At 40.1% G+C, this 144,179-nt stretch overlaps 2 protein-coding genes across 6 annotated transcripts; one reads left to right on the forward strand and one right to left on the reverse strand.

Moving 5' to 3' along the window:
* Positions 1-11,755: 11,755 nt before the first annotated feature.
* On the forward strand, positions 11,756-53,747 carry ECT2L (epithelial cell transforming 2 like). The gene is made up of 22 exons (XM_075200666.1): positions 11,756-11,938; positions 13,782-13,894; positions 16,342-16,504; positions 18,488-18,740; positions 20,812-20,945; positions 23,916-24,043; positions 26,478-26,616; positions 26,699-26,867; positions 27,808-27,936; positions 30,496-30,588; positions 31,048-31,233; positions 31,496-31,599; positions 32,488-32,598; positions 33,248-33,337; positions 33,750-33,964; positions 35,168-35,315; positions 35,674-35,747; positions 39,026-39,182; positions 39,689-39,754; positions 40,607-40,695; positions 49,084-49,256; positions 52,168-53,747. Exons 1-22 carry the CDS (start codon positions 11,756-11,758, stop codon positions 52,293-52,295), a joined length of 3,045 nt encoding a protein of 1,014 aa, XP_075056767.1. The 3' UTR covers positions 52,296-53,747.
* Positions 53,748-57,781: 4,034 nt separating this feature from the next.
* REPS1 (RALBP1 associated Eps domain containing 1) lies at positions 57,782-116,076 on the reverse strand. Of its 5 annotated transcripts, none has more exons than XM_075203106.1 (20): positions 115,253-116,076; positions 104,356-104,479; positions 92,116-92,309; positions 88,752-88,905; positions 88,282-88,343; positions 86,988-87,150; positions 78,836-78,899; positions 77,504-77,658; positions 76,710-76,828; positions 74,675-74,755; positions 73,326-73,413; positions 73,051-73,152; positions 72,329-72,401; positions 70,014-70,132; positions 69,170-69,234; positions 67,013-67,192; positions 66,690-66,782; positions 62,320-62,459; positions 59,592-59,697; positions 57,782-59,034 (listed from the first exon to the last, which is right to left on the reverse strand). In XM_075203106.1, the coding sequence occupies exons 1-20, from the start codon at positions 115,403-115,405 to the stop codon at positions 58,966-58,968; spliced, it is 2,304 nt and encodes a 767-aa protein (XP_075059207.1). In that variant the 5' UTR covers positions 115,406-116,076; the 3' UTR covers positions 57,782-58,965. The 5 variants fall into 5 exon arrangements, with proteins under 5 accessions (XP_075059207.1, XP_075059206.1, XP_075059205.1 ...); XM_075203105.1 differs by having other exon boundaries at positions 74,675-74,752; positions 88,219-88,343; XM_075203104.1 differs by having other exon boundaries at positions 88,219-88,343.
* Between the last annotated feature and the right edge of the window lie 28,103 nt (positions 116,077-144,179).

The raw sequence follows: 144,179 nt of genomic DNA on the forward strand, positions 1-144,179 counted from the left end.
ATTACTTGCTTTGAAAAACATACTGAATCTCCATGTCTTTTTTCACAATTAAGAAAAGTCATGGGTGAATCTATTTCATTGTATTTCAGTGTCACTGACATTATCTATGTGTGTACAAATATCCAGGCAATGCATTGTAAACTCAAACAGTGATTTTATTTTACAATGCAATGACAAAAAAAAATTGTTTCTGCAGTTGTCACTATCGCTAGTCAGTCTGTTTGTCCCCTCTAATTGAAGCTGTTATTGTATTGGGAAGCCACATTTTATTGTATTGTCTGTCAGTTACATATATAGAGAATGATGACTTGTGTTAAGAAAAGTACCAATATTTCGTAGATCTAAGTGTAACCCACAAAATGATGGCCTGGCTAGCCCGCATTGGCAGCTCAGGTGTTAATGATACTAGTGAATTTCTATCACTCCCTTTATAAAATCATAATGCAGGGCTATCTTTATTTAGTCACACCTTTGTGAACCCTGAGGACAATGTGCCAAGTCACGGCAGTGATAACAACAAAGTGCATCTGAAATTACAACTGAGCGGGGACTTCAATTGGCTGCGAGTTGACGCCAGACATCACCTTGATGTCCACTGCACACGATGCTGGCCAACATTTTACAGAAATCTCCGCTCATTTAATTTTCTCTATGGGACATGAGGAAAAATGAACTGATATTTTATTAAAAACTCTGACCCAATGTGTTGCCGTGACTGTTCCAGAGACAAATTGAGGCCAGTTGAATTCCCCAGTATGTGTCGGTGACTATTCGCAGTATAATGAGACAGTATTACAACTAGAGAAGGGCGGGCTCGGTTTCCTTGAAATCAAACCCACCCGAACTTTGGGGTTCCGAGTGCCGAGCCGAGTCAGCTCGGTACTCTCGTGCCTATTCGGATTCCAAAATGAGGCAAAACGTCATTGTGACGTCGTCGGATCTCAGATCTCGCGTGTTTTGGAATCAAATACCCGCCTCCACGGCGATCTAGCGCCATTTAAGAGAGGGACAGTGAAGGGTTAGGTCACAGTATAGAGCAGGCAAAGTGATAGAGTAGAAATAGGAGGGTGGGTATTTTTCTGAATTTGCACTACAAAGTGTTTGGGGTCTCATATACACCCTTATAAAAGAGCTGAATTTTCTGAGTGCTGAAATCCTAATATAGCACTGTATTTGGAAACCCATGTACAAACTTGCTTTGCAATACCTAAGCTGCCCACCCTCCAGTGTATACTCAGAAAGAGTTTTCAGCACAGCCGGGAACCTTGTCAGTGATCGACGTAGGAGGTTACTTCCTAAAAATGTGTAAAAGATGATGTTCATCAAAATGAAGTACATCTTCCAGGAGGAAGACCTTTACCGGCAAATACATCCAAGTACTGACACTTCTCTAATGGCAGATTCCAGCGGAGATTAATTAATAGTCTGTGATGATGATGTACACACTGATGAGGTTGAGGATGATGCTGAAGATGATGATGACATCATCTTGACAGTGTAGAATTCACTTCACAGCACTATCGGTCTAACATGCCTGTAGGGCATTGATAGCTGGTTTAGTGGGGGCCCAAACAAACCAAGCACTTCAGCCACAAAAGTGGCAGCCCTTGTCGCTGAAGTGCTTGGTTTGTTAAAGTGTGCATGTCCTTTGTAAGATCCAGCATATGGGTGGGTGGGAGTTCCCAAGGACAATTCCATCTTGCACCATTAATCTTTCCTGGCACTGATGTGTGTTTCTGCCATTATTCTAACAAGCCCATTGTTAGCTTGCTTAGGGAGGGCCTAGCAGTGATTGCACTGTATTTTTCTGAATTTGCACTAATAAGTGTAGGGTCTAATATACACCCAAAGACGAGTGCTCCATTGCTAAGAGTCATTGATGAATAGGAAGATAAGCAGGCTTGTCTTCTGAATTTGCCGGCAAATTCAACAGTGTTACATTGAATAAACAGACACATAGGGGGAGAAGGAGAAGAAGGAGACAGATAATTAATCATCTTCCTCTTCCTCAGGACTGTCAATGGTGTTATAGTCTCTTAGTAGGCTGTGGATCAGCCTGCGACAGTCCTGGAAGGTCATCTTCTCCCTTTTCAAGATGAGGCAATTCCTGGCAAGCCAAATAGCGTCCTTAAAGCAGTTCATTAGGCACCTATGGACATTATCTTCTGTCACAACCGCTGACCTCAGCCCCATTCAATGCAACAGTTGGCTTTACAGTAGCTTTTTTAGGTAAGTACCCTTGTCCAGCAACTAAGTTTAGGCGTGTGTCTGATGTAGGCACTGTGACTGTGATTTCATGTCCTCTACTTCAATGTAAAGGATTGCACTGAGCTTCGAAGAATGTTTAATACCTTTGTGATGTTCATCAGCAGCAACAGCTATTTATGTAGCACCACAGCGCTGTACAGAGAACTCACTCACATCAGTCCCTGCCCGATTGGAGCTTACAGTCTAAATTCCCTAACACATACATATAGGGAGACTAGGGTCAATTTGATAGCAGCCAATTAACCTACTAGTATGTTTTTCTTGTATCCTTACTCAGATTTCTGCCTTTAATCCTATCTTTCACTGATTCGGGATGTACTTTTATCTTCACTTTGAATATTTTTTGTACTTTTAAAGTAATGTATTACACCTGTGGATATTTTAGTTTTAAATAAATTCTGTTTCTCATATTTAGTAATTTGTGAAAAGGTTTTGGAAAATGAATTTTGATTTCACATACTACTTAATAGTTTGTGGATCAGTGCCAGTAAAATACTATTTCAACCTATTTCTATTCTAACGCTGTGGTAACAAATTATGAAAATGTGTTTTGGCAGAATGCTTTTAAAGGAACTATATGTATAATGGAAATGAGTTCTCTGTACAGCGCTGCGGAATCAGTGGCGCTATATAAATGTGATGATGATGATGATAGTTACCAACTGTTCCTATTTTCCAAGGACAGGAAAGTTTTTAGTAAATGTTTGTGGAAAATGTTGTTCCTGTAAATGTCCTTGGGTTCCAGTATTGGCAAGCTGCACCATGCAATCTCTGTTTCTTTATAATAAATTAAATAATTACTTTACTAGTCTGGAGGCCCCTGATAAGAATTATCACAGTGGCAAGAGTGCCCAAACGGAGATCCACTGCACTCTTACCATCTCGGCACTGCCCCTCACTGCCGAACCTCATAGCAGCCGCATGGGCTGAGATATTTACAGCCCTATATAGTGTTATTAGTTATGGAAACACAATACATTGTTTAAAGAAAAATTGTCATAATTATAGTCGTATCTGTTGTATGAAAAAAAATAAAACATTTTTTTTTGCATTATTTTGTTATAATGCCTCTGTTAGGTTACTGTAGGATAGTACTGCTGCCAATGAAGATGTTAATGAACCTCTTATGTCTACCCATACCCAGAACTTTATTGAGGAGCCCTCCCGGGTTTACACTATTACTGAATGCAATATAATGTCAGACACATGCTGAGCACTTAGCTAGCGCCTGTGTTTATACCTTTGTAGAACTACATCAGAGAAGTCCCTGTCACCCCCTTGAAAAGGAACAGGCATCTCCACCTGGTCAACCAAATATGCTCTTCTTGCATACTTGGCTGACCAGCAGGGGAGGCAAGGCTCGACTCAGCAGCCTATTAGGAACATTTTAAAGGAAAAAACGCAGGGGGCCCAGTGACCTAGCCCAAGGTAGCCCACTATAGGACTGGCCCGGGAGACAGATGCCCCCCTGCCCCCCAGCCCAGCCTGCCCCTGCTGACCAGTCTAAGGTAGGCTTCATAGACTTTTGCGAAAATAAAGACAGCGGTGTCAGGACCCGCAGAGGCCGCGGGCACCACCACGGCTCACTGTCCCTGGTCTCTGGCGTCCCGGCCATCTCCATGATGACCGGGACGTCACTTCCGGCTGCCTTGTCCCGGTTGCCTAGACAACAACCAAGACGATTGCTGCTCCCTACTGCCGCGCCCGGCCAGCTGTCAAACAGCTGGGCACGTGCACGCAGGGCTGTTTAAACTCAGCCATCTATGGCTGATTAGGTTTTCTTGCAGCTCTGTCTAAATTATGCAGCTGGGCACTGCATCTCCATTGGCCACCAGTGCTTCTAATTACTTAGGCAATTCCTGGGGATACTTTCAGGGCTTTGCTCTGATTGCCTTTTAATACTATACGGTTATTGCGTTCTGTTCCAGTCTACTATCTGCTTCTCTGCTGTGTTGGTGTTTAAAACCTTGGATTGCTTTCTCGTGTATGACCTTTGCTTGTTCCCGGACTCTGAACCCTTGCCTGTGACCCTGACCTTCTGCCTGTACCCGGACTCTGAACCTTTGCCTGTGACCCTGACCTTCTGCCTGTACTTGGACTCTGAACCTTTGCCTGTGGCCCTGACCCAGCTTGTACCAGACGTCTCCACCTGTGCTCTGTCAGGCCAGTCGGACATTACCATCGCTGTCCAGTCCGCAGACCCCTGGCCTGTCCCCACTCCGTGTATTACCTCCCGTACCTGAGTGCTGCCGTGGGACCATAAACTTGTATTACACTGAGTGTAAGTCCTGGGGGCATCCGCGTACCTGTGAGCTTAACCAGTCTCTACGGGAAAGGCGACTGCTATAGGTGAAGACCTTTTCTGCTAAGTTCTACAAGTTTATGTCGCACCAGGTGCGATAACAAGCGGTTTGTCAAAATTTGCAGTGCTGCAAGTTTCTGTGATTCAGAACCTCATTCAGGGAGAGAAAAAAACAATAAAAAATAATAAAAATGCAGCATTATCACATGATCGGAGATGTCAATACCTCTTTCTTGTCAGGTCACTATTGGTTATTTCAGTGTACACTAGAGACTGGATAGCATAATACATGTCAAACGTACATAATGTGGTGGGCTACGCACTTTCTTTCCATTCAGTGCTCGATATGGATAAGGAGGTGGCTGCAAAGTATAGGCATCAGAGGATGATAGGTCTCTTATGTACTCAATAATAAGGATTGTATCATCAATACCACATACTGATAGTCTAACAGATGCAATAAACTTAGTGTAAAAAGACTTCTGCGTATGTTTTTCTCATCATTATTATAGAGGTGTAGATCTCTTTGTGTATCTTGTGAAAGTTGACCTTTGAACCCATGAAACAAAAATAAATTTCCTTTTCTTCCTAGGCATTTCTTCCTGTCCCCTCCTACTAATGCACTATTGTCCAGTGAAGATAACATTAGTGATAGATGGGAAATGTTGTTTTTCCAGCAGTAAATATTATTTTTATTATTGAATGCTTATGTTTAATAAACAAAAGTAAGAAAAGGTAATCAAATGTTAAAAATAGAGAATAAAATTAGTTTGGGTTAGATAGTTGTGTGTTCCCTGAATCCTGTTGGCCAGTTTCCAAGCAGGCAAAAGCAATATAAATAGTATGATGGGACTTAATGTAATACATTTTAGTGCACTTTAAATGTAATGTATTAACATATTTAATTATCATTCTTCATGGACCCTGTACTAGTGCACATTAGAATGTTCTAATGAGCATGTCCTTCACTGTGAATAAGCAGATTGCTCCCGTTGACAAGGCAGTCCCAGGCGATAGCACTCTGACATATAGAGGAGGAAGGGTGACACACACAGAATGTGCGGGTCTGTACTGGCCAGCTGTACTGCCGATCACGGGGCCTAGTCTGTGCCATTAAGAGAGGTGCTCTGATTTGCGTTACAGTATTGAAAACAATTATTTCAAAATAAATGAATCTCTAGGGCAATTCAAGCCAGAGTTATGACCCCCATGTTGCTCTGGGAACCAGGTGGTCGCTCTATCCGCTGCTATTAGAATCTGCCACTAGCTGTCCTTTAAGAATGCAGAAATGAGCCTGAGTTGGTGGATGATATTTGGAAGGGGTCTGTTTGTTTGTACCAATGTTTAGAAATAAAGTGCATAGATGAGCTGGACAGCTACTTTCAGGACCAGATTGTGAAAAACTTCAGGCCAGGGGTGCGATGCAGCAGACCAAGATGAAGCCAAAGAGTGGCTTCTTATTGGTCCACAGGATCACCCCCCCCCCCCCTCATTAGCAGACCTATTTGACTGGTTAACAGTATTAACCAGCCAAAAAATGTATGGTGCTGTAGCTCCTGAATGCTGCAGTATGAGTGTACAGTTCCAGGGCCTCAGCACGAGCCAAACCTTGTATGTCCTATTTCCCAGCAGGACAATCAACCGTGGTCACTCTTCCATTATCAATTTATCACTGTATATGCTTGGAGTATGCCACATTTAGCTTTCCGATTTTTGTCTTTGCGGATGATTTTTACATTTTGAGCTCCCTATTTTCTTTGTTTTATGTGTGTGTGTATTGTTATTCCTCTATACAAATTGTTCCTAGACAGATTGAGAAAAATGTATCCTTAGCGACCGTGTCTGCCTCCTCAAAGGTAGTTTAAACTTCTGCCCATTTTGTATCACTTTAAAGGCTCTCCAGCTATCTGATAAACTGGGAATGTCTCCAAACAATACAAACTGTCCACCACTTGAAGTTCCTTAGAATATGTCTAGTTTTGCATTTCTGTGCAAAAACGGAGCACTGCATTCATAAAGGAATGCTGAAATCCTCCTGTATCTGGCCATTGTCTACCATTAGGATCAACATTTGGAATCCATCTATCTTGTCACTATAACCTTTGTGCATGTCTGTAACAGGTTTAGCTTGTGGCATGTGTACATATCTGTCAGTTCCTTGTATGTTTGTGGGCTTTATGGTCCTCTCTCAACTATTTATCTTATCTAATGTGATGCCATTCTATAATAATGCACCTTATTTCAGTACTGGAGACTTATTATTAGAGATGCTCAGGCTCGATTCTCCGAGAACCAAGCCCACCCAAACTTAGCAGATGCGAGTGCCCTCGGAATTAAAAATGAGACAAAACGTCATTGTTACTTCATCAGATCTCGCGAGTTTTGAATTCTATAAGTACCCGCCCCTCCACGGCGATCCAGCACCATTTCACAGAGAGACATAGGAGAGGTAGCACGGTTCTTGGCAGACTCTAGTGCAGTTGGGTGGCGTCATAGCTAGAAAAGAAAGAATAGGGGTAGCACTGTTCTTCAAAGTCTCCAGTGACATTCTACTGAGTTATAGCTCACACGAAAACAGGAGAGCTCCATTGCTAATTGTCATTGCTGAAATAGAAATAATAGGGACGGCAGTCTTGTTCTAAATCTTCAGTCATTGTACTGTGTTATATAGCTCACACAGAAAAAGGAGAGCACCATTGCTAATTGTCATTGCTGAAATAGAAATAATAAAGCTGGCAGTGTTCTTCAAAATCTGCAGTCACATTTTACTGTGTTTATCAAAATGGATTCACAGCAGTACACAGAAGACCAGGAGCACAAAGAAGCTGCTGGCACCAGTCATGATGATAGTAATCCCTCTACGTCATCTGCTAAAGCCTATGTTAAAGCGCATAGTGTTTTTAAGTAAGGGAAACAAAAATGTAAAAAAACATCTTTTACCCTGTAATCCAGGAAAAGTTATCTGCAGAAAAAAATAAAATTGCCAACATGCATCTACACATGCAGTGGCAAGGAAAGAATGAGGTCTTCGCCTTTATCTATGAGTGCTAGTTCTGCAACTGTCACTGAGGCATCTTCTTGTAAGGTCAGTCATGACCAAGCAAGACCTTGTCATTCGAACTCCAAAAGTGGTGTCCAAATTAGAGATGCTCACTGACCTCCGTGAAGTGGTTTTGGTGTTTGGATCTGGATTAGCTTTGGGTTTTGGTTTTGGTTTTGGCAAAACCACCCTTGTGTGTTTTGGTTTTGTACTTTTTTAGAAAAATTGCTAAAATATGCTAAAATCACATAATTTTGATCTTTTTTTGATCCTACATTATTATTAACCTCAATAACGCTAATTTCAAGTCATTTGCAGTCAATTTTGAGCACCTCACAGGTCACATTAATATTTTCATACTATTTAGAACAAATACTACAGCGACCTGGCTGGATGCTAAGTGACAGAGCAATGACTCAAACACACGGCAGTTCCTACCATATCTAGGACACATTGGCACACAGCAGTGGCAGAAAAGAAAAGTCAGAAGAAAAGCTTGCAAGGCCTAGTATATGTATTTCAGCAATGGCAATTAGCAATGGAGCTTTTCTCTTTAGGTGTATATAACACCATACACGTTTTTGTGCAAATTTAGAAGAAAAGTCTGCAAGGACTAGTAGTTGTATTTCTGCAATGAGAATTACCAATGGAGCTCTCCTTTCTGTGTGTTACCTATATAACACTGTAGAATTGCACTGCAGAATTACATCAACCCTGTAAGCACTATTATTTGTATTTTTCTGCAATGAGATTTAACACTGGAGCCATGGAGCTCTCCTGAATGTCACTGATTACTTTCTTTAACACTGCTACCCCCTCCTCTTTCAATTCTATCTATTAGCCTGCCCAACTGCTCTACACTCTATGCTGCCCATTCTGTGTACCTCTCTCAAATGGCGCTAGATCGTCGTGGAGGGCTGTATTTATAGATTCCAAAACTCGCGAGATCCGACAACGTCACAATGAAGTTTTGTCTTGTTTTCGATTCTAAAAAAGCGGGAAAGTACAAAGCCGACTCGGTTTCTGAGGATCCGAGCCTGAGCATCTCTAGTCTAAATACTTTTATGTGTAAAAGCCGAGCTGGAAGAAAACAGTAAGGCATTAGAGGAAAATGTATGTTCAAATTCAGAAATGACACAAATCCCTGAGGAGAGTCTATGTGTAAGCCTGACCTTTCTGATAGTGTGCCCCTTTCAGCATTTCTGCAGATGTGTGCATTAACAGCCCGAGTGTAGCCGGTGATACACAAATTGATGATGCCACTTTGGATGAGGGGGATATTTGTGTAGCCGACAAGGGCGCTAATGAGGATGTTAATGAGGATGATGTTGTTTGTGTAAGTCCTACACCAGTGGAAGCAATTCTTGCACGTGATAAGAAGAAGGCCATTGTCATGTCTGGGAATAAGACCAAAAAATCCACCTCTTATGTGTGGAATTATTTCTACCCAAATCCTGACAACAGTTGTCTAGCCATTTGTAGCGTTTGTAAAGCCACAGTCAGTAGTGGTAGGGACCTTTACCATCTAGGAACCTCATCCATGTTACATCATTTGCAGCGATTTCCTTGCAAACTGTTGGGAAAATCGGAAACTTATGCTAAAACAATAGCAAGCAGTCCAGCATTAGCTAGGTCCCTTCTCTCAACATCATCTATTTATTTATATAGCGCCACTACTTCCACAGTGCTGTACATAGAACTCATTCACATCAGTCCCTGCCCCATTGGAGCTTACAATCTAAATTCCCTAACATACACAGACACACAAACCGAGGGAGACTTAGGGCAATATAATAGCAGCCAATTAACCCATCAGTATGTTTTTGGAGTGTGGGAGGAAACGGGAGCAAGCAGGGGCAGGCTGGGCTGGTCCCATAGTGGGCTACCTTGGTCTAGGTCACTGGGCCAACTGCATTTTACATCCTTTAAAATAGGCTGCGGAGCCGAGTCTTGCCCCCTGGGCTGAAATTTGCCAGCCCTCCTCTGGGAGCAAGCCCATGCAAACAGAGGGAGAACATGCAAACTCCACACAGATAAGGCCAGGGTTTGGAATCAAACTCATGACCCCAGTGCTGTGAGGCAGAAGTGCTAACCACTAAACCAATATTCTGCCCTCACAGCTAGATCCCGACACATGCAATCTACACCCACAACACCTTCCTCATCAATATACTCAGTAGCTATCGGAGTTAGTCCTGCATCCAAGCTGCTAAGGCTATATGGCTCCTTCACTATCCTGGATTCCTCAGAAGAATTCTTAAGCGTTGGTCCCACTGCTGCTGTTGCTGCTGCTGGGGGTGTATCTTCATCCCAGAAGCAGACCATAAAGAAGACTACTAGTAGTTTGCAACAATTGACTCTTAAACAATCCTTTGCAAGAGGAAGCAAGTATGAAAGCTGTCACCCAGTTGCAAATCGGATCAGAGATGTCATGGCGACTATGCTAGTATTAGATTTGCGTCCAATATCCACAATATCCACTATTAATGCAGCTGGTTTTAGACATTTACTTGAGGTCTTGTGTCCCTGTTACCAAATTCCATCACAACACCATTTTACTAGAATAGCTATTCCTCACCTCTACCAGAAGGTTTGTAAAAATGTAATTATTGGCTACAAAATGCCATTCTACCCACTGTACACTTAACAACAGATATGTGGACAAGTGGAACTGGGCAAACTAAAGATTATATGACTGTGACAGACTACTGGGTTGGTGATTTGCCTTCACCAGCAGGAACAGCAGCAGCATGTACATAAGTACGTCACATTTGTCAGAGGCAGGCTACTCTGTGTATCACCGGCTTCACTAAGAGGCATACAGCTGACAATCTGTTACAAAAACTAAGGGATGTCATTGCAACATGGCTAATCCTGCTTGGACTCTCCTTAGGACTCTCCTTAGGATTTGTCATTTCTGATAACGCCACCAGTCTCTTAGGTGTTCTTTAAACTGGACATATTTATCGTCCTGCCTCAGGGCCTCCTCTGTATTATACTTCTGCAGTGCAGTGTATCTCTCGTGTACAAGCTCTCTTAAATCCGAGATCTCATCCGGTGGGTCAGGGTTTAAACTTAAGTACGGTCTCAACTGCATCTATAAATTGGTTTAAATCTGTTCGATGCAGCGTATTCCAACATGACAGATTCCATGCTGCCCACATGTTCCATGTCACAGTCTGTCTGGAGCAGATCTAATGCCACTACAGTTGTAATATCCATTCCTCTGTCTACATAAGTTTGGCAGTTCTTAAGGGGTGAGAGGGAGGTATCTGCAGAGGAGAAGGAGATTAAAGATGCAGCACAAGCAGACATGGTTTAATAATGTAGAGTTCATTGACAGCACTGTTAGGTTTAAGGCAGCTAAGCTATTGGTAGCTTGTTTTGTAGGGGCCCAAACAAACCAAACACTTCAGCCACAAAAGTGGTACTGCTTGTTCCTGGAGTGCTTGATTTGTTAAAATGTACCTGTTCTATTCATTATCTTACATAAAGGTGGGTGGGAGGGCCCAAGGACAATTCCATCTTGCATCACTTTTCTTTTCTGCCACTGCTGTGTGGCAATGTTTCCTAGATGTGCTATGAACTGCCGTGTGTTTGTGTTGTTGATCTTTCGATTAGCATGCAGCCAGCTCGCTCCAGTCTTTGTCTAAAAGAGTGGATGAAAATAATATTGTGACCTGTGAGGTGTTCAAAATTGACTGGAAATGACTGGAAATTAGTGTTATTGAGGTTAATAATAATGAAGGAACAAAAAAAGAGCAAAATTATGTGAATTTTGCATATTTTAGCTATTTTTTCTAAAAAATACAGACCCAAAACCAAAACCAAAACACGCAAGGGCGGTTTTGCAAAAAAACAAAACCCAAAGTTAATTCAGATCCAAAACCAAAACACGGGGGTCAGTGAACATCTCTATTTATAATACTTCATACAGTCACTGTACCCTGTTCCCTCACATAAACCTATTTCCATACACCTGCATGTAAACCATAGTGTTGTTTAGGGCTTGTTAGGCCTTTAAATATTTATGTAATGCATGGGCTGATCTTGGTATTTAAGTCATTGCAACAAATGCTGAATACCATCTACCACATGAACTGTTTTATGACCTCTCTTGTATTTGTATATGTGAAGCAGACACAATGACCAGTCCTCGGAGGAACAGTCCGCACAGTGTTAAGCGGTGGCAGCTGGAGAGTATGGGGCTCCAGGCCGGAGAGACACAAATAGCAATCAGAGACAATATTAATTTGGATCACACTGTGAGCAGTCAGACACGATTTAGTGCCTGGACGCCAATGGCAAGCAAATCTTTTAACAAACAGGTAAATTAACTATTAATCCGTCCATATGTGGAGATATTCTAAATTGTGTTTTGTTTTGGTCAATCTTTGTGATCACAGAGAATCTATGATAAACCACCATCACACCAGTACCCCTATGTAACACTATTCTTGATTGAGTTGACCCTGTAGTCAAGAATGGTCAATCTGTTCTAGTATATATTAACAAGCAAGTAAAGCTACTATTTAACATAACTATATCTCAAAAGCAGTGTTTTACTAAGCTAAATAATATTAATTAAAACGCAAAAGTGTTTATACTTTATTAAGTTAGTCCTCCATTCTCTTTCTCTCTCTTCGCCCCTCTGCAGCAGGAGTCCATGTTCGGAATAAGCAGAGGGTGACTGACAGATTTGTAACTTTGCTCTCCAGAAATATTCTGAGACGATAGGTGGATTATTCATACACATAGGCAGGGTGATAACTGCTCAAAAGACTAGAAGATTGTTTTTAAAGAAAATAAATTTTCTGATATTTATATAGTGAGTTTGACATAAAAAACACGCTAAGTTCCCTCTTTTACATACCTTTTACAAACTAAATAAATTAAAACTAATTATTTCCAGAGGAGCTCATCTTATTACATGGACATATAACATATTGGTTTTACTTTTTTCTTCTCCTGGAGTGTTTGCATGTTTGTTTGAGAATTTTTGTATTTAGATTTGATACTGATTGTTATGGAAAACTGCATGAAGTTAGTGTAATGTTGACTTGCTTCAATAAGAAAAAAAGTGTTTAAAAAAGCCATGCTTAGATTATTTCCAGGGAGATAGATTTAGTGCTTGATTTACTGAACCACCTTGATCATATTGCTAATCTATAAATACCATTACAAGAGGAATTACAAATGTCATATAATAGATTTACACCAGCCTGCAAAATATGATGATAGAAAAACTCAAAATATTTGAAATAACTTAACAAATTCAGTGGTAAAGTAAAGCTATTCTCTTCCATTCTCTCCCTCTCCCTCTCCCTCTCCCTCTCTCCCTCTCTCCCTCTCGCTCTCTCCCTCTCTCCCTCTCGCTCTCTCCCTCTCTCCCTCCCGCTCTCTCTCTCCCGCTCTCTCTCCCGCTCTCTCTCTCCCGCTCTCCCTCTCCCTCTCTCTCTCCCTCTCCCTCTCTCTCTCCCTCTCTCTCTTTCTCTCTTCCTCTCCCTCTCTCTCTCCCATTCTCTCTTTCTCTCTCTCTCTCGCTCTCTCCCTCTCTCTCTCTTCCTCTCCCTCTTTCTCTCTCTCTCCCTCTCTCTCTCTCCCTCTCTCTCTCTCCCTCTCTCTCTCTCCCTCTCTCTCTCTCCCTCTCTCTCTCTCCCTCTCTCTCTCCCATTCTCTCTCTCTCTCTCTCTCTCTCTCCCATTCTCTCTCTCTCCCTCCCTCTCTCTCCCATTCTCTCTCTCTCCCTCCCTCCCTCTCCCTCTTCTCCTAGGCACATCTATAGACCAGTTTTAGAATTGCTTATTTCTTAAAATATGTGTAACTGAAAGTACAGCCTCAGAGACATTATCATTTTTATGTTTAGCTCTAAATCAAGCCACAGTCTTCCTCATGTTCTGAATGTTCTGCATATATTGCAGCCGTTTCCTCCTGAAACCTCTCTTATGCACTGTAGAACATACATAGATATCTGGTAAGGTACCAGTGACCACCATATGTTTCAGAATGGGGAGAGGACATATATTTTCATTTTACATACTCTATTGTTGTGAAGAACAATTGACAAAATGAACATCCTGGCCACAATTGTCCTCTTCCCATGCCAGGTCTGCCAAGCAGATATTAGCAAGAGAGTTCCCATTATGTTTACCTCTCTCTTTTTCTTCACAGCTCTTTCATGAGAGAGTTAATCTTATAGGGCACTGGTATGATTTATGGACAGACAAACAGCGCAAACAGTTTCTACATTCTATTTTAATAAGGAGCACTAGGTCACAGCTGAAGTAAGTATGAACACTAGACAAGGGGTGACTCAATAACATTGTGATCCCATGCAACTATATGGTGTCTGGATGGAACCCATTATTGTTACACGTGCTGTTCATATTACATGTTGTACTCACAATGGTATGTCTTTGATGACATGGAAGTGGCTTTTCATGTGAATAGTTGATTAGTGCAGGCATGCAGCTTGCTGCTTTATTCATGGCTGTTATTTTAAGATGATCTTTGAAGGCATATATATTGACAATCCCTCTACTAACATAACTGTGCGGGTCCCATTGCCAAGTCACCTTGTGTTAACCTTGGTGGCATCACTGTACGTTTTGGGCAGCAGGGTCTCGAGAAGAGCTACACACTATTGCTTTTTCTGCAGGCTACATACACCCCTTACCAAGATGTCTGATCAATCCTCATGGTATATTACTTTGTTTAGTCCGCTCCCAATTTATTATGGCCATTGGTTGTTGAAGCTGAAGGAGGTGTTAGAGTACACATGGTGCATATACCTAGAAGGGCAACCATTTTATGGGCTGAATAAATATTCATGCAAATGTATTCTATTAGTTCAGTAGAGACTAGTAACACTACTGGTCAGGATGTAATGCCTAATATTCAAAAGGCCCTGGTTGCTTGTGAATTGATAAGCTACAGTATTATGAATACAAAATAGCTGCCTCCACTCTGTGAAGGCAACAATGACGATTTAAATATCATGCCCTTAAGCTGGACCTTTGTCATGGTAGAAGATTTAAGCATCAAAGTTGTCCATGTGAATTTGTTTTTAATTAAATTATCTGCCAAATACAAGGGAATGTGACTTAATGATAATGGGAGGCAATGTGACTACATGATAATAGGAGGCAATGTGACTACATGATAATGGGAGGCAATGTGACTACATGATAATGGGAGGCAATGTGACTACATGATAATGGGAGGCAATGTAACTACATGATAATGGGAGGCAATGTGACTACATGATGATGGGAGGCAATGTGACTACATGATGATGGGAGGCAATGTGAGTACATGATAATGGGAGGCAATGTGAGTACATGATGATGGGAGGCAATGTGACTACATGATGATGGGGGCAATGTGACTACATGATCATAGGAGGCAATGTGACTACATGATAATGGGAGGCAATGTGACTACATGATGATGGGAGGCAATGTGACTACATGATGATGGGAGGCAATGTGACTACATGATAATGGAGGCAATGTGACTACATGATGATGGGAGGCAATGTGACTACATGATAATGGGAGGCAATGTGACTACATGATAATGGAGGCAATGTGACTACATGATAAGGGAGGCAATGTGACTACATGATGATGGTAGGCAATGTGACTACATGATGATGGGAGGCAATGTGACTACATGATAATGGAGGCAATGTGACTACATGATGATGGGAGGCAATGTGACTACATGATGATGGGAGGCAAAGTGACTACATGATAATAGGAGGCAATGTGACTACATGATAATAGGAGGCAATGTGACTACATGATAATGGGAGGCAATGTGACTACATGATGATGGGAGGCATTGTGAGTACATGATAATGTTGGGCAATGTGACTACATGATGATGGGAGGCAAAGTGACTACATGATAATGGGAGGCAATGTGAGTACATGATAATGGGAGGCAATGTGACTACATGATGATGGGAGGCAATGTGACTACATGATAATGGGAGGCAATGTGACTACATGATAATGGGAGGCAATGTGACTACATGATAATGGGAGGCAATGTGACTACATGATAATGGGAGGCAATGTGACTACATGATAATGGGAGGCAATGTGACTACATGATAATGGGAGGCAATGTGACTACATGATAATGGGAGGCAATGTGACTACATGATAATGGGAGGCAATGTGACTACATGATAATGGGAGGCAATGTGACTACATGATAATGGGAGGCAATGTGACTACATGATAATGGGAGGCAATGTGACTACATGATAATGGGAGGCAATGTGACTACATGATGATGGGAGGCAATGTGACTACATGATGATGGGAGGCAAAGTGACTACATGATAATGGGAGGCAAAGTGACTACATGATAATGGGAGGCAAAGTGACTACATGATAATGGGAGGCAATGTAACTACATGATAATGGGAGGCAATGTGACTACATGATGATGGGAGGCAAAGTGACTACATGATAATAGGAGGAAATGTGACTACATGATAATGGGAGGCAATGTGACTACATGATAATGGGAGGCAATGTGACTACATGATAATGGGAGGCAATGTGACTACATGCCTTATGAGCTACAGGGAATTTGCTGTACTGTCTTAATAGGAAAATAAATAATATTATTATTCCTGTTTTTTATTATCTGTTGTAGTAGTATCACACTGATAAGTTAAATATTAACTGAAAGTCTTGTTGTCCATTTTCTCCTAGGTTTGTATGGGATTGTTTTACTGAGGAGGTACCTGTTGTCAAATTAGATTTCACTACAGTTATGCCCAGGTTTCTCTCACTGTACATTTTGTCCTTCCTCAATCCTCACGATCTTTGTTCTGTGGGACAGGTCAGCTGGCATTGGAAGTTCCTGTCAGAGCAGGTATAGTATTACATTCTTCTCGCTGCTCACATAAACGTTCTCCATTAAATGACTGTGTTTTTCTGCATTGGTACATCCATTCTGATATTTATTCTGATGTAGTAGTAGTGGTAGTGTAATTACAATTACATTTTTGAAAACTGCCCAATCCCACAACTGCAGTGAGACAGAAGATGACTGGATGCACTACTATTACTCATGTTACACTGTGCTCAACATCTGATTAGGGTGTACGACAGTTTTCACATGTGCCTGTGGTCTGGTGCTATTTATTCCAGTCACTAAATAAGTCATGTATGAAGGACACCTGACAAGCAATAGAAAAACGCCTTGGTCTTACATCAGTGGTCCTCCCAGCACACGTCAAGGTGCACACTTACTTCCTTCTCTCAGGAAACTCTTTGGTGTGCAGAAAGGTGGCACACTGTGCAAGAGTGTATACTTCACAGAAAGTCCAACCTCCTTCCCTTTAGAATCACCTCTTTCTTTAGGTAAACGTTACCATTTCATTGTACAACTCTGTTCAGTTTAATCACATGTATTGCTTAAATTAGTCATGAGAGTGAGGGCATATGGGGATGTTCTTCTCTCCTGAAGTGCAGCAAAGTGGCACAAAAGGGGCCTATTAAAGGTATAGTATGAGTCCTAAACAGGGCCATCTTAACAACATTATGGGCCCCCGGGCAAAGCAGTGCACCGGGGCCTCTAGATATAGATATATAGATGTATACAGATACAGATATAGATATATAGAGATAGAGATAGATAGATGTACTTGCTCAGTGACCCTTGTAGGTTTTTTTTGAAGCTTTTTTTCTTTTTCAGGATTATTTATTCTCATTAAGAGCCGTGCCTATAGGGCCCCCTTGCCCGTGGGGCCGCCGGGCAGCTGCCCATCATGCCCAATGGAAAAGATGGCCCCGGTCCTAAAAAATGACCAGCTCGGAGCTGTCACAAAAGTCCTTTGGTAGAGTGTAAATGGCTGTGTGACCCACTGTTATATTTTATTATATAAGTTTAATAATCTCACTGACAAAAGGACATCTTATGTTTGCATGAGAACAATTTACACATTGTAAATTATGTTCTGTGTGATAAAACATAGGGAACGCGGTCCCCGATTGTAAATGTATTGTCAGTGCCAATGGTTGTTTTATTTTGCAGATAACAAAAAAAATAAAAAAATGATATTGATTATTATTGTACACTAGGTTGCATTTATACCTATGTTTACATCTGTTGTCTCTTTACTTACAGTGAATGCAGTGTACAACACTGGACAATGGGTGCATGTTTGAACCCCTACATTAAATAGATAAGAGTAAGGAGGGGGTTTTCTGTCTACTTCATACTTTTGCTATGCCATACTTGCTAACTCTCCCAGAATGTCACGGACTCCCGGGAGAGTATGGCAATCTCTCGCATCAGGCAGAATTTGGTCCAAATCGCCACGATTCACAGAGAATCGCGTTGTTTGACCCTGCCCCCGCTGTAAAATGACGCGTTTTGTGTCATTACATCACGGGGCATGACCAAAATGACTAGATTATTTTCTGAGCCCCGCCCCTGCACGCCCACCTTCCCTCTGCAGCTCCCGGATCATACTTGGCATAAGTTGGCAAGTATGTGCTATGCACAATGATGTTTGTAATTAAATTCTCCTGACTATATATCAAAGCAGGCCACTGATAGGTCACGTTCAAGTACTCATCATGTGTAGGTGCAGTGATACTGAGCTGGCTAGTGCTGAAAAATATATCTTAGTGTAGGTCCTACAAAGAAACTGACTGCCCAGAAAAATCCATTGGAGAGGAAGCACAATATTTGCTAAATATAAATAATTTGTAACATATCCCATAACTGTGACACTGACAACAGTTTGGGTTTTATTTACATTAAAAGTATGAAGTAAGCTGTTGGTTTCCTGTCACTGAAGTGAATGTAAATATTTTTCCTGTTTGTTACCTGACATGAATTACACAGGATTGCCTATGGATGCCAAAGTGCACCAAGTTTGGCTGGTTTTTGCCATACAATCCGTCAGACAATGAGTATGGGGCATGGAAGAGGCACTATATTTCCTGTGCATGTAGCCTAGATTATCTGACTCCAAGGGAAGCTGCTGAAACATATGGCACATTGAACGAACCTAAGGAAGGAAAAGAGGAGCTGGAAGAAAAGCTGCAGGAGAAATGGCTGCGCAAGATGCTTCGTGATAGACTGTCGCTGCATAAGAGTGAGTAGTCGTGTGTCTAGATCATATCGCATTGAATGTTATGTATGTATTTGTCATGTAATTAAATAGTTGGATAAAGACTAAAGCAAGCTTCAGTAATGCATTATGGGAATGAGACTAACTTAATTCCAAAAATAAATCTAAACCTAAAGGTACATCACAAGATTGACATAAACAGGTTGTATGTCTCCCCCTGAGAATCCTAGCCTGTTTAGTCGTGTAGAAGAGCGGGTGAGGTGGACGGCAGGCAGAGAATGGGTGCGTTGCTCACAGTGCCTATCTGCAGTCATCAGCTGCTTATCCGTGTCATTGAGTGGCTGGGAGTGTGGCGGTGCGAACTGTGATGTCACAGGTTGGCACTACACTCATAGCCTATCATTGACACTGGGGAGCATCAGTGGACAGCATCACAGGCAGAGCTGTATCGGACATCCCCCTCCCAAGGACCAAGTTGTATTCGAAAGCGGGTTGGCACACAGTATGGGGTTGCCCGAGGTAAAATAAAAGCACTGAATGAGTGATATGATGTCATCATTTAGTGTTTTAAGCGTGCCAAAAGCTTTGGCACTCTAGACAGCTGCCTATTTCGCCTATTGGTGGTAACTTTGGACCTGGGTATGTGCAATATAACAAAAGAAGCTGAGCTACTTTACCAATCATTATCTTTTGAAGAAAGTATTTCTCAGCTATTAGTATTATTTTGTTAAAGAGTACCCTTTTCCCTACTATAGTGGAAGATTTCATTCTGTGGGGGGAACTAAGAATCGGGAGAATGCAGTCAATTAATTCACGTTTAACTAATGACAACACTGAGACATTAGGTACAAAGTAAATTGATAGACTGAATATGGATTTAGGCCATAAAATACTTTCTGTGTTGTGTAGGTGACATGTATACTGTGAACAGGAACAGCTATTAAAATCAGAATGTTGTTTTCAAAGTAGTGTTTGGGATAATGTTCCTTTAAATAGCTAATACCTCCAATTAAACATGACAAAGTTCACTATTGTCTCTTACAGATTATGTAGATAGTTGCTAATAACACTTTCTTGGTTCCCAATTGATCTAGTGACTAAACAGAGTTATCCTAATGCAAACCAAAATGTAACTTGGCAACACAACCTTTTGACATTCCGTATCATTGTGTACATAAGACACAGTGTGGACTAACTAAGCTTATCACTATCCCAATTCAAATATAAGGACTATAGCTATCACCTTTATGTGTATGTTGTCATTGCAAATGGTTTTTTTTTATGTAATGTCGTCTGAATGGAGGCGATTTATAGGGTTAAGGCAGACTGTACTGATGAGGAGGAAGAGTAGATAGGGAGTTAGGATAACCTGAAAGAAGATGCAGGTTTGTTGGAGTAATTAGAGAATGTTTACAGGGAAAATGTAATTGGGGGAGGCGGTAAAACGAGGGGAAAAATGAATGATTAAGGGACTAAAAGCACAATCGTGTATCTGATTGTTAAACAATATTTTACTGTATTTATTCTTTCATAATATCAGCTACACAGGTACAAGATAATTTCTTGCTAATCTCTGCTTTAAAATTGAGTAGCCTTTTAGGACTTTTTACAGTTTACCTGTGTATTCATAACATACTGCCAACCAGTTAAGATTAGATCAGTTGATTAAAGCTTAGAAAGATCGCGTTGTCGGGTTGTTCAGTGTGTGTGAAACCTTGATAGGGTGAGACCAGTTTACATCACAAACCAATGCACAAAATGACTGATGCTGTGAATAAAGATAAGAAGGATAAACCCACTTTATAATTAGCACTTACAATGCTCTGTGTGACAGGGGCTGCTCATGTATAATGGTTTTCAATTGGAGAGAGTAAGTATTGTATAGCTGTCAGCATTTTGGAAACCACTCAGGTTATCAAAGCAGTCTTGTGCCATAGTTTCTTTCTTACTTATAGAAATTAATTATTTCAATTTGTTGTGTTTACGTGCTACACTTTAAACGTGAAGTAGGAAGCACTAGTTTGACACCACCCAAAGGGTGACAATGTGATTTAAATACAGAGCTCTTAACACCCTGATACCCTCTGTTCTTCAGGAGAGCTCATTAAGACCAGACCTCCTTGGATGAGCGGAACATGGAGATCAGCTATAAAATCGAAACGAACACTAACTAACAGCGTGAGCCTGTCCGACCAGACAGGTATACAAGCTGCTCTATGGTCCATTAAGGTGAGGGAAGTTGAAGCTACTTTTTATTTTGTTTCTACTTGATTTGAATGATTACTTTACACAGATGTAGGGGGACAGTTTCTATGCATGTGGTGAACTGTAGGCATGTTTGTCACATTTGTCTGGTTAAACAGGCACAGACCCAGCACCAGGCCCACAAATGCAGGGACTTAGAGAATAAAAGAAGATAGAATCTGCAAAAATATGTGATGGATGATGATAAGCAAATTAACAGCAATGGCAGACTGCAAAACACCCTCTCTCCGACCAAGGGCATCCTGCCTTATGATGCATCATCTCTTTATATCTGGAGGTTTATTAGATTGTATCAGTTCAATTTTATAACCTGAACAATATAGCCTTCAAACACCTTCCTGTATTTATAGTTGATGCAGTCCTAGGTATTATGAGTGAATAAGAGGTATCTCTTAGGGCCGCCAAGATAAATTTTGGGGCACTTTACATAGCCACAGAATGGGGTGGGGCCACATCAGGTTGGTGGCTCCTCCCAGTACGTAGGCAGGTCAGGGCCTCTAGGCTCCAGTACTTTGTACCTGACATACACACACACACACACACACACACACACACTGACTTCCTGGCACTCCTGCTCCTCCTTATATTAGTATTATATTCATCTTACTGGTACAATATAGAAAAACTATTTAAAAATAAAATAAGATTGTCATAAAACCACATCTATGCAGCCCCAAAGAGTGCTTCGCTTTGCATGAGCCTAGTTTCTCTATATGGTAAATACAGTGCTAATAACTACAGCAGACAACAACCTTGGTTTCCTTTCAGCAAGTCTTCCGCAGTTACCGTATTACTCAGGATACAACCGAAAATGCTATACTTCCATTTCATTATGAAAATCATGGTATTGTGATGACAAGGGTATAGAAGATCTTCTAACAACCTTGTGCACATACTTTTTCACTTATGTTCCCATAATGCAGTGCACACGTGAATTCCACTAAATCCAGATGAATGACTGTAGTTACAGATCTTTACAGCTAGTTTTTTTAAGGAAATAGCTGTATTATTACATGCAGGTGCCTAGTCAATGCGGAATTAAAATGTATGGCATGATAGCGCTTTGCAAAAAATATATGGCCAGGACCATGTAGTAAATAATTTACTGGAAACCTTATTAAAAGCAGTGTGACCAGTTTCAGTGGTCAGTTGCCATCTTTAAAAGCATAAAGTACTTTAGTCACAAGACCAGTCTTATTTTCAAACAATTTTATATGTATCTGATACAATATTCCCCTTAATTAAACATTGTACTTTATTACCTTCAAACCAGTGGTAGTACTATTATGTTTCAACAAATAATAGCCACACAGATTGACCCATCACGTGCATTGAAATTAATTGGTTTACAACAAGTTTAGCATAATCTTGGATGAAGTATGTATAATTATTTATTAGTGTTGTACTGGATTAATGAATTCGGATCAAATTTCACATATGTTATGAATAGGGAAGCGTATATGTAGCGCCATAGTTGCATTTGATATATCCTCTTGTTATATAGTATAATAACATAAAAATATTATAAAGATATAATAATATATACATGTTTAATTATATTTGATTTCACTTAATAGAAATGGTTTAGTTTAACCTTGATAACCAATGAATCTGATTGTAATTGATGTCCTGAGCTGATGATTCTATAGTGTGCTGTATTGCCATACATTTTCCTTCTGCAAGATTTCCTTGTCTTCTGACAACAAGAATGCATTCTCTCTCAAATGATGAAGGCAGCACATGATCTAAATACTGGCCTGGATATCTTAATATTTTTAAGGAAACATGATTTCTGATATACTGTGCTAATAGTTTATACTACTGCATTTTGGTCTAGCTTTTTTTCCCTCAATAAAACTTATATTGAGTTACAGTAGTAATGAAGGATATGGATATATGAGCATTTTAGAAGCTGCAGTGTCCTTGTCACATGAGAAGTACTTCAGAATGCTTCAGCTGTAAGTAGACTGTAGACAGATCGGTCATAGATAATTCACCAAGCTTTCCCTGCATCGCTGTGTGTCTCCATACCTTGTAACATTAAGGATGGAGGATTTGGAATAGAGTGTGTGTGACAGTGTGAAGTGGTGATAGAGGCACAAGAAATGAACGTGGTCTTTCTATAAGGAGTGTGGTCACATGCCGTTGGGTGTGTGCCATGTCTACCCGGGGGTATGCCAGCGCTTCCAAAGCACCAAAATGCCCCCAGACATGTTCTCCTCTCTTAAAAACACCTGTTCAACGCATGCACACCCAATGCTGTTACGGCATTAAATGGGTAGCTCTCATTTGGTCAATTTGGTCAACTGTCACCGACTAGAGAAAAAAGTACTGAAAAGTGGGAGAGCAATCAAATCAGGACTGACCCTCCTAAATCGGAACACTTGGAAAGTATAATGTCACTATGACTATGGGGTCATGAGTTCAATTCCCTACCATGGCCTTATCTGTGAGGAGTTTGTATGTTCTCCCTGTGTTTGCGTGGGTTTCCTCCGGGTGCTCCGGTTTCCTCCCAGACTCCAAAAACATACTAGTAGGTTAATTGGCTGCTAGCAAATTGACCATAGTCTGTCTGTCAGTGTATGTGTGTGTCTGTCTTTCTGTGTCTGAGTAAGGGGATTTAGACTGTAAGCCCCAAAGAGGCAGGGACTGATGTGAGTGAGTTCTCTGTACAACGCTGTGGAATTAGTGACGCTATATAAAATAAATGGTAATAATAATAATATTACGCAGAGCTTTACAGAGAATGTTTTACTCATTCACATCAATCACTGAACTGGTTTGGGGCTCACAAACTAAATTCTCCACCAGACGCACGCCTAAGGAGTTCTGCATAGATGTCTTGAATATACATACAGATAACATACACTGTTTCCTGATTCTTTTGGTGGACATCACTTTCGTCAGTGATATATATGTATGAATTTTTTTCAGGGACAAGACAGAGGCTCAGATAAGACTCTGACAAGCCGGCTGATAGAGGAAGATAACCACACACCCAACTTCACATTGGCTCTGGAAAAGGAGCTTCTTCAAAAACCCATACACTCCATGCCAAAAAGGTAGAAATATATGGCTGTAAAATGTTAACTATTTACATTGTACTTCCTCTCCCTCACTCAGCAGAATCACTAGGCACACCCTAGACTGGCTTTCTGTTGATATATTATTCTTTGTTATTAGCTATTTAAAAGTGAAGGCAGATAACTTACTGTTTCTTTCAATAGACTTTAAGAAAGGAAATATTTCCCCCATAATGCATGTCAAGTGCCTTATTTTCCAATACCGTTACCTTACCCTGCAGTGCGTCAAGGGGCCTCTGCCCACTGATTTAACACTGATTGAAGTAGAGATGAAAGGCTCATGATCTGCTGAATGCTTTGCAGGCAACGCACCACAGATGGAGTACAGATTAATACCACCTTCCTGTCTCCAGTCATTTTCACTGTGATTTCTCTATTCTAAGAACAGTTTCTGTAACAATTAATAAATATTTAGACACACAAACACTTTTATCATGTTTAATTATCCAGTAATTAAAAAGATTTTGTAATGTATCTCGTTTATTTTAGTGATTATGTATGTACTCAAACTTGTGGTTTGTATTTAGATATTAAATGACAATGGAGCCCCTCACTCCTTTTTCTAATCATAAACTTTTGTAAATAATGACTTAAGGGTAACAAAATATAATCTACAACTGGAATGGTTCATTTTCCAGATTTGATAGGGACATTAGAGATCATCAGAGAAGATGGTTGTTTTCTAGATCTTAGTACCTAAGTCTTCTTTCTGTGTAGCTTTTATCCCTCATGGCCACGGCAAGGTGTTACCATTCATTTTAATTTTGTTAGTGGGATTATGACTAAGGACCAGTACTTTCTACATATATGTTGATCTAATACCTAACTGCATGGTAAAAATAAAAAGTCAATGAACTCTGTTGAAGCTTTTTTTAACATTGGTAGCTAGTGAAAGTGATTAAATAAGCAGTGGATTTAACACATAAGGCTGGGTAAACACTACAGAAATGTTTTCCTGATGCGATATTGTTAACGATTTCACCGACTGGAAACAAAAAAGTCCCGATCAGCATGCCGATTCCTGTGTACACACTAAACACATTTTACAAGATTTACCTTCAAATCTGTGCTCTTCATCTGTCATAACCATCGGCTGAAAAGATTGTGACTCTGCACACTCCATATAGATCTATGGACACTGCAGAAATGGAACGACATTGTTCCATCGTTGAATGAGATTTTTAGTTCGGTTTAAAAATCAAATGAAATGATATAATGTGCTTTGGATACGATAATTGTTCATCGTTGGAGCGTGCACACTAATGCCATATCAGCCAAACGATCGTTTAGCATATGATTGGCTGAAAACCCTGTGCTGTGTACTCAGCCTAAGATTTGCAACATTTCTATTCTTAAAACTAGTGCACAACACATTTATATGCTTCCCAGACACTAAGAGAGGAGGAGGGCATTACTAATACTTAAGGAAATATGTTGCCCTTTTTACAGTTTGACAGGGCCTGGTGATACATGTTTTTCTACAGACTTAACTAATAGTAAATAAACACGCGAACAACAAATATATCAATCATTTATAAGAAATAAATACTTGCCAAAATCCTTTGAATTTCAATGTATTGTACTCCTAAAAATCCTTAGTGTATACATTTTTAGGGAGGGGCCTTTTAGACCTTATTTATTTAACTTTTACTTAATTCCATGGCGATCATTATCATGAAATGATAAAGTATATGTGGAGCACTGCTCAAGAGCAATAGTAAGTTTATTCCCCAACTGCATCTACTATACTGTATATAAATTTGGCGTGAGTAATAACTTCAGCATATCACCATGTTAAATGCTAATTCAAGTAAACTCATTTATTTAAATTTGCAAAAATACAAACTAACACTTAACTTCTTTTGTAAACAAAATGTCTGTCTAGAAGAATGTTCGCATACTTTTAGCCTTTGAAAGTTTGTGGCTTTGTGAAATATAAATTTGGAACGTAATCTGTGGCTCTCCAGGTGTTGTGAAACTACCAGCCCCAACATGCTTGGCAAGTAGATAGCCAGCCAATAGCTGCCAGGGCATGCTGGGACTTGTAGTTTCACAATACCTGGAGCACCTTAGCTTAGCTCGACCTGATATCGTTTATGTCAACAGTTGATGTACATTTATATGAACAAAATAGTAGAATAGTGTGGTGCCTAATTTGCGATAATATAAATGTATACCAGTAAAGACATGAAGATATTAAAAGCCTCATGGAAAGTAGTCAAATGTAGTCTTCAGTCTAGATTACATTTGCATGTGGCTTTTAATATACATGCTTTATTACTATTACCAATCTAGTCTCATGAAGTATGAAGGCTTATAATAGTTAGGAGAAATCTTGTACTAACTCTTCGCCCATCCTGAGATCTGTTGCACGATTTGTATACTAAAATCTTTCTCCTGTTGATATCTTCAGGCAGAATGTTGCTGGATTTAACACCCATCCAGCATTATCCACCAGACAGTGCAGCAGCCTCCGCTGTAAATATACACAGCCCTTCACTTCCACCCAGGTCCACCTGGTTCTGATATCGTCCCATATACCGGCATATGAGGTTCTTTATTTTATATTTAACTATTGTGAATGTGAAGGTTCAATGTAAATGTGAGTAAACTCATCCCTACTTGTTTCTGCAGGTCGTTCTTGAGAGTGTGAAACCCAGTGTGATTCCTGTTGTTTATGACTTCAGCGGGATGACACCTGAAAGTCTGCTCATCTACGTGGAGAAAGCACTGGATGGACGTACAGCACAGAGCATTGGGCTTGTGACAGATGGGGATTCTCAGGAGATACACTTACTGCAGGGTAAGGACTGGTGCTGGAATTCCATGAGGCTGGGGCTAGGGGGAGGGGGAGGGGGAGGGGGGGCGGTCAGGTAGACTTGTGATCCATGAACACCATGTGGAACAGATTAAAAAGCAACAAGCCAGGACACAAGTAAGACAAAGTGGTTAGAAGCAAATCTGGGTCAATACTAATTGTCATACAGAAAGTAGCCAGGAGCATTCACAAAATGTCACCTTTGATCAGGCATGTAGCTGAAGAGAGCAAGGAAATGTTGTCTTTATATAGCCCTTTGATTTTCTTGATTAGTCGCAAAAGGAACAATGCAAACAATCAGGAATTAGATTTTGTCATTCTCTGTAACAGACTCATATATTAAGAGATCCAGTAACAATCTGAGACAGTTAATAACTATGGCCTAGGAAAACGTGGGTTAATTGGGCCATGTAGATTAACCTCATAGTTCTGATTATTAGCGTTTAACTGGTTTAGGTGTAAATCTCATTGGCCACAACTGTAGCAAGCCACGTGTGTGTGTGTAATACATCCATGTTAACGTATGAAATGATTAGAAAAACATACAGCCCTAGTTTAAAGCTCAATGTCTGTATTTCCCAGGTGTGGGATGTTTGACGGAGGAGTGGGTGTGTTTCTGGGAAGAAGAAGGCATGTGTCTGGATCAAAGCCACAGCTACTCCGTTATGTGCCACCACCCAAACCCAAATAGCACCCCTATCATCAAAATTTTCCATATCCCAATTGTCACAGTTGACAAAAATCAGACATTATCCTGGGATTGTGGCGAAAACCTTTAAACATATCTTAATTTCAACATGAAATTGATTTATTAGAACTACATTACAGACTAATTGTATAAATAGATAAATTGAGGCTTGTATAAAAGATACAAACAGCGAATGTGCACTGACAGATTTGTTTATTTTTGTTGAAATATATGCAGGATTCAAAATCAATGCTCAGAATGTACTAAGTCCTGATATTCGAGAGTTTTGGGAAAAGCTGGGGAGCTGTGTAGTTCCGGAGAAAGATGGTGGGCATATTGACCTATTTGTGCCCCTGGCAGCATCAGGTAAGGCAACTCCTATAGAAGTTATTTTATTATATGGTGGTTTCTATAAACACTTTATACCATACAATGTATACATAGGTATGAATGTATGCAGAAAGAGCATTAAAGTAATCTACAACTTCTATTTTTATTGACAAACCCAAACAGACTCTTAGGATGTCATTTTATAACGCACAAAATGCCAACTTTGCATTTGTGGAGGAGCAGCACAGACAGCTGGGGGCTGGGCAGAGTGTAGGGGTTCCTACTGAAGTATGGAGTAGGCGCACCAGTGCAGAGCTGTCTTAACGCATGGGCACGCTGGGCAGTTGCCTGGGGGCCCCATAGGCTTGCCAACTTTTCAGTACATTTTTCTGGGTGATTTATTCAGAACCTTCAACCCTCTTTATTAAAACATTTAGGTGGACTAATCACCTCAGTATCAACTGTTATCTGTACATGCGATCTTGCTGTTGCGAATGCATATCATGACCTTGACGAAAACAACGTACACTTAGTAATTGTACATTAGCAAGACAAAATCAACACACATAATTTTTTGAAGCTGTAAAGCTATAATAAAGTTCTTCTAATAATTTTAAGTCATTGTTAGTTGTCTCCCCTTATGACAAGAACACTGATTTTTTTGGCAGTACCAATATATATAAGCTTATTTTCAGCGATAATTTACATGTTTATTCCTATGAGTGGTTGTGCAGTTAGGGCCCCAGTGCACTGCTTTCCCAAGGGGCCTAAAGTGCAGTTAAGACGGCCCTGCACCGGTGACCCTCATTTTCAGCAACAGAGCAGAAATGTGATTTCATTTTGCAGAGCCAGATTATTCTAATAAAATAAAGAGATGAAGAAATCACTCATCCTGCAAAAGTCAATTCTGCTCAGAGCTGGCAGAGATTGGGTCTTGCCCTATATTTCTCATAAGAAAGTTTAAAATAAAAAATACATGATTAATTAGAAATGGCTCGAATGTCCCAAGTCCTTAACTAGCTCCAACATTAGACAGCCTGGACTAGTTTACACTATAAGAAGGAGACCATTAGCATGGGACCTCCTGCCATAGTGCAGATAGCTCAGGGCTAGTGCTTCTGTGGAGGAATGACCACAAAAAAACAATTTGTCACCCCTCTCCCAGAAACTACTAACACTGCACAAGATAGCACTGAGGGTTATTACAACCCACCTAGGCTTTGGGGTGGAGAAATTAATAAGATTGGATCCCCTGGAGCTGTAACTTTGCCACCCTAGTGGTCCCAGTATAATGGACAGGGGTCCCTAAGATCCATGCCTATCAAATGTAAACAGATTAGTTAAAAAAACACATATTATATATTGTTAAAATAAACTGTTATTGAATAACAAATGGTGAGAAAAACCAACAATAACCCCAAAAATCCCCATAAAAAAACAGGAGAAGAAAAGTTCTGGGCAGCCAATCACGGCCAGTATGGGAAAATGTTGGCTATAATTATTTTAATTGTTTCTTTTTCCTCATTTGAGCCACACATCATGGAAGAAGATTATTTTTTTTTTATATATATTTAATAAAGGGCTGAATGAGGATGTTGGGGAGTGTTATTGATTGTCTTTAGTAGGTATAATGGACAGTGGTCTGTGTATTATACTGGAACCACTTTTATGACATAGTTGTTAATTTGATGATCAGCATGGGTTGGGTTTCACTACGGTAAGAGGATCGCATGCTTATGGGCTCCCTGTTATAGTAGGAGCCAAACATTTCTGTTGTTTGGACCACCAAGGTGCACTGGTGTAAAACTAAGATGGTGTGTGGTACACATAGGGTGTGATCCAAAAATAAGTATAATAAAATATATACTCTGCACTCACTGTCCCCATCAGTTAACCTTAAATTATATGGGGATGGGAGCTGCTAAGGTATTGAGGTGTCCTGACTCTTAGAAGTTACAATAGGAAGGAAATCCTTAGCACTACATCTAATGTTGGTAAATAAACAGGTATCAGACCAGTGGGGATTGAAATGATAAATTGTGGAGTTCTAGGCTTAAATCTGATTGCATGGAAAGAGGCCAATCAGGGGCCAGGTGGTAAAGTTCATCAAATTAGCCTAAATGTCCAATGTACAGATGTTGTGTTTCCAAATGTTAATCTAGATGAGTCTGTTCATAGACAATAGATGACAAGATTAGATAAATGTTCTACAAGTAAATGTCTAGATTTATCTATTAATTGGAGTATTAATGATATTGGAGCTTATCATTATGCCATTGACTTGTTTAGCTCACAAATGGCTCCCTCCAATAAACTTGCACCTTAATAACCTTTCTAGAATGTTATGGGAGCTATTATCCAATGTAGTGTACTTCATCAGAGGACATTAGGGGGTAAATAATGTATCAAGCTGAGAGTTTTCCGGCGGGTTTAAAAAAACAATCGGATTCTAGCTATCATTTATTTAGTACATTCTACAGAATGATTGGTTGCTATAGGCAACATCTCCATTTTTCAAACTCTCAGCTTGATACATTTACCCCTGCATGTGCTGAGAATGCAGCCTTCTCTCATTCTTTGTATCTCACATTGCAGAGTCTGGAATGGAAATCCTTGACAATCTGACTCAGCTAGTGGGCGCCATCTTCTGTTCACCAACTGGAATAACCTCAGGGTCCTACCAACATAGTAAGTTTCGGTGGGGGCGTGTTATGGTTTTAGATCATATTGTAATTTTTTCACCTTAAAAACATTGATATACTCAAATCTTTGAATGTAAACATTAACATAAAGTAATGTAGTGTAGTTTAGATAAAAGCACATCATGAAAATAAATCATTAAGTGACATGAGGAAATTCAATTTGCCACTTGGCTTTTACGTGCTATCAACATTCAGTGGGGGGAATAAAATGCAATGCGATGTGCCGCCAAACATCACCATGATGTTCGGCTGCATGCATTTCTGTGTATTACGATACTCTCAACATCCCAGATTTTTCTGCACACCTCTATGGGGTGCGAGGCAAAATCTACAATGGTGCATCACCATGGACTCACCCTGCAACCGTTCTGGAGGCACATCGCTGAGAATTGCATTAGCCCTAATATTTCTATATTTTCATTATTATTAATGTGCTTATCATCAGTTCTCAGTGAATGGCGGTTTGGACCCGAACGGAGAGAATCCCCTCCGTTTCTATACTTCACTGAAGTGAAACTGCAGGTTTGGTGTAGACTGGCCAGTGTGATGGAGGATGCCCTGCACACCATCCGAAAGCAGATGAAACTGTATGTGGGTGATCTCCAGAAGAATATTTCTGGGAGGATAATAGGTAATTTGACATATATGAATACAGGCTGTAGATACCTATGTTTATTTTCAGATTGCTCAAATTATATTGATCATTGAAACAGAATAATGAAATATAGAATATAATAACAAGTCTCATTTAAAAAATAAATAAATTAATATTTACTTTTTTTTAAGCAATGAAGTTATTATCATGTTGAAACGTAAATGGTCATTTGCTAAACTGATCCTATTACAATAAATTAATTTATAGCAAGCAGATTTTTAATGTTCTCTATGTACAGGGCAATTCATGTTTGACACGATGCCCATGGTAAAGGTGCAGACCAATCAGGAGATTGCTGAGGCTTTAACTGAGGCTCTGGTGGAACTTTCTAAGGAGAAAAATGTAAGTAATTGAAGTATTCTACGCAATTTTGTTGACATACCTTTAGTATAAATTGTACAGCTATTATAAGGTATAAATGAGTTCTGTGACCATATAAAGCCAGAAAGACCCTGTTACCCCAATGTTCTGCCTATATTAGGAATATAACATATATATTTATGCCAACTCATCCACAGCTGATTCTTTCTATATTTTTGGGTTTTAAGCAGTAGTTGTCCGAAAAGTAAAGGCTACATGCACAATCTGGTTCTTTGGTTCATCGAGAAAAGAGTCGCCCAGAGATACAGACAGAATGCTGGGCACACATTGAAGTGATGGGAAAGGTCACATGTTCCTTTTTCCCGCATCCTACTGTGAAAATGCTCATATACCCGGTGTACATGGTATCAGTTATGCACAGTGCACCAATCTCACCCACTCATCTCCCTACGTCTGCCCTCTGACAAATGGAATGCAGCACAGGCATATTAAAACCACCCATATGCACTCACTGAAATGTACTCTGCAAAAGGATGTTTCATTAGTTTTACACAAACCTGATTAAATGTTATCATCAAAACATTTAATAACCAGTAATTTGCTCTTCAGTCTATGGTTTGCTGCATATTGGTTGTAAGTAGATTTTACTATGAAATTCAATAACCATTTACTATTACACAGCCTGGCAAATATGCTGGTAACATAAAAAACAGATGACAATGAGAATAATAACACTGTATGATTGACACATAAAATATAACAATCAAGGCTGACATCGTTCCCAATCCTCTCCACCATCAAAAATGTTTTTTCTGTTTATTACAATGATCCATAGTTTTTCATTGTTAATCAGTTCCCGTTCATATAATGCAGGCTATCTATGGCTGACTATCATTTTTGTGTTTGTAGGATCATCCACTGGAGTTCCTTGCTGTTTTTCTTTTAAAAAAATGTAGCAAGAATAAAGAACTCTTCTTGTCAGAAGGAAATACAGATGACACGCTATCTGCATTCTTGAAGGTGAGACAGGAACCTTACACAACATACCTCCCAATGTGTGAAAAGGACAAATATTCACAGTAAAGTTTTGTATGAGCTTGCACACGTATGATCTTGTTACATATAGATCTTTAAATCAGAACCTTTATAGGGACAATTTGAAATTAAAGAGGGACATCGGGATTTGAACCAAAAAGAGGGACAATTCAGAGTTCTATTTTTACAGCAGACTTAGTTGAATATTGTTTTCTTACCCTAAATTCATAAAAAGAGCATTTTGTGTATGGTTAATACATTATTGTAATATTTGCATTTTATTTATTGTACATAGTTGCTTAACCTATCAGGCTGAAAAGATATTTAATGATTTTTTTTTAATATCTTCATTACAAGCTTAAAGGGGCTTTCTTCCTTTGCAAATGTGTCATTTATTTGCTTGCACCAGCACTTTTGCAACTTTTACTAACTCCATGGCTTAAGCCTTCAGAGCAATCAATGTAAACAACTTTGTCTAAAAGATATAATATCTTGATGAGCGTCACAAAAGGAAGCAAGACACATAAATCAATTTATTTAGGAAAACTTTCAGGAGAGTATGTATGAACCAATAAATTAAAGTTGCATGGAGGGTGGAAAGCCTTTAATAGCTTTGTGGTTTATATTTCAGCAGGAGGATGGGAATAATGGTGACACCACATCTGATAAAGCCATTCTCTCACAAAGTCATTCTGAATCCAGGTTCCAGCAGCTCACTCTGCTGGTAAGCTCAAGCACAGCCCTGTAGATTATGTTTAAGGGATGGGGGGTTTAGGGTTAGATTGTTAACCCTTAATGCCCTAGTTTATGTATGTATTTATTTTGTGTGTTGTTTAAAAAAAAAAACATATGTGTATTTAAAAACAACCACAGCCCTAAAATGATGTGAAAATTACCTAGAAATATAATTGATTTTCTCTAGCAAGATCCAATTATGTAAGCCCATTTTACAAGGGAATTAATTAAGGGAACAGTGTTTATGTCAGTCCCAAACTGACAGCTTCATTTTTTTTTAAATAAATCTTTAGGTAGATAGTTGGGCATAAGTGTAGAACTTGGTGAACTCAATCTAAATCTTTATTGTAGTGAAAAAGGACAAATAATCACAAAACAAATATATTTCTTGTGAATAACAGGATAATAAATTAATGGCTGATGTAGGAGACAAGCGTTCAAGGTGTATTCGAGAAATCCTGAGGAGTGAGAGACAATATGTGCAAGTCCTAGAGATTGTCAGAGATGTGTATGCTGCCCCACTGAAATCTGCACTGTCATCAAACCGTGCCATCCTAAGCATCGCTAACGTGCAGATCATCTTCTCTGATATTCTCAGTATTTTACAGGTCAACAAGTATGTGTATTGTTTATTGTCTGTTGAAGCTTTAGATATTTTGTTAAATCCAGAGTCTATGCATAGAATGAATCTTAACCAATCTGCTTATCTTTACATTGCCGATCATGCTAGCCTAGACAGCAAGCTAATACTTAATACTGAAATACTGTAGATCAGGGGTGGCCAACCAGTCAGAGAACAAGAGCCAAGAAAAAAAATCTATAGGTACTGCAAACATGTGCATACATACATTGAAAATATAACATAATTTACAATAACTTACTAAGCTAAAAGCACAATGCCACGTTGCCAAAATGTTCAGAATAATCACGTGCCACTAGATATCACCACATACCCCTTAAATGCCATCAGACATCCATACATGCCCCTTAAATACCCATCAACCTCCACACATGCCATCATATATACTCAAATCCCCCATACGTACTATCAGACCTTCCCATATACTCCATGCATGCCAATCACACCCCCCCCCCCCTCACACATGCCTACAGACCTATACACATTATATCCTATCTCCTTACATGCCCCTCAGTCTCTTCACATGCCATCAGATCTCACTTGCCCCTTACTTGCCTGCACAGAGGACGGAGGAAGAGCACATTGCACTCTGTCCTCCTCCTTCCCTGATTGGATTGTCTGTGACACTGTGGCCTCTCTGCATTATTCAGAGCAGGTCACAAGACGCGACTCCTCTCGGTCAGTCTAGCAGCTGAATATTTTCCAATCTACCCCTGCTGGTACCTGGACAACTATACTTTGTTGATGCTCCTGGCCAGGAGCCACATTTCAAAACTCAAAGAGCCACATGTTGGCCACCGCTGCTGTAGGTGCTCTCCTAGTTCTACACAGCAGAAACCATATTTTGCACTGCTGTGATCTATGAAGATCAAACAGTTTGCTTGCAAGGTGATTTTATGGCCTGGCTCAAACCCTGCATTAGTTCCTGGGGTCCACAGATAAGTTCTAAACTAGTTGTGACTAACAAGAGTATGTATTAAGTTGTAAATATAAGAGTTTCTATGTCTTAGTTAACATGTTCTATGCACATGATGATTGGTACACATTTAAACTCAAAATAACATGGCAGCCCATAGTTATAGAGAAAATTGTTGTATAATCTACCATCATAATAAAGGAACAAATAAAAATAAGTCTAATATGTCTTTAGGTCATATTACATGATTTTGTTTTCTTCAGGCAGCTGTTAACGGAGTTGTCAGAAAGGCTGCAGGAATGGGGACCGGCGCAGTGCTTGGGGGATGTTTTTATGAAGTTTGCATCACAGCTGAAAACATACAACAATTTTTTTAACAACTACACAGTGATTCTAAAAACTATTGATAAGGTATATTCAACAATGATGCGGTTAATATTCATTGTGTTCAGTCAAACATCTATAGACTATATACACCACAAGCAGCCCTATATTTTGATGTGTCACTGTGCAGAGCATTGTACTTTAGAGATCAAGGTAGATGTGTTTTATATCATCACAATCCAATCACTGCCTTATTGAGTACTGCTTGAAAGGGCTGGGGCGGCATGTGTAGAGAAATGTTAAATGTTTGATAAACCTTGAAGACAATTTACCCCATCCTCACAGTCGGCTGGATTGTTTATGCAGTTCATTGATTGAAACTTAGACATGTATGATGTGAAACACAATCACTAAATGCATATAAAGCTATTTGTTTTCTTTTTAGTGTCGGGAAGCAATGCCAATTTTTCGTGCCTTCCTAAAAAGGCATGATGAAACTGTTTTAACTAAAATGATGAGGTAAGTATACAATGTTCTTATGTTTTATACCATAACAGCATTTCTACACTTTAGAACTATATGAAATTAATGGGTATATCTTTTTATATATGTTTTCAATTCAAATTTAATATTTTTAATTTTTTTAAGCAGAAGCACACATTATTATTTAAATCTTAAATAGCTCTTTTTCCAAGGCTCATCAAACCTGCATATATACATATAGAAGTCATTTCTAATTCTATATTCCTGTGCTTTACAGCACATTTCAGATCTACAGTCCGCACTCAAATATATAAAAATATTTAGATCAATATATAGATGAACTCACCACTTCGCATAAAGGTGTACAATTAATGGGAAGATCAAGCTATGCATGCTATAGTCACAAATATATATATAAAAAAAAAACAACACAAGTGATCCGTTTGGACTGAAGAAGCAATCATATTTAGTTACAAAAGGTATATTTATGGATAGATAGAGCAATATACAGACAAGTGTACACTATAAATTATTAAAATAGTCCATAGGTATATGCTAAAAACCAACAAAAGGATTGAGGGATCTATTTATTATAGGGAGAAAAGTCTTAGATAGTTTTCACAGGATTTTGAACTATTTAGCAAAGCCCCAGTGAAGATTCCCCATCAGTGGCAGGCTGGGCTGGGGGACAGGGGGCAGCTGCCCCCTGGGTCGGTCCCATAGTGGGCTACCTTGGGTCACTGGCCTATCCATATTTTTATTCCTTTAAAATGCTCCTTATAGGCTGCTGAGCTGTGTCTCGGGCTAAAATATGGCAACCAGCCTGTCTGCCCGCCCCTGTTCCCCTTAGGAACCATATTTACCATGGACAGGGGCAGTACAAGAATGCACAGATGGTCCTAATACTGGCTGGCAAGTCCTCTTACCACTGCCAACCAGTATTGCCAAGGAGCTGAGCATTGCTCAGTTTCCCCGGCAAGCTTTTAATGGAAATTTGGGTGATGGACAATATTCCATATTGTCCAATATTGATAAATAGACCTCTCAATTCAGTTGACAATATTGTCACATTCTCAGTCATACACATATACATTAAAAAGCAACAACACATGGAGAACATGACCATAATAAATTGGCACTACAGGAAACAGGATATTAGTCACTTGACTGTATAATACAAAATACAAAAATAAAATACATTGGAATCCACAAATGACTAAGAAATAGTCATTAATCAGCAGTGGACACAATGTAACAATCAGATCTTGATCCTTATCACAGCTGTTCAACGAATAATCCCAATGGCCATGGGTTTTATTCCGATCAGTACAGAATCTGTGTGGATCTTGTATTTTCTCCCCACGTTTGAGTGTGTTTCTTCCAAATGCTCTGGTTTCTTCCCACAGTCCAGGATGATTATCTTTCCTACAACAAAGAGAACAAAGAATTTCAGTATTTAGAGATACTCTATACAACTAGTAATGCTAAAGAAAGTGTGAGAGTTCATACTGTACCTGTATTGAGAGGATAGTACATATAGTTATTTCTAATTCTGTGAACTAAATACATTCTACTACTAATGTTTGCATTAATGTATTATCTTAGTAAAGTGCAGTTTATACCTGATGTGGCATCCTTCTGCTCATTTGCCTGGGTAGTTTACTAAACAACTGTTCACCTTGTGATAGTGATTTGTAACAAATGTAATGTCTGCTGTATTCAACATTGAGAAAGGATTGTTGCTATGGAAGCCTTGTAAACAAGAGAGCCGTCTACTAACCTGTGACCATGCAGCAGCTGGACAGTGTTGTAAAAAAATAGATTAACAAAAACAAAAAAGCTCCCAGTTTGCAATGGGAAATTGGCGTCAGTACACCAAAGACCCCCCTTCCCCCGGTAAATAGTTATTATATACACTGTAGTTATTGGGTTGGTAAGGCTGAGAACCCTCCCTCAGGGGGAGGGTTGTATAGACTGGAAACCAATGACAGAAGTGAGGCTGTGTTATACTTACTTATATTGTACATTTCTGCCTGTGCTAATGGCGGGTCTAGAAACCGTTGCTATAGTGGCCTTTATGAAGAAGAGATATGAAGTGCTGGCCTCCTGAGATTCAAGGGGAGTCTTGCTGGGGTTGCACGTGTGAGAGGGAGTGTGGAATCATTTTGAAAGCTGAAAGGTGGATGTTGGGACTGTAGTTGCAGCGTAGGCAAGAGAACTAGTGACAACATATACTAAATATTACAAACTCGAGGGTCAAAAAAAGCATGTGGCATCTGTAGAGTAGGTACAGCCCACCGCTTAGCCATTGTTACTTCAAAGTATTAGTCTACAAATTTTAAGTGACAAAGAATCCAGTTCCTATTTCTGACCTATGTAGAATGTTGGTTTGCTTTACGATTACAGTTTTTTTTACAATTAACATTGTGGAGCTATTACATAAAAAGGGTCAAATTATTTTCTTGACAAACTGTAAGAAGTAGCCAATACGTTTTTGTACATTATGCAACACAATTCTGCCATTGTACATATTATGTCTCACCACTCAGCTTGGACCATAACTAGACTTCATGGAAACCTGGATAGAAGGGATTCTGGAGGAAAATCTATCTCATCCTCAGGAAGACAAAATACCTGAAGGGTGTTGTAGCTTGTTTGAAGATGACCCTAAGATTTCCTGTCTCAACAATATATAAATAAATTATCATTTAATTTATTAGTCCCAATCCTAATACCTACAGAATCCTAACATTAGCCAAGTCACAAATCTGGAACTACCCCAAGCTTAAATCTAGCTCAACTTCTAAAATGATCCTTATCCTTGATCCTCTCATCTCACCTACAAAAATTAAATTAGTGTAAGAAACTCTCTCACATTAGGGGGCATATTCAATTAGCTTTCCAAATCGCGGTAACGCGCTGGAACAGCCGCGAAATGTAATACACGTTACCGCAATAACGTGGATTTTCGTTCGCAGCCCATAGGGTTGCATACGAAAATCCGCGTTAATGCGGTACCGTAATACCCGCAAGAACGCGCACTTTTCGCGGTAACGCGCTTTACCGCGAATCGGAAAGCTAATTGAATATGCCCCTAGGAGTATAAAGCAAAGATGATGTTTTTTTATTGTATAAACTTATTATACTCTGTATCAGTACAATAAACTGAGGGATTGTCATTTTAACTGTATTTTCATATGCTTAATAACTGCCCTTATATCTATGTTTACGATATAAAGTAATCTTACCTAAGAATAAATAAATCTAGCAGACATTATTGTCGTTTAGTTTCTACTTCTCCTGTCTTTACTTAGCTTACAGGAGTTGCTGCTTGCCCCTTCTACGCGCTTTGAAGAATATGTGAATCTTTTGTATGCTCTTCGTCTTCACACTCCTCCAGAACACCCTGATCGTAAAGACTTAAATGCTGCCATAGGACAAATGAAGCAATACAAGGATTATATTGGACAGGTTGGTCACTTCCGTCTTAAGATTCATATAGACTCTCAATGTGACAATGTTAAAAATTGTATTTTAACATATGAAAATAATAGGCATGAATTGTACATCTACCCATCTAGGACAACCATTCTTCCTAAACTCTAACTGCATTACAGTTTGAGTCAACTACACTTGTATACTGTCCTTCAATAGAAGGATGGAAAAGTATTTATTTGCCTGTTTTTTTCAAAATAACGCTTATTAAATAAAAATATATTTATTCTTATAAATGAATTTTTCTTGGGTAGACTGAGAAACAAAAATTGTAAAAATTGGTCTGGTCATAAGGTTACAAAATCATCTAAACATGGCCCATCGGGGGCAAGAGACTTATAGAATACCTTTGCTTATTTGATATTTTAGTTAGGTTTTACTTATTAAAACTTAATTCATTTTAATCAGGTCTTCTAGAAGAGATAATATAATATACTTCCATTGTGATGACTATGTTAACATTTGCATGTATTATTTACCAGCTGAAGGCTAGTTTGGACAAGGACAGTGAGCTGACAAACATACAGAAATCTATCCAGGGCTGCCCTGTAAGTAGTGGTTGTTACTATTATGTCTCCTTTCCTTGTGAATCATCGGAAATGGGCTCTGTGAACCAGATGAGACGCAATGTTATGAACTATAGAGAATCCATCAAGAAGTTGTGAAAGTAAATGATATGTAGGTACATTAATGTATGTTAGTAGGAAACATGTATTCTATAGGCAATTCAGATGATCTCATACATAGTCAATTATCTGGGATGCACTGATTGCATGTTGTAATATGAGTGTCCCTTAATAAGGTACTGAATAGGTCAGTCTCATTAGGTTTTATCATGTTTTGCACACACACATTAAGTAGTGGCATAGTAAGGTTGAAAGTCCATCAAACATATCTAAATTCTAGCTGTGTTGATTCAGATGAATGCAAAGCATAACCACCGGCAAGACAGCTGCCAACTTAACTTCTGATATGCCATAGCTACATCCATCACCCACTGTTTAGTTTGCTAGCTATAACTGTTGAGAGTGTTGCTTGTGAAAAAAGGCATTCAATACATTTCTAACACCAGTACCATCGCCAACTCCCCTTGGTAAGGAATTCCATAATAACACATATAGATAAAAGCCCTTCTATGTAGGTGGTGAAATAGTCTTTTCTCCAGTGGTAGCAGCCTTGTCCCCGGCTCAGTCCTGGATGTAAAATTTTTCTTTGTAAACATTAATTCAGTCACCTTTAATCGCATTTTGTCCAACTGTCAGCAATCCCACATGCTTCTAGTATTCCATTCTAACTTAATCCCTCCAATAATAAGGTGGCCGATCTCTGAGCCAACTCAGAGCAACCTATGTTTCTTGTGAAAATGAATGTATAGAAATGACTGCTATTTTTTGTTGTAGAATCTAATCGAAGCCAATAGACATCTTATTCACATACAAGATGTATTTCTACTCAGTTGTGCCAATGAAGACATTAGTCCATCTCTAAGGTAATGTAGCACTTTAATGATCTGTTGCTTATGATGAATAATCTTTTCTATGTTCATCATCAGCAGCGCCACTAATTCCTCATATGTTGGTTCAATATGGTGAAAATACCTTTAACAAGAAGTGTTTATCCTTGTAGCGTAGGACCACCATTCACAACAGTTGTAAGGGTAATGATGCTCCATTCTTCAGCAGAACAGCTTTCAGTTCTTTAATTGGTGATGGGGAGGGACTTGTTTCCAAAATTGACCACACAGGCGCAGTTGTATTACAGTCTGTTCATTGTGCTGACCCCAGAGATGTTAAATATTGCCTCCATGTTCCTCAAATTAAGATTGAACACGTGTCTGTTGGGACGTGATGATCCTGAGTAATTGGATCTTTTGCTGGAAACAATGTTTGTGCCATTGCATGCAACGTTTCCCTAAAATGTCACCACAGTTACTACTCCCATGTAGGGATATAATGGGACCTAAAAACTACAATGCTGCACAGATCATTACAGATTTCCATTGTCAATGTTTAACTGTTGATACTAGGCACACGGAATGATTAGCTTCCTTAGCTATTCTCTAACCACAAACCTTACATTGGGAGAAGTGTAAAGGGTGATTTATCTGTCCATATGATCATTTGTAATGACCAACTGTCTAGTTCCTGTACTCATTACTGCTTACTGCTTAGCAAAGCGTTCGTCTTTATGAAGCTCTCAGATAGCTTTTCTGGAAATGGAATCTTCCAGGAGACTATTGAGTTAAACAGTTACTTGAGATGTAGTAGTTAAGTGTGTGTATATGTGTATATATATATATATATATATATATATATATATATATATATATATATATATATATATATTTATTATTTCTTTTAACACAATAAGCTTTTGACTACACTTTTTCCTAGTGTATATTGTTCCGCTCCTCTGCATACCCCAAAGTAGCAGTTTTTGTCACATACACTTGATAGACAAGCAAATATTTGTTCTCTTTAGAATTCAGACAATTCTGTAATTTTTATGCTTGGATAGAATACATGTATAAATTCTGGCATTATATGGAATAAGCTACACAATACCTTACAACAGCAATTATAAAACAGGTTATTATCTTTTAATTATAGGACACCACAAACGGTCCATATTACTGAACAGTGGCGGTAGTTATCATTTTGAAACAACTAACACTGATTATATATAGATAAAAATTGAGAACACTATGAGAGCGACATTAAAAAATATAGAATTACCAACAAATAGACACAGAACATTTCCGATCTGGCTTTGACTCGGCTCCTATCAATTACGATCATTGAAAATGCCTGCACTTGGGATTGACGTCACTTAACATAGCGACGCTAACATTTCCTGTTTTAAAGTGGCAATCCCAGGACCCGCCGCCTCAATAATCCAGATGTTGTGAAACTACAAGTCCCAGCATGCCCTTCCAGCTATCAACTGGTTGTCTACCAGCAAAGCATGCTGGGGCTTGTAGTTTCACAACACCTGGAGGGCCGCAGGTTGGACAGACCTGGTTTAGAGTTAACGTTACAGTTAGGGTTAGAATTTGGGTTAATATTAGCGTAGGACGCTGAGTCCTAGCATTGCTGCTTTACAACCGGAAATGTTAGTGCTGCCATGTTAAGTGACATCAATTCAAAGTGCAGGCATTTTCTGTGGTCACAATTGATAGGAACAGAGTCAAAGCCAGGGCGTAAATGTTGTGTGTCTATTTGTTGGTATATTTTTTTTAATGTCTCTCTCATAGTGTTTGCAATTTTTATGTAGCTATAGCCAGTGTCGGTATTATCGTCATTGCTAAAACGTACCACACCCCTGTATAGAGCTTATACAGTAAAACCGTGCAACATAACAGGATACAATAATAGGATTCTTATACTTCTGTAAAAGCAGTTTCTCTTAGTCCATCGGGGACACTGGGAACATTTGGAGTATAGAGGACAGGGCGAACTGTCACTTTAAGAAACTTCTGGTAACTAAGTCTTAGCTCCTCCCTTTCTATACTCCACTTCTTGCTTCCTCAGTTTATGGTTATCTCCATCTCCTCTTGCTGTGGGCTTTGCTAGAGAGAAAAATAACTTGTCAAACAGTAGGAGAAGCCAGAGCGTTAAGGATTGGCACCCGGTGTTCTCCAATGGACTAAAAGAAAGTATAAATACATAAATATAAAAATCCTATTTTCTTTGGCTTCCTTTGGGGGACATTGAGGACATCCCAAAGCCGCATCATGGGAGGAAACGCTCAGAAAAAACGGCACAAAGCACCTTTCTCCAAAAAGTTGCATCCTTGGATGCAAACAATTTTAAACCTGTAACACCGATTGAATGCGTGCACAGAAGACCATGTGGGCGCCTGACACAGCTGCGCAGTAGTGGCACCATGGTGTACCACCCAGGAAGCACTCACTGACCTCGTAGAGTACACCCCGAAGATTATCTGGAACAGGCTGACCAGCCTCACTATAAGCCTGATGGATTACAGCCATAATCCACCAAGGAATAGTCACCTTGGAAGCTGGCCAGTCTCTCTTGTGTGCATCACAGATGATGAAATGATCCTCAGTTTTGCGCACATCCTAAGTCCTTACACACCTAAATGTGCAAGACACGAACCACATCGAGTGAACAAATAGAAACTTTATCTGCCGAAGACAGAGCATTAATCAGGGCAGAAATGATGATGTCCTGATTTAAGTGAAATCTGGACATCACTTTAGGGTGGATTGAAGGCTTGGGTCGAAGAACCCTATCCTCATTATTAAGAAGAGGATACTTGCATGATAAGGCTGCAAGCTCTGAAACTCTTCTCGCCATAGAGATGGCCAAAAGAAACACAGTTTTCCAGGTTAGAAATTTGAAATCAACCAAAAGGCGGATACTGCAAAGCATTCAACGCCAAATTTAAATCCCAATGTGCTATCGGAGGAACATATGGAGGTTGCACGTGAAGCACCCCCTGAATGAAAGTTTGCAAATCAGGCATTACTGCAAGAACAACCTGGACAATCAAAAGGAAGAGGTAGGAAACCCCTTCTTTTCAACCCCTTCTTTTCACATGTATATAGGAAACCCCTATATAAGTCTTCAGATGATATTGCTTGGCCGAACCCGGTTTCCTAGCCCGAGGCATGGCCTGCACCACGCTCTCAGACAACCCCTTAGATCGAAGAATCATGGCTCCAGAAGCCACACTGCTAAAGCCAGATGTTCCAATCCTTAATGATGGAATGGATCTTGATTTAACAGGTCTGGGTGTAGCTGCAGGTGCCACGACTGACCCCTCACCATGGAGAGTACGTCAGTATACCAGCCCCTCCAAGGCCAATCTAATGCCCCTAGAATGACTGGAACACCCCTTCCTTTTTACCTTCAACAGACGAAGAAGCACTGCTACCGGTGGAAGCAGTAAAACGAAGCAGAACCACCAACGAACCTTCATGGCATCTACTGCGACAACCAGAGGATCTCTCGCATGGGACCAGAAGATATGGACCTTGAGACACCATCATGTCAACATCCGGTTGACCCCACCTGTCTACAAGGTGGCAAAACAACTCTGCATCCTGAGGAATGGTCCCTCCATCCAGAGTCTACCTGCTGAGAAAATTGGCTTCCCAATTTTCTACTCCTGGAATAAAGATTGCCTAACTGCCGGGACATGAACTCCGGGCCACAAAAATCCAATACCTCTCACACGGCTAAGGGACTCTTGCTGCCGCCCTGGTGATTGAGGTATGCCACCACCATGACTTCTTCAGTGCCTGTACATGCAACAAATGTTACGCACTGATCAAAGCACAGAACACTGCCTGCTGTTCCAACACATTAATCGGAAGTTTAGATTTCTTCAGAATCCAAAGAACCTGACATAGAGCATTAAAACAGACGGCGCCCAACCCCGAAGGCTGGCATCCATTGTGATCAAGATCCAATGCCGGAACGAGAATGGAAGACCCCTGCAGAGATTTTGTTTCTGCAACCACCAAAGGAGCAACTGACTCACACAAGGAGACAGTCACGATATACCTGGCCCGACAGATTCAGATGGGATTTGTTCCATTTCAACAGAAGTTCCAACTGGAACTCCCATGCATGAATCTGACCACCTATACCACTTCAAAAGTCAATACCATCTTGCCCAGAACTCTCATGCTGAAATGCATAGAGGTCTGTTGGCAGGCAACAGAATTAACTATCTTCTGCCCGGCCAGAATTTTGTCCGAAGATAAAGACACCTATTGTTGTCGGGTGTTGAATAAAAGTCCCAAAGAGGATCAGCTGGTGGGTTGGGGTCAACTTGGACTTTTTGAAGTTGAGAATCCGACCGTGGGATTCCAGAGTCTGGATCACTACCTGGATATGAGACATAAGTACCTCTGGAGACACTGCCTTCAAAAGAAGATCGGGAATGATCGTAATCCCCTAGGACCTGAACAAAGCAGCCATAACCACCATGCTCTCGGTGAAGACCTGCAAGCTGTGGCCAGTCCAAAGGGGAAAAGCCTGATATTGGAAATGGCCAACTGCAAATCTGAGGAGGGACTAATGACCCTCCAAGGTGGAAACATGCACATAGGCATCCTTGATGTCTACAGCCACAATGAACTAATCCTGTTCCATGCCATGAATCACTGACCACAAAGACTCCATTTTGAACCTGGGCACCCTGACCTGCGTATTCAAAGATTTCAGGTTCAGAATAGGTCTGAATGAGCCATATGGTTTTGGCACCAGAAAAAGGTTGGAATAAAATCCCAAACCTTTTTGTGAATCACGGACCGGAATAACCACTCCGGAAGAAATCAGGGATTGGATCACCTCTCACAGAGCACGTCGCTTTTGTGGACATGCAGCAAGCCCTTTGATACAACCGCATGGTAAGATGACCAAGCAGATTGATTACCCCCTGTCCATAACTCCCTGTACCCAGGCATTCATGGTAGATTGAAAACAATAATCCCTGAATAAGAGAAGACAGGCTCCCATCACTGGTGACCGCAGAAGGGCAAAATGTTTGTCAGGCACTCTGCTTGTCTGCAGACTTCCGGACACTAAGCAGAGCAGACGTGATGCCCACGCTGCAAACTTTTAATGGGGGCGGACGACTGACATCTAGAGGACTGACTAGAGAAATATTGACCGCAAGACCTGCCTAAAGACTGAAAGGACAGGAACCTGGCCATCCTTTGTTTAGGAGCATTGACAAAAAGATTAGTACACTTTCCTCCTGTTGCTTGACTGATAATGGAGTCAAGCTGAGGCCTAAAGAAAACACCCCCAGAAAAGAGAATTGTCTCAAGAGCTTTTTTAGACTCAACATCAGCCTCCCAGGACTTAAGCCAGAGAGTCCAACAAACCAAAACCGCAGAGACAGATATTTTTCCCCTATCAATCCTGCATCCAATTTGCTCCACCAAAGGAAACCATTCAGAAGATTATCTCCCTGCCAGCAAATCATCAGACAGTTGTTCTGAAGAGTGTTCTACACCTTTCTAGACCCACGCCAATGCCAGGACAGCCCACAGAGAAGCACCCATTGCCATGAAAATAGACTTAAGGGCAGCCTCGACCTTACATTCTGTACAGTTTTTAAGAGTGGCTGCGTTGGGAAGAGTAAGTAACTTTGGGCAGCCTTGCAACTAGAGCATCCACTCGTGGTGGTGCCTTCCATTTTGCAAGAACATCAGTATGAAAGGGGTAACACGACTGTAGCCGACAAGAAACCTGGAACTTCCGTTCTGGTGAAGCCCGAGGCTCAGCCAACAAATCTTCCAATTGGGAAGAAGCAGGAAAAGTCAAAGATTGCTTTGTCCACTGGGCAAAGAGAGAAGGCTCCGCAGCAACAGGGACTGCCGCCTCAGAAAATCTCAACTACCTGACACACAGCCCTTATTAATTCATCCACACTGACTATTGGGATGAACCTCCTCCACCACCGAAGGATCGTTCATGTCAGAATCCATCGCCAATTCACCCTCCTTCTGGAAAGAATAGTCAGACTCTGACTCATTTCCCTTCAGAGGTGCTACCACCTGCTTGCGCTTACGCGATAAGGACAGTGTAGCAAATTGCAACATCCGCTCTAAGGAAGAAAAGACCGAAACCAAGCCCACTTACCCAAGGCGGTTCATCAGAATCCGCCACCACATGTCCAGCTGGACCTTAACTTTGCGAACAAGGAACAGTATCCACCTCACTCGCCACAGAGGACAGGGGGATTTGAAGAAGGACCACCCACAGACTGAGAATACACCAGTTGGACAAGTTCAGCCACAGTACTGCTAAGAGAAATAGCCCAGGTGATCTCTGCTGAGTCATAACCGGAACCTCCTAGTGCACACAGCATGTTATCTTGAGATTGATAGGCTGCGCACAAGGCATCCCCGCCTGTCTGTCCGGTGGGTAACTGAACATTACAGGCACAGGTGAGCTTCAACATAGAAGTTACCCCAACCTTAGCCCACAGGGATTTTCCAATATCTGACATATTAACAGATGGGACAAAAAACATACAGCTAAAACAGTCAAATAAACAGTGAAAACACAGTAAAGACAAGCAGCACACAAATCAAGTACAGAAAGTTAGCCTGCAATACAGCCAAGTAGCCCTCACAGTCTAAAGGACAAAACCTTTAGGAAAAAAATATTTCCAGCCTGTTACCTTACAGGACAAAAAAATGGGAGAAACTGGAGCTTTAAAATTACTGCCTATTCTCGTATCTGCACACGAAGTAAGAGATCACCAAGGAGGAAGTGCATGAAAGGAAAAACACCTCCCCTCAGGGCTCAGTTTTTTTAATCATACTTGCCAACTCTCCCGGAATGTCCGGGATGGCAAAATCCTGCATCTGAAGAATTAGGGCCAAAATACCGCGATTCTCCGGGAATCGCGGCATTTGGCCCCACCCCGTCCCCACTGTAAAATGACGGGAGAGGGTATAGTCACCTTCTACCATCCTTCCTCATGCAGTGGCTGCAGCTGATTGTCAGCAATGGAGGACAGGTACAGTCTGCGACAACTGTGCCCTGCTCCTAGGAGAGCACATTGAATGTTGGGAGAGGGGTTCTGGCTGCAGACCCCCCTCCAGACAGGCACAATCGTCCGTGCTATGCGCTGCTAGCGGTGACTGACAGCTGCGGATCAGAGAGCTGGCGGCTCTCACATAACAGTAGGCAAAAGCTTCCCATATTAAAATATATAAAGATGAATGAATATAAAATCAACAGTAACAGAAATGGGCTGCTGTTCAGCCCAAAACACAGCCATTGCCCATTCACTTAAGATAAACTGAGGAAACAGTAAGTAGGCATAGAGAGAGAGGAGCTAGGGCTTAGTTAACAGAAGTTTCTTAAAGTGCCACTTCACCGTCCTTCTCTATACCCCAATGTCCCCCAAAGGCGGCCAGAGAAATAAGCATAATAGTACAATACAGAACAATAAACAGCTGAACCAACATCAGTGCCAGGTGGGGCATAGTCTCCCCTATAACTTGAGTAAAGAGGTATGAGAAGTGGGGGACAAAATAGGGAACAAATCAGCGCAAGCTGAGTCAATACCCATGAGGATGGGTACAGCAAACAGGAACAGAGCCACTTGCTTGATGAAATGAGAGAAGATATAGGTGGGCTGGTGGCATAGGTAATGAAAGGACACAAGGGAAGAGGGCTCTGCTCATGAGAACTTACGTCTGCCCTCCCACTTAGATTGTATGTGGGGACACAGAGGGGGTAAGTTAGTGTGAACTGGACAGTAGAGGTGGGTCAGGAGGAGAGCTAGGTAGGCTTTGATGAAGAAATGTGTTTCCTTAGTCCAGAGTCTGTTTAAAACCTTGGAGAGGTGGAGAGCCTGATCGGGAGAGGGAACCAAGGTCCTGTTAGTGTAATAGTGGCTATCTTATTGCAACATTGTTTTCCCATTATCTTTTCCATCACATTAATGCTGAGCATAGTTTATTAGAACTTGAGCAATGTTAGATCTACAGTAGTTCTAACCCTTTGGATTAAAGCATAGATTTAAATTTTTACCTCACACTTTAGTTATTATCAGAAAACAACATTTGGATGAAGCAGATATCATTTATTATTTTTTTCTTATTTTTTGGAAATATGCAATTTATTTTGTATATGGTGGTTGGAAATTTTCTGTGGATCACAGGTACTCAAGTTTGCACTTCAAGTTCCGCTGTAAACCGGCCAGCCTTTGGGGTGATACTTTACTCAATTGTTCCTGGTAATACTTGAAACATATATCTGTGTGATCAACATACATGTGTTTTACTCTCAGTTATGTGTGCATTTTATCATGACATATTAAGTGGTGTCATGATCATAGCTACATGGTTCTGAAAATTATATTCTTATGTTTACACCAGGATCTACGAACACATCAGTGACTTAAGCCTTTTTCTGTTCAATGATGCACTGGTGATATCCAGCCGGTATATTACCTATATACCTTTCAAACGCACAACAAAGACCTCATACCAGTTTATGGCATCGGTTTCTCTGCCACGATTACTCATAGAAGACATTCCAGACACTAAATGTAAGTTTAAACAAAACATAGATACATTTTTAAAATACTATTATACATATTGATTACTCTTTGGGAAAACAACAGTCAAGCTGATTTGATTAATTTCAAAAGTAATTCATTGTGAGGGAGTTTGACCACCATGATGGAATAACAGGAAAGTCCAATACTACACAGATTTTATTAAATCATTTTTGTATTCCTCCTGGCAATAGGCTTATTCATAAATATCATTCAAAATAGTTCATACAAACCACTTTCTCGCGCACAGCATTTTTATGAATATTGGTTCACATTTCAAAATGCACTTTAAAATCTCCCTCTCCCTCCAACTGGTAAAACTATTTGAATCCATTAACCAGGACCCCAGTTACGCCCAGTGGGGGTGAATAACTATTCCAGGGCCCCACCCCCCAGTGGGGGTGAATAACTATTCACCCCCACTTAGTCTGTTCTCTGGGCAGCTGCACCTGGAGTATCATGTAAATGAGAAGCAGGGCTCGCACGGTTTGGTGCATAAAATGATTTCAATGCCTAGGGGAAACAGTATGTACATCTCTAGAGAACTGGCTGCAGTATAGAAGACAGTGAGTAATTATAAATGTAATATTAACACTAGGCTAAAGTTATTAGAGGTGTACCACAGGGCTTAGTATTAGGCCCCATCATTGTCATCTTGTTATCAACTTTGCAAATGGCCTAGAAGATAAAGTTTCCATATATGCTGATAACAAGGTTATGTAGGATTATTAACAAAGAGCAGGTTAGTAACTGGTTGCATAAATATTTATGCAAAATGGCAAACTGTGAAATGACAGATGACATGTAAATGTGGATAAATGTGTGGTTATGCACCTAGGCCATGGTAAGTACTATGCCACTTACACATTAAATAAAATATAATTGGGGAAAACTGAACTGAAAAAGAGTTTTGTACTGCTAATTATCTTTCTGATAACTAATATTACCCAGCACCAGGCAGCAGCTGCAAAGCTGCCCCCCATCCAAAAAAACATAGTAATATATAACTGGTTGACAGAATGTTGAATACAATCTAGTTTTTGGCACCTCACTAAGTAGGACATAGAACTTGATAGGGTTCAGGGGTGTGTAGCCTCATTTATAACAGAAATGAAAGTGTTAAATTATAAACAGAAAGTAGAACAGGTAGGTTCACCTACATATACCGTATTTCCCCATGTATAAGACGCACCTGTATAAATCATGTGAAAAAATTGAGGATAATGTTTATAGTCTTTTGCAGAGTAATTGGTGACAGCAAAAAAAACATTATCCTCAATTTTTTCACAGAGTAATTGTGCAGCGGGTACTACAGAGAGGATAGACGGAGTTCTAACCCTATTGCTAATTCTGCCTTACCCTGTCAGATGCTTCCTCTGTCCGGTAAAGTCTTCTTTGTACTGTCCGTTCTGATCCTGATGCTGGAAAGTCGCATACTGTCCTCTTCGTGATGACCGGATGTCCAATCAAGACTTTGACAAAGTCCTGATTGGACATCCGGTCATCGTGCTACTACCACTGTATAAGACGCACCCAGTTTTTAGACCCACAATTTTGGGGAAAAGGTGCATCTTATACATGGGGAAATACGGTATATATTATATTTTCAAGGTTAATACAAATATTTTTCATACCAAGTACCGTACCGCAGTGGACAAAAGGTCATTAGTGAATGGAAGGAAGGTGTCACCATGAGTATAGGAAGCATTCTTTACTGTTAGGCTTCATACCCAGTGGTGTGTTTTCAATCATTTTTAAGGTTTGTATAAAACACATGTAAATGGATCTGACAATAGAAACCAATGTTCCTAGTGTTTCCTTACTCCATAGTCGTTGACATTTTTCTAGTGTTACATTCCATTACAGTAGCAATTTTCAAAACACCACTTGTTCAATTTCATTCACATTTAAATGCATTGGAAAGCTTACAAATGTTAGTAAGCACCCTTTTATGTTTAATAAGCATATTTATTGGTATTAAAATTGCATATAAATCACCAATAGGTATGTTGATACAAGGGTGGTTAAGCTGTGGAATTTCTTACATGTGGTGGTGATGGCAAATTCACTAGCAAGAAATGATAGCTGTAGCTATAATTAGTAATCTTGCGAGGTGCATGTGGTTGTGGCTGGTTTATGGTGAAATGATGTTCTTTCCATTTCTGGATTATAGCCCCAACAGTGCTCACTGGAACACGCAGCAGTTTAGAGAACCTTCTGCAACCAATGCCATCGATATGTTTTGCAACAATAAAGTAGCAAAGCTCTTGAGAGAGCTCTTTGCTTTTACCCATCATGAGATGTTTCTTGTGACACCTTCGTAATGAGACATTTTTTTTATAGGTCATCAGTTGTGGCTGAACCAGCTGGCAGGATTGCTTTCTAATTACTGATAAATAAATTTCAGGAAATGTGTTAAATACTTTTTCCCTGTCTCATTTCACATTATTACACAAACCTTAATTTATGGACATCTATGGTTTGATTTATTTTCATATGTGGATTGCAAGGGTTGTTGCTGACATTTGGTGTAAATTTCATATATTATATTTATATATATATATATATATATATATATATAAAAAATTTTGGAAACATTTATACAATTTTAAATGTTCTATGCTCATTCAATGTTCATTAATCATTAGCAATATAGTAAAAATAGATTTGTCTTGTAATCACAGAGGCGGCCTAGTGTTTAGGTTATCTGGTCACAGTACAGAGAATTAATTTTCTCTCTAACAATCATATATGAAACCATTAGCCAACATCTTTGACATATAAACCAACTTGAATGTTAGATTTATTGGTCACTTATATAAAACTGTACAAACAAGAGCAGAAATTCAATGAATGAATATTATAATAAATCTTAAGGCATATTTTTATTGGTGTTTTATAGATGTAAAGAATGCTTTTGTTCTACAAGGCCCAAAGCGTCAGTGGATTTGTTCTACTATGACAGAAGAGGAGAAGTTTACCTGGCTTTCTGCATCTCAAAGAACTATCCATGCCAGCATAAAGAACTGAGAAATCACACACCAGGGTCTACTGTTGGAATACATTTTGTTTTTGTAGGAGCAGCCTGAATTTTAGCTTTTCCGTGCTAGTTACTAACTTTGCTCTCCAACCTAGTTTTTAAATTTAAGTTTTTGTTTTGTTGGTTTATTCCTTAGTACATAAAATGGCCAGCAGGCAGAGACTGTTCATTAAGAGTTTAGTTACAAACCAAAGAACATAGGGAGCATGAGTTTTGGAAGATTCCATGGTAGAAATTAGATTACCTTTGAAGGCTGTCTCTACAGTAGGGGTTTTCAGCTACTGCAGAACTTCAACTTGCTATAGCCAGGGTCAGTAAATAGTGCCAAGAAATGTGGCCAACGTCAATTAAACTTTTGAAATAACTAAACCAATCTTATATTATAGACTATGAAAGACATTAGAAGCCACTGAGTTCTGGGACCATATAAAGTGATAAGACAAGTGCTTTCATACAGGTCACTGAACAATGAAGTAACTTCTACTATTCTTAGAATCTATGTAAACCACACACAATCCATGATCCTTCTTAATTAAAAAAAAATGTACTGAAGATGCCAAGTCAAAGAAATATATTGATTTTAGTGTTATTACCCATAAACTTGAATGAAAAGTAAGGAAGTGTGTATTGCCAAAAGTAAATATGATAAATATCTCAGCAGCTGTATAATGAAAGGATTGACATACAAAATAACGGTTAAATACAACAGTGATGCTAGTATCTACAGACTCCTGTAAGTAATATGAAAATGTATCCCCCTACTATGATATTAGAAGTCAGAGTTCTGTGTCCAGATACAGACAGAAGGCTATAGGCCCAGTGCTTTTATACAGGTCCTATAAATCTGAGGCAACTTCTAATATCTAATAACAGAGGAGTATCATTCCTCATTAATACATTTTCCTAACGAGTGAGGACAATAGAACTCACTGTTTGTCCAGAACTTACTGAAGTTTAAACATTTGATAGAATCACTTGTGGATTAATTGAACAGTAAGTTCTGATGCTATCACTTTAGTGTCCCTATGAACCCGTGTGTTTTACAAGGACTAACAGGCTATTAAAGTAAAGTATCACTATTAGGAGTCAGATTTCTGTGACTTATTTAAAAGCACTGTCTGAGGCCTTCTGGCTTCGAATATCCTTATAATGAACTGCAAGGGGTAATTTATCCCATATGTTCTGACATAACTCACAGAATATTTTACACAGCATTACAATATATAACATCATCAAATAGGCGTCAAGATACTGAAACTTCTTAGAATATTTACTGTTTTAAATACTTATTTGTCAATACGTTAAAGCCTCATGTTATAATACCACAAATTAAAAACAAACATGAATGTGAAATTCCTCATTGATGTCTTAACAGAGTGCCATACAAAGTCCCCAAAAATGTCTGAAATGCCAAATGTTCTACTAAAATAAAAGACCTTGGACTTGTCCACATATAACTGGACACCTTTCTTAGGTTTGCCCCAACAGGCTTGAAAAAGAATGGGGGCCATAGATAGAGCTTGCTCTTTACATTGAATTTGGATAATTGCATGTGTGTGGATGTATATTGTCGGGAGGTGCTAGATTTGTTCATTTATATTTTCTTTGAGAGTAGACGTTATTTGCCTTTGGCCACAGCCTGTTAACACACCAGCTCCTTACTTGTTATGTTAGTATGTTTTATTGAAAAAAAACAAAAACCCATTTTTTCCTGAGCATAATAAATTGTCACCTAAAAACCATAAAATATTTTAAGCTGTTGCAGAATTGTTAGTATTAATTTTACAGCAAAATACATCATTCATAAAGATAACTTTCTATACTGTATCTGGATTTTGTCTTTAATCACGACGTTTGAAGATATCCGTTATGATTATAACACCAACTAGAGATAAATACATGTGGCTGGGTGTATAATGAGTTGTCACCATAGTAAGTTAACAAAAAAAGGATTTTTTTTTTACTCACTGTAAAATCCACTTCACTGAGTTTACAGGGAGACATGGTGACTATGGGGTATAATAGCAGGTGGACCTGGAGCTAGGGAACTTCAATATTTAAAAGTATTCTGTGTAGAGCCCCATCTCAAGTTAACAGCTTTATACAAAAACCACACAGAGAAGGGACTAACTAGGCATAACAGAAATACCTGAATGTAATACATGCAACAAAACAGGTAGATGACAGGGAGAGCTGCAGTGCCTCCCAAGTGGGGACAAGTAAAATATACTGTTTTCTCTTTCCTGCCATTGGGGGGCATTGACTATGGGGACATTCCAAAGCTGCGCCTAAGCATAGAATTGCTCTGAAACAGCTGAGCACTAAGATCTTGTGCTCAAAGCTAGCATCCTGAGCTGCAAACCTTTACAACCTATAAAGTGTAGATAAAAAGTGTGGACAAGCGACCACGTAGGTGCCCGGCCCAACTGTTCGGCTGAAGCACTGTGACACTGTCCTCACCGGTACGGTGAGGACAGTGTCACGGTGCTTCAGCCTGGATGGATGAATGTGCCTTTCAACCAGCTGGCCCTGGTCCATAAGCCAAACGAATAGTGGCTGTTATCCAGCAAGAAATAAACTGCTTAGATGCAAGCCAGCCGCACTTGTATGCATCATATAAAACAAGAAGGTTATCAATCTTGCAAATTGAAGCAGTAAGGCCCTCAGATGCTACGTTCAAAAGACGCAAGGACACATCAGAAAAAGAAAAAGTGATGAACTGCCTGTTCAGGTGAACTTGGACAATTTACCTGAGAAGATCCCTCTAAAATGGCCTGGAATTAATTGAACACAGACATCATGGTCTACAGCAATTTCATTCTGAGAAGGGACACATCCTGTCTGGCAAATAAAGCCTAGGTCCTGTTTAGGACCATGTGTTCTGGAAGAAACACTTTCTGACCCACTGTTTCTCAGCCTCACCTCTATCTGCTGAGCTGGAATCAAGGAAGAGGGGAGATTGAGAACCCAGCCATGTCTCTCCAGAATGTGAACTGTCAGCTGAATGTGCTGAAGCAGAGGAGACACGGCGCCTTGAATAACAGGTTGTCCAAATAAGGTATGACTATTATCCACTGAAAACACAGGAGACTTGCCATAATGGTCATCATTTTTATAAAGATCCTTGGAGCGATAGCCAGGCCAAAGAGTAAGGCTTGAAACTGCTAATGCTCGTTGTGCACTGCAAAACGGAGTAGACACGGGTGCCTTCCCAAATAGAGATATGGAAAAAAGGATCTTTTTTGTCCAAGGAGAATTTTTTTTTTTTTATGTCCATAAAGATGGACAGGAGTACAGTTGCTCCCTGCATCGGTGAAGCAGTGGCTTTCAATCAGCAGGCAATAGGAGGAATCTACTCTTTCCATCTAACAGACCGATGGCAAGTGATAAAGGGCTTTAAACTTTCCCAGCATCTAGAACATTTTTTTTTTCCCTAAATCGTGTTGCTGCCAAAGGGCAGAAATGATTTCAGAAAGCTGAGGAGATGGTGATATATAAACTTACTTCTTCTGATCTTTAAAAAGAAAAAAAGTCAGAAAAGGTCTGTAAAATCAGATTCTGCAAATGTGAGGTTTGTCTAACCCCCAGGACCGAATCATTCACACTCGGTATTTTTAGCTAAGTCTGCTCAGATAAGACAACCAGACCAGCCTCTGTATGGAAGTAATGGTTAGTACAGGCAGTGAAGGCAGAACTTTTACCTACCTCTTTCGTCTGAGATTTTATCAGCGTTTGGCTATGGAAGTTTCCAGTGACTTAACCCAAGGTGGCTCCTCCGGGGTAGCAGATGCAGTTGCAAGAGAATGCTGAACATGGAACTCTGACCCAGATGTGCAGCATGTGAGGCCAACGGACTGTCCACAAGATAGTTTAGAATTACATTTGGCACAAGTATAACGTTGCACAGGCTTTCTAGCGTACCCCTTAGTCTTGGAAGGCCCTTTCTCAGTTGTATTGGTAAAATAACAAAACATCAATTTTTTTTTATTTTTACATAACGATAACAAAAACAGACCCCACCAATAAACAGGTGAAAATACTGCAGTAACCACTGATCGCTGTATATAGATATTTATCTATATATACTGTGCAAAAGTTTTTTTTTGGGCAGGTGTGGACTAAATGCTGCACAGTAAGAATGCTTTCAAAAATAGAAGTGTTATTAGTTCATTTTTAAACAAACAACAAGCAAAGTGAACAGAAGTAAAATCTAAATCAAATCAATATTTGGTTTCAAAACAGCATAAATTCTTCTAGGTACACTTGCACACAGTTTTTGAAGAAACTCGGCAGGGAGGTTGCTCCAAACATCTTGGAGAATGAACCACAGATCTTCTGTGGATGTAGGCTTGCTCAAATCCTTCTGTCTCTTGATGTTATCCCAGACAGACTTGATGTTGAGATCAGGGCTCTGTGGGTGCCATATCATCACTTCCAGGACTCCTTGTTCTTCTTTACACTGAAGATAAATTTTAATGACATTGGCTGTATGTTTGGGGTCATTGTCCTGCTGCAGAATAAATTTAGAGCCAATCAGATGGCTCCCTGATGGTATTGCATGATGGATAAATACCTGCCTGTATTTATCAGCATTGAGGACACCATTAATCCTGACCAAATCCCCACCCCATTCTCTGAAATGCAGCCCCAAACTTGCAAGGAACCTTCACCATACATCACTGTTGCCTGCAGACAATGATGAGGGGAACCAGCAGGAGAGTAAAAGTCTAGAGCGCTTTTTAAAAACAACCTCTGCTGACAAAGCCCACCTCTTTTAATCAAACAGCGGAGAACATACTCATCAAATTCTCCACCCCCGACAGTGCTTCTCAGACGTTGTTCCCCCCCATGTAACTCACTGTTGGTCACAGAGAGAACAGCTGAGCAAGCGACTGACAAAGATCTGTCTGAGCTTGCCATTCCCACACGAGTCATTTTCTTCCTAAGAAGAATTGCTTGTTTTGAAAAGGGAGGCTACATGCATCACACTGCTATCCATGCGCTCAGAGGAGAGAGGGCTGCAACACTAGCAGAAGTCAGGGAAGCCAGAAGACACACATCGCACCTCAACCTCAGGATTCAGAGTGGAGGAAGTCCACGGCCTACCCACTACCTGGGAAATGTCCTGGAGGTAAGACTTTTTTTTTTTATTTATATAAAAACAAATATACTGAAAAAATTAAACCTATAAAAAAACATAGGGCAGAAGCCAAAGGACACTTGAATTAAACTGAAGTTGGTTCCAGATGAAAGGGGCTATATAGGGTAGGTGCAATGAATGAATAGTTTTAACTATTGAAGTGCCCTAGCTCCAGGTTCACCACTATACCCCATGGTCAGTCTCCCCCAAAGTATTTTCATATAACTGTTTCTGCTTCTTATACTTTCTATATATGAATCATATAAAAAAAACAATATTTTGAAGTGCTGTAAATATATCTTGCAGGCAGAGAGGAAAAATAAAAGGTCAGAATGGTTAAAATATTGTGCTGTTTTATTGGTGTAAAAATCACACTTTTGCTAGTTCTGATTCTGCTGAGATACATCCATGCACTTTAACATCTATGATCCCACAGCCAGAATAAGCTATTAAATACAATAATTGCTGTTAGTCAGCTTTCAATGCAAATTTACATATGAGATCAAAAGGTGTTTATCATACAATATAGAACAAAACCCTATTACAGTACATCAACCTGAAAGAGCAGGATACACTCAGGGAGCTTGTTGCTATTAGTAAAGCCTGTCTATGTCAAAAGAGTAAGGCCTTCAGGCAAGGTGGAAAATAACCCAGATATATACTGCTTTGGAAAAAGACTGATTTGTCATCATTAACATGGACAGTGAAGGGAGAGAAAATTGCCATATGCATGGACGAGGGGATTGGTGAAGCTAATATTTCAGACATGCCGACACAGAAAATGAGAGTACAATGGCTATTTTAATATTCATGTAGTTATGGCAGTGATTGGCCAGTAACCTTTAGGTGATTCTTTTAGTATACTGTGAAAAGGTTACATGATTGGGTACTGTTCTGTTAGTATGTTTCGATATATACTTCTGTATCAAAACCATCTGTTTACTAGATTATACATTAGGATAGTCATGTGTTTGGTACACAGACATCAATGTACAAAACAGATGGTTTAACATCATGATAGATAAGACAATCTCTAGTTTTTCTAGGCTCTTTGATGTGATTATATTCATTGTGCACTAAGAAATGTCTAACTGACTCTGAATCTATCAGGGGTATTTAGTAACGTAGTGCAAACAAATGATAGTTGTGGGCTATAAAATATTTCCATTGTCTAAACTTAAATAGATTGCTTATAGCAAAGATCTGATTGGTTGCTATGGGTTACAGCACGTGCTCTTTGCACCATATTATAAAATAAGACTTAAAGCATCAAGTTGTGTTTCTTACACATGTATAGTGGATAGAACTTTATGTTCATGCTAGAAAACACAAGAAGGGATGTTTAGGGTTGGCATAGATTAGTCAGTGGGTTAACAGTTCTTTGAACTAGTGCGAAGTCCTAGGAATATGGCAGAGGAACAGAGGCACATCATCGTAATGCTGAATGGATCACGGTAAACTGGAAATCTGGGTCTGTAATAGAGCAGGCAGGCCTGTTTTCACAGATAGCGACAGTTTGTTTAAAGGTGGGAAAATGGTCGCAGTTGTTCCAGTTGAACTTCCAAAGATATCCTTTCTTCAAGAACATCCTAAAACAAAATCAAGCAGAATTGTTAAGCAGTCCACTTACTAATGTCAAGTTATTTATCTATGCAAATTAATGAGGGCATGAGTAGATTTGTAGAAATTCGAATATTAGTGAGCAGTGGTCTTCTTTTGGCACAATTTTTAATCTCTCAAATAAGAATTCACAATGCCAAGGGGGAATGAAAAATGATGCGCTATAATCCTATTTACTAAGCTACTGTTAAACACCCCCCCCCCCCCCCCAAAAAAAAAAAAAAAAAAAAAATACCCACCATCACTGAATGACCTCTAAGACAAAACAGAAGAAAAAAAAAGGTCTCTGGAAGTTCAATTTAAAATCAACATTATACTTATATGATGGCTTATAGTATGGGCTTCACGCAGTGGTGGAAGTGGGGCGGTGGTATGCCATACCGTCACACCTCTACTGCTTCCATTGTAAAGCTATCAAATTCCATTCACTTACATTTTCCATACCACCAGTGGTTACAAGTGATTACTGACAGAACTTATTACAGGATTAATTGTAAACAGAATGAGTCATTAACAGTGGGTTTACCTTTAACTGTTGCTGTAATTCACTGTTCAGCCGTGCAAGAACTGTATTTGTTTCTTTATTGCGTCGAATCGAAGCCTGAATTGCTTTCTTGTCTTTTCCAGCTGATCTAAAATCACATAACATGTCATCTTCATGTGGTTTATTTTGTAACATGTATAATTGGTAAAAATATAAAAATTCATGTATTGGCCAACCTATTTCTAAAGCAAGCTAGGTAATCTCTCAGTCCAGACTAGCAATATCTATCCTTACCTTTACATATGCCTGTGAATCTATCTCCTGTTATCACGATGATGGCAAATGGTAATCTAGCTTTTGCCTAAAAAAAACTGGTGTGCTGAGTTTTCCACAAACACTGCTATGTACTTAAGCTGAGTGAACATTCCAAGGTCACTAGCAAATGATTACTATGGACTACTTAGAACATCTCTATGGGCGTGTATAAACTAGTGTGTTACACAGGTTGCCAATAGGATGGGAGGGAAAATGCTAATATTTGTTGTCTACCAAACAATGGTTTCTTTTAACCTGCTATTATATAAAGAGGTTATATAAAAGTCTTGTAAAATTTAGTAATAGTCAAAATGTTACGCATTTTCAGATTTCTATTTAGTATACAGCGGGTGAAATAGTATTGAACACAAATATTTTCTCAACACATATAATCTATATATCTATCTATCTCATATATATATATATATATATATATATATATATATATATATATATATATATATATATATATATATATATATATATATATATATATATGAGATAGATAGCTATATATTCAAACGTCAGCAACAACCATTACCTTTGTGTAATAATGTGAGGAGAGACAGGGAAAAAAGTATGGAACACACTTCCTGAAATGTATTTAATACTTTGTACAACAGCCTTTGCTGGTGTTGACAGCTTCAAGAAGCCTCCTGTATAGAGAAACTAGTCGCATGCATTGCTCAGGTGTCATTTTGCCCCATTCTTCAACGCAAATAGTCTCTAAATATTGAATGGGCCGTGGGCTTCTTCTTTGAACTCTGATGTTTAGTTCTTTCCATAGGTTTTCAATTGGTCAGGTGATTGCCTGGGCCATTCAATTGATTTCTCCAAAATCAATTGAGATTCACCTCCGAAATCAATTGAGTGTCCTTGGCTGTGTGTTTGGGATCATTGTCTTGCTGAAATGTCCACCCTCTTTTCATCTTCAGCATCCTGGTAGATGGCAGAAGATTTTTATCAAGAATGTCTCGGTACATTTTTCCATTTATCCTTCTTTCACGTAAATACAATAGGCTAGTACCGTGTGCAGAAAAACAGCCCCACACCATGATGTTCCTACCTCCAAACTTCACTGTCACTGTGGTGTTTTTGGGACGTTGTGCAGTGCCATTGCTCCTCCAAACATGGTGTGTATTATGGCATTTAGAGAGTTCAATTTGACCACACTATATTTTTCCAGTATTTCACAGGCTTGTCCAAATGTTGTGCAGCAAACTTTAAACAAGCTTCAACATGTTTTTTTGTTCAGCAAAGGAGTCTTGCGTGGTGAGCGTGCATACAGGCCATGGCAGTTGAGTGCATTACTTATTGTTTTCTTTGAAACAATTATACCTGCTAATTCCAGGTCTTTCTGAAGCTCTCCACAAGTGGTCCTTGGTTCTTGGACAACTATTCCAATAATTTCACTCCTGCGGGGTGCACCTGGTCGTGGCTGGTTTATGGTGAAATAATGTTCTTTTCATTTCCAGATTATAGCCTCAACAATGCTCACTGGAACATTCAGCAGTGGATCTATACTTCTGTAACCAATGCCATCAGTATGTTTTGCAACAATAAGGAAGCAAAGGTCTTGAAAGCTCTTTGCTTTTACCCATCATGTGATATTTCTTGTGTGACACCTTCGTAATGAGACACTTTTGTATAGGCCATCAGTCGTGGCTGAACCAGCTGGCAGGATTGCTTTCTAGTTACTGATAGATTTCAGCCATGCCTTTTTGCACCTCCCTTTCTTCATGTGTTCAATACTTTTTCCCTGTGTCATTTCGCATTATTACACAAAACTTAATTTATAAACATCTATGGTTCGATTTCTTTGCACGTGTGGATTGCAAGGGTTGTTGCGGACATTTGGTGTAAATTTTATTACAATAGCCCCATTAAATATATATTTACTGAGAAAAATTATGTGTTCAATACTTATTCCACCTGCTGTATAGGCACACTTATATTTTTAGGCAATAATGAAAAGGTATTAAAGTCAAAACAGTGCATGTAGAGACATCTTTCCATTTACGAGTGGTAGTTTTAAAAGGCAGACTAACCACAAAAAAAATATTTTCCTAACTGTGTTGAGCACAGGGTGATGAATATGTTAGACATAGCTTTATGTTCACCTCTGACGAAACTGGAGAGTTGTACCTGCCACTCCTTTGTCTGTCATCTAATTTCTGGCCATTGACCATACACATTGTAATCAAATGGGGAAAAAAACAATAACATCTCTACTTTGTATATTTCTGGGTAAAGCCATTTTACAAGACTATTTTGACACAAATGAACCCTTAATTACATTAAACCAATAAAATAGGATACAAAAAAGAAAAAACACAAAAAAAGAAAAAAGTTCACACAGGTTTTAACAGTTTTTACTCATGCTTGCAACACTATCAAAGGAATAGGTGTACAAGTTGGAACGTTGTGGTCTGAAATGGTCAGTATCTAGCATTACCTAGGGATAGATGGCTGGGAGGCAAGTACAGTACTCTGTTTCTGGTTGGGTTCTTCAGCTTCCGGTCGAAGATCATCTTCAGATTTTAACCGCCTACGAACAGGTTTAGGAGGTGGAGCAAGGGGTGTGCTGACCTTACCCTGAGTAAGTTGAAGGAAAAAAACCAAAACAAAATATAGTTATTCAAAACATATTTCCAAAATCGCTAATATTAATATAGGTCTCTCTCTATCAATCAGATGACCAACTATTTAAGAGCTTTTTTATTGAGCAAGTATGGGTCATGCCTGCAAAGACTAGTTTAAATAAAAGAAACTATTCGTTTCACTGTCTAGTTGGAAATGTTGTAACAAACAGAATATGCAAAAAAAGGGCAGTGCTTTGAAAGCTTCCAATTACTTGTACAATTACTTGTACATTTAGCCATTAAGGGGCATATTCAATTAGGGTTCCGGTTCGTGGGATCGCGCCGGAACGGGCCACAAACTTAAACCACGATACCGCAATAACGTGGATTTTCGTTCGCAGCCCATAGGGTTGCGTACGAAAATCTGCGTTATTGTGGTACCGTAATACCGGCAAGAATGCGCACTTTCCGCGGTAACGCGCGTTACCGCGAACCGGAACCCTAATTGAATATGCCCCTAAGAGTCTCCCATTTAAATCTCATTTCAAATAATGTTTTCCTCTCAATCATTGATAGGTAAATCACCATCATTTATTTATACAATGCCAGAAAATTCTGTAGCAATTTACAACTGGTAACAACTGCACAAGATATATCTTAAAAAACAAAAAAACAAAACTTTTTTGTAGTTACTATAAACTCTCTTAACATAGTTGGGGAACACTGCTCACCACTGGGGTATAGGAACTAAAAATACCTGTTTTGCCTACTCCATTACCCTCTATGCCCCCTCTCACTGGATATATCAGTTATTTATCTTACAAAGCCACAAGAGAGGTTCAACACAATCACCAGAATAATCATGAAGAAACAACATTAGAAACAACAAACATAGGTGGGATTGCAGTGTCCCCCAATTGTGTTAAGAGAAAGACATTTTACGGTTAGTACAAAAATGTTGTTTTGTCTTGCACATACAGTTGGGGGACACTGCTCACCATGGGGACATTCCAAAGCTGCCCCTTATGGGTGGGAACACGCAGCCTGAGCTGCGCACAAAACTTTTCGGCCAAAACTGGTGTGGACCGATGACCATGTGGCTGCCTGACAACTGAGGCCCTGTGTCCCGCCGCCCAGGATGTACCAACCAACTGACCTAGTGGAGTGAGCTGTGAGGCCCTCAGGAACCGGAGACCACTCAGGAACATAGGTCTGTCTAATAGTAGAAGTTATCCATCTGGCTATAGTTTGCTTCATTGCTGGCCAGCCACGTTTTCAAGCATCATACAGAATCAAGCGACTGTCTCGCAAACTAAAGATGAGCGATCCACATAGATCTATAGGGCTCTGACCACATCCAATTCCGTCAGAGAGCACTGACTGATTGATGAAGGATCTCTAGACAGGGCCGGATTAAGGGAATGAAGGCCCATGGGCTAAGGGGGCCTCCATTCCCCCGCGAGGGGGATATTTGTTTTCTAGCACTTGTCATTGTTTGAATGACCCTATCTGAGAGGCTCTTACGTCGGAGGATTAAGGTTCTAACCTCCAGGCCGTCAAAGCCAACCGTGCTAGGACCTGATGAAAAAACGGACCCTGGCGGAGCAGATCTTTCCTGAGAGGAAGCCTCCAAGATGGGTCCATTGTCAAGGCGAGAAGATCCGTGTACCACGGTCTTCTTGGACAATCAGGTGTCAGAAGAATGACCTTGACTCCTTTGTGCCTGATCTTCTTCAATATCTGTGGTACCATCGGTATTGGGGAGAAAATGTAAAAAACCCTGAACCTCTAAGGAACCGTTATGGCATCTACTTGGTATGCTTGGGGATCCCACGACCTGGCACAATACTTGGTAACCTTGCAATTCAACAGAGAGGCCATCATGTCCACCTCCGCTTGATCCCACCTTTGCACAATCAATGAGAAAACCTCCGGGTGGAGGGACCACTCTCCCGAGTGAATGGCATGGTGACTCAGGTAATCTGCTGCACAACTGTCCACTCCTAGTATGAATACCGCTGAGATGGCAGGAACCCACTGTTCCGCCCACACCATAATTTCGGTCACCTCCTTCATCGTCAGAAGACTTCTGGTTCCCCCATGGTGGTTGATATATGCCACCGTCGTAGCTTTGTCAGATTGAATCCGAATGGATCTGTTTTTCAATCGGGACTGTGCTTGGACAGCCTTGAAGACAGCCCTTAACTCTAGTACATTGATGGGCAACTTCTTCTCCTCCATGAACTGCAGTTGGAGATTAACATCACCGCCCCCAGCCTGACAGGCTAGCATCTGTTGTCACAATGGTCCAATCCCATATTGAAAACAGTCTCCCTGATTGAGATTCCCTGCTCGTGTCCACCACAAGGACAGATGGGTTCTTGGTGACATGTGAAGAAACTGGGCTTCCAAACGGGAATTCAACCTGTTCCATTTGGAAAGGAGCTCTTGTTGGAAGAGGTGGGAATGGAATCTCGCAAACTGCACCGCCTCGAAGCACGACACCATGCGTACCATCATCTTCATGCACTGAAGGATGGATACACGCTTCAAGGACAACACAGCTTTTACCTGTTGCATGAATTTTTCTGGGGGCAAAAAGACTCTCTGGCAACTGGTGTTGAACAAAAGGCCCAGGAAAACCATGCAGTGAACCGGCTCTAGGCTTGATTTTTTGAAGTTTATAATCCAGCCGTGAGACTGCAAGGTCTGTGCAGATGAGACCTCAGCCAAGACACCGAATCTCCATTGATCAGGAGATCATCCAAGTACGGAAGGACTGTTACTCCTTGCTGATGCAAGACTGCAGCCATTACTGCCATGACTTTCGTAAATAACCTTTGCGCCGTTGCCAGACCAAAGGGCAGAGCCTGGAATTGAAAGTGAGATTGGTCCACCGCAAACCTGAGGAGGTTGTGATGTCCCTGCAATCTTGGTATATGACTGTAAGCATCCTTGATGTCCAAAGATCCTAAAAACTTGTTCAGTTCCATTGAATTATTACCAAACGGATAGATCTCATGCAGAAACTGGGAACTCTTAAGTGAGCTTTGAGGAACTTTCATTTTAGAATGGGATGGTATGACAGATCTGGTTTTTGTACCAGGAAGAGATGTGAGTAAACCCCCCAACCCCCGTTGTTCTTTTGGGACCCGTACAATCACCACTGACCCAAACAGGGAGAGAATAGGTTTTTGAAGGGCCGCCCTTAAGGCTCCTTCTCCTCCACTCCTATAATAATATACATATATTTTTATGCAATTGTGTGTGTGTGTTTGTGAGGTAGTGCTCGCTTTATAGAAAGGAGTAACTATACCTATATAGGAAAATATAACATACCATCAATCACAGGCAAAGAGAATGAGATAAAACATTCCCTCAGGCAGACAATTGAAACGTTTTTCCCTCAGTGTAATCATGACAGGCACTACAGAGGCTGTGAGCAGTGTGAAATGGCTGCTGCTGTAAGGAAAGCCCAGGAAGGAGTGTTTCCTCCCATACACAAAATGGCGCCTGTATCCCCAAAGAAAGAAACTGGTAGGAGCAGTGACAAAAGCTCCCTGCCAGTGAATTGCCCACAACTTGGTACCTGGCATCCCTCACTGTCTGCCCTCAACGGTGCTGTGGTGCGCAAGTGTGGGCAGAGACTGCCAGGTCCGTCTCAACCCAGCTGGAAAAGGAAGACTGGAGATGCTGACACGGCTCCCGGCACGGTCCGCCTGCTGTCCTGATCCAGCGCTGTGTCCCCAGTCACTTCTAGAGTGACAGAGTGATCACTTTTGCCCAGGAGCCTATTTCAGTGTTCAGCCTAAGTTGAAGGGGAAAGTGTGGCTTTAAGTGATGTATGCACTCTCCCTCCCTGCTGTGGTGTTTATGCTGTGAACACCACTTAACACTGCTGTTAGATTTAATTTATTTTGTTACATTTTTTTCTAAGAAAGAAATACGTGCCTACTTCAGTGGCATCAAAATGAAAACGAATATCTCCGGTGAGACTGGGCATAGAGGGGAGGGGGACAGCCAAACAGGTCTTTTTTGTGCCTAACTTCTCACAGTGCCCTCTACACTCCCATGATGAGCAGTGTCCCCCAACTGTATGTGCAAGAGAAAAGGACTTAAAATTACAATGTGATAGATTTCACACTGACAGAACATATTGTATGTTAAAATTATACTTATTCCTTGTCCAAGGTCCCAGGAGTAGAACGGTAAGAATTATTTTTATACTGACAAACAAACATACCAGGTTGGCAGGGACAGAAGTGACCGCCTTATCGTCAACACGTCCATTTAACTTGGCTCCACGAACACCGTCAGCAGGTGGCTGCTTTTCAACCTATGGAGATATAAAGGTTGTTTACTTTTCTATATTTTAAAAACCTATATTTTGTAGGGAACACAGTTAAACATTTTTAAGCATTTTTATTTGGAGTGGCATGTTGAACTGTAGACAAACATTACTGTAACAACCCTTTCTAAAAACTGATAGTTTGTCCATAAATGGCATTAAAGAAAACCCAAGCTCACCAATTCCTCCTCTATCTATTGGCAGTGTAAATCACAAACCTGCGGAACTTCTGTGTTCTCCAAGTCCTCAGCTTGTTGTTCTGTTACACAAGATGCAAATGCTTCGAACTGGCTAAAGTCCGCAAAATTTGGTTGCTCTGGTATTTGCTGAGGAGAAGTACTAGGTAGAGATAAAATGCCTTCAGAGTCGACTGAGCGATGCGTGTGTGAGCCTGAAGTCTGAAACAAATAAGGACAAGAACATAATGAAACAAAAGCACTGCACTCAACAGCGTTTCTCGGCATACACACGCCGTTTCATCAGAGGCATGCCTCTGATGAAACAGTTTATGTATGCCGAGAAAGCGTCAGACTGTGGAGTTCTTTTTGGTGTGAAGCAACCAATTCAAACCCTAGGTTTTTATTTTTAGCACATGCAGAGTTCCAGGTGCTACAATGGTTTTTCATCGGCTCACGGACAGACTGTCATCCATCTGATCTATCTACAGGCTGGAGAAACGGATAAGTACCGTCTTCATTGTATGGAAATTATTTATCTTCGATATCCTGTGCATACTATTTGAAGTTCATATGCACACAAAGCTGTGCTCTTTGTTTCCTTAGTCCACGGACAATTGATTATTAATTTATTATCTACACATGCAGTTGATCAACATGTGGACTTTTTTTCATGTGTTACTTACCAACTACTAAGCGTATCAGGAATATGTTGGCGCTATATAAATGATGATGATGATGGACTGTGCCTTTACATTTCTATGTTGCGATTTTCCACCAATTATTCCATTTCTCTCATTTATTACAAGTATATCTATGTAATTGCTTATTGATTGTATCAAACTGTTATTTATTGGTTTTACGTTTGCGCTCTTTTGGTTTCTTTTTCTTACTATTTACATTACAATTTCCAGAGCCTGTTATGAGAGCTGCAACTTAACCAATTTATATATTATTGTCTTGGTTTTAGGTTTAGAAGCGCCCACTATATTGGTTTGTTTTTTTACTAAGATCAGTAAAACCACCAACAAACAACAAAATTACACTATAAAATAAAGTTGTCCCAGTGAAATTTAGTCTGGTCATTAGGCATGAAATATCCCAGTCATGCAGGGATTGAATGAAAGAAATACAGTATTTCCATTATCTTTACTTCTCTTTAGAAGAATACCTAGTAGATAACCGGTGATGAAGCATTGCTAACGAAACAAACTTCATCAGCAACAGAATGGACAGAAATTGAAGAATGTAGTTATGTGCAATGAAACACATGAAATTCTATGCAAGACTGTAAATGATCATTGTCTATATCAGAAACCGTGTCATCTCGTCAGACACCAACAAGATAATACAGGACAGGACAACTTTAGCCACCACAACTCCATGTGCACTTTCCAGTGTGTGATGTATACAACATGATATTAATTTCCTTTGTAATGCTTCAATTTTCTGTGAGAATTGTAGCACACCATTCGCTCTCAATCATAATGCAGATATGCAAGTTACCATATATTTCTTTTGCACATCTAGCTTTAACATCCAAAAGAAGAAAATGTGTTCTGTGTCATCTTTAGGCTCCGACAATTAGGTTTCTGTATTACATCCCAATTTAAAGCAGTAATCTAATGAAAAACAAGGATTTTTTTTTAATTTTAAATATAAAATCACTGTGGCTGGCTATAAGAAGCAGCTTCATAATTACCATTTCCTTGGTTTGTGTCTTCAGGCTGTCATTTCCATTGTCATGTGGCTACCATAGCAACTACAGTCATATGGCATACAATGTAGTGAGCAGAGGGGATTTGGGACTCCCCTCTGAGCTAGGTTTTGCTTTGTAAAATCCTCAACCTACATTCAACTAACATGCTGAGAGAGTGTGACTGACCAATCATACTGTCCTCCCTTCAGATTTTGAAAAGGAGACAATTATTTGTGGGAGAACAGCTAAGTAATATCAGATGCATGCTTAAAAGGTTATGTGGAATTGCTGCTTTAAAGAGACAGTATTGTAAACACCACAAAAAAAAATACAAATATGAGTTTCTGATAATGCATCAGTCTTTTAAATACACACTGACAACCTAGGTTAGTATACAGAAGTCAATATTCTTTATTTAATATTTACATACACAATACCCACAAAAAATACTACAGATGTTCCCAGGTCTTTATAATGTCTGCACTATCATATCACTGTACCTGTGTAGGCAGTGGGCGAGGAGGAACAGCAGGTGGGTGTGTAACCGCTGCAGCTTGTGGCTGTCCTGTTATTAAAAAAATACAACACTTACTGACTTGAACACATTATTTTCAGGCTGCTGCTAACTAATTATTGAAAATTAATGAATGATAGATTTGCAAATCTCATTAGCAAAACACCGACTGTGAAGAGGGTATTAACACAAAGGAAACAAACAAGTCATCCCAACAATTTCTTCAACTGTAACTATGGTTTATGCTACTTACAGCACAAAGGTATATTCTGTGTCAATATGGAGTAAAATACATTGGTCTAAATAGAACATTTGTTGAACAATTGTCCATATGAACTAAACCAGAACTTGCAAAATGCATTGTGCTGCAAATATAGGTTCTAAGTACTGTAGTTCTTTGATTCTAAGACACCATTATAAAAGATACACACTAAGAATGAGTCCTATGAATAAAACGCTATAGACACACCTGTGATTCTAAGACTCACTCAGGTTTTAGAGATGTTTATATGGGGAAAAAGGCGCATCTTAGAATCTAAGCAATACGGTATATTCTTGTGGTCCAAATGCTAATTATAAGAATGTTATATTATAACATTTATTTTGAGGCTCTCGAGGAGAGGCCTAAAACCCACATTTGGTCCACAATAGCCAACCCACAGAGCGCTAAACAAAGTTTTGATTTTTTAAACACCACTACAAGTAGAGATGTAGAGGAATTTGCAATCTTCCAACTTAATAAATGAAAAACAAAATGAGACAATGGTACAATATTCAAACTTTTAATAGCAAATTATATGCTAGTGAACAGGAAAATAAAAAGCCCTCACCTGTTGTGACTGTAAATGTTCTGTTCATGTCTAAGGATGAGGAGCGAGAATGTGAGGCGTGAGGTCTTGGTGGAGGGGGCGGTGGTGCTGTATTGTCTGGAGAAGTGCCTGAATGGGACCTGAAATATAAGCAATCATACTTAAAACAATGAAACAACTAGAGAGCAAAACATCCAAAACACTAGTAACTCACCATTAAAATCACCTTTTCACTTTGTACATGTCTTATTTTGTAAATATATTCAAAGAGAGAAAAGCGAATTGTCTGCCCTAATGGACCAGGAAGTCACTCTTAACAGTCTTACCCTCTTCTGAATGTTGAAACGTATACACGCAAGTCACACAATAAACAGAACTGGAGGTGGGCAGCTGCAGCTCACTCTGCACTATTTAAGTAGCATAGTTAACTACAGAGTAGGTGGAACTGACTTTACAAAGCCAAGTTGCCATAGAAACTAGTGTATCAGGGTGTTGGTTAAATATCAGATAGGACACAGGTACAGAAATTATTTCATCATCAGATACTGAGGCAACACCTCTGTGTATGGACTACAAACTGTGGATTTTGAGTGATGCGTTTAGATTACAATCTACAATTTCATTAAGAATATACATTAGCACCAATAGTCAAACACAAGTTCTAAGTAAGTGATCTATAATTGCAATGTATTATAGAGCTTAGTTATTGCCAAAGAGGGTGAAGGTAATGGAAGGGAGATAAAATGTGTGTTAGAGAGTGAGAATATTTTTTTTTAATTAATATATATATATATATATATATATATATATATATATATATATATATATATATATATATATATATATATATATATATATATATATATATATAAATAATAAGCAAAAGGCGCTTAGTGCTTTTATATAAAAACCACCAAAATTGTGACAATACTTATGTGTACCTCATACACAATAAGGATATAAAAGCATACAAATTTATGCAGCAGGCAGCTCCTCAAAAGCAGGCACTCATTTGCAAGTGCCCAAATAATTCTAAAAGACAAAAGGAGAGAGAAGCGCCATGCATAGTGTATTAAATGACCAACAATTAGTCTTCTCAGTGCGACAAACAAGTGAATTGGCCTCATACCAAAAAACGATGAGGGGGATAAGGCGTCTTCTGATTCTTTCCTTTGGATTACCATATCTACCTTGGCCAGGTGGTTTTGAGAGATCCGTGACTACCATCTGGAAAGACTGCAGATAAGCCTATATATGTTATATATTATCGATCTGAATATTTGGAGCCATAAGGACTGGACATCAAGGATCTTTACTATATAGGATGTCGGGAATCTAATTACAGATAAGCTGTCTATTATTCGTTTTTTGGTATGAGGCCAATTCACTTGTTTGTCGCACTGAGAAGACTAATTGTTGGTCATTTAATACTATGCGCGGCGCTTCTCTCTCCTTTTGTCATATATATATATATATATATATATATATATATATATATATATATATATATATATATATATATATTTTATTACACACATTCATACATACACACAGGTATATACACACAAAAATCCTGGTGCGCATTCATTTCTAATTTTCTCTATTTGGTGTCCGAATCTTTTCTGCTTGTTCTTAGTTATGTTTTCATTGAAACAATTTGCTGCAATAACTTAACTTTATTCTAAAAAAAATAATAATATAGTAACAAAAGTAGTTTAAAAAATAAAATAAAGAAACATTTGGCTCTCCAAATATTCAGAACATATTTAGTCACCCATTTAATTTCTCAGACTTTAGGGATATCAAATATACATACTTTTGCCAGCAATGATAGGTCTAATGTAAAATTGTATATGGAGATATGGCTTTCAGGTCTCCTCTCTGCAAATCCCTGGCCCATCCTCCAACAGGGGAAATCACAGGGACCTCAAATTATGAAACCACAGGATCCCCTTTACTAGTGAGAATGCACCAACAACTACTGTATTAGATGTTTGAAGAAATCAGAGAGCTCCCCTCACTGGACCACTGGCTTATAATAACAATGGATGTTTATACACAACTAACATTACACTATACATACACACACATATATATATATATATATATATATATATATATATATATATATATATATATATATATATATATATATATATATATATATACACACACATATATACATATACACACATATATACATATACACACATATACACACACACACACACACACTAGAAAGTAGATAAACATTAATGTGGTAAACAAACCAAAAAAAGAAAACCAATCAGAAAACAGGCACATATCAAGATGACAAAAAATAAAATAGTACTCACCGCTGCCTAGCAACCACATTTCCAATTTCTTCAGGATCAGAGTTGTAGCTGTCTGAGCTGCTATAACCATCTGCTGCAGATTGTAGAAGATATAAAGAAATGGACTATTATGAAAAGGTGACGCAGGTTGCTTATAAAGTTGCTTTATATAGTTATAATTGGGTGTACCCCCCTTGATTTGTATGCAATAAGCATGTCATGCTTTGGATCTGTACACACAAAGACTATAGATATATCTTCCACATTATATTTTAGGAAAATTTGAGAAATTATATAAATCTTAACAAGGCTTTTTTGTCCTTACTGTAACCTACATTGACTTCCTAGGTTTGTACATTAGAAAGTGTTCAGATTTACTACCAGCGGTGAATGGGATTTGAGAGAGTCTGACTTAGAGCAAAGCATACAAAACATTACTGTGAAAACAACCGAGATATATGGACAAAAATTGAGAAAATGTAGTTTGCAAAACAAGCAACAAGTGTAGCAATATCAGGACGGAATCTGGCTCGGCACTACTTATTGCACTGCCTAACTTGCCTGATACTATTCCTAAACAGGTATGATGTGATTATGATAAATTAAGCTAGAACCATATGCAAATATATTTATAAAGTGCTTTACAATTTTAGGTTCTATAAACTACACAGGTGGATGTAGTTCATTTTGTTAATGTACATTTTTTGAAACAAACAAAAGAGGAAATAAATTACGGTACTTACTAACAGGGTTCCCAGAAACAAATTTAACAGAGGAGCTTAAGCTGTTTTCTTCTGGGAGTTCTTGTGGTTTTATGTTCATAGGACTTGTGGGATTAGCAGTATCTTAAAAACAAATGATTAAAAGGCAAATGACTAAATATTCAATATGCAATGAAATTCTAACTGTATTTGTGCACGTTTTCTGCATTTTTCAGCTGTCCAATGTAGCCACTGCTTATAGATCAAATAATATTTGATTAAAAATAGAAAATAAATGGGAAGAGACGATGACTCACCACTTCCAGTTCTTTTTAGCTCCATTTCCTGCATGTGAATTTTACTTGGAGTCATTCGTATTGGAACAGGATGAACAATAGCAGTGTCCTGCAAAGTAAGGGAAATGCTTTTCAGAATGTGAAAGTAAGAAGGATTTTCAGTCATGCATAATAGCAGCTGAGTAATTAGCATGTGCTGCATAAATTGTAGGAAATACAAATACACGATCAAGGTTTACTTGAAACAGCACAGTAGCAATGTAAACAATATATATATATATATATATATATATATATATATATATATATATATATATATATATATATATATATATATATATATACACACACACACACATATACACACACATATACACACACATACATATATACACACACACATACACGTGTAAGAATTCAGATTTTATAGGTATTATTTGCAGGACTTTATGCATATTTTAGGTGTCATATGTAAAATTAAGTACATTTTGCCATATGTAAAGACAGAACTTGCAATAACTTTCCTTGCTATAACAGTAACTCCGAGATAGCGGTTCTCATTTAATGGGTTTATAGGCAGAAAATTATAAATATACACACTGTAGACAGGAAAAAAACAAAAACAGACAATGTCTGATAATTTTTTTTCCATAATAAGCTCTATATTTATTTGTGGTTGTAATAACCCGAAGGGAACAAGGAAGCCACCAACTTACTGGTTTGCGACTCTGTCTAGGGACAGGAACTCTATATTTTTAGATGCATTTCATTTTACACTACATCATAGAATACGGTGACCAAAATTTGATCTCCGTATGATGCACTAGGTAACATTTATGTTGGTAATTTATCCCTTGGGGTTTGTGGTGAGGTTTTACAGAATACGCGATAAAAGATGACAAGTCATGCTGCCGCTTATGCATGGCTTAGCAAAACATTATAAAGAATGTAGATAATGTAAAACAATGTGTCCTGGGTAAAAGCTTTATGTATCTGTATGACTACAGGAGTCCTCACTTACGAAAACATTACCTCATTATATAATGCAAAATTAATATAAACATACATTCATACTCAAAACCTCAGGCCCCATAATGCCTGCATATTGTTATTCTAAATACATTTATAAAATGGCAGCATTATGACAACCAGCATCCTACTGACCTAAGCAGTAAATGCAATGAGGAAGATTAAACTCATTACATTCCAGCAGAAATATGAATATATACATATCAGAATTGTCCACCATTAGAAGCAGTCATTGATCATGCAAAAGAAAATAAAAAAAGAATTACAAAGCTCATAATGAACAGAATTCGGTGTTAATACATTGATTAATTTCAAACAAGCAAGCTATGTGATTGACTTACAGGATCAGCTGGTGCAATGTTAGAATCAAATTGGGTCAGAGTTTGTGAGCTTGAAGAGCGTTCGCTAAATGTCTCCCACTGCTGAACAGACAGAGGAGACACAAGTCAGCATGATAAAAGAGGAGAGGAAAAGAACCAAGCAGAAATAAACCCACACTCATGGGTTACACTGTAAGGTATGCCAATTATACAAGTCTCTGGGGACTGAAGGAGAAAAAAAGAATCTTATATCTGAGGAGATTTCCAAATCGAAACGGTAATGCTTTTTTTTTTTTCCCACACTTCCAGTATTTTAAGATCTTTGGACATGTAATTAGATTTTTTTTGTAATTGGCAAATGCAAAAATACTTATCAGTGCAACCCATTTTCTGCAGAGATTAAACTGGTTGATATCATACTGATTAATGAGACAGGACAACAAGAAATGTGCAATAATAAAGGAGAACAACATGTAATATGTAAAGTCCCAGTAATGCAGCGTTCTTCCCATCACACACTGCTGCTTTATGGAGAATATAGGAGAGAGAGAGAGAACTTCCAGGCGACAAGCCAGGACAGAAGTTACATATCATGCAAAAGATGCCTTGGTCACACCATTTTAAGAGCAAACCAACGGCATCTAACAAAATAATGAAACATGCCCGTCATTTAATATTAGGTTAAAAATATAAAATGAGCGCCAGTACTAACAGAAATATCTATTAGCTTGTTTTAGCAAGGTAAAGCAGAACCTGCCTTTATAGAAGGCAGTGATAAATGCCAGCATGATGGGACCATACTGTATAGCAATACAGTAATACGTAGATAAGCAAGGCATTCAAAGGTCAAAATTGATTTGTATTCCTAAAAAAATCACTCACTATATTACAATATTATTAACGTGAAACCTAAAGCAAACATGCACGTAATCAAGCACAGGTTTACGCTCTCTGTGCAAAGACAAGAAAGTGTATGAGAATATATAGGAAAGCTGGCAGGCTGTGCTGCATGAAACCTGGCTATAAGAGCACACATTTCATTAAAGTGAAAACATGCAATCACCCAATAAAGACCATCAGGCACAGCACACTCAGTAACAAAGTCACTACCATCTACCACTTACAACTCTGACTGAAGAAAATAAGACATTTGACAGGGAGACACGCTTATAGGTTATGGTGGACAGAGGTTTGTTGAAAAAAATACATAACCAATCTTTTCATTGAAAAACACATGAAGTCTTTGTAATCTGGACTTGTAAAGAAAATGATTTAGACAAGTCACCAGCAGAAACATACAAATCTATCCAGCCAACTTGCTCAATTCTACTTATGTACATGGTACAAAGGCTAGACACTTTAGTCCAATGAAATTACTTTAAAATTGTATAACCAGCTACATCTGCTTGTCTCATGCATCTCCTATTTCTAAACAATATGTTTATGCACTTGCCTCCCACCAGTATGAGTGCATGCCCATTTGCACTGGAATTTTATATTACAACATTCTTTCCTTTGGGACCTTGCTGAAAGCCTGCATTTAAGTTCAATTATATGGTCAAATATGATTTTTATGGCCAACTCGGCACCTGAGACTGTTAACATGGCTGACATTCATTGCCTTGCTCATCTTCCTCACTTCTACCAAGAGGAATGTGTGAAAAAGTGATTTCCTCATGGACAAATCTGGTGTCCATAAAATTATGATTATTTTAGTAATTAAAAGCCAAAAAAGCTTTTAAAAAAACTCCTCTGTGCAACTTCGGTCTCATTCCTCAGCTTCCACCCCCAAACAAAATGTTCCTGGAAACATGATGTAGTTTGGTTTAAAAGGAAAATAGGTGAAAAAATGTCTATAATAATGAAGCACATATTTATAAATATTTTGTTTTTCTTTACAAAATGGTCCTTCTCTTATCAAATACATATAACTATATTCTAAAGAGTTTTACATTTTCCACATTCACAGAAGTTCGAAACAATTATGTTGAAAGAAATTCTAATTATTTTTAAAGTGATAGGATTAATAACACCACTTCACACAGTACTTTCTTACCTCACTGCTTTGGTTCATTTCAGGCCAAGTCTGGGTCAATGATGGCATAGAGGGCGATTTACTAGGGGGAGGTTCTGCAGGAGAACTTGAAAATCCTACCTCACTGGACTGATCCCCAGCTAAGAAAACATAAGCAACCAAACAATTACATTTAATCATTCCATATATTCTTCACTGTCCTTCAACTTATACAATATTGTGAGGATTGGAGAGTAAAAAAGGTGTACTGTTAAAATGACTTGTTTTATGCTCATTAACAACGATCCATAAATAACCTTAATTTTACTTCAGTGTGTTCCAAAAGACAGCATATAGTGAGGATTTGATTTGAGGAACACTTGATCATAACGACAGTCTGATCATTCAAGCTCAAGGGCAATTACCCAAAAAGCGCAAAACTTCAGGTGAGGAAAAATGGACAAATTTATTACATCAGTCACAAGACATCAGGCTTCTTAATTTCCCAAAGTTGATTAAATTGAATACATTTAACAAAGCAAAAGTATTGACACTTTAAGCAACAAGCTGCTGTGAGTCATGTGAAGTAATCCTGATACTGAAAGAGTTAAGTATGAAATATATGCATGTATGTTAGCAATGACAGACTTTTCACTTTAATGCATTAGGATTAAGCAATATATTATTTGGTGGATTGTACTGATACAAAGCTACAAAATCAAAGGAGTTTAGTGCTGGATTTTCACAATAATGTTATAGAGTTGAGTGCAGGCTGATTCTATTCTACGTGATGAGTGCATGGAAAATTTAGACACAAAATGTAAAGTCTGAAATACCTGCAGAGTCTTCTAAATCTATAAGTTTAGGCATTAAGCTTTCAGGCAGTTTTTCAGGTAAATCATATCCATTTTTTCGAGCCACTACAAGATGAAAAGCAGCACAGAATTCATCCAAAGTCAATGCCCCATCCTTATCAAAATCTGAGAGCTCCCTGCAACAAAGAACAATACACATTTTAAAGAACAAACAACTCACCAGCACATAAAACTAAATTTAAATGAATGATGAAAATTTGAAATACATCCATGTTCCAAAACTGAAACAAGTTGATTTGCATATTCTCAATGGATGCCTATTATTTATAGCGTTATTATTCAGATTTAAGGCCAGTGCTTGAAACGCTCTGTGTGATATGGTCTACTCAAATATAAGAGTATGTCTATATTAAGCACTTTTCCAAAACTGCTGTCTGTGCCATTAAAGCATTCATGTGACATCATAAATTTTAGTCACAGAAACTAAGGATTTGAAATTGTAGCAATTAAATAATAGATCATTCTGGATGCACACACATTAATTTAAAAAACAATGATAAATGGGATGTTAGAGCTTAACATGGTGTACACATGAAGAAAAACAAAGCTGAAAAATAAACTAAACACAAATCACAGAAAAATGTGAATTGTGCACTTGCATTTATAAATTGGCGCCAGCATTGTGCCAACCAGTCCTAAAAGTGCCCCACTGTAAAGCACTACACCTCCAGGATTACCACTGTGCCTCAAGACAGACACCACCCCCCCCCTGAAAAAAACCCCAAAAAACTAAACACAAAATTGAACTATAAATATGCAGATTCTAAAGTCTTTCTGCTCAATACATCATATCTTTAGTTGCCAAGAACATACCAAGTACACATATGCGAGTGCCAGGCAACAAAATTAATTTAGGGCTTATATAGGAGGCCAAACAAGATCTGGAAGAAAGAATGGAAGTCACTTCCAGCCTCACTGGTCCTGTTAGTATGGCCAGCAAGGAGTGCAAGCAAGACCAATCTGCGCCATCTGCAGTAGTCTTTCCGCTACATTCACAAACATGACCCTTAATGGTTTTGATAGGGCCATTGCAGCATCAGGGTAGTTTTCGGGCTCTATGTGAGGTGATATTGGGCAATTGACCAATATTGGCTGTAATATAGCAGCATGTATTTCCAAGCATAACACAAGCACCTCATTGAAATCTAGTCTGTTAATGGATTGTGCTTTGACATAAAAACTATGTCTAAATGGCATGGCTAAATTTGCAAGATTGGGAGTTCCTTCAAACCTAAAACACATGAATATAGAAAACAAGTGTTCTGTGTATCAGTAACAAAACAAAAACCTTACCAAATGTGAGAAAGCTCTGGAATGGGAAGTTTAGACTTTGTAAAGAATTCCTTTGCAGCAGATCCTAGAAAGAAAACATTCTTTATTATACAAAGGGAAAAATTAAAATAAAAAAATAAAGGTACTCCATGATGCATTCTTATACCAACATATCTTATTTGCACCATTTACTCTTTCAAAGATGAGAAATGTGAGCTCTCATGTTCTATGAATTCAAATTTTTCAGTACTACCAGTCAACACATATTGCTGTAAGTCCTGTGTTATGTTAAGAATTTACATAGTATATTTAAAAGTAAAAATGTCAAAACTAATTTTACTTCTTAAAACACGCACACAAAACAGCCCATTTGATGATTCAAGATTTGCATAATACTAGTATAAATAAAATCATTGTTCTTTTATCTATGTTGAAAGACCAGTTTGTCCAGGTATAAATCCATTAATAGCAGGATTTGCATAATAATGTATTGCTATCCAAAATAAAATCTAGCTCTAAGTGAACTCAATATTTCTTAACCCCTTCAGACGGAAGGGTTGTTATAAACTGCCGTTCTGGAAGTCACATATCTCTAAATAGATGTTTATAAACAACAATTAAAAAGGAAGGTACTCATGAACAATTATCTGGTTTCTGATTTTCTTGGACAGTGGCTGTCAAGTGGTCCATCAACAGATCACCATTTTTTAGGTATCCTTCAACTGTCTTCTGGTGAACACAGTGTAGTCCAAACCACCACTGACTGGCAGGTGCATAACTGCCTATAAATTACAATCCCAAGATGGTAACCCCATTCTGATGGGCACACAAACACAGGTCTCTGGTTGTCAATGACATAATCACAGCACATGGTGTTCAGAACATAACTATGCGTTTCTAAGGCGGAGGTGTGCATTAGAAAGGGATATCACACGGCAACATCACTACGATATCCCTTTAATGCCAAGCAAAAATGATTTCAAAATTAGATATCCTCTGCAAGTCTGCACCAACAGCTAAAATGCCAAAGGTAAAAAAATTAATTAAAAAAATATGCCATCTCTCTACTTAAGAAAATGGCAAGCTAATTTTTGCAGTGAATTGTTTTTTGCATCTGTTTTCCTGTATATTACAAAATATGCAAAGTGACCACTCTATTATGTACACCTGCTCATTAAAGCTTGGTGAAGAGATTCAGTTGTTCACCATAATAGAAATTAAAAGTTTGATTTGGGTAACTGATTGGAAAGATTGTGACACACATGGTGGTTGGAGCATCTCAGAAAATGCTAACCTCCTGGGATTTACACACACACACACACACTTCTCTGGAGTTGGTTGAGAATGGTGCACAAAACAAAAAACATCCACTGATTGGCAGTTCTGTGAACGAGAACACCTTGTTAATGAGAATGACCAGACTGGTTCAAGCCAAAATGTAGAAGCACCAAGTCCCTTCTGTATAGAGTGATGGAATGAAACTGGTGTTACTGTGACAGAGCTTCATAAAGAATTCACAGCACACTCTAATGTTTTGTATCTTTATTCCCAGTGAACCTCAGATATAGTGCCAATATGTAAAAATGGGTCTGGACAATGTGATATCAATATATCTCTGGCCACTTAGAGTGTTAAACTGGCTTGATGAGCAATTGACAAAAAGGTACAGTAAGCTTGCTGTAGCTTCACTCCATGTGTACAACACTCTAAGTTTGTCTCAATCAGGCCAAACCATGTATACTCTACATTTTGTGAACAGTCCTTGCTCTTGTATTGTTATGTAGAAGGGTACATTGAGAGGTACTTTGAAGGGTTTTGACACTTCGGACGAGCCATACTCCCCCCCCCCACACACACACACACACACAAGACAATAAAAACCTAATTCATAGATGCTCAAGCATTTTCTTTGGAGAAAACTTGAGGTACAACCATGGTGAATGAGAGACGGTACATTTTCACACTCCAAGATGTGGCCCTACCCACAAAATCCATGTGCGATTTTACACAAAAAAATAATAAAAAAAAGGATATGCCCATCTGGATGTAGTCTAAACAACACTATATTAGACTTAATGACTTACGGTACCATAAGAGCCTTTAACAGAAAGCATAGCTGTCAGATCACACAGTGCCATGTTTTTGAACAGCGCCACACAGTGACCAAAGCTCATTAGAGTGCTCTGGTCACAGACCGATGCTGTACCATATAACTACCATCAGCACTGTTGTCAGTTACAAAACTCTAAGTTTATACTTCCTTCTGAACTTTTATTGTACATTGGTGCTAGAAAGTTTGTGAAGCCTTTTATATTAACACACAAAAGGATATACTTTTACTTTATTGATCAAAATTCAGACAGGATTCACAAACTTTCTAGCACTACTATACTTGGACATTAATAGGCTCTGGGCGCCAAGACGGGGAGCAGGTACAAAGTACTGTGGCCCTGGCCTGTGTGTAGTAGGAGTAGCAGGTGGAGTTACCAAGCTGGTGTGCCCTGCCCCCTTCCATGGCTATGTAAGGGGCCCCAAGTAGTTGCAGGATCGGAGCCCAAAATTTCTCTTGGCAGCCCTGAGTAGGCTATATGTTGACAAAATGGAATTCTCCGTTATACATTTGGGCTTTGGAATGTACTGTATGTGTTTTGTATTGTGCCGTTATATAATGGACAGTTTGGTATGTAACATCAAGTCGATATACAGCACCCAATATTGACATCTTCCCGGAAGAAAAACAAAAACCATGCACGTAATACTTATTCACTTACGCCACTAAAAGGATATCCTTCCACCACACTACTCATTAATGTGTATGTAATATATCCTATTGCTGTGGCAGTGCACCAATAATAATAGAAAAAAAATATTTGGTAGGTCTATGAAGGTATAGACATGCAATTTGCTATTCGAATACAATTATCTCCAGTTTCGTAAAAATTGGTCGATGAAGTGATAAATGGGTTGAGGTGTCCGATGAAACGAGTTTTATAACACTGTAACTACAGTGTTCCTCGTTTCTCACATGACGTGGATTATAGCAAGTACTTTTTATAGCCCATGTTTTTGTCCCCCAGCTCAACAGTCTACAACTGCAGTGATTAATTATATGTGGATAAGGGGACATTGTAGCTCATTGTAAATATGTATATTGCGTATTGTTGATGTGGCAGTGAAGTTGTTATTCATTGCCCTTAAACTGAAGCCAGTTGGGTTATGGGTAAGGATTAGGTGGTGTCCTTCTTGACAAGTGTCTTCCAGAATAACCGTGTCTCCATTCACAGAGCAGGTATGATCTACCAATGGCTTGATGAGCAGCATACTGATGTTACCCATATGTTATGGCATTCTCAGTCAACAGATCTGAACCCAATCATATATTTAGGAGATATTCTGGAACCACACCTGAGACAGCTTGTTCCATCATTTGAGTTTCCTATGGATGAAAGGTCTGCCCCCCCCCCCCCCCCCCTTCTCCCAAGCAATCATCCACAGCACCGGCCACTTAGGTAAATCCACCAAAAGAAACACTAAGTGGCCACTGGTGAACACAATATAATCACACAGAGATGTGCTAAATGAGAGAAAAAAAACTCCAATATATCAAGTGAAGATAATTCCAGTATACTAGAAGGAGGTTGAAAAATCACTCACACAATACTATGAATTTTACATGTTATTTCACGAGTAACACTGAGGCTGCTCACCACCACACTGGACCAGATCAGGAAACCACACATACTAACTTGCAATTTCTTCTACTCTATAGGAAAAAAAAATTATTAGCATCACTTGATATATAGGAGTTCTTTCACTCAGAGCCTTCCAGTTTGTTTCTTAACATACTTAATTTGTTCCCAGCCTGCACTGTTTAATCTATACTAATCACTAGTGCAATGTATTTTTGACTAAAGTTTTTGAGGTTCAGTCCCTTTAACCACTTTAGTATGAAGGACAAGTGGGACTCAAAGAAGTTGACATACTTTCCTGTTCCCTCACAGCTATTTCCTGTAGGTGGTGGACAGAGGAGAGGCTTAAAGTAGTCATTGTGGCACGTGATGATCTCATTAAGCCCTGACTCCTCAGCTACTGTCTACAGAAAAATAATGAAAAGCTAAACATTTAAATATCTGTAGCTATAGCTACTGACCTAGGGCACTTTGATTATACTTACTGTCACCAGACCATCACACAGCCAATTAAATGAATATTCTTTGAAAAACAATATTCCTTTATTGATCACTTTTGAAAACACTCACATTTTTAGTGATACGTCACACATTACATGCAGCACAAGTTGATATGAATGGGATTAAGATAGATGTGGGGTTGCGCTCAGTCTTTTACAAGCATAAATGACCAGGACTGGAGTATATAAATGGCTTGCTCCGTGTCTTAACAAAATTGATTGGAATGTACATTTTTTATACTTGTGAAAAAAAAACCCAACTTTCTACATATCAAAAAATATCAATCAACGAGTTCTCGTCAACTCCTAAAATTTGATAAATCTAACATCATTTGAATAACAACCCATAACGTAATTTATTCAACAAGTAAATAAGCCAATATGAAGAAGCCATATGTGAAAAAGTAAACCCATACTGTTTCATGTTGAAAAAAAATAGGTAATTTATGTCTTACAAGTAACCCCAGTAATCGCTCTGACAAAATGGCAATGCCCATGATAAATGGTGCAGATTAAAATGCTGTAATCAGCCCTTCCTGTAGTCAAGGATACTGGTTGGAGGGGAAAACGGAAATGGGAGGATACAACTCAAGGTGCCCACCGATGCCACTCAGGAAAGGAGGGAGCAAAAATTTGAACAATTTCAAAGAGGAAGCAGAGAAGCCATCTTGCAAGAATGTGAAGAAGCTGCAGGACTGAAAGTGTGTGCCTATAACTAGCCTGTCTGCTCTGCTTCAACACTTCAGAGTCCAGTCAGTGAGGAGGTTCGGAGAGCCTAACCTCTTCTAGAATTGGTAAGTGTCCAGTTTGTGAGCAATGTTTTACAAGGGACTGTGAACCTTTGGGTGAGCGGTGTAAAGAGCTACTTCTGTGGGCATACAAAACTAGCCCTGGCCAAAGAGGGAAATGTTTAGTCACAGTGGATTGCTAATGAAGCTTGCCAGAGCCCTGCCTCCACTGTGGCAGATAAGTGTAATAATTAATTTAAATATATAGGCACATGCTGCCAAGACACTGCAATTTTCCATTATTCCTGAGTTGGGCTATAACAGACTCATTTAACTGAATCAGATAAAGACACTAATGAGTTTATTAACTGGTACCTCATTTGCAGATAAGCGTGAAAGTAATCACTGCACACATATACACTAATACAAGTAGTGCACCAAAAGGTACCCAACCATAATATACATGTGTTATTTGCTTTAAGTAGCCAGAGTGAAAAATACTGCAAGTGTTATTGTCACTAATTAACTACAGCAAAGAATCTCAATATCAAAGAGTAGGTTTACATCCCAGTGTTTAATGTCTGAGCTGTTACTGCTATTCAGCCCTGTGTTGTTTTAGTGATTTATATATTCATCTGACAGGTTGCTCTAAGTCTATTTTGTCTTTCAGAGTCTATATTTCTATTGTCAAAGTATATCATCATCATCATTTATATAGCACCAACATATTTCGTAGCGTTTTACAATTAGGGACAAACACAGTAAACTAACAAACTGGGTAAAACGGCCCTGCTCACTAGCTTAAAGTATATTTAATTCTATTGTACTAAGCAGAGTTTATTTGGCTAAATGAGTTTGTGGTCAGTCTTGACAAGCAACCAGGTTTAACTTGGACATGGTTTTCTATGTCAGTGTGGTAAGCCCATAGGTACATACATTTTGTTTGAGAGATGCATCTATTGCATTTTATAGGTTACACCTGTTTACACGGTGCCATCTACTAGATGTTAATTCTTTTTTCCAATCACCCTTCCCTTAATAAACGTAATAATGTTTATTCAAAAATAAATGTACCAAGGTGGTTTTCACATTTATGCACTGTGTTTACCCTGAGATGTGTTGTTCCATGGTAACGCGAGGTACCAACAACCTCAGATAGAGCAAAGGAATTAAGCACACTTTAATAAAGGTTCTGGCTCAGCCAATCAGGTGGAGCATTCCATCAATTTACCAGTTATATCCTAGACCACTATGAATTCCAATAGCTCATAATTTGACAGCAGTTGACAATCTTCCAAGAGTTTTTTCCAGCAATTTTCCCACAAAAATCAGATCTCATGATGCATAGAGAAATAACAAAACACCTAAAAAGCTATACTCAGGGATCTACAGACCAATGTCAACATATTTAAAGTTCATGATTCTACCATGAAATAAATGAAATAAAGGCTGACCAATGATGGAAGGATAGTCAGGAAATGCTCTTTGCCTCAACCCCCCCCCCCCCCCCCAAACCATTGCAGTAAGGTTTATTTGGGCATAATTGCATCCGACAGAAATACAAGACTTCTGGAAAAATGTCATCTGGACAGAAGAGACAAAAGTGTAGTAGTCTTGTCACATAATGCACAATACCATGTTTAGAAACTACAAAACACTGCATATATTCATGATCATTTATTTCTGTAGTGCTCAATATTATCTGGAAAGAAATGCATAATATAATCATCCACATCCGTCCCTGCCCCATTGGAGTTTACTGCCTAAATTCCCTACCACAAAAAAAACAGATAAAAATTTTTTTTAATCAAATGTCAACTAACTACCACCTAACATCAAAGCAACCAGCAAGCATAGAAATGATGATTGATTGTGGTTAGTTTGCAGTCATAGGACCTATATGCCACACAATCAATTCCTGTTTATACCAGAGTATACTAGTGAAAATTATGCAGCGTTTGCTCAGCAACTAAAGATTGTCAGATATTGGACACAGGACAATGATCCTAAAGCTGGGTACACACTACAGAAATTTCAACCAACTTTTTATGCCGAGCGATTTTACATGTGATCGATGGTCCGATCGCTCGGTCCATGGACTGCATACACACTAGCCTTGTTTAGGACGATAAAGGAAAGAGCGGACGTCCCTTTAGCGACTTTTTACAGCCATGTTGTCGTGAGCAATGACTAATTTCGTACTCACTGTTGTGGATCGGTCGGAAGTTTATACATACTACACAGTGGAAACGAGATTGGAACGAAAATATTAAACGGTACGACCAACCAAATGAGGCGATAATCGTCCGTTTGGGCAGACTTTCGACCATCGTGTCACTGTATACACTGACTCGACTTTTGAACGAGCGGTCGTATGTCGGCTGATTTAGCCGATTATTGGACGATGACAGTGTAGTGTGTACCCAGCTTAAGTAAACCAGAAAATTTGCAACTGAAAGTCTGAGATAAAAATCAAGGTCTTGGAATGGCTAAATACCTTATAAGAGCTGTCTATATATTTAAACATAAATGAATTGAAGCAGTGTTGTAAAGAGGAGGGGTACAAGAAAAGACAAACTCATACACAAAACAATAACTCCAAATTATCACTGTTAAAGCTGGATCTGCAAGCTAGTGAATCATGGTATGTCTATATATTTTCACACATGGCTTATTAATATTGGCATACTTTTTGTTGAATAAATAAGTAAAATCTGTTATGTATTTGTCAAATGAGATTAGATTTTTACATTTCAGGAATTTGTGAGGACTAATGATGTTCTAGTATGTAAAACACAGAACTGGAAGGAGGTATGCTCTCTTTTACACATGACTATTTACAGCCACCCCAACTTTCATTGCTTCTCTACAGAGAGGAGGAAACTCTGCATAATCATTTCATTAGGATTAAGGTTAACATTTTATTTAAAAGGTCTCTGAAAAGCAAGTAAGAGGAGAATGATACTGAAGGAGTATTTTTTTCTAAAAAAGAGGGTCCTTAAGTTGCAGATAGTACAACTTGTAAAACATACAGCGAAACAGAAAATATAATCACTATGTTATGTCAATATAGTTGAGTCACAAGGGAAACTTGTCTTAACATGCAATTTAACACACTTGAAAATGGTGTAAATGTTTGTATTCTTCCTGCAGAAAGCTGTCCCAAGTTTTTCATAGAATGGATCACATGCAACACAGTCTGAATCCTACTGAAAATAACTTGAGAAACAGTGAGAATGTTCACGGACATCCTTACCTGGGATGAATCCATTTAGGTCAGGCTGAATATTTTTGAATTGATTTACATAATACTGCCTTTGTTCATCAGTGATCTTCCATGGATCATCATAACTAGTGGATTGTCTACGAATTTCGTTTGTAGTGGTGGCTGATGCCACAGTGCGCACAGTTGTCTGGTCCTGGAATTAGAAGTTAATTCTTTCCTCAGTGTTAATCACACAGATTGCAAGAGAGTGGGGGAAGACAGGCCTTTTGGAGCAATGCAGGCTGATATATGTTTATTTATTATCAAACTGGATATTAGACGGTGTGAAAACACTACTGAGGAACAAAGACACAAAAAACAGCAAATACATCAGATAGCTTGTGTGGACGTTTTTCCATTTTGTATTGAGATTTCCCAGCTAGTAAAGCAAAGACGAAAAACTTCTGTTAAATACTCTAACACGTAAAGGACAAAAACAGGGGAAACCAAAAGTAAAAAGGAGCATGAGCAAAGCTATGGAGAGTGCATGTGGATGAAAGCAATGCAACTAAATAAATTGGTCATCTACAATAAACTCATACGCTTATTGTAATGCTTTACAATAAACATTAAATTAGCTGACCCAGAGCTACATACCATAAAGCAATTACAACAATCCATACACAAACTGAACATAAAGTAATCCAATTGCTTCTGAAATGGCTCAAAAACTTTCACTGGTAATATGATCTACTTTTTTCTTACATTTCTGTGTAGCTTTATGTCACACAATAGTCCTAATGATGTACTCTATTCATGAAACAAAAATCATTGTTCCAATAACAAAACATGCAGAAATAACAGGGAACGCCTGTTTTATAAAAGGCCTAAAAAAAAAAAAAAAGAAAAAAAAAAAAGGAGGAGGAGGAGGAGAACATTTGAAAAAGAACTAATTTAGTAGAACTACAAAGTATTAAAGCACAGATATACTCCAGGAAAGATTAGAACTGAAGTATTAGGGTATCAGCTAATAATGCATTCTGGTCGCTGGCCTTCAAACAATTAACCACTAAAATTTTTAATAAAGTAGTATTTAGAGTTTGATATAAAGCTAGTTATAGCCTTAGCGTTAAGCAGCAAAGAACTTTCCACTATTTCTTTAAATGCATAAAATAAGTCGCGGCAAAATGAAAGGCAAAAAAAAAAAAAAAAAAAAAAAAAGCCATTCGAATGAAGCAAATTAAAGGAAGCAAATGAATACGCAACTAATAAAATGTCACACCTGGACAGAGGCAGGATGCATGGCTAAAAGAGCACTGCTTGGTGGGGTATCTGCAAAACTGACCCAATTTTCCTGATGTGGAAGTGGAGAGTGTGCAGGCCATATTCCTTCCCCAGATGAACTACCTGCAACAAAAGGCAACGTAAAGTCAATTATATGACAGTATAGCTACAGTTTGCAAAACACACACAATATATATATATAGATATAGATATAGATATATATATATATATATATATATATACACATACACTCATGTCTCATATTGTGTGCAAAATATCTGCTCCCATTACATTATTAGGTCTAAGCCCTCAAATCAGAAAATGCAATGCACAGAAAAAGACGACATCAGAGAGGCATTTAATTGTGCCAAACCTGTTGATTCATTTTGAAGTATTATTGTAAAGTATAAAACTAAAGGTCTGTGTTTATTTTCCCTTGAAACAATTTAGCTCCAGAGGATTAGTGCTTTGCCAAATGAGATGAGATTAGCAGGATTTGTTTTATATGACCAAAGGGCAGTTTGCAATCACCTGTTTGTGCTTCACTGTAAGGTGTCCAAAGCGGCCCAGACCCCGTCACAGGCCGTTCACTGTTTCCTCCACTGGCATGCCGGCTGTGCTTCCTCCATGAATGTGGAGATGAAGGTGGGGATTGCTGAGGGGATACGACGGGTGATGTGGACTCCTTACATGAAAGGGGGAAAAGAATAAAGTTGTTAGTGGACCTATATCATCATTGGAGAACAAAACTATCAACTTACAAAAATTATAGACATCCATTAAAAGAAAAAAAAAAAGTCGATTCCAAATCTGATGCACAAAACAGTCCTCATCCAAATAAATTTTCTGTATGTTACGTGAAACCTAGCATCTAGTTTAAGTATAACTTTTATTAATTATTAGTAAAATTGTTGCAATTTAAAAGCAGCAAATTATATAAGTGATTACATGAATAAAAATGTGATTTTAAAACTGCTTGTGCGACTCTCAATCTCTATATTATCCTGTTTTTTATTTTGGAATTGAAGGGTTATTTATATGGATATTATATTCATTCTCCCAATCTTCACTTCTATTTATTAGAAGGATTAGTTGTTCGTCTAGAAGGGTGTCAGTATTAGATGTTGGGTAATTTCTAAAGCACTCTATTAGTAACACTAGTGTAACATTACCTTTCTTTATAAAAATTGTAGACATGCCTGCAGCCTTGATTTTATGTTTTGATAAATATCAAGGTTTAAATTTTAAAGAGTGTGCACTGATGCCATGTGTGTGTGTTATACAGTCTCCTTCAATTAATTTTTGAGACACCTACATTTTCATGTTATCTGAAGAAACTGGAATCCAGGTTACAAAAAACATTTTTCCCCTAAACAGCTAACTCAATTCTCAGCCTCGCACAGCTTACAAGGTCATTTGTCCTCCTCTAGAAATGTGAAGAGGAAGGTGATTGTTACTATCTCTCAACAGCAGTAGTTCCCAAACTGTGCGCCTAGGCTCCCTGGGGTGCCTCGGCGATCTCACAGCCTGGGTGCTTCGGCCAGGACCAGTGGTAAGCAAGGCGGGGGACTACTTGGTAATAATTTTGGCATAGGGGTGCCTTAAAAACATTATGGAGACCCTAAGGGTGCCTTGAACTGAAAAAGTTTAGGATCCACTGCTCTACAGAACGGGCAGAGAGTAGTGATCATAGTCCCCACTGCCTCCCCATCATGTCGGTCATGTCTCAGGTGTTCACAATCGTGCTCATATGACTGATCTGATAATAGTGGCTGTTTATTGAAAAACTGTTTTTCAGCAATGCTGACTGAGGTCACCTGAGGAGTGCTTTTAATAAGTAGTAATAATTATTATTATTATTATTAAGAATTAGTAGTCCCTTAAATTTTTCTCATCTCTGATGTGCAGCCTCCATAATCTCCATTTATCTTGTTGACAGCCACTCTCCGTTATATGTACCTATAAAACTGGCTACTCAATGCATGGTTGGGGTCTATATATAGATAACAAATTAAGGCGTCGATCAAATCCAAGGTTAGGATAGAGTTGCATCAACTGGTGGTCTATAGAAATTACATCAAAAAGTTAGGAGCCAGCAGTACATTTTTAAGCTCTGTTACTACATGGCTCCTGGTAGTTATAATACATGCAAAAGGTTACATTTTAAGGATACAAATAATTGGAAATAGATGGTAGCTGTATAACAGTTATAACATCTAAAGATCTAGGACTTGAGATTTAAGGTGCCCATACAAACTGCAATTTATTAACATGCAATGAAGCCGATTTAGAGAATATATGGGCCCAAAAAGACTGGCGCTGAACCAGATGTCTGTCGCATTAGGCAGTAAATGCAACTGGACGATGACCAAGTGGACAACATATGCAACAGGGTTACAAAACTGCTGGATCTCTAAGATCATGGCCAATCAGACAGATGTGTCCACTGGCAGTAAGGCAGGGTTTATACTTGCCTCATGTATAGACAACTCTGGAGGGTAAAACATTGCTCTTAAGAATTAACTGTAGATCTGCAATAAAGGGTTTGGACCATGCCCATAACGCATCTACCATGCTACAATTGAGGACAGAAGCATCTGACTCACAGCACTTTGATCTACAGGATGGCTATAGAACATGTCTATTCCATAGAGCGTTTCAACCATTCCATCAGATTAGCTCAATATTCAGTCATATGCTTGTACGTATTTCCAACTAAAATTATTAAATACTAGTTTTTTACATTATGACAATTTTTACTGCTCAATAGTTCATATTTATGGTTTATACTTCTACCAACTTTGAGGGAATGCCTGAAGTCCTTTAAACTGATAAGCCCGATAAACCTAAACTAATGTGCACACGAAGGAGGGCACTGGCACCTTTTATTCTCAATATTAATAGTACTTACTATACTACGGTGTGCTATAGAACATCTTTTACCAATACCCACTGCTTGTTCCCACTTGTCAACAACTCGGCAACAAATACAGGCTCCAGAAAACATTTTAGGGAGATAAAGGTATGGTCTCGGACTATGCGATCACAAAACAAGACCTCTAAACCCTCTCCTGCTACCTACCATCAGGACAAACACATCCATAATTATCAAAGGTTTTCATGTCCTTTCCTGCAACAATGAATATCTGTAAAACCAGGTCTGTAATCAAATTTTAAACAGCACAAAAAATGTCCACCCCAGCGACATCACTTTGAACAGGATATCGCACATGTATAGCCCAATTAAATAATTTACATGTTAACACAAATTTATATTGTGTATAGAAAAAGAGATAAAATAAATATATAGATATTATGATTTTTTTTTTTTTTAAATGTAATGACTGCAATCCACAATATGGATAGATGGTTTACAGATTAATGACAGCATGCGTCTGGAAGCATTTTTCATCTTAAAATTACATTAAATTTATTGATCAGTATGTGTCCACCTGCAATACTGAAGAAATACATTGCTTTCTGTCAAGACTTCTTTCCATTCTTTTAAGACACTTCATATCATTTTATTTGTATAGTTCAAGGATAGGACACAGCTGCTCTCTGGATACAATTGTATATCAAGCATAATGTAGCACAGCTTTCCATTCAGGGGCAACAATAATAAACCTATGATACAGATACACGACTAGACACTACAGAAAGACTTGATTTGACAAACAGGATTTTAGTGGCAAAGGACAGAAGAACAGTCAATTGATATAAAAGCTTTCCTGCAAAACAAGACACTGAGCTGGGACAAATACTCGTGAATATGTTCATTTTTGAAAGCTATATAAGCTATGTTTCATTTTTAACACATTGAGGCATGCATCACCACACAAATCCACGTGGACCTAGCTTAAATATATAATGGGATAATGAACTTCCATTTTACCTGTTCTGCTGGACCACGTGACTGAATAACATCATGACTAACTGAACCTTTCTTGACTTGCGTTCTGCCAGGGGGAGGTGGAATAACCCCTGAGTAAGAAGCAGAGTTGTCTCCTTCTGAGCTGTGGGCAAATTGAGGTCTTGAATCCTGCTCATTTTTTGACACCAGAAATCTTGGCAGAGGCAGGTCCTTTACTGGAAAGAATAAATGGGTCAACCAATGGGTAAATAAAGCACTATTGTAATGCAGACATGGAAGAGAATCATAACAATGTACGTAGAAAACATGATAGGTTAGGCAAAAAAGATTATGGCACTTACGACAAATCTCTTTTTCTGAATCCATCTGGGGGACACTGCTACCATGGGGTTGTATGAGGGTGCACGGAGTTGGAACTTAAATAGTTAAACTGCTGCTGGCCCCTCCCTCTGCAACCCCTGCTAGCCTTACTATAATAAAAACGCCTCAAGGAAGGAACCAAACAAACAACATCCAGCAGAAGAGCAAAAAGGAGGGAACGCAGTGTAACCCAGATGGATTCAGAGAAAGATTTGATGCAAGTATGAAAATCTTCTTTTCTCAGTCATCCAATCTGGGGGACACTGCTACCATGGGAACCATCTAAAGTAGCCCCCAAGGGAGAGTTTGCTCGTGACCCCTGCACGCAAAACACTGCGGCCAAAAGTAGCATCCGAAGCAGCAAAAACATTACATTTGTAAAGTTTTGTAAAGGTGTGAACAGAGGACAAGGTTGCAGCCCTGTACAGCTGATCCACTGAGGCACCGTGATGAGCAGCCCAGGATGCCCCCACCAAACCCGTGCAGCGAGCTGTGAGCCTCTGTGGCACCGCCTGCTAGAACGCACAAAAGCCTGCCAAATTGTAGATGTAATCCAACGGGCAATGGTTTGTTTGGATGCCGGCCAACCCCACTTATGGGAGTCATACAAAACAAAGAGTCCATCTTAGGATAAGCAGAGGACCTATCCACACGAGTGCATAAAGCCTGCACCACATCTAACAAAGAACCACTATATCCTGGTTCACGTGGAAACCAGACCCAACCTTTGGCAGAAAAGAAGGCACCATCCTCAACACTGCCCTGTCTTCATGAAAAATCAGGTAGGGAGCCCTACATGATAACGCCACAAGTTCTGCCACCCTGCTCGCCCATGCGATAGCCAACAGGAAAACTACCTTCCAAGTCACAAATCCGAGTACAGCCGAACGCAGAGGTTCGAAAGATGGATTCTGGAGAACACCCAAGACCAAATGGAGATCCCAGGGCGCTATCGGCGGAACGTAAGGAGACTGAACGCGCAACGCCCTGTGGAAGAATGTCAACCTCTGGAAGAATACCCAGACGACGTTGGAAAAACACAGATAACGCAGAGACCTGAACTCTGAGGGAGCCAATAAGGAGGTCAACATCCAAACCATCCTGGAGGAACTTTAATAAACGAGACAAGCGGAAAGGCGACAACTGGCAAGAATGAGCCTCACACCATTTAACATAAGCCAGCCGTGTCCTATGGTAAATGCATGCTGAGGACGGTTTCCTGGACTTCATCAAGGTCTGCACGACACCGGAAGAGAACCCATTGCCCCGCCAAATGCCAGCCTCAACAGCCATGCCGTTAAAGCTAATCGAACAAAGTAAGGATGATAAAAGGGTCCCTGTTGCAGTAAATCGGGCCTGAGAGGAAGAGAGCAACCCGGAACGTCTGCGAGCAGAAGAATGTTGGTATACCAAATCCTCATGGGCCAGTTTGGCACCATCAGAATTACTGGATAGCCCTCCTAGAGCCACCCGAAGTACTCGCTGAATCACGGGAATGGGAGGAAACAAGTAACCCAGATGAAATTACCAATGCATTGTCATTACATCCACTGCCAAGGGATCCCTGGACCTTGCGCAAAACCTTGGTACACGGCAATTGTGACGAGAGGCCATCAAGTCTATGTCGGGGAGGCCCCATCTAACAACTAGATCCTGAAAAACCTGAGGATGCAAGGACCAGCCTCCTGGGAGGATAACACGCCTTCTCAAATAATCCACCTCCCAGTTGTTCAGCCCCGGTATGAACACGACGGATATGGCTGGAACAAACCTTTCTGCCCAAGACAAGATCTCGTTCACCATTGCCATGGTGCCTGCTTGCTCCGCCCTGACGGTTGGTTTATGTAGGCCACCGTCATGGCGTTGTCCAACTCAATTCGAGTCGGCATTCCCCTGAGAAGAGATTGCGCCCCCTGAAGAGCCAGAAGGATCGCCTTCAATTTGAGGACATTTATCTGCAGGGAGGCCTCCCTGCTTGACCACAGACCCTGTAGGCAAAGATTAAGGACCACTGACCCCCACCCCCTCAAACTCGCGTCCGTGGTCACCAAGGTCCATGACCATGGAATGAAATAAGTTTTCCGGGTCTGCCCACAACTGAAGGGAGAGACGGGCTGCCCTGGACAACTGAAAACACTGGGACTCAAGATAGAAGGGCGATCCTGACCATTGGCTTAAGAGGTCCCATTGGAAGGACCGCAAATGAAACCAGACGTACAGGAGGGACTCGAATGAGGAGACCATCTGACCCAGGAGCTTCATGCCCATCAACATGGAAGGCTGAGGAGACCGGAGAAGCCTCTGCACTGATGTCCTGATTGTGGAAACCTTGGTTTCCGGAAGAAAAACCTTCTGTTGACTGGTGTCCATGAGAAGGCCCAACACCATCCTCTGAGTCGGAACCAACCAGGACTTCGGGAAATTTACTACCCATCCGTGTTGTTCCAGAATCCGAATGGTCAGAAAAAGATGCTGATCCAGGACATTATTCGCAGGAACCTTGATAAGGAGAACGTCCAAATAAGGGATTATGTTCACACCCATGGCTCACAGGCAAGTATCCATGGCCTCTGAACACACGGGGCACTGTTGACAAACCAAAGGGAAGCGCCCTGAACAGAAAATGATCCCTTCCTATCATGAACCGAAGGAGCGACTTATGCCCTTCCCAAATGGGGACATGGAGATAGGCGTCCTTGATGTCTATTGATGCCAAAAACTCCCGGGGCTTTAGTCTATTGACGACAGAGCAAATCTATTCCATCCGGAACTTGTTCACTAGCAAGTGCTGATTGAGTCCCTTGAGGTTTAAGATTGGCCGAAAAGACGCATCCTGTTTTGGGACCAAAAAAGATTCAAATAAAATCCCTGATCCTTCTGGGAATCCGGCACACGACTTTTGCTTAAAGAAGAGAATCGACAGCCCAAGTCAATGCCCTTCCTTTCAGAGGATCGCAAGGAAGAGAAGTTGAGAAGAACTGTTTGGGAGCCAGACCCAAAAGGTCTATCACATATCCTCTGTATATGAGATCCCCAAAATCCTGCTGTCCCGTGAAGGATCGGGAGACCCCGCTTTCACGGTCTGTATTCATACAGAAAATCAAGTTCAAGCAAGTTTTTGCCCTTCTGCTCCACGGGAGGTTTCTGTCCTCCTTGAGCTCGCCTTACGGTTTCACAGGTGTACCTCCCCAGTCAAACCCCAGCCGCGAGGACAGGGATGTTCCAGTCATGCTGGGGACTGGTCTGGGTTCATGGAAGTCGAGCGCCTCCTGGGAAAGGAGCCCCTTCCCCTGTGACACTGCCCTCGGGATGAAAAAGGCCCACCTCTTGCCAACGACTGACCTCTGCCAGAGGCGTGGCCCCGAAAGAACTGCTGAAAGGAACTAAACCTAGGTGGTCTGGCCCTAGGTAGGAGCATTCACCGGCAGAAAATTACTCTTTCCACCAGTGGAGTGGGAAATCAGTGTCCAGTTCTGGACCAAATAAGACCAACCCAGAGTAAGGTAACGCCTCCAGCAACATCTTGGACTCTGCGTTCGCATCCCAAGAGCGAAGCCAAAAGGGCCCTTTTAGCCGCCACAGACGTGGCAGAAATGGAAGAAGCCACCGAAGACGCATTCTGGGCCGCTTCATGAAAGATAGCTCGAGGCTACCTTCAAATGGAGAGCTAAAGGAAGATCAGAATCCTGCCTCCAATTGGCCAGGTTTCCATGGCCCTGGCTACCCAAGCAGATGAGAACATGGGCCAGAATGAAGAGCCCGCTGCTGAAAACATGTTCTTAAGGAAACTCTCAGTCTTCCCATCTGTGGGGTCCTGTAAGACCGCCGAGCTGGGTAGCTGCAACGTGGTATGATTGGCTAACCTAGCCACTGGAGTATCCACCTTGAGAATCTGCTCCCAGCGCGATGCATCCTGGTCCTGCAGTGGATAAAGCTGATGGAGCTTGTGAGGGAAAGAATTTCCGGCCCAAAGCCTTCCATGCAGACTTTGCAATCTCAGACAGCTCTAAAGAGGAAGGAAAACACACAGCCTTTGGCTTTATCCGTTTAAAAAAACCCAGAACTGAACTGCTCTGCTCCTCTGATTCCACCAAGTCCAAGGCTTGACTTAAAGCTAACACCAGGCTCTGTACTACTAGGTCTCTGGCATTGTCCTCCCAGTCACCAAACTGGGTGGAGTCAGAATCCTCTATTAGCTCCCCATCTTCCTTGAAAGACCCCTCTGAGCCTGAAGCTGAAAACAGAGCATGGGATAACTTAGCCCGCTTGGCCCTGGGAGGAAGCAGCCCCGGGGAATTCAGGAAGCCGTTTAAATGGTCTAAACTTCTCTCCAAGGAAGAAGACCAAGCCGGCTCCCCTCGGGCAGTCTGAGGGGACGGGGGGAAAACGGGGAAGACGTCCCCATATTAACCGCTGAAGCCGGGTTAGTAACCCCTTCTGCTGAATTATACGGAAAAGAACCTGCGGTGGAGAGTACAGGGGCTGTCTGTGCCTCTGCCTGACGGGTAATTAGCTGTGCAAGCAAAGAGACCGATTGGGCCAGTGAAGACGCCCACGTCGGCTCCCCCATAAACAGAGGACGCCCTCTGCGCCCGCTCATCCTGCACACAGAGCGCATCCCGGTCCATCTGTCCCATCAGAAGTTTAACAGAACATTTTGAACAAGCATAAACCTTGACACTGGCAGCTTTATCCTCATCTGACATGATAAACAGAAAAAGGAATACACCAAAATACAGCAGCAAGCACTACACACACACACACACACACACACACACACACACACACACACGGTTGGTAGAAAACAGGAACGGTGTTTTGCTAGGATCTCAACTCCAAAAAAACACGTTCGGCAGTAAAATAAGTATTTCTTACTTATTTGCTTTACTCATTATTTTAAAACGTATGTCTTGTTTTTTTTTTCCTTTTTCTTAACCTGAGAGAAAGCTTAAAATACTACCAGGGCACATTAGCCCCTCTAAAAACACGTAAACTTAAACCACTGTAAATTTATCCCCAGTTGGGGAAAATACACTAAATAGCTTGACTGCTTGTGTCACATAGATTAATCAACAAAGAAATCGACACTTAGCTGGGTCCCAGGGGAAGGAAGGAAGGAAGGAAGGAAGAAGTCAGCAACAGCGCACTTCTTTCTCCTCACAGAGCCACTTGAGGAACCTTCGTAATCCTCTGCCTTCGCAGGTAGCTTTCGTGCTCCTGGGACATACCAACTGGCGGGGGGGGAAGCCTCCACTGTCCCCTTCTCACAGACTCTTACTGACAGCGGACTGCAGCTCGGTACACACCTTCCGTGTCATCCGCTTGCGGTAAGGCTACAAATAGAAATGTGCCCAGCGTTTCTGCAGTCTGACCTAGACAGGCAGTGCTGTGGATAGGCCCCGCAACAGGAGATCCAGGTTCCCCCTCCGCCTTAATGGGGAACATCATATCTCCCAACATGTCCAGCTTCCTCCAGACTGTGCACTCTCTCTGCCTGTCAGCAGCGCCTGACCCGGAGTAGTAGTGGTGACAGCGCCGCCGCGAGCGGCTGCTGTAACGCTAAGAACAAGCCCCAAAATCCTCTCTGAATGGGCAGTAGAACAAAAAAAAAGGGTCTTCATCCATCCATCCGGATCGCTGACCTAACAGATAACAGGTAGCCTACAGCACCTGTTACCGTCTACACTATTCCTGATAGAAGAACCAAAAATAAAAAAAACAAAAACTAATTTATCTAAGACGACAAAAACCAACAGCACAAAACAAACAACAGCCCATCTCCTTGGGCACTTAAATTAAACTGAGGCTAGCAGGGGTTGCAGAGGGGAGGAGCCAGCAGGAATTATTTAACTATTTAAGTGCCACCTCCGTGTGCTCTCATACAACCCCATGGTAAGTGTCCCGCAGACTGGATGACTGAGAAATGCTAGTAATCCTCCTGTCATACGCACCAGTCAGAGAATGATGTTGTCACAGTATGTTTAAGTAGGGATTTAAATGCATGTTATATGTGTTTAAATGTGCCCCTATGCTTGGTCTGAAGAAGTGAGGTTGAATTTAATGATATGATTAAAGATTTAAATGGCTTGGAGAGACCAGTGCATTTTACCTCTAATGTAGTCTAATTTTTGGATATAACAGTATATCACAAAGAAGGGAGACTGAAGACCACCATCGTAAACTTAGTAATTAAAATAGAACACACACACACCCCAATATACATACACACACTATATGGACAAAAGTATTTGGCCACACCTGTTAATTATTAAATGGAGGTACTTCAATCAGACCCGTTGCCAGGGGTGTATAGAATCAAGCACCTAACCATGCAGTCTCCATTTGCAATCATTTGTGATACCATATGGGTCATTCTGAAGAGCTCAGTGGTCAAACGTGGAACTGTGAAAGGATGCCACCTCTGCAATAAGAAGGTTTGTGAAATTTCATCCCTGCTGGATATTCCACGGTCAACTGTAAGTGATATTATTAGAAAGTGGAAGCGTTTAGGAACAACAGCAACTCAGGCACAAAGCGAAAGACCTCGTAAATTCACAGAGCGGGGTCAACGAGTGCATGGTACATAAAAGTCACCAGTGCTCTGCTGAATCCATAGCTGAAGAGTTCCGAACTTACAACTTTGCATTAATGTAAGCACAAATATTGTGAGGCAGGAGCTTAATGGAATGGGTTTCCATGGCAGAGCGGCTGCATACAAACCTCATCACCAAGACCAATGGCAAGCATCAAATGGAGTGGTGTAAAGCACACAGACACTGGACTGTGGAGCAGTGGAAATGTGTTTTGTGGAGTGACAAATCACGCTTCTCTGATTGGCAGTCAGATGGGCAAGTCTGGGTTTGGCGTATGCCGGGAGAACATTACTGGCCTGAATGTATTATGCCAACTATGAAGTTTGGTGGAGGAGGGATAATGGTATGGGGCTGTTTTTCAGGGTTTGGGCTAGGCCCCTTATCTCCAGCTCTTAGCTTCAGCATACCAAGTAATTTGGACAATGCTATGCTTCCAACTTTGTGGCAACAGTTTGGGAAAGGCCCTTTTCTATTCCAACATGGCTGTGCCCCAGTGTACAAAAAAAGGACTACAAAGACATGGTTTGAGGAGTATGGTGTGGAAGAACTTGACTGGCCTGCACAGAGCCCTGACCTCAACTCCATCGAACACTTTTGCTATGAACTAGAACGGAGTTTGCGAGCCAGGCTCTCTCGTCCAACATCTATGTCTGATCTCATAAATGCTCTACAGAATGGCCATAAATTTCCACAGAAGCACTCCAACATCTTGTGGAAAGCTTTCCAAGAAGAGCGATTCAAATAGCCATGAATTACAACAGTGGTATGCAGAAAAGCATCTCTGAACGCATATCACATTGAATCTTGAAGAAGATGGGCTGCAGCAGAGAAGACTACACCAGGTTCCACTCCTGTCAGCAAAGAACAGGAAACAGAGGCTACAGTGGGCAAAGGATCATCAACACTAGACGGTTGAAGATTGCAAAAATGTTGCCTGGTCTAACAAATTATGAGTTCTGCTGCGACATAGAGAAAGTAGAGTAAGAGATTGGTGTAAACATGCATCCATCTTGCCTAGTTTCAATGGTGCAGGGTGGTGGTGTGGGGAATGTTTCCTTGGCACACATTAGGCCCCATAATACCAAATGAGCATCATTTAAGTGCCAGAGAGTATTGTTGGTGACCGTGTGGATCCCTTTACAGCCACAGTCTACCAAGCTTCTTATAGCTACTTCCAGCAATATAACACGCCATAAACTACACATCTCAAGCTCGTTTCACAAACATGATAAGTTCAGTGTACTCCAATAGCCTCCAGAGTCATCAAATTCAATAGAGCACCGTTGAGATGTGGTAGAATGGGAGATTTGCAGCCGACCAATTTACAGCAACTGCGTCATGCTATCATGTCCACATGAAGCAGAATATTTAAGTAATGCTTCTAACACCTAGCTGAATCCATGCCATAAAGAATTTAGGCTGTTCTGGGTGCAAAGGTGGGTCCTACCCAGTACTAGAAAGATGTATGTAATAAAGTAGTGAACAACTGTACACACACCCACAAACACGTCAGCTGTGTAATGAAACATAATGGTCACTGCCCGCAGTAAGCTCTCTGCGCGCGCCCACACGACCAATCACAAGCTGAGCAGCGCCACAAGCCGAGCAGTGCCATCACAACCAGTGCGGACGAAGTACGCATGCTTCGTACTCGACACACAAGCAGTCCGCATGCACCATTGTAAATGATTTAGCCGCTGACATGCTACGCTCAACAGGGCGATTTAAGTCCACGTGGACCAAACATCAAATATTTAAAAGTTACTTTTAAAACTTGGAAAATGCATTGAAAAGAAGATGCCGTTCCGGTGAGTTCTATGACAAAAAAAAGCACTGCATTCTGGTTTTGGATCTGAATTGACTACGTGTTACGGTTAGACCGCCCTTGCGTGCTTTGGTTTTGGATCCCGATTTATTTTCTAAATTCCCCCTTTTTTTTTTTAACCTCAATAACATTAATTTCCAGTCAATTTTTGTGCTACCCTTCCTGTTTCTGTATGAACAATGTCACTGGATCTCCTGGGGAGGGAGGTACTTATGAAATCCAAAAACTGCGACATCCGACAACGCAACAATGATAATTTGCCTCGATTCAGATCAGAGGACATGCAAAAGCAACGAGGCAGCTCGCGAGCCTACTCGGATCCCCTAAGTTCAAGTGGGCTTGGTTTTCAGAAAACCGAGCCTGAGCTTCTCTAATATATACATATACGCACATACAGTCAAGTCCATAAATATTGGGACATCGCCACAATTCTCATATTTTGGGCTCTATACACCACCACAATGGATTTGAAATGAAACTAACAAGATGTCTTTAACCGCAGACTTTCAGCTTTAATTTGAGGGTATTTACATACAAATCAGGTGAGCAATGTGGGAATTACAACGGTTTCTATATGTGCCTCACACTTTTTAAGGGACCAAAAGTAATGGGACAATCGACTCAAAACCTATTTCATGGACATGTGTGGACTATTCCCTCATTATTTCATCATCAATTAAGCAGTTAAAAGGTCTGGAGTTGTTTCTAGGTGTAACATTTGCATTTGGAATCTGCTGCTGTCGACTCTCAATAGGAGATCCATAGAGCTGTCACTATCAGTGAAGCAAGCCATCATTAGGCTGAAAAATCAAAACAAACCCATCAGAGAGATAGCAAAAACATTAGGTGTGGCCAAATCAACTGTTTGGAACATTCTTAAGAAAGAACGCACCGGATAGCTCAGCAACACCAAAAGACCACGGAAAACAACTGAGGTGGATGACAGAAGATTTTTTTCCCTGGTGAAGAAAAACCCGTTCACAACAGTTGGCCAAATCAAGAACACTCTCCAGGAGGTAGGTGTATATGTGGTAAAGTCAACAATCAAGAGAAGACTTCACAAGAGTGAATATAGAGGGTTCACCACAAGATGTAAACCATTTGTGAGCGACAAAAACAGGAAGACCAAATTAGAGTTTGGCAAATAACATCTAAAAAAGCCATTACAGTTCTGGAACAACATCCTATGGACAGATGAGACAAAGATCAACTTGTACCAGAGTGATAGGAAGAAAAGGAACTGCTCATGATCCAAAACATTCCACCTCATCAGTAAAGCATGGTGGTGGTCATGCCATGGCGTGGGCATGTATGGCTGCCAATGGAACTGGTTCCCTTGTATTTATTGATGATGTGACTGCTGACAAAAGCAGCATGATGAATTCTGAAGTGTTTCAGGCAATATTATCTGCTCATATTCAGTCAAATGCTACAGAACTCATTGGACGGCGCTTCACAGTGCAGATGGACAATGACCTGAAGCATACTGCAAAAGCAACCAAAGAGTTTTTTAAGGCTAACAAGTGGAATGTTATGCAATGGCCAAGTCAATCACCTGACCTGAATCCGATTGAGCATGCATTTCACTTCATGAAGACAAAACTGAAGGGAAAAAGCCCCCAGAACAAGCAGAAACTGAAGACATTTGCAGTAGAGGCCTGGCAGAGCATCACCAGGGATGAAACCCAGCGTCTGGTGATGTCTATACGTTCCAGACCTCAGGCTGTAATTGACTGCAAAGGATTGCAACAAAGTATTAAAAAGTGAAAGTTTGATGTAGGATTGTTTACTTTGTCCCATTAATTTTGGTCCCTTAAAAAGTTCACCTGATTTGGATGTAAATTCCCTCAAGTTTTACAATAAAAGCATTAGAGAAGTGGCAGTATGGTACACCACTGTATACATTCCCCCTTCAACATGTGTGTGAGAATAAATATATATATATATATATCTGTTAAATGCAGAATAAGTACTGTGTACTCAATATATTTTCTTGAAGTATTTATATGAAAATCCTGCTGATCTTCTCACTTCAAATGGAGACTATCCAGCCTAATTCAGCTACGTGTAATTGTGCAGGTCCACACATTTCCTAGAAATAAACAGAGGCCTAAAGTGGCTGTGTGTAGTACCTTAAAGGTTTTTCTTATACCCACTACATATAAACCCTTAAAATTAGTGAAAATGTATAATGGGCACTATATATGATATACTTGTGAGCATGGGAGGCCAGACTCCTGAAGAAATTCACATATAAAATACATAGGGTGGGCTCCCATACTCATTCTTCGCTTGACCCTCCTTGTTTGGATAGAAGAGTGTTTGAATAAAAATGTTTTGGTTTTTTTTGTTTGTTTTTTGTTTAGATACTACACATATATGGCCGACTGTTTATTTCTAGAAAACATGTGGTCCTTCTACACATAGCTGAATCAGACTGTATGGTTTCCAATTTATGTGAGAACATTAGCAGGATTTTCATACAGATAAGCACGTATTCAGCACTTGCCAGTCCATACAATTTTCAATTTTGTAGGCAATTTTACAGAGGTGCTACAGAGTTCAGGAAATGGCTTCCAGCTGTAATTACTTGTGTCAGATTTGAAAATTACTCATGAATGGCCCTCAAAATGTACTCTACACCATCCAAAATCAAACGGGTATTAGCAATGGGCCACTTATGCTTTAGCTATGCCCTAGATAAGCAGTGGCTACCCTTGGCTCTAGAGCCTTCTCAGGGAAGGAGGAGGTAAATAAAGGACATGACAGACCCGAGAGCATGCAAGCGGCATGTGGGGAGGTCTGATGGACATGTAAGAGACATGTGGAAAAGTCTAATAGCATGTAAGGGTATATCGGTACGTCTGATGACTGCAGGGAGGCTGAAGGGCATGTAAGGGGCATGTGGGAATATCGGACAAGTATGTCTGAGGCCGTGGTTAGGTTTGATGGCATGTGAAGAAGCTGATGTGCATGTAAAGCGGTCAGAAGAACCCATTAAAAGGTCTGAAGTATTGTGGATGCAGTAGCAGTGTGAGCTACTGTGAAGAGACTGTAAGTAGTCCTTTGAACTCTCCTCTGCTGGAAACCACAGCGAAGTAAGAGCTGTGCACTACAGAGTTGTGCTAGTTTGATGATTATTCTGAACATTTTGGCAATGGGAGTTTGATATTTTCTTTTTCACTTAGCAAGATCCTGCAAACTATGTAATTTTCAATTTATTTGTGTAAGGTATGTATGTGTGAGTTTATACTCGGTATACGTATATGCGCACACACATATAAAAAAGGTAAAGTTGGCTATTTGCGGTGCCCTATAAATAATTTTCGGGTCTTGGTCTGACTGGTTGGCCACCCATGACCTAGATCTTTCCAAAATAATTATTCCAGTTTAATTTAAATTAAGCTGTCAGGCATTTACATATCAAGTTTTATCTGCTGAGGAGGATGCCAGGAAATAATTAGGCTATGTAACCATACTTACCAGTGTTTAAACTTTCGACTCGCAATGGTAAACTAGACTGTGCTACAGCTACAAGCTTCAACGCAATGTAGAACTGGCTTCTTCCAAAATAGCCAAGTCTTGTTGCTCCACACAGTTCCATTATCTGAAAAACATAGAAAATATTTTAAAAATGAAAAACTCCCAGTTTTTTAATTTTGTTGCAAAGCAAATTAAATGTGGAGGGATAGGTGGTTGGAGGAAATATACTAAAAGAAAAAAATGAAGACATTGGTTATTGTTTAACATAACAAGAACGTAAACATAGGTTGCCTTATACAAAAGAGCTAATAATTAAAACATTAAAAAATAGACAAGTCTCCAAACTTTGTTCCATGCGAGCAGCAATTTTCTGCAAAATGTGGGCTGTTGGAAGAATTATGAATTGTGTTAATGAATATACCAAAAGTTAGCTCAAATTTAATAGATTCTCTAAAACATGTCCTTGTAGATAACTGGAAAAAACAGTGGGACCCAGGTAGACCGATCTACTGTTCAGAGAAGTCTAGCCAGAAGTGGTCTTCACAGAAGAATTGCAGCCAAAAAGCCAATGATTGGAAACAAGGTCAAGCAACTCAACTATGCATGAAAACATAGGAATTGGGGTGCAGAAAAATGACAGAAGGTGCTCTGAAATGATGAGTCAAAATTGTAAATATTTGGCTGTAAAAGAAGGCAATTCGCTTGCCGAAGGGCTGGAGAGCGGTACAATAACGACTGTGCAGGCAACAGTGAAGCATGGTGGAGGATACTTGCAAGCTTGGGACTGCATTTCAGCAGATGGAGTTGGGGATTATGTCAAGATTAATGGTGTCCTCAATGCTGAGAAATACAGTCAGATAGTTATCCATCATGCAATACCATCAGGGAGGCGTCTGATTGGCATCAACTTTATTCTGCTGCTGGACAATGACCCCAATATAGCTAATGTCATTTAGAACTATCTTCAGCGTAAAGAAGAACAAGGAGTCCTGGAAGTATTGATATGGCCCCCACATAGCCCTGATCTCACCATGTCTGGAATTACATGAAGAGACCAGTAGTATTTGAGCAAGCCTACATCCACAGAAGATCTGTGGTTAGTTCTCCAAGATGTTTGGAGCAACCTCCCTGCAGAGTTCCTTCAAAAACTGTGTGCAAGTGTACCTAGAAGAAGTGATGCATTTATGCTGCTTTGAAGGCAAAGGGTGGTCACACAAATATTGATTTGATTTAGATTTATCTTCTGTTCATTCACTTTGTATTTTGTTAATTGATAAACTATTAGCACTTCTATTTTTGAAAGTATTCTTACTGTGCAGAATTTTTCCACACCCGACTAAAACTTTTGCACAAGACTGTATATATAAAAAGTCCAGACAAAATCAAACAGGTAAAGCACAAGTAATGATAACATGGAACTAAACCCACCCAAACTAACTTGCAAGGTTGCCATAATTCTGAAATTTCACCCCAAAAACCTTTGTAACTAACTAATCATTAAAACGGCACTGTTAGCAACAATGTACATTTATACAAATACCTTTTGCCCCCCTGTCAGCATATAGGACTACATTGAGCATTTTAAGAGCTTGGAATCAGCAAACACTGTAGAATTATACCCCTTTCTCACCAAAATCCCAGGTCAGACACGTGATAATGAACACTGCTTCAACATGTGTTGCATCATTCACACAGACACACAATGTAGGTTATTCCCAGGTACATGTCTCTGTGTGAAAGGGGTATTAGACAGTAAGACATCTATTTATGACAGGACTTAAATTCCGGTTGCCAGGTTGACTAGAAAATTCTACATTGATTGTAATAGCTGTATTCTAGCTACCAGCAACCACCACCTAAATTAGCTGACCAATATCCCACTGGGAAAGTCCATCAGGCTCAGAAGGAACTGATCTAACCTAGAAAGATTTAATAATGCACAAGGGTAAATCATGAAATGCAATTTTATGGAGAAGAAAAAAACACAACATACTAATATAGATGAAGAAAAAAAAAACACATGGATTGCTTACTCGATTCAGTAAACACCACATTATACTGTTCACTCAATATTCTAATTTACCCAAGAAAATCATGCTATAATCCATAAACACCTGCACACTGCACAAAGAGGAGTCTCTGACAATACAGCTCCCAAATATGCTCAAAATTATATTTAGAAATGTAGTCAGCTTTCATCAATACTTCCAGTAAGTAAAACCAGATACAAAAAAAACACAAAATATCTTTTATCACTGCAACAGGTGTGCCAATTGTAAAATCACCAACATGTTCAAAACAAAACCAACTTCAACACAAAAAAAATATTAACCATAAAGACCAAATTAATTTGAAAATCCACAGGAAAGATTTACCTTATCACATAACATCTCGCAACCTAAACCTTCCAGTATCAGAATATATTCAGAACATAAAAAAAGCTTCGAACACACAGCTTATCCAACCACTCCAAATCCCCAAAATAAAACTTACGTCAAAATTGAATTTTACAGAATCCAAATGTATTTATAGTATTTAAAAAAAAAAAAAACCCCCCAAAAAAAATACAACAACTTGGCCTCACTGGGACTGAACTTGGTCTTGATCTTACCTCCTGTCTTGGATAATAAAATAACTCCACATTGTCGCACCATTAACTCTCCAATGGAGACTTCAAAGCAAATTCATTAACATTCCACTTGTCCGTCATATATTTCCAGTGTAGATATGGACTCAACATCTACCTCTTCGAGCCTATATCCTAAACTAATTGAAAAGACATGATCAAAGTCTCATGAGACTAAGGGGTATATTTACTAAACTGCGGGTTTGAAAAAGTGGAGATGTTGCCTATAGCAACCAACCAGATTCTGGCTTTCATTTATTTAGTGCATTCTACAAAATAAAACCTAGAATCTGATTGGTTGCTATAGGCAACATCTCCACTTTTTCAAACCCGCCGTTTAGTAAATCTAGCCCTAAGAGTAACACCGTAGTAGAGCCAGACATGGCTAAGTTAGCAAGCCTGTCTTGCTTAATGATGGCGCTCCTTGCTGCCTGACCGGTCCTGGGAGACACCTCAAAGCCGGGAAATTCTTCTCTTCTAAATTGCTACCACCGTTTTGGCTCCAATGAACCCAGGACACCCTCATTTGAAAGAGGGAAGCCCTTTCAGTAATAGTCGTCACTGTTGGTTAGAGAGACAATTGCACCTTACTCTACAGAAAGTGTTAATAAGTCCAGAGATGAGGGTTCCAATAATCAGATCCTCATACTCCCCATCCTGTCTTAAACACAGGGATACTATCTTTTGATGCATTAGGTTATCAATTTGTAAACATGGGCTGTCTATAACATGCCTAGACATTTTATGCCTTTTATTCAAGACCATGCAAAATAGGAAAAAAATGCCTGTGTAGAATCCTGCTTTTTGCTGTTTTGGAAAAGCTGACTGATATTAAAGCAAATAACACAAAGTAATAATAATTAGTTTCCTTTTAGTTCACTTCCTTGCAATTTCAATTAAAAAACAAAAAAAACCACACCTTACCTTTTTGGCCATTTGAGAAGAATATCTTTGTTGTGCCAAAATTTATAAGCAGATTTATCAAACTCTTCCGAAAAAACAAGCTGTGGGTACTGTGTATACAAATTACTAATATTGATGTTGGAATGTTAACAGCCCAAAAGGTGTGCCAAATAGGCTCTGCACAGTGGTTAATAGCGTAAGAAATGCCATCTTCTTAACAAGAGGCGGCTGGGAGGCCAAACTCTGAGAATGTCTGGATCTTCCTGTGCGTATTGCCTCAAAAAGGAAATACACTTGACTAAGTTGTGACACTCTATACAACAGTCCTTAAGGACTCAGGAACAGTGTGTACTGAAACCCTGTAGTCAGCTTCTCCCTGAAGAGTTACTCGTATTAAGAATAATTAGCTTGCAAATTTTCTTTACATGTAGGAATTACGAAATGAGAAATAAGTGACTTTAAGCCTAATATGCAACATTGTAACAGTGTTCTCCCCAGAAAATGCTGCCAGCCAAGTGGCATTAAGTAGTAGCCAGGTGGGGGCAGTTGTAATACTTTGGAATACTGAAACATTTTAGAACTTATTGCCCACACCTACCAGGGTTGGTCAGTCTGGTGGGCAGTGGTCTAACACACACTACTGGCTGTAGTGCTCGCACAGTGCCTGTTCTAACAGGAGAAACAACGGTTTATTCTACTGCATTATAATAGGACTGTCGGGCTCCAAGAGCCAGGTGGCAAGTAAAAACGGCCAGGTGGAGCACCTGGAAGAACACTAACTTGGTATGGTCTTTGATCCATTTGAGCCATCTATATTAACAACTTGTACAGACAAAGACTGAATACAATATAAAAAAGTGTGACAAAGCTTGAAGTGAAACCAAGATGTGCACAGAACCAAACTCAGTCTTGTATAACTGTGTTCACAGAGCCTAGAACTTGTTTGTGAGGTTTTAAAACACTTAATCACATCAGTGCATACACCTACCATGACTCACACCAACTCAAATCAGCCATTTAGTCATGAAATATACGTTTCCCTAAAAGAGAGCCAAAAAAGCAACTAGGCAAGTTTTCCCACAGCACTGTACCTCAGCGCCGCTTCAAAGACCACACCCATATATATAAAAAAAAAAAAAGCTCAACTACTGTGCTCCTTTAATCCTTTCACTATGCAAAACACTAGAATGATAACAGGGAAACCAACATGCTAGAAAATATATATATATATATATATATATATATATATATATATATACATATATACATATATACACACACACACACACACACACACACACACACACACAAGGTATGTCTATTAAATAACTCACGTTTATTTATTGGTTTTACAAATGTAATGTTTGTCCCCTTCAATATACTCCCCATTTCACTAATACATCGCTGTAGTCTTGTTTTCCACTGGTCGAAGGCATGGAGCAAATCAATTTATGTCACTTGTTTCAACATATCTGCCATTTTCTTCTTTACAGCATCAACTGACTCAAAATATGTCCCTTTAAGCACCGATTTAACTTTTGGGAAAAGATAAAAATCGCAAGGTGCTAAATCGGGCAAATATGGAGGATGTTCAAATGTAGTAATGTGTTCGTCAGTCAAAAACTGCTTCACAGAAAGTGCTGTGTGAGCAGGCGCATTGTCCTGGTGAAGAAAGAAACCATTTTTCCACAGTTGCTGCCGTTTCTTTCTGACTCTCTCTCTCAGCAAAACTTCCTTATATTAATGCTGATTAACTGTTGTGCCTTCTGGAATCCATTCTTCCCTTGATATCGAAAAAAACAATGAGCATTGCTTTGAATTTTGACTTGCTTTGACGAGCTTTTTTCATTCTTGGTGATGACGGTGTTTTCCAGTGCATTGACTGTCTTTTGGTTTTCAGGATTGTACTGGAAGATCCAGGTCTCATCACAAGTGATTACTTTATGAAACAGGTTTGGATCTGTGTCAAGTTGCTGCAGAATGTCAACACAACATTACTTGAGACGTTCTTTTTGCTCTGGCGTGAGAACCATTGGTACCATCTTTGCACAAACTTTTGTCATGTTAAAATCCTCATACAAAATTTTCCATATGGTGTCTTTGTAAATGTTCACGGATTTAGCTATCATTCGAACACTGAGTCGGCGATATACGGTTTCAAGACGTTAGCAACAAATCCTTAAAGTCCTTTAAGTTGTTAGGTGGGGGCTTCATGGCTCCGACTTATTTTTCCAGCAAATCCCACAGATGCTCAATCGGATTAAGTTCTGGGGAATTTAGAGGCCAAGTCACCACCCTGAACTCGCTGTCATGTCCCTCAAATCATTCCTGAACAATTTTTGACAGGGCTGACAATCAGCCTCAGGAGGCTGCTAATTAACTACTAGCTTAGAACTAGCATAGGTCATATCACAAACCAGGAACATGTATGAAAATATAAATGACAGATTAGAATCGTGCGAGAGCTCCCCCTGGAGTTGGAGGATGTCCCTACATCCTCCTACTCTGCCACAAAGATAACAGTGCATTATAACTAATGCACGTGCTCAGCTGCTACCTCACGCCAGGATGCGGCGTACCGCCATGGCTCGTGACAGTGTGGAGCCTAATGTTTGAAACAGCTTACATTGCTGCTTTCAAAAACAATATTTTGTTAGCAGCAATTTGCCTGAAGGTCTCCCCTCTTACCTAACTCCTACATAGGTGTATTGGGAATACTAGGTCCAGGAGAAATGTCTTAAGGTATATAGGAAGTCTCTAGAAACTTATCTCCACAGAGAGAAGACATGCCAGATGCAACTGGAATGTCTTCCTGCACGGTTCCCTTAATCCAGTCTACAAAGTACGCAACAGCCTCTTGCTTCTCTAGGAACATGGTATATCAATACATTTTGAGTTTCTTTGTAGAAGTTCCTGGAAAGCCACCACACACCACATTAAAAAGATTCAAACAGAAGCAAAGATCACTTTTAAACTGCAAGTGTCACTCACACATTTTAGTTTTGTGCAATCTAATGCAGAGATCACCTCCAGCAATCCCTCACACATTTGAATGTAAGAAATGCTAAGACTACACACAACATCCTGAAAGTACTTTTTCTGGGTCCTGCAATAAACGTACTTCTGAGAGAGCTTCTTGCACTCTGTTTATGCAGTTTTTGCATTCCTTTAATACAATTGGAAACACTACAAAAGAGGTGGTTTCCGTTTTGATTTTTCCTAACAATTATGTACCCATCTTCATATCTAAAGTTATTTGTTATAGTTTTATCAAAAATACTTCTTTGCAAAACATCATATCTGATGGAAGTAAGCTTTCAAAAAGCATAGACAGCAGGAAGGTGTATCAATTCAGATACAGACTGACAGTGGCATGTATTGTTCTATGAATGTGTCAATATAACATCTGACTAGACAGTTGTTTGCAACCCAATCATGTGCAGCATTCATTCCAAACTTCTACAAATTGCATATTTTAATTTCCTACCTTCTTCTGAACATTATAAACAACTGGGTGCAGCACCAAAAACATAGTACTCGGTGTCCCAAGGGAGGGACACCTTGCAAATTGCTACAGGGAGGTACACCTATTGATAAGTTAGGTTGTCCCTCCCTACTTGCTAGTGAAGAACTTAATGGGTCACAAGCTAGTGCATATATATAATTTGGGCCTGCCAGAACACCCACTTAAACTGCTGCAGCATCTGAAGGATTTCTATTCAATGTGGGTCCACTGTTATCTGGGTAATACATACAGAGAGGTAAGAGAACCCTATTATGTGTTATGCATGTATGTGAAGTGCATACAAGCTCGCCATCTAAAGAGAGAATATTTTGCAAATTACAGATAATAGTAGATTTTCCTCTTTCTATCTGCTAGAGGTAACTAAAAAGATTGGAATAATGCAGAATTTACAAAAGTCGCCCTTAGGGTCTATTTTATGGAATAATCAACAAAAATAAATAAGACAAAAAAAACCCCCAAAGATTTCTTATTGGCTTTTTGAGGTCACTAAATTCCATTAGCAAATCTAACAGATATGACAAAGTACAATTTCAGCAATGGCTGAAGACACCAGTTTATTTTTCTAAAAAATACGAGTTACTATAAAATATTTATTTTGATTTGAGGTTGTGACTAATGCACTAAAGTTACCAGGCTGAAAACTAAAATCAATAATTAGATACTTGCAAAGCTTTGGTCAAGCAGTACAACTGGAAAAAAAAAAAAAATCAAAAAAAAAAATCAACCTTCAATTATATGCAATTTATTAAAACTAAGAACATCTGCCATTTTAATAGAGTACCGGTCCAAATATTGGACACGCCTACTCATAGAATGTTTTTCTTTATGTTTACCAATTTCTACATTTTAGAATAATAGTAAAGTAATTAAGATTATGAAATCACACACACAGAATTATGCACTGACCAAAATGTTAAACAATTCAAAATTATCTTATATTGTAGATTCTTTAAAGTAGCCCCCCTTTGCCTTGATACCAGCTTTGCACACTCTTGGCATTCTCTCAACCAACAACATGAGGTAGCCAACAGTCTTGAAGGAGTTCCCATATAACTGAACACTCGCTTTTCCTTTTAACAGGAAAAAAAAAAAATGATGGCCCAACTAAGCCAAACCAGATGGGATGTCATGTCGCTACAGAATGCTCTGGTAGCCATGTTGGTTTAGTGTTCCTTCAAAATTTAAATAAATCACCACCAGTGTCCAGCAGCAAAGCACTCCTCCAGTACACCTCCTCTCCACTTCTTCATCGTAGAAACCACACATCCACTCACTTTCTCTGGGTCTCAAAAAGATACAGCAATTTGAACCAAAAAACTCAAATTTGGACTCATTAGACAACAGGACAGATTCACACTGGTCTGATGTCTTTCGCATGTGTTGTTTGGCTGAGGTGCTGATAATTAGGCAATGTCAGACTGGTGACTCCAATAAACTTGTGTAGCACAGGAAACTCTTGGCTTGCCGTTTCTGTATGATCATCATGCTTATCGTTTTTGTCACTGCACGTGAAGAAACGTTCACAGTTGATGCAATTTTCCAGATTAACAAACCTTAATTTCTTAAAGTAATGATGGACTGTCATTTATCTTTGCCAAGTTGAGCTGTTCTTGCCATATTATGAACTACTAAAACCAGAAGAATGGCCCTTCTACCAAATAGCGCTATTTAAGACCCATGCTACCGCATAACTGACTGGCATTAAACATGAACGAGCAAAACAATTTTATAGGCACACATTTACTATGTGTATGTATTTGTATTGTGGTTCAAAAACTTCCAACTATAAATTCCACTGAAGTTCTAAAGGAAAACTACTTGTTGGGAACACATTTGAAAAAAAAAAAATATTTTTATTTAATATCATCATTTTGAAAAACATTCATACATAGGCATCAAATTCTCCATATAGAAACTAGAAATTCAGCATAAGCCTTTAGATGAAAATGTCTTTCAGATCATGAGGAATGTACTTTGTCAGGTGTGTCCAAACTTTTTACAGGCGAGTTGTGTTGGCTTGTAAAATGGCATATATACCAAACTTATTATGAAATACAAAGTGAGCTGAGGTTTATAGTAATCCAAAACCGACAGTGCTCCCTTGCCTTCGTTTTCCCTGCAATTTATTAGTCAACAACACTTGGCAGCACATAACGTGGAATGTTTAACCTGTTAATAAAAGTTAAAACTAGCTTTGATTTTTTTTGAGCAATCAAACAAAATGTGATAGGTTTCTATTAAAGTGTCAGGACATTACATTCTTCCCATATGTTAACCGACAAAATAAATAAATAAAGTGCACTGCAACGTGTCTTACACTATAATGAAACACCCATTATGCCCTAAATGTACAGAGTATCTATTTTAAGGAGTAGGAGGGACAGAGGAGGCAGAGAAACAAAGTATTCCAAACAAAAACTTTTAAACTAATAGATTAAGCAGATCCTACCATTTTAACATTATACTTACATGACAGCACACCTATATGTCTCTAGATGTTGGCACATCAATATAGTGTGAAGAGCTATTAAACTTCACTACTGATTACTTTATTGCACAACTGAACAAATCACAGGAGCCAATGAGACTAATGGGTATATTTACTATAAATTGCAGGTTTGAAAAAGGTGGAAATGTTGTCTATAGCAACCAGATTCTACTTATCATTTATTTAGTACATTCTACAAAATGACAGTTAAGAGTCTGATTGGTTGCTATAGGCAACATCTCCCCTTTTTCAAACCTGCAGTTTAGTAAATATACCCCTAAATGCACATAGTCCTGTGCTGATGAGTTCCAATGTAATCCACAGGTACACGCCAAACACAGCGTTTTACTGAGACCTGTAAATTGCCGATTGTCTATACAGGACTTGTACATAGACCTGGATCAATGATCCCGATGCCTGCACCATTTTTAGAGCGCTTTGGAACAAGGTATAAACAAATCTCTAAATATATTCATCTGAACAAGCCATTAAAATAGCACGTCAGCTATAAATTAGTTAAGATTGAGGATCCAAAGAAAACAATTTGCTTAAAATGGGTGTTCTTTTAAATTCTGTAACTACATTAACTTAATTAGGGGCAATAAGCAGGTAGTTAAGTCTACACAATTTACACCAAAAATGAAGTGGGACAGTAGATTAGAAGTCATGGGCTACCTCTTTTATTGGATTTTCTAACCCTGGTTTAAATAATGGTCTATGCATACCTGGAAGATGAAGATACAAATTGTGCTGCTTGTCAGAGAAACAAAAAATGTAATCTGAATGTAATTTAAAGAGGTTTCCAAAGTCACACTTTGGATATAGTTGAAGATATGAATTTAAGAATGGATCTTACTGCAAATACAGTATTGCCTATCTGTAAAACACACATCTAGATTGTAAGCTCTCACGCACAAGGCCATCCCTCTACCTTCGTGTCCTCCTTTCATTGCCTATGCCACCAGCACACCTGTGTCTTTTCATCTTTCCTGAATCAGTGGCTCTGTTCCTGTTTGCTACACTGATTTGCTCACTATTCTGACCCCATTCCTCCAGTTCTCATGCCTCTCCCATCAAGTTATAGCTTGTAGCACCAGAGTTGCTGACTTGGATTCTGGTTGCTGTGTACTGAACTGTTTTGCTTATACTGTATTATGTTATGTCACATACTATTTCACTGTATGCTTTCTGTACAGCACTGGAGACCCACTGTGGCACACAAGTAAAAAGATAATCTTTTGGTAAAACCAACCACAAAGAGGAAGACTTCTGCTCAGTCATGTCTTTCAATAACACTGGAAAGTGTACCAATGTACAGGAAATAAAACACAAACTCAAGAAAGGTTATCTTTACCTGGAGGGACACCTCACTAGGGAGCTGAGCAGCCCTGAAAAGCTCCAGCACTCGTCCATTGGATGCCACCTTCTTGGTGCTGTCAGTATCACAGTAGGCAAAAAGGTCAGAGTAGTATCTCTGCTCAGCATCACTTAGCGATAGTCCTTCCATGCTTCAAAGGGACTCCAGTGGGACTTTATCGTGTCCAAGTCTGCAAAACACCCCCCTCCCACCACACAAGTCCCACTGACAGCTGGGTTGGCAAACAGGCCTGTCTGTGGAATTCAACACACATGTAAGTTACCAGACCCTGTGAAACACTGAGGGAAACTGTGTTACTCCACTGCTGCCCTCATCACAAGGGAAGAGACTGGACAGTGATGGATAGTTTGATGCACTCATGTGTCATGAGGCCACAGTGCTGTGGAGACACAGGAGATGGTGTCCACATGAAGCCTCAGTGATCAGCACACAGGGTGTGGGAGCAGCAGGTGGGGAGATGAAGTTGAGAATAGCCAGTAACGCCCCTCTCCGGGTAATAACTTCCTTCACTACATGGGGCTGCGCCCAGCTGCCGCCGCCTCTCCTACATGTCCCGCTCTGGCCACAGCTGGAGTCACCCGTACGGTCCCGTAAACTCCCCTCGGGTGCCTGTGCCGTGTTCCCGGTCACTCCGTTCTGCTATCCGGCTGCGCAGCCCCGGGATTCCACTCCGTTGGGCCACCTCGCCGTCCCCCAATCAGATCACAGCAGCCGCTGTTGTTGCGCCCCGGAGTGACGTCGTCACAGACAGAAGTCCGAAAAAGACGTGAACTGGGGAACCGGATGTAGAGCGGGGCAGCCTTCACCGGCCGATTGAGAGAGGAGAGGAGGAGCAGCGACCCCTAGTGGTGAGGAGGGCGGGATAACGTCGATCTCCAGTCACGAGTCCGCACGCAAGTTACTTAAGAAGAAGTTACGGAGCGTCTTACCATCTCTGTATTAATGTACATAAATATGATTTATGCGCCACCGTGTGGTAAACTGTGGTATTACACATTATACACAACAACTCTAAGTAATAGAACAGATGTTACAGGTAGTCTGTATATGTGCACTTATTTTGACAGACAAGCGTCTAAAGGAATCTCTATCCGTACCTATATTTTATATTATAGTTTTTGCTTTGCTGTGTGGATACAAAGGGCCTGATTCTTTCATTCAAATAAATATTTTAAAAAACAAATTACAATGCAAGAGGTGCAAATTAGTTTATTATTCTGCACGTCAGGAAAATACTGGCTGTTTTATTAATGTAATACACAAATACCTTTTGCTTGCCTAAATGAATCAGGCCCGAATAATTTAATTTTTTATGGTGGGTGACAGAATGTATTTCAAAGTGGACACATCTGATCTCTAGATTCTCAATCATTCAACAGTTTATAGATACAAAAGGGAAATACAAAGAAAACAGTAAATAACACGTCCTCACTGCATACAATAATTCATAGTTTCCATTTGTCCCTTATTTACAGAGACTTTCCATGTTTTTAAAATGTGTCCCTGGAAACGTTCATATTTTTTTTTAATCTAAACTAACTTCTCTGTACAACAATTCTATATACTGAATGTAATTCTCACCATTTATTCATATTCAAGGGATTTCATAAATTGGAAATTGTTTAAAGTATTTAAAAGTATGATAATGCAGAGAAAGATAAAGAGGACCAGTACATCAAAATACAACATGCGCACTGTTTGCACCATCATGCTTCACCCACTGCACAATAACACCATGGTCGCTGGAGTGTGCCTATGGGAATCACATTGTCATGCTGTGTTATGCCCAGCATATTTTATTTTGGCTGAGCATCAGGGAGAATTTTAGAATCTCTGGTACCAAGGAGATCACCCACTATTTCGGGAGTCTTCCAGACATTGAGTTGGCAAATATGCATGGTAGAGCAGGTTGGATCACACTGCTGCTGCCCCCCCCCCCCCCCTTGCTTACCGTGTTCCGCTGGTCCTGGCTGCATATAAGGAAATGGGGCAAAGAAGTGCCGGTATAATATATCGGCACATACCACCCGACTTCATGCACTGTAATGAACTGAAAATGAGTTGTAAAACATATGCCAACGATGTTTTAATACAAACTCCTGATTGTTGTTTCTGTAGTTGGAACCCTCTAAGTTGCATATAAAGATTATGCCAGATTGCTCAGAAATAAAAAAAAAATATTTGACTCAAAATAAAAGGCATTACTGATCACAACATTGTAAAATACTCTTTTTTTCCATGACACTACCTTCTCAGTCATCCTACTTCCATTTATATTTTATTTTTCCTAATATCACCTCCCTAAATGTATATTTTAGTTTATACAGTTCCCTCTACTTAAATATACCTTTTACTATATTTTTATGTACCTAAAACATTAATGCTTTAATCCATAAGAACACCAGAATGATTGTTATTTTTGCACTTCAGGCTATCTGTCAGTCGAAGGTACCTGCATTCTGCTCTACTTCCCTGTAAACCTTCTCTTCTTTTCCCATGGAGATGGATTATGGTTTATCATCATCATCATCATCATCGTTTATATATACAGCACCATAAAATTCCGTAGTGCTTTACAATTGTGAATAGACACAATAATAAAACAATGCTGAGTAATACAGACAGACAAAAGGGTAAAAATGCACTCCTCGCAAGTTAACAATATATAGGACAATGGGAGTTTCATACATGAGGTTAAGTGCTATGTATTGCATATTGGTCCAGTCAGATTGCATAGATAAAAAGTGATTAGTGGGCTATATGATCCACTGCTCATGCGGTCAGAGAGCTACTGTCTTGTCTGAACTGTTTAAAGAATAAAGATAGGGTACCCAAGGTTTGGTAAGAGGGTGGTTGAGGAATTTTATAAGCTTGCCTAAAGAAGTGGTGTGACATGATGGACCGCCTAAGCCACCCTGTCTATTGCTGCTGGGAACCGGGTGGGCTTACTTTGCCACCGTTCCCTTTTGTTATCCCAAGTGCGCCCTCCTGCCGAAGTAGGAGGGGCTTACAATGCTGCCACCACTGGACTCCTTCCCAGCATCCAGCACCGGGTTTCTTCTGGGTAACTGTCAGTGTGTCACTCACCAGACTGTGAGTGCTTCTTCCCGTGTGTTTAGGAACCGTGGCCGTCCACCATCCTGAGGGTCTGCGCATGTGCAGCCCTTTCAAACCTTCTGTTCAGGTTCCTTTTAGTTAATTGGCTGATCAGGCAACACTCCCTATTTAAAGCACCTGAGTTCCATACCTCGTTGCCTGATCTTGGAGTCTCATTCCCCATGAGCCTCTGAAGGTGTTCCTGTGTTTCCTCGTGTATTCAGCTCAGCTGATTCCTGTGGTTTCCAGACCACTTCAACTCTCCTGTGGTTTCCAGACCACTTCAACTCTCCTGTGTTTCATCGTGACTGTATTAGCTGATTCCTATCCGCTGCCTCCGTGCACTACAGTTATCAACTCACTTCAACTATCCTGTGTTTCATCGTGACTATTAGCTGATTCCTATCCGCTGCCTCCGTGCACTACAGTTATCAGCTCACTTCAACTCTCCTGTGTTTCATCGAGACTGCACCAGCTGATTCCTATCTGCTGCCTCCGTGTACCTGCAGTGTCCTGATTGCCGCTACCCTTCAGTTCTACTCGTGTCTGCAGCAGCTGATCCGCTCTCCGTGCTTCTACAGTGTTCCTGCCTGTGTCAACTCGCCAGTCTGCATCGGATCAACGCCTCGCTGCTTTCATCTCGTCTAGACCATCTCTACTCTTCAGGGTTTTCCAGGTGTCCAGTTCTATATACTACTGCTTCCTGAGTATTTGTTGCTATCCCTGCTGGTCTACCTACCTGTGCGCTGCACCTACTTGATTACCGCTTCCACCCTCCTGGGACTTCGCATCCTGCCGGCCTCCAGCCGTTCAGGTATCTCTGCACTCCTGTCTGACAGCCTGCTCCTGAACCACGGTATGCATACTTCTCATTGACTGTGCTGGTGTATTGCATATCTTGCTGGACTGAGTTGTTCTCCTCTGGAGTTTACTATCCGCTGAGACTATTGCCATCATTTGACTGTGTTACCTTTGCCCGGATAGTTCCTGTGACTTTGTATTATTGTGCAGTGCTGTTCAGTCATTTCTATATTGTGCAAATCATCGTGGGATCAAGTTCAGTGTGCCCGTGTATACTCTGTATTGCATTTCTCTCCCCGTGCTCCTCCTCACATATATATTCAGTGGTACAACTTGCTAGAGGCAGACCACTGTTCCCTGTTTCCTGAGTCACCTGTTTCCAGTGTCCTTTCACATAGCAGTGGTACAACTTGCTAACGCAGACCACTGACTTCCTGGATACCTCCACCTGGATTCCATTCCTTCACCTAGACAGCGGTACAACTTGCTAAACGGAGACCGCTGACTCTCATCACCTCCTCGTGCTTCTGGACATTCCTCCTCACTATAGCAGTGGTACAACTTGCTACTGCAGACCACTGACTACCCTCACGTTTCCTTTGTCCATTCAGTTCCTCGTGTACTACTACCTATATATTACCAGTGCTGCTAGTCATAGACTTTCCACGAGCATTCTCTACCATCTGCTGTCTCCTGTTCCGTGATCACCCCGCTACCAGAGTACCATATTACCATCTATACTGCTCTGGTAAGTCCATCACCTGGTGATCCCTGGGTAAAGACTCCTAGTGCCCGTGACACAGTGCTAGGGTACCCCCTTGCTGGTGTACCTGGGCTGGTCCTCCTGACCTCTAACTATGGATCAGGGTTGATGTGGATGAATCACCCTGGCCTATCACACTGACCAAAGCTGCAGGGTAACAGGCAGAGTGGTGGTGCCAAAAAGGCTGGGTCCAAACCTCAGAAACAGCAGGGAACGGATTAGATTTTGGATCTAATCTGTAGGTCACAGGATTTTAAGTATGTAAGATATTTTCAAGCAGGTCTTTGAAGCAAATAATGTTTATTTGCAATCACACTGATTGGAGGTACCAGTGCTAAGGTCAGATGAAATCAGAAGAACAACATTTAATACAAAACAGTGCTGTTTTTATACACACTTGAGCACAGCCTCACTGGATAAGCCAGCCCCCTTGAGGTCTGAGTTATTTTTAGAATCAGGATGCAATCTGTTTATCCAAACATGGATTTACATGCAATTCAAAGCTAACAATATTTACACTTATCTGTGATATCCTATAACTTGCTGTGATTTCCTGCATCACATGCTGTTTACAATGTTCAGAAAGGTTTGAACAATCTGGACAAAAGGCCACACAGTTACGACCCCCTGCTGGGCCTTTGGCCAGAGCAGGCATTTGACACTTCAGCAAAAAACTTAGTTAGCATTTCCTGCTATCAGACTTCCTCCCCACATATTCCTAATTGGAGATTACCTCTAGCAACCTTACAAACCCAAACCATGACACTTTCATACAAAACATATCTCATTGTAATTTCAAATTATACATTGGTGCCTACACCTCTGATTGAAATACATTCCTACAATTAATTATTTCCATATGATCAAGCCACAAATAAGTTATTTATACAAGATCCAGTCACAGGTGGGTTTTCAGAGAATGATTGAAATTTTGATGACTAGAGGAAAGTCTTAAATTGTGCAAGGGATGGAATTCCACAAAGTGGGTGCAGCCCGAAAAAAAGTCCTGTATCCGGGAATGGGAGCACATAATGAGTGTGGATGAGAAACTCAGATCTTGTGCAGAACGGAGGTGACAATTTGGGAGATATTTTGAGACAAGTGAGGAGATGCATGTTTGTGCAATTTTGTTGATGGCCTTGTATGTTAGTAAAAATATTTTATATTAAATTCAGTAAAAAGCAGGCAACCAATGTACAGACTGACAGAGTAGATAAGTGGACGATCAATTTGCAAAGAAAATCAATCTAGCTACTGCATGCACAGTGGATTGTAGGGGTGAGAGTCTCATTTTGGGAAGACCAGTAAGGAGGGAATTGCAAGTCTATGCGGGAGATGATGAGTGCATGAATTAGAGTTTTTGCAGTGTCTTGTGTGAGATATGTGTGTATTCTGGAAATGTTCATTAGATGTATGTAACATTATTTAGATGCAGAGGTGATGTGGTGAGCAAAGGATAGTTTGGAGTCAAGGATCAAACCTAGGCAGCGAACCTGTGTGGGGGGATTTATGGTCATGTTAATAGAAATGTTAGGTAAGTAATGTCTATTGGTGGGTGGGAATATTATTAACTTATTTTTTGAAAGATTGAGTTTGAGTTGGCGAGAGGACATGCAAGATAAAATGGCAGTCAGTAATGCGGGCCAACACAGATGGCGAGAGATCAGGAGAGGATAGATGAATTTGTATATCATGCACATAGAGATGCTACTGAAATCTAAAAGGAGCTTATTAGTTTTCCAAGAGAAGTAGTGTAGATAGAGAACAACAGAGGACCTAGAACTGAGCCTTATAGTACTCCATCTCATAAAAGAAGCGAAGCAGAGGTGGATCCAGAGGAACTAACACTGAAAGAGCTATTAGGTAGGATGAGAACCAGAATAGGGCAGTGTCTCAAAGACCTAGGGATTGTAGCGTTTGTATGATAAGATAGTGGTCAACAGTGTCAAATGCAACAACAGAGAGATCCAGGAGAATAAGAAAAGAGTAATGACTTTTAGTGTTTGCAGTAATCAAATCATTGACAACCTTAGTCAATGCAGTCTCTGTGGAGTGTTGAGAACGAAAGCCTGACTGAAGAGGATCCAATAGGTTGTGTGAGGAAAGAAAGCGTGTGAAGCATATGTAGGCAATTCTCTGGAGAAGATGGTGATGGGCATGGGAGTTGAGAGTTGGGATGGTTATTTGAGAGAGAGTTTGGGTCACAATATTGTTTTTTTCAGAATAGGAGTTATCACTGCAAGCTTGAATAATCCTGGAAATATACCAGTAAAGAGAGAGATTACAGATTTTAGTTAGGGGTGGGATGAGCACAGGAGACAGGGATCTACTGGCTTGTCAGGGTAAAGAATCAAGAGAACAGGTGGTAGAGTTGGAAGATAAGAAGGGATTAGAAACCTCATTTTCATTTGTGAGATAAAATGAAGAGAGGATGTGAGAGGGTGCTGGGAAGGAATTGAGCTAGTTATGGAGGAAGATGGTAGCATTTCAAGTCAGATCTTATCAATCTTGTCCTTGAGGTAATGTTATTATTATTATTATTATTATTATCATAGATTTGCAAGGTGCCACAGTGCTCCGCAGCACAGTTCAGTAGGAAAAACAGCAGATACATAAAACTAAGGGTGTGCACCGGCCACTTTTGGTGTGTTGGGTTTTGGGTTCTGATTAGCTTGAGGTTTTGGGTTCTGATTTGTTTTGCCAAAACACCCCACGAAAGGTTTTGGTTCTGATTTTGGGTTTTGGGTTCTAAATTTTTTTTAAAAAAAGCATAAAAAGTGCTAAAATCCATATTTTGGTTTTTTTTTCACTGCTACACTATTATTAACCTCAATAACATTCATTTCCACTAATTTCCAGTCTATTCTGAACACCTCACAATATTGTTTTTAGTCCAAAAGGTTGCACCGAGGTAGCTGGATGTCTAAGCTAAGCGACACAAGTGGGCGGCACAAACACGTGGCCCATCGTAGGTGGCTGTGCAGGCTTGAATGTCCTTTTGCTGCTTCTCCATCCTCTGTAGCATATAGAGGGTGGAGTTCAAGCAGTTATCCGCTTTGCCATAGGATGACTCTGATGGAGATCGTGGAGGAAATTGACGAGGAGGGTGTTGCTGGTGTGGATACAACAAGACCAAGGGATTTAGTTGTCCCATCTAGGAGTGACACTGCAGTGGCAGACAGGATAGCAGTTTGAAAAACTAGGCCCCAAAGAGCACATAATGCCAAAAAAAGAGTTGCAAGATGGAATTGTCCTTGGGCCCTCCCACCCACCCTTATGTTGTTGAAATAGGACATGCGCACTTTAACAAACCAATCATTTCAGCGAAAGGGCCTACCAAACTGTGGCTGAAATGATTGGTTTGTTTGGGCCCCCACACAAAAAAAGCTATTCATCTCTCCCTGTACAAACTAAACTGGCTCTACTGAGGCAAGATGTCGTCCTCATCCTCATCCTCTGATTCCTCGCCCCCTTCAGTGTGTACTTCCTCATCCTCACACATTATCAATTCGTCCCCGCTGGACTCCACAACCACAGGTCCCTCTGTAGTCTCTGGAGGCCAGTGCTGTTCTTGATTGAAGAATTAATAATTCATTTTTATGAACATCATTTTTTCAACGTTTTGCGGAAGCAACCTCCTTCGCCGCTCACTGACCAGGTTCCCCGCTGCACTAAAAACTCTTTCCGAGTACACACTGGAGGGGGGACAACTCAGGTAAAATAGAGCCAGTTTGTACAGGGGCTTCCAAACTGCCTTTTTTTCCTGCCAGTAAGAATAAGGACTGTCTGACATGTCTACTTGGATGGTGTCAGCAAAGTAATCCTCCACCATTCTTTCAATAGTGACAGCATCCAATGCAGCGACAGTAGACATGTCTGCAATGGTTGGCAGATCCTTCAGTCCGGACCAGATGTTCTCAGCATCCCCGCCAGCGGGTCTTTTAGGAATACTGAGCTTTTTCCTAGCAGCCACAGGTGTTGAAGAAAATGAAGGAGGAGCTGTTGGCATGTCACGGTCCTCTTCAGAGGACAATCTCCTGACCAGCAGGTCTTTGCACCGCTGTAGACTTGTGTCCGCCGGAAACAGAGACACAACATACGCTTTAAACCGAGGATCCAGCACGGTGGCCAGAATGTATTCCTCTGACTTTAAAAGAGTGACCACCCTCGGATCCTGGCAAAGCGTACGAAGGGCTTCATCCACAAGAGCTACATGCTTTGTTGAATCGCAATGCTTTACCAGCTCCTCCCTCACTTTCTCCAGCTGCTTCTGCAACAGCCTGATCAGGGGAATCACCTGACTCAAGCTGGCAGTGTCGGAACTGACTTCTCGAGTGGCAAGTTCAAACGGCTGGAGAACCTTGCACAACACGGAAATCAGTCTCCACTGCGCTTGACTCAGGCGCATCCCCACTCCTTTTCCTATGTCGTAGGTGGCTGTGTAGGCTTGAATGGCCTTTTGCTGCTCCTCCATCCTCTGCAGCATATAGAGGGTGGAGTTCCAGCGCATCACAACCTCTTGTTTGAGGTGATGGCAGTGTAGTTTCAGCCTTTTTTGATGTTGCTCGAGTCTGCGGTAGGCACTGGAAGAATGCCGAAAGTGTCCAGCAATTTTGCGTGCCACCGCAAGCATCTCCTGCACACCCCTGTCACTCTTCAGGTAATGCTGCACCACCAAATTTATGGTGTGGGCAAAACATGGGACGTGCTGGAAATTGCCCATATGTAATGCCCGCACAATGTTACCGGCGTTGTCTGACACCACAAATTCCCAGGAGAGTCTAAGTGGGGTAAGCCACTGCGAGATTATTTCCCTCAGTTTCTCTAAGAGGTTGTCAGCTTTGTGCCTCTTATTAAAACCGGTGATACACAATGTTGCCTGCCTTGGAACGAGCAGCCATTGTGGAGATGCTGCTACTGATGCAGCTGCTGCTGTTGCTGCGGAAGTCGATGCATCTACCCAGTGCGCTGTCACAGTCATATAGTCCTTAGTTTGCCCTGAACCACTTGTCCACATGTCCGTGGTTAAGTGGACAGTGGGTACAACCGCATTTTTCAGAGCACGGAGGACACTTTTTCGTACTTCTCTGTACATCCCGGGTATCGCCTGCCTAGTGAAGTGGAATCTCAATGGGATTTGGTACCGGGGACACAATACCTCCATCAACCGTCTAAATCCCACTCCACTGATGGCGGACACTGGAAGCACGTCTAACACCAACATAGCTGTTACAGCCGCAGTTATCCGCTTTGCAATAGGGTGACTACTGCCGTAATTTGTGCTCATGGCAAACGACTGTTGGACGGTCAACTGTTTTGTGAAAGACGTAGCGTTCTTACGACTTCCCCTCTGGGAAGATGACCCACTACCAGCAGCAACAGCAGCAGCGGCAGTAGTAGGCGTACCGCTGCAGGATTCCTCGGATGAATCCCGGATTGAAGAGGACTCAGTCATGCTGGTGACATGGCCTACAGGACTATATCTGATGGAGATTGTGGAGGAAGTTGACGAGGAGGGTGTTGGTGGTGTGTATACAACAGGACCAAGGGATTTAGGTGTCCCTGGACTGCTGACGGTCCTAGCCACAGGTCCTGAACTAAACACTAAATTATGAAGGTTCTTCAGGTGACGTATAAGGGAGGATGTCCCTAGGTGGCCAAGATCCTTACCCCTGCTTATTTGAGCTTTACATAAGGTACATATGGCCATACATTTGTTGTCCGGATTGGGATAAAAATAACTCCAGACTGAAGAGGTAGATTTTTTGGTCTTCTGCCCAGGCATGACGATGGGCTTTTTCATCCCATGGACAACAACTGTTTCCCCCCCTAGTGCCTCATTTAAGATAACCATATCAGCATCCTCCTCGTCAAGTTCCTCCTCAGCGCCAGCTACATCAATATCATCCTCCCGGTGTACAACATTCACACCTTCATTAGCCAAATCTGTAACTGGACTGTGGGTGATCCTTCCAGCACATGCAGAGGGCATGCTGCAAATGGTGGAAGGAGCCACCTCTTCCCATACAGTGATGGGAAGGTCAGGCTTCGCAACCACCAACACCCTTGGTCTCACCTTGGGGATTTGTGATGCCATCTCTTTAGAAGGCAGAGTTGTTTGCTGTGTTGTTGATGACAGCTTAAGACTCTTAAATTTTTTAGAGGGGGGGGAGGAGGGCTTAGATCCTTGGGTGAAGATGAACCACTAGTCATGAACACGGGCCAGGGCCTAAGCCGTTCCTTGCCACTCCGTGTCGTAAATGGCATATTGGCAAGTTTACGTTTCTCCTCAGATGATTTCAATTTTCTTTTTTTGCTAATTTTAGTGAACTTTGGCTTTTTGGATTTTACATGCCCTCTACTAGGAGATTGGGCATCGCCCTTGGCAGACGACATTGATGGCATTTCATCGTCTATGTCATGACTAGTGGCAGCAGCTTCAGCATTAGGAGGAAGTGGGTCTTGATCTTTCCCTACTTTATCCTCCAAATTTTTGTACTCCATTATAGTTAAATCTCTAGTACTAATATTTCTGGACTGCAAGAACAGTGAACTTATTTTAATTTAGCAGTACTAATATTTCTGGACTGCAAGAACAGTGAATGTAGGTAAATATTGCAGTACTAATATTTTTGGACTGCAAGAACAGTGAACGTATTTTAATTTTGCAGTACTAATATTTCTGGACTGCAAGAACAGTGAACGTATTTTAATTTAGCCGTACTAATATTTCTGGACTGCAAGAACAGTGAACGTATTTTAATTTAGCCGTACTAATATTTCTGGACTGCAAGAACAGTGAACGTATTTTAATTTTGCAGTACTAATATTTCTGGACTGCAAGAACAGTGAACGTAGGTAAATATTGCATTACTAATATTTCTGGACTGCAAGAACAGTAAACGTAGGTAAATATTGCAGTACTAATATTTCTGGACTGCAAGAACAGTGAACGTATTTTAATTTTGCAGTACTAATATTTCTGGACTGCAAGAACAGTGAACGTATTTTAATTTTGCAGTACTAATATTTCTGGACTGCAAGAACAGTGAACGTATTTTAATTTAGCAGTACTAATATTTCTGAACTGCAAGAATAGTGAACGTATTTTAATTTTGCAGTACTAATATTTCTGGACTGCAAGAACAGTGAACGTAGGTAAATATTGCAGTACTAATATTTTTGGACTGCAAGAACAGTGAACGTAGGTAAATATTGCATTACTAATATTTCTGGACTGCAAGAACAGTGAACGTAGGTAAATATTGCAGTACTAATATTTTTGGACTGCAAGAACAGTGAACGTATTTTAATTTTGCAGTACTAATATTTCTGGACTGCAAGAACAGTGAACGTATTTTAATTTTGCAGTACTAATATTTCTGGACTGCAAGAACAGTGAACGTATTTTAATTTAGCAGTACTAATATTTCTGGACTGCAAGAACAGTGAACGTATTTTAATTTTGCAGTACTAATATTTCTGAACTGCAAGAATAGTGAACGTATTTTAATTTAGCAGTACTAATATTTCTGGACTGCAAGAACAGTGAACGTAGGTAAATATTGCAGTACTAATATTTTTGGACTGCAAGAACAGTGAACGTAGGTAAATATTGCATTACTAATATTTCTGGACTGCAAGAACAGTGAACGTAGGTAAATATTGCAGTACTAATATTTTTGGACTGCAAGAACAGTGAACGTAGGTAAATATTGCAGTACTAATATTTTTGGACTGCAAGAACAGTGAACGTAGGTAAATATTGCAGTACTAATATTTCTGGACTGCAAGAACAGTGAACGTATTTTATTTTTGCAGTACTAATATTTCTGGACTGCAAGAACAGTGAACGTAGGTAAATATTGCAGTACTAATATTTCTGGACTGCAAGAACAGTGAACGTAGGTAAATATTGCAGTACTAATATTTCTGGACTGCAAGAAGAGTGAACGTATTTTAATTTTGCAGTACTAATAGTTCTGGACTGCAAGAACAGTGAACGTATTTTAATTTTGCAGTACTAATATTTCTGGACTGCAAGAACAGTGAACGTATTTTAATTTAGCAGTACTAATATTTCTGGACTGCAATAACAGTGAACGTAGGTAAATATTGCAGTACTAATATTTTTGGACTGCAAGAACAGTGAACGTAGGTAAATATTGCAGTACTAATATTTCTGGACTGCAAGAACAGAGAACGTATTTTAATTTAGCAGTACTAATATTTCTGGACTGCAAGAACAGTGAACGTAGGTAAATATTGCAGTACTAATATTTTTGGACTGCAAGAACAGTGAACGTAGGTAAATATTGCAGTACTAATATTTTTGGACTGCAAGAACAGTGAACGTAGGTAAATATTGCAGTACTAATATTTCTGGACTGCAAGAACAGTAAACGTAGGTAAATATTGCAGTACTAATATTTTTGGACTGCAAGAACAGTGAACGTATTTTAATTTTGCAGTACTAATATTTCTGGACTGCAAGAATAGTGAACGTATTTTAATTTTGCAGTACTAATATTTCTGGACTGCAAGAACAGTGAACGTATTTTAATTTAGCAGTACTAATATTTCTGGACTGCAAGAACAGTGAACGTATTTTAATTTTGCAGTACTAATATTTCTGGACTGCAAGAACAGTGAACGTATTTTAATTTAGCAGTACTAATATTTCTGGACTGCAAGAACAGTGAACTTAGGTAAATATTGCAGTACTAATATTTTTGAACTGCAAGAACAGTGAACGTAGGTAAATATTGCATTACTAATATTTCTGGACTGCAAGAACAGTGAATGTAGGTAAATATTGCAGTACTAATATTTTTGGACTGCAAGAACAGTGAACGTAGGTAAATATTGCAGTACTAATATTTCTGGACTGCAAGAACAGTGAACGTATTTTAATTTTGCAGTACTAATATTTTTGGACTGCAAGAACAGTGAACGTAGGTAAATATTGCAGTACTAATATTTTTGGACTGCAAGAACAGTGAACGTAGGTAAATATTGCAGTACTAATATTTCTGAACTGCAAGAACAGTGAACGTATTTTAATTTTGCAGTACTAATATTTCTGGACTGCAAAAACAGTGAACGTAGGTAAATATTGCAGTACTAATATTTCTGGACTGCAAGAACAAGGAACGTAGGTAAATATTGCAGTACTAATATTTCTGGACTGCAAGAAGAGTGAACGTATTTTAATTTTGCAGTATTAATATTTCTGGACTGCAAGAACAGTGAACGTATTTTAATTTTGCAGTACTAATATTTCTGGACTGCAAGAACAGTGAACGTATTTTAATTTAGCAGTACTAATAATTCTGGACTGCAAGAACAGTGAACGTAGGTAAATATTGCAGTACTAATATTTTTGGACTGCAAGAACAGTGAACGTAGGTAAATATTGCAGTACTAATATTTCTGGACTGCAAGAACAGTGAACGTATTTTAATTTTGCAGTACTAATATTTCTGGACTGCAAGAACAGTGAACGTAGGTAAATATTGCAGTACTAATATTTTTGGACTGCAAGAACAGTGAACAAAGGCAAATATAGCAGTACTAATATTTTTGGACTGCAAGAACAGTGAACGTATTTTAATTTTGCAGTACTAATATTTCTGGACTGCAAGAACAGTGAACGTAGGTAAATATTGCAGTACTAATATTTCTGGACTGCAAGAACAGTGAACGTAGGTAAATATTGCAGTACTAATATTTCTGGACTGCAAGAACAGTGAACGTATTTTAATTTTGCAGTACTAATATTTCTGGACTGCAAGAACAGTGAATGTAGGTAAATATTGCAGTACTAATATTTCTGGACTGCAAGAACAGTGAACGTAGGTAAATATTGCAGTACTAATATTTTTGGACTGCAAGAACAGTGAACGTAGGTAAATATTGCAGTACTAATATTTCTGGACTGCAAGAACAGTGAACGTAGGTAAATATTGCAGTACTAATATTTCTGGACTGCAAGAACAGTGAACGTATTTTAATTTAGCAGTACTAATATTTCTGGACTGCAAGAACAGTGAACGTATTTTAATTTTGCAGTACTAATATTTCTGGACTGCAAGAACAGTGAACGTATTTTAATTTAGCAGTACTAATATTTCTGGACTGCAAGAACAGTGAACGTATTTTAATTTTGCAGTACTAATATTTCTGGACTGCAAGAACAGTGAACGTATTTTAATTTAGCAGTACTAATATTTCTGGACTGCAAGAACAGTGAACGTATTTTAATTTTGCAGTACTAATATTTCTGAACTGCAAGAATAGTGAACGTATTTTAATTTAGCAGTACTAATATTTCTGGACTGCAAGAACAGTGAACGTAGGTAAATATTGCAGTACTAATATTTTTGGACTGCAAGAACAGTGAACGTAGGTAAATATTGCATTACTAATATTTCTGGACTGCAAGAACAGTGAACGTAGGTAAATATTGCAGTACTAATATTTTTGGACTGCAAGAACAGTGAACGTAGGTAAATATTGCAGTACTAATATTTTTGGACTGCAAGAACAGTGAACGTAGGTAAATATTGCAGTACTAATATTTCTGGACTGCAAGAACAGTGAACGTATTTTATTTTTGCAGTACTAATATTTCTGGACTGCAAGAACAGTGAACGTAGGTAAATATTGCAGTACTAATATTTCTGGACTGCAAGAACAGTGAACGTAGGTAAATATTGCAGTACTAATATTTCTGGACTGCAAGAAGAGTGAACGTATTTTAATTTTGCAGTACTAATAGTTCTGGACTGCAAGAACAGTGAACGTATTTTAATTTTGCAGTACTAATATTTCTGGACTGCAAGAACAGTGAACGTATTTTAATTTAGCAGTACTAATATTTCTGGACTGCAATAACAGTGAATGTAGGTAAATATTGCAGTACTAATATTTTTGGACTGCAAGAACAGTGAACGTAGGTAAATATTGCAGTACTAATATTTCTGGACTGCAAGAACAGAGAACGTATTTTAATTTAGCAGTACTAATATTTCTGGACTGCAAGAACAGTGAACGTAGGTAAATATTGCAGTACTAATATTTTTGGACTGCAAGAACAGTGAACGTAGGTAAATATTGCAGTACTAATATTTTTGGACTGCAAGAACAGTGAACGTAGGTAAATATTGCAGTACTAATATTTCTGGACTGCAAGAACAGTAAACGTAGGTAAATATTGCAGTACTAATATTTTTGGACTGCAAGAACAGTGAACGTATTTTAATTTTGCAGTACTAATATTTCTGGACTGCAAGAATAGTGAACGTATTTTAATTTTGCAGTACTAATATTTCTGGACTGCAAGAACAGTGAACGTATTTTAATTTAGCAGTACTAATATTTCTGGACTGCAAGAACAGTGAACGTATTTTAATTTTGCAGTACTAATATTTCTGGACTGCAAGAACAGTGAACGTATTTTAATTTAGCAGTACTAATATTTCTGGACTGCAAGAACAGTGAACGTAGGTAAATATTGCAGTACTAATATTTTTGAACTGCAAGAACAGTGAACGTAGGTAAATATTGCATTACTAATATTTCTGGACTGCAAGAACAGTGAATGTAGGTAAATATTGCAGTACTAATATTTTTGGACTGCAAGAACAGTGAACGTAGGTAAATATTGCAGTACTAATATTTCTGGACTGCAAGAACAGGGAACGTAGGTAAATATTGCAGTACTAATATTTCTGGACTGCAAGAACAGTGAACGTATTTTAATTTTGCAGTACTAATATTTTTGGACTGCAAGAACAGTGAACGTAGGTAAATATTGCAGTACTAATATTTTTGGACTGCAAGAACAGTGAACGTAGGTAAATATTGCAGTACTAATATTTCTGAACTGCAAGAACAGTGAACGTATTTTAATTTTGCAGTACTAATATTTCTGGACTGCAAAAACAGTGAACGTAGGTAAATATTGCAGTACTAATATTTCTGGACTGCAAGAACAAGGAACGTAGGTAAATATTGCAGTACTAATATTTCTGGACTGCAAGAAGAGTGAACGTATTTTAATTTTGCAGTATTAATATTTCTGGACTGCAAGAACAGTGAACGTATTTTAATTTTGCAGTACTAATATTTCTGGACTGCAAGAACAGTGAACGTATTTTAATTTAGCAGTACTAATAATTCTGGACTGCAAGAACAGTGAACGTAGGTAAATATTGCAGTACTAATATTTTTGGACTGCAAGAACAGTGAACGTAGGTAAATATTGCAGTACTAATATTTCTGGACTGCAAGAACAGTGAACGTATTTTAATTTTGCAGTACTAATATTTCTGGACTGCAAGAACAGTGAACGTAGGTAAATATTGCAGTACTAATATTTTTGGACTGCAGGAACAGTGAACAAAGGCAAATATAGCAGTACTAATATTTTTGGACTGCAAGAACAGTGAACGTATTTTAATTTTGCAGTACTAATATTTCTGGACTGCAAGAACAGTGAACGTAGGTAAATATTGCAGTACTAATATTTCTGGACTGCAAGAACAGTGAACGTAGGTAAATATTGCAGTACTAATATTTCTGGACTGCAAGAACAGTGAACGTATTTTAATTTTGCAGTACTAATATTTCTGGACTGCAAGAACAGTGAACGTAGGTAAATATTGCAGTACTAATATTTCTGGACTGCAAGAACAGTGAACGTAGGTAAATATTGCAGTACTAATATTTTTGGACTGCAAGAACAGTGAACGTAGGTAAATATTGCAGTACTAATATTTCTGGACTGCAAGAACAGTGAACGTAGGTAAATATTGCAGTACTAATATTTCTGGACTGCAAGAACAGTGAACGTATTTTAATTTAGCAGTACTAATATTTCTGGACTGCAAGAACAGTGAACGTAGGTAAATATTGCAGTACTAATATTTTTGGACTGCAAGAACAGTGAACGTAGGTAAATATTGCAGTACTAATATTTCTGGACTGCAAGAACAGGGAACGTAGGTAAATATTGCAGTACTAATATTTCTGGACTGCAAGAACAGTGAACGTATTTTAATTTTGCAGTACTAATATTTTTGGACTGCAAGAACAGTGAACGTATTTTAATTTAGCAGTACTAATATTTCTGGACTGCAAGAACAGTGAACGTAGGTAAATATTGCAGTACTAATATTTTTGGACTGCAAGAACAGTGAACGTAGGTAAATATTGCAGTACTAATATTTTTGGACTGCAAGAACAGTGAACGTAGGTAAATATTGCAGTACTAATATTTCTGGACTGCAAGAACAGTGAACGTATTTTAACTTTGCAGTAGTAATATTTCTAGACTGCAAGAACAGTGAACGTAGGCAAATATAGCAGTACTAATATTTCTGGACTGCAAGAACAGTGAACGTATTTTAATTTTGCAGTACTAATATTTCTGGACTGCAAGAACAGTGAACGTAGGTAAATATTGCAGTACTAATATTTCTGGACTGTAAGAACAGTGAACGTAGGTAAATATTGCAGTACTAATATTTCTGGACTGCAAGAACAGTAAACGTAGGTAAATACTGTAGTACTAATATTTCTGGACTGCAAGAACAGTGAACGTATTTTAATTTTGCAGTACTAATATTTCTGGACTGCAAGAACAGTGAACGTATTTTAATTTTGCAGTACTAATATTTCTGGACTGCAAGAACAGTGAACGTAGGTAAATATTGCAGTACTAATATTTATGGACTGCAAGAACAGTGAACGTAGGTAAATATTGCAGTACTAATATTTCTGGACTGCAAGAACAGTGAACGTAGGTATTGCAGTACTAATATTTTTGGACTGCAAGAATATATTGCACTAGCATTTTTTTTATACTTTTTAAATTTTTTTAAAATTATTTTTGTATAATTTTTTTTTTTTTTCAATGATTTTTTAATAATTATAAAATGACTATGGACTTAGCAGAACAAAGCACAGGACAAAATCACCACTGGACTCAGCAGGACAGAGCACTGGCCAAAGCACCACTGGACTCAGCAGGACAGAGCACAGGACAAAAGCACCACTGGACTCAGCAGGACAGAGTACAGGACAAATGCACCACTGGACTCAGCAGGACAGAGTACAGGACAAAAGCACCACTGGACTCAGCAAGACAGAGCACTGGCCAAAGCACCACTGGACTCAGCAGCATAAAGCACCACTGGACTGATCACAGGAGCACAGAACCACCCTCTTCCCTGATCTCAGCTCAAATGAAAATGGCGGCCGCAAGCGGGGAATTTATGACATCCGAGTCTCGCGAGATCCGACGTGAGACTTGGATGTCATAGCCTCGTTTTGGTTTCATTTAGCCGCCGGAAATACCCGAACAGTGCTCGGATCCCGTCGGATCTGCACTGTTCGGGTGGGCTCGGATTTGCGGAATCCGAGCCCGCTCATCACTACATAAAACAGGGACATACAAGGTAGATAAAATAAATGCAGACATAAAAACAAAGGGTATAAAAGGACTGTGCTCATCAGAAAGCTTACATTCTAAATAGAAGAGGGCACAGCTGAAACAAGAGGAGCAGAGTGGAGACAATTGTGAGGGGGCATTACTATATGTCAGGCGCCGTCCCCGTTGTTCCTCTATGAAGCAGGAACGGCCGCCTGACAGTTCCAGCAGGGGCATCCTGTTGCTAAGCTGACTTCTCTGTGGATCTCCTTCGGTACCACTTTCCCCTGATTAGTTTGACCCACACGGTTCTGACTACTCTCTATTACTACACTGGTAACTGTCTAGGACAGGCCTGTCCAACCTGTGGCACTCCAGATGTTTGTGAAACTACAAGTCCCAGCATGCCCTTCCAGCTATCAACTGGTTGTCTACTGGAAAAGCATGCTGGGGCTTGTAGTTTCACAACACCTGGAGGGCCGCAGGTTGGACAGGCCTGGTCTAAGACAGTGAACGTAGGTAAATATTGCAGTACTAATATTTCTGGACTGCAAGAACAGTGAACGTAGGTATTGCAGTACTAATATTTTTGGACTGCAAGAATATATTGCACTAGCATTTTTTTTATACTTTTTAAATTTTTTACGTTCACTGCCTACCCTATGCAGCTAAGCCCAGACCTCTTTGCAGGGGTCCCTGGTGAACACCAGGGGTACGTTAGACTCCGCACCTCCTAGTTCAGTGGCGCTAATACCAGTTAGTGGTTTCAGTGCATCTTGAGTCCACAGCGCTCTCTGAGCCTGACAGTATACTCTGGCCATGTCAGACGGAACTGGGGAACTCTCTGCTCGTGAACTTCTCCTCCACCTGGCTCAACGTGTGGAAAAACAGGAAACTAATCAGGCACAACTTTTCCAGTATATCCAGGGGGTAGTGTCTCGATTAGATTCTCTTCAGGGATCCCTGAATCCATCACAACCAGCACCTACTGCCGTGCCTCCAGCCAGCACCAGATCTACCACCTCCAGTAATTTGCGCATACCCGCTCCTGAGAAATATGATGGCAATTCAAATGGTTACCGAATCTTTTTAAAACAATGCTCTATTCAGTTCGAACTCACCCCAGAGAACTTTTCTTCAGAGAGAGCCAAAGTGGCATACATCATTTCCCTCCTCACCGGGCAGGCTCGGGCCTGGGCCTTCCCTCTATGGGAACGTGATGATGTTTCTCTTCGTAATTCCTTGGTTTTCATTGAAAATTTTCACGGAGTTTTTGATGAGCCTGGCCGTGTTTCATCGGCCTCCTCTAGTCTTCTTGCTCACCGACAGGGGTCGCTCTCAGTCGGGTAGTATGCCGTCCAATTCCGGACATTAGCTTCTGAGCTAAAGTGGAACAATGAGGCTTTGGTTGCTACCTACTGGAAAGGACTTTCTGACCAGATTAAGGATGTTCTAGCCGCTTGTGACCTTCCTCCTAATCTGGATGATCTCATATCTCTTGATATCAAGGTGGACATTCATCAGCAGGAATGTTCCCTGGAGAGGGACCAAGGCCAACGCATTTCCTCACAATTGGCCCTTCGCTTTCAGTCTCCTGTTTCTTCGGTTGAGGAGCCCATGCAGATTGGACACTCTGTCTTTCTCGGCCTAAACGTGAGCGCCGCATAAAAAAAATCTCTGTCTTTATTGCGAAGAGGCCAGTCACCTGTTGTCTGCTTGCACCAAGAGGCCGTGAAATGCCACCTTCTAGGCGATAAGAGGGGGGTTGCCCTAGGATCCAGTTCTCACACCCCCTGTTCCCTCAAGAATGCCAACTTTCTGATGCCACTTACCCTCAATACTTCGGATGGTTCTGTTGTATGTTCCACTTTTGTGGATTCTGGATCCTCGGGGAACTTCATAACTGCCACTTTTGTGTCAAAACTTCATATTCCGTTCCATTCATTGCCGCAGCCTCTGGTACTGACTGCAGTGGATGGCAATCGCGTTAGTACCAGAGGCTGTATTAATAGTCCGGGTCAGTTGCAGGTAGGAGTTCTTCATCATGATCAAGTTCCTGATTATTCAGTACTCCATGAATTCCATCATCTTGGGTTTACCATAGCTAAGGTCACATTCTCCTCAATTTGATTGGCACCAGGCCCAGGTCACCTCCTGGTGTCCCTCCTGCTTTCAAGGCTGTCTTTCCAAGATTCCTCGTCCGGTGGTTCAGTTGCCCTGCCTTTCTCTCTTTCTCCCCAAGTGACACTCCCTGAACCATATTTGGATTTTTTCGATGTGTTCAGTAAATCTGCCTCTGAGAAACTGCCTCCACACCTTCCATGGGACTGTCCCATTGAGCTCGTTCCTGGTAAAACCATTCCTAAGGGCAGGGTGTACCCATTAGCTTTACCAGAGACTAAAGCCATGTCCCACTACATTTCCAAAAACCTTCAGCAGGGCTTCATTCGAAAGTCTGGGGCTGGATTCTTCTTCGTTAAAAAGAAGGACGGCTCCTTAAGACCTTGTATTGATTAACACCGCCTGAATGCTATTACTATCAAGAATTGCTACCCACTTCCTCTTATTCCAGAGTTGTTTGATCGTATCCGCGGAGCTCAAATTTTTACCAAACTAGATCTTAGAGGAGCCTACAACCTGGTACGCATTCGTAGAGGTGATGAGAAGAAGACGGCCTTTAATACTAGTGATGGGTATTACGAGTACCTAGTGTTACGCCTGAGGATCTGTCTGTACCCAGACTGGGTTGTGGCTCTGGAGCTGGACTGGTGACTATGTGGACAAAGTTGGGTGGCCTGATAATGTTCCTCTGCATGTAGTGAATGGACTGGTGCAAATGGTAATTACACTAACAGAGTAGAGCAAACAGAAACTGGATTGCTGGACCGGACTGGAACCAAAATGCTGTACTGGACCCAGAATGCTGTCACCAAAATGCTGGAAGCGGAATGGAACCGGGATACTGGAAGAGGATTGCTGTAACCAGACAGGAACCAGAATGCTGTAACCGGAATGCTGAAAGAGGATTGTTGTAACCGGAATGGAACCAGAATGCTGGAAGAGGTTTGCTGAAACCGGAATGGAACCGCAATTCTGGAAGAGGATTGCTATAACCAGAATGGAACCGGAATGCTGTTACCAGATTGCTGGAACCGGACTGGAACCGGAATGCTGGAATGGGTCTAGAGTGCTGGAATCAGAATGGAGCCAGAATGCAGACTGCACTGTCAGTGCTGGATTAATAGCAAGGCTGAATTTTGAATGGAAGATATGGATGATGCGTGGAGCATATACATCAGTGGCTTTAATCCAGGCTCATTCGTAACCTTTCCAATTAATAAGGTACTGAAGATGACCATGGCGAATCTGTGAATCGAGTATCCTTTCTACTTCATACTTGACTCCTCATTGAGTTTGGATTTTAGGAGTGTTAGGGAGTGCAGAATTAAACCTATTCAGGACCAATTTGGGATTTGTAGATATGGAGGAAGTTTGAGTTTGTAAGCTACTGGGTTGATGACTCGCTCTATGGGAAATTGACCAAAGTAGCGAGGGAAAATTTCATGGAAGTGTTATGATTCCTAGTGCATTCCGGAAGCAGAAACAGAAGTATAATAAACCAAATTACTTTATTCAGGCAAAATACATAAACAGGGATTGTTTGTGGGATATGCAGATTTCCAGGTAGCATTCTAGACAGGTATAAGTCAAATCCACAGATATGAACAGGTGTAATAAATGGCAGGAAGGTCCACAGAGCAACAGGTTCGAAGTAATGGCAGGTACAGTTAAATAGCAGGGACAAGTATACTAAGTTTCCCAAGTCCAGGAGGCACAAGGCTGTCCAGGGAAGCAGACAAACAGAGTCAGTGACCAAGCAGAGATCAGGGCAAGCAGAATCCAATAGCCAGGCAGAGGTCAAGGTCACAAGCGAATGAGCATAGTCCAGTAATCAAGCCGAGGTCAGGGCAACAGGCATCAGTCAGAGGGTCAGAACCAGAGATCAAAAGAGCAGCAAAGCAGAACAGGAACAGGGATAAACCAGCAGCAGCCAGGGATAAACGATGAACTGCACTGAGCACAGGTTGAGGCAGGTATTAGAAGCTGTGACACAGGTGCAGTTCTAACTAGGCAAGGAGGTTAACCCCTACAGGTATGGTGCAAAGCTCAGGAGCAGAACAGCAGCACCTCTGGTGGATTAAAGGTACTGCTGCCACATACAAAACATAGGCAGAGTCGTAACAGGAAGGTACCTTAAGCCTCAGGTTGCGAGTGGAGAGACAGACTCTATCCCCTGGTTTGAGATTGGGCATTGCTCGACATTTGCGATCAGCAAATTTTTTGTAATTGGAGGAAGCCTTTAACAGGGAAGAACGGACTTCCTTCCATATTTCAGAGAATGGACGTAAGGTGTTATCAGCAGCAGGTACAATGGCAGAAGGAAGAAGTTAGAACTCAGGTATTCTGGGATGAAGACCATAGACTGTAAAAAAGGGTGTAGACCCAGAGGAGGAGTGGTACTGATTATTGTGGGAGAATTCCTGCCCAGGGCAAGAGTTCTTTCCAGTTGTCTTGTGAAGATGAGATAAATATGCAAAGAAAAGTTTTTAAATCCTGATTCACCCTTTCAGTCTGTCCATTGGTTTGGGGGTGATAGAGAGATGAAAACTTGAGCTTCACTTGAAGAGCTGAACACAAAGACCGCCAGAACTTGGCCACGAACTGGGTCCCAAGTTCGGAGATTATTTCTGAAGGAAAGCCATGAAGCCTGAAAATATTCTGAATAAACAATTAAGCAAGCTTTGGAGCAGAGGGTAGTCCAGTGAGAGGGACAAAATGGGTCACCTTGAAGAACCTGTCAACTACAACCCATATGGTTTTGAATCCATTAGAAACTGATAGAGGCATCATTGTTGCTTACTGGTTAGCACTTCTGCCTTACAGCACTGGGATCATGAGTTCAATACCCGACCATGGCCTATCTGGGCTGAGTTTGTATATTCTCCCCTTGTTTGTGTGGGTTTCCTCCAGGTGCTCCGGTTTCCTCCCACAAAGAAAAAACATACTACAAGGCTAATTGGCTGCTATCAAATTGACATTAGTCTCTTTCTCTCTGACTGTGTGTGTGTTAGGGACTTTAGACTGTAAGCTCCAATGGGGCATTAGACATTAGTCCATAAACAGATAAGTCCAGGGTTGGTGAGGAATTGACAATGGTTGAAGTTGACCGTCTGGTGTCTGGCGAGATATTTTATGTTGGGCACACATGGAACAGTGTCAGGCGCTGTCCTGCTTCTGCCTCCAGACGGGCGCCTGCCCCCTTGCGATGCCCACGACCTGTTACATAGTGACACGACATTCTCTGTTTCTATACACATGCATACGCAAAGCTTGGTATTCCGTTGCATAGCGACAAGTTGTTTTTCCAGTTACGGTCTGCATGTATGTGTAGGGCATTGCGTTCCGTTACATAGCGACAAGAGACTCTCTTCCTGTTCAGCGATTGGTTGGGTTCCTGCCACCAATTTGGCAGCACCTATCAGGGAACACTTCCTGCTATTTAAGGATCACTTTGACTCCACATGGGTGCCAGAGTATTTGGTCTTCAGCCTTGCTCCAGTGTTTGTTCCTGTGTATCTTTCCTATTTGGATTTCTGACCCCGGCTTGTTCCTGACTTCTCCTTTGGTTCCTGATTTTGGCTTAGAGTGATTCCTGGTTCTGACTCGGCTTCCTGACAATTCTTCTGCTCCTGATTTGGCTGTGTTTGTCTCTCTGATTTTGACCCGGCTTGCTGACTACCCTGGTCACTGCTCTATCCAGTATTCTGGTGCTCCATCTCCGCTGCCTCATTTAATACCTTTCCAGCTGACTGATACTGAGGGCCGCGATCTGCACACCTCTTGCAGCGAAGTCCATACTTGCTTGCGAGGGTCCCTGGTGAAAACCAGAGGCGTATTAGACTCCGCGCCTCGGTACTCAGTAGCACCAATTGCTGCTAGGTGTCATTATCTTCATCCTCGTGGTTGTGACAGTACACTCTGACCATGTCAAATACCGAAGGCAACGGTGACCTCTCTGCCGCTGATTTCCTGCAGCACCTGGCACATCATGTTGATCAACAGGAGGTTAATCAGATGCAACTCCTGCAGTGTTTACAGGGAATGGCTACATGCCTGGATACCCTTCAGAGAACTCTGACTCCCCCAGAAGTATCTGCTGCGCCCACACTTCTTCAGTTGTTTCCAATTCTGCTAGTTGAATTCGCATTCCACATCCTGCCAAATTGGTGGTGATCCTAAAAGATGCAGAGGATTTCTCAACGTGTGCCATCCAGTTTGAACAATCACATGGGAATTATTCTTCTGAACAAGCCAAGGCATACATTATTTCGCTATTCACGGATCAAGCTCTAGCTTGGGCCTCTCCTCTCTGGGAGCATGTCATACTCCGCGCCTCGGTACTCAGTAGCGCCAACTGCTGGTATGTGTCATCATCTTCATCATCGTGGTTGAGACAAACAGGAAACAATGAATTTTTTAATTTCCTGCTTGAGAGTAGGCCACCAATAGAATCTTTGGAGAAATTTGAATGTCTTCTGAACTCCAGAATGTCCGGAAAATCGGGAAGCATGAGCCCATAAAAGCAATTTCTTGCGAAGCGCTGGAGCTACGAAAAGTTTTCTCAGGGTCAGGAACAATATTGGTGGTAGAAAAGGACACAGGATTGTTGATGGGACCTTTTTGGGTGAGGCAAAGATCCTTATCTTGAACCATGAAACTAGAAAGAGTGTCGGCCTTACAATTCTGGGATTTTGGTCAGTAGGTTACTTTGAAGTCAAACCTGGAAAAGAACAAGGCTCATCTAGCTTGAGACACTGAGCTGATTTTAGGTACAGAAGTATTTTATGATCTGTGACAACAGAGATGGGATATTTGGCACCTTCCAACAAATGTCTCCATTCTTCCAAAGCCATCTTAATGGCTAATAATTCTTGATCTCCTATAGAGTAGTTTTTCTCTGCCAGCAGAAATTTGATAGAAAAATAGCCACAGGGATGAAGATATCCATCTTCAAAACGTTGAGATAAAACAGCACCTACACCTACTGCAGAGGCATCCACTTCCAAGATGAAAGGTCAGGATAAATCAGGCTGGCGAAGAACTGGAGCTGAAACGAATATTTCTTTAACGCAATGAAATGCTGCTTTAGCTTCTTCAGATCAATTGGTATTGGCTGTGATAGGAGCCACATGAGTGGAGAAATTTTTAATTAATTTTTTGGAATAGTTTGCGAAACCCAGAAAACGTTAGACTGCCTTGAGAGTGGTTGGAAGAGGCCAGTTGAGAATCGTCTTGAGCTTCTCTGGGCCCATCTGTAAGTCAGTACCAGAAATAATATAACCTAAGAAGGAGATGGATGAAACTTCAAAGGTACATTTCTCCAATTTACAAAAGAGCCGATTGGAATGGAGTCGTGAAAGAACCTCCTTGACATGGGCACGATGTGATTCCAGATTATTGGAGAAGTTAAGGATGTTGTCCAGGTAGCTGCCAACTGTTTTGTAGAGGAGGTCACGGAAAATTTAATTGACTTAATTCTGGAATATCGCTGGGGCATTACTCAATCCGAATAGTACGACTAAGTACTCGTAGTGCCCATAACGAGTGTTAAAAGTGGTCTTCCATTCGTCTTCTGCACGAATTCAAATTAAATTGTAAGCCTCTCTTAAATCTAATTTGGTGAAGATGGTGGCTCCTCTGACACGATCAAACAATTCCATCATTAATGGCAAAGGATAACGATTTTTGATGGTGATATCGTTCAAACCTCTATAGTCAATGCAGGCCATCTTTTTTCTTCACAAAAAAGAAAACTGCTCTGGCAGGTGAGGAAGATGGACGAATAAACCCCTTCTGAAGGCTTTCATGGAGAGGGAGAGGAAAAGAGAGAGAGAGAGAAGGTACGGCCCATAGGGGGTGTCTTCCCTGGCATCAAATCGATTGGACAATCCCACTCTCTATGTGGTAGTAAGGAGTCAGCACCAGCTTTACTGAAGACATCAGAGAAGTCCCTGTAAGGTAAGGGTAGAAGCTCTAGACCAGAGGAGACTGTGGTTTGAAGAGGTATGACACTCTAGAGGCAGGAGTCCTTACAAGATACATCCCAGGATGTAATCTGATACCTATTCCAATCAATCTGGGGGTTATGTAACCGGAGCCAATGTAAACCTAGGACTAAGGAATTTGAAGCTTTGGGAATGATAAGAAACTTATCAATTCTGAGTGCAGAACCCCCACTCTAATCTTCAGAGGATGAGTATTATGGGTGATAATACTATTTTAGATGCGACTTCCATCCACTGCCATGATGTAGAAAGGTTGAGGTAATGACTCTGTGGGTAACCGCAACTATTGAACCACTGTGGCAGTTATGAATTTTCCAGCAGCATCAGAATCAAGAAGAGCTGAGAGGTTATTGGTTCGCTGAGCATGTTCAAGAGTGATTGTTAGTACACAATCAGATATTTGTGGAGAAGAATCAATGACTACTAACCTAGCTTCTCCTTCACCGGTTAGGAGCGGGAGTTTCCCGGACGCTTGGGGCAGGAATCAAGTAAGTGTCCACAGTAAAGGAATAAGTTTGCCAGTTGGCGTCTCTGACGTTCCTCTTTGGTTAAACGAGAGCTGTTCACCTGCATGGTCTCATCGTTTGACGGTGAGGACTGCCAGGACCGAAGTTGGTGATGTGGCTTAACCCTTGCACGCCTTCCTTTCTCCAGGGCACGTTCCCGAAAGCATAAATCAACTTTAGTACAGAGGGAAATTAGTTCACAAGTGTAGAAGGCAGATCATGAGTAGATAGCTCATCCTTAATTTTATTGGACAAGCCACTCCAGAAGGCTGCAATCAGGGTCTCATCATTCCACTTCAACTCAGAAGCTAATATTTGGAACTGAACCAGGTATTGTCCCACAGGACAAGAGCCTTGTTGAAGGTGTAGAATTTCTAGGGATGCTGATGTGGTTTTGTCAGGCATTGCAAAGATCAGACAGAAGGCTGCTTTGAATCCAGTACAAGAGGAAAGCATGTTAAAGTGGCTCTCTTCCGTCTCTGGGCTCATTTTCTGTATGGCAAACTCGACAAATGTCTTTTTGAATATCCTCAAGTTCCTTGGCTACCTCCTCTCGGGAAACTGTCTCTAAATGGACCCTTTGAAGGTGAAATCCATCCTCTACTGGCCACAACCCTGTGGTCTTAAAGCCTCCAAGCAGGGATACAGCAAGAAAACGATAGAGAGATGCCTCACCATAGCCAAAAAACAATATAACTTGGGAGAAAAAAGACTTAATAAAAACAAAGACCTTACAGATCGGATAGTCTTTTCAACAGCCTTTAATACACAATCCTATATGATTAAAAAGGCCATAAAACAATACCGGCTAATTGTTGCCACAGATCCTTTACTCAAAGAAAAATGTAAAAAAACACCATCAGTATCCTACTGTTTTGGCTCCAACCTCAAACAATTATTGATGAGATCAGAAATTAAATCTACTGTAGAAAAAACTAGAAACTGGTTGAGAGCTGGAAAGCCTGGATGCTGAAGATGCATAAATTGCACAACATGTAGAGATATGAATATGGGAACAACATTTTCATATCCACAAAGTGGAAGAAAAATTAGATTTAAATACAGATTAACTTATACAATGGATCATGTGATTTATCTTCTAACATGTGCATGCAACTTAACCTATGTGGGCATGACCACTAGGATATTTCGTGAACGTATGGCCAATCACAGTACA

The sequence above is a fragment of the Mixophyes fleayi genome, chromosome 3 (genome assembly GCF_038048845.1).
Source record: "Mixophyes fleayi isolate aMixFle1 chromosome 3, aMixFle1.hap1, whole genome shotgun sequence".
NCBI classification, from domain to species: Eukaryota; Metazoa; Chordata; class Amphibia; order Anura; family Limnodynastidae; genus Mixophyes; species Mixophyes fleayi.

Coding starts and splice junctions, on each gene's coding strand:
- ECT2L (XM_075200666.1), top strand. CDS start 11,756: ATGACCAGTCCTCGGAGGAACAGTCCGCACAGTGTTAAGCGGTGGCAG. Junction 16,505..18,487: donor GGAAGTTCCTGTCAGAGCAG/GTATAGTATTAC, acceptor TGAATTACACAG/GATTGCCTATGGATGCCAAA. Junction 20,946..23,915: donor CTGCTCTATGGTCCATTAAG/GTGAGGGAAGTT, acceptor AATTTTTTTCAG/GGACAAGACAGAGGCTCAGA.
- REPS1 (XM_075203104.1), bottom strand. CDS start 115,405: ATGGAAGGACTATCGCTAAGTGATGCTGAGCAGAGATACTACTCTGAC. Junction 104,480..115,252: donor CTAGTGAGGTGTCCCTCCAG/GTAAAGATAACC, acceptor TATGTTTTTCAG/ATAATGGAACTGTGTGGAGC. Junction 87,151..88,218: donor TGCATCCTGCCTCTGTCCAG/GTGTGACATTTT, acceptor TTCTAATTCCAG/GACCAGACAACTGTGCGCAC.